The sequence below is a fragment of the Hemitrygon akajei genome, chromosome 5 (genome assembly GCF_048418815.1).
Source record: "Hemitrygon akajei chromosome 5, sHemAka1.3, whole genome shotgun sequence".
Taxonomy (NCBI): domain Eukaryota; kingdom Metazoa; phylum Chordata; class Chondrichthyes; order Myliobatiformes; family Dasyatidae; genus Hemitrygon; species Hemitrygon akajei.
The window spans coordinates 91,596,584-91,740,762 of record NC_133128.1 but is presented as its reverse complement, the minus strand read 5'-3'; the positions used below and the strand labels follow the sequence as shown (position 1 = coordinate 91,740,762).

At 45.7% G+C, this 144,179-nt stretch overlaps 1 protein-coding gene across 7 annotated transcripts; it reads right to left on the bottom strand.

Annotated features, from left to right (window-relative positions):
- Window positions 1-61,371: 61,371 nt before the first annotated feature.
- ptchd1 (patched domain containing 1) lies at window positions 61,372-131,559 on the bottom strand. Of its 7 annotated transcripts, none has more exons than XM_073046032.1 (4): window positions 107,711-108,162; window positions 97,868-97,975; window positions 94,372-95,032; window positions 61,372-64,299 (listed from the first exon to the last, which is right to left on the bottom strand). In XM_073046032.1, exons 3-4 carry the CDS (start codon window positions 94,967-94,969, stop codon window positions 62,648-62,650), a joined length of 2,250 nt encoding a protein of 749 aa, XP_072902133.1. In that variant the 5' UTR covers window positions 94,970-95,032; window positions 97,868-97,975; window positions 107,711-108,162; the 3' UTR covers window positions 61,372-62,647. The 7 variants fall into 7 exon arrangements, with proteins under 7 accessions (XP_072902133.1, XP_072902130.1, XP_072902131.1 ...); XM_073046033.1 differs by lacking the exons at window positions 97,868-97,975; window positions 107,711-108,162 and adding exons at window positions 70,604-70,637; window positions 130,858-131,559 and having other exon boundaries at window positions 64,126-64,299; XM_073046029.1 differs by lacking the exons at window positions 97,868-97,975; window positions 107,711-108,162 and adding an exon at window positions 130,858-131,547.
- Between the last annotated feature and the right edge of the window lie 12,620 nt (window positions 131,560-144,179).

The window sequence follows — 144,179 nt, the reverse complement described above, 5'->3', positions numbered from 1 at the left end:
AGAATGGACAGACACTATCTGTGGAGGGTGACGGAGAATGGACAGACAATATCTGTAGAGGAGAATGAACAGACACTATCCATGGAGGATAATGGACAGACACCATCCGTGGAGAGTGACGGACAGACGCTATCCGTGGAGGATAATGGACAGACGCTATCCGTGGAGGGTGACGGAGAATGGACAGACACTATCCGTGGAGGATAATGGACAGACACTATCCGTGGAGGGTGACGGACAGACACGATCCGTGGAGGATGATGGACAGACACTTTCCATGGTGGGTAATCAACAGTCACTATCCGTGGAAGAGAATGGACAGACAATATCTGTAGAGGAGAATGAACAGACACTATCCATGGAGGATAATGGACAGACACCATCCGTGGAGAGTGACGGACAGACGCTATCCGTGGAGGATAATGGACAGACACTATCCGTAGAGGAGAATGGACAGACACTATCCGTGGAGGGTAATCAACAGACACTATCCGTGGAGGATAATGGACAGACACTATCCATGGAGGGTAATCAACAGACACTATTCGTGGAGGATAATGGACAGACACCAACCGTGGATGATAATGGACAGACACTATCCGTGGAGGATAATGGACAGACACTATCCGTAGAGTAGAATGGACAGACACTATCCGTGGAGGGTAATCAACGGACACTATCCTTGGAGGATAATGGACAGACACCATCCATGGAGGGTAATCAACAGACAGTATTCGTGGAGGATAATGGACAGACACTAACCGTGGATGATAATGGACAGACACTATCCGTGGAGGATAATGGACAGACACTATCCGTAGAGGAGAATGGACAGACACTATCCGTGGAGGGTAATCAACAGACACTATCCGTGGAGGATAATGGACAGACACCATCCATGGAGGGTAATCAACAGACAGTATTCGTGGAGGATAATTGACAGACACTAACCGTGGATGATAATGGACAGACACTATCCGTGGAGGATAATGGACAGACACTATCCGTAGAGGAGAATGGACAGACACTATCCGTGGGTAATCAACAGACACTATCCGTGGAGGATAATGGACAGACACCATCCATGGAGGGTAATCAACAGACAGTATTCGTGGAGGATAATGGACAGACACTAACCGTGGATGATAATGGACAGACACTATCCGTGGAGGATAATGGACAGACACTATCCGTAGAGGAGAATGGACAGACACTATCCGTGGAGGGTAATCAACAGACACTATCCGTGGAGGATAATGCACAGACACCATCCATGGAGGGTAATCAACAGACACTATTCGTGGAGGATAATGGACAGACACTAACCGTGGATGATAATGGACAGACACTATCCGTGGAGGATAATGGACAGACACTATCTGCAGAGGAGAATGGACAGACTCTATCAGTGGAGGGTGACGGAGAATGGACAGACACTATCAATGGAGGAGAATGTACAGACACTATCCGTAGAGGATAATGGACAGACACTATCCGTGGAGGAGAATGAACAGACACTATCCGTAGAGGAGAATGGACAGACACTATCCGTGGAGGGTAATCGACAGACACTATCTGTAGAGGAGAAAGGACAGACTCTATCCGTGGAGGGTGACGGAGAATGGACAGACACTATCCGTGGAGGGTGACGGACAGACACTATCCGTGGAGGGTGACGGACAGACACTATATGGACAGACACTATCCGTGGAGGATAATGGACAGACACTTTCCATGGAGGAGAATGGACAGACACTATCCGTGGAGGGTGACGGAGAATGGACAGACAATATCTGTAGAGGAGAATGAACAGACACTATCCATGGAGGATAATGGACAGACACCATCCGTGGAGAGTGACGGACAGACGCTATCCGTGGAGGATAATGGACAGACACTATCCGTAGAGGAGAATGGACAGACACTATCCGTGGAGGGTAATCAACAGACACTATCCGTGGAGGATAATGGACAGACACTATCCGTGGAGGGTAATCAACAGACACTATCCGTGGAGGATAATGGACAGACACCATCCATGGAGGTTAATCAACAGACAGTATTCGTGGAGGATAATGGACAGACACTAACCGTGGATGATAATGGACAGACACTATCCGTGGAGGATAATGGACAGACACTATCCGTAGAGGAGAAAGCACAGACACTATCCGTGGAGGGTAATCAACAGACACTATCCGTGGAGGATAATGCACAGACACCATCCAAGGAGGGTAATCAACAGACACTATTCGTAGAGGATAATGGACAGACACTAACCGTGGATGATAATGGACAGACACTATCCGTGGAGGATAATGGACAGACACTATCTGCAGAGGAGAATGGACAGACTCTATCAGTGGAGGGTGACGGAGAATGGACAGACACTATCAATGGAGGAGAATGTACAGACACTATCCGTAGAGGATAATGGACAGACACTATCCGTGGAGGAGAATGAACAGACACTATCCGTAGAGGAGAATGGACAGACACTATCCGTGGAGGGTAATCGACAGACACTATCTGTAGAGGAGAATGGACAGACTCTATCCGTGGAGGGTGACGGAGAATGGACAGACACTATCCGTGGAGGGTGACCGACAGACACTATATGGACAGACACTATCCGTGGAGGATAATGGACAGACACTTTCCATGGAGGAGAATGGACAGACACTATCTGTGGAGGGTGACGGAGAATGGACAGACAATATCTGTAGAGGAGAATGAACAGACACTATCCATGGAGGATAATGGACAGACAGCATCCGTGGAGAGTGACGGACAGACGCTATCCGTGGAGGATAATGGACAGACGCTATCCGTGGTGGGTGACGGAGAATGGACAGACACTATCCGTGGAGGATAATGGACAGACACTATCCGTGGAGGGTGACGGACAGACACTATCCGTGGAGGGTGAAGGACAGACACTATCATGGAGTAGAATGGACAGACACTATCCGTGGAGGGTGACGGACAGACACTATCCGTGGAGGAGAATGGACAGACACTATCCATGGAGGATGATGGACAGACACTATCCATGGAGGGTGACGGAGAATGGACAAGACACTATCTGTAGAGGAGAATGAACCGACACTATCCGAGGAGGATAATGGACAGACACTATCCGTTGAGGAGAACGGACAGACACTATCCGTGGAGGGTGACAGACAGACACTATCCGTGGAGGGTGACGGACAGACACTATCCGTGGAGGAGAATGGACAGACACTATCCGTGGAGGGTGACGGACAGACAGTATCCATGGAGGAGAATGGACAGACACTATCCGTGGAGGGTGACGGACAGACACTATCCGTGGAGGGTAATCAACAGACACTATCCGTGGAGGATAATGGACAGACACTATCCGTGGAGGATAATGGACAGACACTATCCGTGGAGGGTAATCAACAGACACTATCCGTGGAGGATAATGGACAGACACTATCCATGGAGGGTAATCGACAGACACTATTCGTGGAGGATAATGGACAGACACCAACCGTGGATGACAATGGACAGACACTATCCGTGGAGGATAATGGACAGACACTATCCGTAGAGGAGAATGGACAGACACTATCCGTGGAGGGTAATCAACAGACACTATCCGTGGAGGATAATGGACAGACACTATCCGTGGAGGTTAATCAACAGACACTATCCGTGGAGGATAATGGACAGACACCATCCATGGAGGGTAATCAACAGACAGTATTCGTGGAGCATAATGGACAGACACTAACCGTGGATGATAATGGACAGACACTATCCGTGGAGGATAATGGACAGACACTATCCGTAGAGGAGAATGGACAGACACTATCCGTGGAGGGTAATCAACAGACACTATCCGTGGAGGATAATGCACAGACACCATCCATGGAGGGTAATCAACAGACACTATTCGTGGAGGATAATGCACAGACACGAACCGTGGATGATAATGGATAGACACTATCCGTGGAGGATAATGGACAGACACTATCTGCAGAGTAGAATGGACAGACTCTATCAGTGGAGGGTGACGGAGAATGGACAGACACTATCAATGGAGGAGAATGTACAGACACTATCCGTAGAGGATAATGGACAGACACTATCCGTGGAGGAGAATGAACAGACACTATCCGTAGAGGAGAATGGACAGACACTATCCGTGGAGGGTAATCGACAGACACTATCTGTAGAGGAGAATGGACAGACTCTATCCGTGGAGGGTGACGGACAGACACTATCCGTGGAGGGTGACGGACAGACACTATATGGACAGACACTATCCGTGGAGGATAATGGACAGACTCTATCCGTGGAGTAGAATGGACAGACACTATCCATGGAGGATGACGGAGAATGGTCAAGACACTATCTGTAGAGGAGAATGAACAGACACTATCCGAGGAGGATAATGGACAGACACTATCCGTGGAGGGTCATCAACAGACACTATCCGTGGAGGATAATGGACAGACACTATCCATGGAGGGTAATCAACAGACACTATTCGTGGAGGATAATGGACAGACACCAACCGTGGATGATATGGACAGACACTATCCGTGGAGGATAATGGACAGACACTATCCGTAGAGTAGAATGGACAGACACTATCCGTGGAGGGTAATCAACGGACACTATCCTTGGAGGATAATGGACAGACACCATCCATGGAGGGTAATCAACAGACAGTATTCGTGGAGGATAATGGACAGACACTAACCGTGGATGATAATGGACAGACACTATCCGTGGAGGATAATGGACAGACACTATCCGTAGAGGAGAATGGACAGACACTATCCGTGGAGGGTAATCAACAGACACTATCCGTGGAGGATAATGGACAGACACCATCCATGGAGGGTAATCAACAGACAGTATTCGTGGAGGATAATTGACAGACACTAACCGTGGATGATAATGGACAGACACTATCCGTGGAGGATAATGGACAGACACTATCCGTAGAGGAGAATGGACAGACACTATCCGTGGAGGGTAATCAACAGACACTATCCGTGGAGGATAATGGACAGACACCATCCATGGAGGGTAATCAACAGACAGTATTCGTGGAGGATAATGGACAGACACTAACCGTGGATGATAATGGACAGACACTATCCGTGGAGGATAATGGACAGACACTATCCGTAGAGGAGAATGGACAGACACTATCCGTGGAGGGTAATCAACAGACACTATCCGTGGAGGATAATGCACAGACACCATCCATGGAGGGTAATCAACAGACACTATTCGTGGAGGATAATGGACAGACACTAACCGTGGATGATAATGGACAGACACTATCCGTGGAGGATAATGGACAGACACTATCTGCAGAGGAGAATGGACAGACTCTATCAGTGGAGGGTGACGGAGAATGGACAGACACTATCAATGGAGGAGAATGTACAGACACTATCCGTAGAGGATAATGGACAGACACTATCCGTGGAGGAGAATGAACAGACACTATCCGTAGAGGAGAATGGACAGACACTATCCGTGGAGGGTAATCGACAGACACTATCTGTAGAGGAGAATGGACAGACTCTATCCGTGGAGGGTGACGGAGAATGGACAGACACTATCCGTGGAGGGTGACGGACAGACACTATCCGTGGAGGGTGACAGACAGATTCTATATGGACAGACACTATCCGTGGAGGATAATGGACAGACACTTTCCATGGAGGAGAATGGACAGACACTATCCGTGGAGGGTGACGGAGAATGGACAGACAATATCTGTAGAGGAGAATGAACAGACACTATCCATGGAGGATAATGGACAGACACCATCCGTGGAGAGTGACGGACAGACGCTATCCGTGGAGGATAATGGACAGACACTATCCGTAGAGGAGAATGGACAGACACTATCCGTGGAGGGTAATCAACAGACACTATCCGTGGAGGATAATGGACAGACACTATCCGTGGAGGGTAATCAACAGACACTATCCGTGGAGGATAATGGACAGACACCATCCATGGAGGTTAATCAACAGACAGTATTCGTGGAGGATAATGGACAGACACTAACCGTGGATGATAATGGACAGACACTATCCGTGGAGGATAATGGACAGACACTATCCGTAGAGGAGAAAGCACAGACACTATCCGTGGAGGGTAATCAACAGACACTATCCGTGGAGGATAATGCACAGACACCATCCAAGGAGGGTAATCAACAGACACTATTCGTAGAGGATAATGGACAGACACTAACCGTGGATGATAATGGACAGACACTATCCGTGGAGGATAATGGACAGACACTATCTGCAGAGGAGAATGGACAGACTCTATCAGTGGAGGGTGACGGAGAATGGACAGACACTATCAATGGAGGAGAATGTACAGACACTATCCGTAGAGGATAATGGACAGACACTATCCGTGGAGGAGAATGAACAGACACTATCCGTAGAGGAGAATGGACAGACACTATCCGTGGAGGGTAATCGACAGACACTATCTGTAGAGGAGAATGGACAGACTCTATCCGTGGAGGGTGACGGAGAATGGACAGACATTATCCGTGGAGGGTGACGGACAGACACTATATGGACAGACACTATCCGTGGAGGATAATGGACAGACACTTTCCATGGAAGAGAATGGACAGACACTATCTGTGGAGGGTGACGGAGAATGGACAGACAATATCTGTAGAGGAGAATGAACAGACACTATCCATGGAGGATAATGGACAGACACCATCCGTGGAGAGTGACGGACAGACACTATCCGTGGAGGATAATGGACAGACGCTATCCGTGGTGGGTGACGGAGAATGGACAGACACTATCCGTGGAGGATAATGGACAGACACTATCCGTGGAGGGTGACGGACAGACACTATCCGTGGAGGGTGAAGGACAGACACTATCATGGAGTAGAATGGACAGACACTATCCGTGGAGGGCGACGGACAGACACTATCCATGGAGGGTAATCAACAGAATCTATCCGTGGAGGAGAATGGACTGACACTATCCGTGGAGGGTGACGGACAGACACTATCCGTGGAGGAGAATGGACAGACACTATCCATGGAGGATGATGGACAGACACTATCCATGGAGGGTGACGGAGAATGGACAAGACACTATCTGTAGAGGAGAATGAACCGACACTATCCGAGGAGGATAATGGACAGACACTATCCGTTGAGGAGAACGGACAGACACTATCCGTGGAGGGTGACAGACAGACACTATCCGTGGAGGGTGACGGACAGACACTATCCATGGAGGAGAATGGACAGACACTATCCGTGGAGGGTGACGGACAGACAGTATCCATGGAGGAGAATGGACAGACACTATCCGTGGAGGGTGACGGACAGACACTATCCGTGGAGGAGAATGGACAGACACTATCCGTGGAGGGTGACGGACAGACACTATCCGTGGAGGGTGAAGGACAGACACTATCCGTGGAGGGTGATGGACAACGGACAGACAATATCCGTGGAGGGTGACAGAGAATGGACAGACACTATCTGTAGAGGAGAATGGAAACACACTATCAATGGAGGGTAATCAACAGACAATATCCGTGGAGGATGATGGACAGACACTATCCATGGAGGGTAATCAATAGACTCTATTCGTGGAGGAGAATAGACAGACACTATCCGAGGTGGGTGATGGACAGACACTATCCATGGAGGGTAATCAACGGACTCTATCCGTCGGGGAGAATGGACTGACACTATCCGTGGAGGGTGACGGACAGACACAATCCATGGAGGATGACGGAGAATGGACAGTCACTATCTGTAGAGGAGAATGAACAGACACTATAAGTGGAGGATAATGGACAGACACTAACCGTGGAGGTGAATGGACAGACACTATCCGTGGAGGGTGACGGACAGACACTACCCGTGGAGGGTGACGGACAGACACTATCCGTGGAGGAGAATGGACAGACACTATCCGTGGAGGATATTGGACAGACACTATCCGTGGAGGGTAATCGACAGACACTATCTGTAGAGGAGAATGGACAGACTCTATCCGTGGAGGGTGACGGAGAATGGACAGACACTATCCGTGGAGGGTGACGGACAGACACTATCCGTGGAGGGTGACAGACAGATTCTATATGGACAGACACTATCCGTGGAGGATAATGGACAGACACTTTCCATGGAGGAGAATGGACAGACACTATCCGTGGAGGGTGACGGAGAATGGACAGACAATATCTGTAGAGGAGAATGAACAGACACTATCCATGGAGGATAATGGACAGACACCATCCGTGGAGAGTGACGGACAGACGCTATCCGTGGAGGATAATGGACAGACACTATCCGTAGAGGAGAATGGACAGACACTATCCGTGGAGGGTAATCAACAGACACTATCCGTGGAGGATAATGGACAGACACTATCCGTGGAGGGTAATCAACAGACACTATCCGTGGAGGATAATGGACAGACACCATCCATGGAGGTTAATCAACAGACAGTATTCGTGGAGGATAATGGACAGACACTAACCGTGGATGATAATGGACAGACACTATCCGTGGAGGATAATGGACAGACACTATCCGTAGAGGAGAAAGCACAGACACTATCCGTGGAGGGTAATCAACAGACACTATCCGTGGAGGATAATGCACAGACACCATCCAAGGAGGGTAATCAACAGACACTATTCGTAGAGGATAATGGACAGACACTAACCGTGGATGATAATGGACAGACACTATCCGTGGAGGATAATGGACAGACACTATCTGCAGAGGAGAATGGACAGACTCTATCAGTGGAGGGTGACGGAGAATGGACAGACACTATCAATGGAGGAGAATGTACAGACACTATCCGTAGAGGATAATGGACAGACACTATCCGTGGAGGAGAATGAACAGACACTATCCGTAGAGGAGAATGGACAGACACTATCCGTGGAGGGTAATCGACAGACACTATCTGTAGAGGAGAATGGACAGACTCTATCCGTGGAGGGTGACGGAGAATGGACAGACATTATCCGTGGAGGGTGACGGACAGACACTATATGGACAGACACTATCCGTGGAGGATAATGGACAGACACTTTCCATGGAAGAGAATGGACAGACACTATCTGTGGAGGGTGACGGAGAATGGACAGACAATATCTGTAGAGGAGAATGAACAGACACTATCCATGGAGGATAATGGACAGACACCATCCGTGGAGAGTGACGGACAGACGCTATCCGTGGAGGATAATGGACAGACGCTATCCGTGGTGGGTGACGGAGAATGGACAGACACTATCCGTGGAGGATAATGGACAGACACTATCCGTGGAGGGTGACGGACAGACACTATCCGTGGAGGGTGAAGGACAGACACTATCATGGAGTAGAATGGACAGACACTATCCGTGGAGGGCGACGGACAGACACTATCCATGGAGGGTAATCAACAGAATCTATCCGTGGAGGAGAATGGACTGACACTATCCGTGGAGGGTGACGGACAGACACTATCCGTGGAGGAGAATGGACAGACACTATCCATGGAGGATGATGGACAGACACTATCCATGGAGGGTGACGGAGAATGGACAAGACACTATCTGTAGAGGAGAATGAACCGACACTATCCGAGGAGGATAATGGACAGACACTATCCGTTGAGGAGAACGGACAGACACTATCCGTGGAGGGTGACAGACAGACACTATCCGTGGAGGGTGACGGACAGACACTATCCGTGGAGGAGAATGGACAGACACTATCCGTGGAGGGTGACGGACAGACAGTATCCATGGAGGAGAATGGACAGACACTATCCGTGGAGGGTGACGGACAGACACTATCCGTGGAGGAGAATGGACAGACACTATCCGTGGAGGGTGACGGACAGACACTATCCGTGGAGGGTGAAGGACAGACACTATCCGTGGAGGGTGATGGACAACGGACAGACAATATCCGTGGAGGGTGACAGAGAATGGACAGACACTATCTGTAGAGGAGAATGGAAACACACTATCAATGGAGGGTAATCAACAGACAATATCCGTGGAGGATGATGGACAGACACTATCCATGGAGGGTAATCAATAGACTCTATTCGTGGAGGAGAATAGACAGACACTATCCGAGGTGGGTGATGGACAGACACTATCCATGGAGGGTAATCAACGGACTCTATCCGTCGGGGAGAATGGACTGACACTATCCGTGGAGGGTGACGGACAGACACAATCCATGGAGGATGACGGAGAATGGACAGTCACTATCTGTAGAGGAGAATGAACAGACACTATAAGTGGAGGATAATGGACAGACACTAACCGTGGAGGAGAATGGACAGACACTATCCGTGGAGGGTGACGGACAGACACTACCCGTGGAGGGTGACGGACAGACACTATCCGTGGAGGAGAATGGACAGACACTATCCGTGGAGGATATTGGACAGACACTATCCGTGGAGGGTAATCAACAGACACTATCCGTGGAGGATAATGGACAGACACTATCCGTGGAGGATAATGGACAGACACTATCCGTGGAGGGTAATCAACAGACACTATCCGTGGAGGATAATGGACAGACACTATCCATGGAGGGTAATCGACAGACACTATTCGTGGAGGATAATGGACAGACACCAACCGTGGATGATAATGGACAGACACTATCCGTTGAGGATAATGGACAGACACTATCCGTAGAGTAGAATGGATAGACACTATCCGTGGAGGGTAATCAACAGACACTATCCGTGGAGGATAATGGACAGACACCATCCATGGAGGGTAATCAACAGACAGTATTCGTGGAGGATAATGGACAGACACTAACCGTGGATGATAATGGACAGACACTATCCGTGGAGGATAATGGACAGACACTATCCGTAGAGGAGAATGGACAGACACTATCCGTGGAGGGTAATCCACAGACACTATCCGTGGAGGATAATGGACAGACACTATCCGTGGAGGGTAATCAACAGACACTATCCGTGGAGGATAATGGACAGACACCATCCATGGAGGGTAATCAACAGACAGTATTCGTGGAGCATAATGGACAGACACTAACCGTGGATGATAATGGACAGACACTATCCGTGGAGGATAATGGACAGACACTATCCGTAGAGGAGAATGGACAGACACTATCCGTGGAGGGTAATCAACAGACACTATCCGTGGAGGATAATGCACAGACACCATCCATGGAGGGTAATCAACAGACACTATTCGTGGAGGATAATGCACAGACACGAACCGTGGATGATAATGGATAGACACTATCCGTGGAGGATAATGGACAGACACTATCTGCAGAGTAGAATGGACAGACTCTATCAGTGGAGGGTGACGGAGAATGGACAGACACTATCAATGGAGGAGAATGTACAGACACTATCCGTAGAGGATAATGGACAGACACTATCCGTGGAGGAGAATGAACAGACACTATCCGTAGAGGAGAATGGACAGACACTATCCGTGGAGGGTAATCGACAGACACTATCTGTAGAGGAGAATGGACAGACTCTATCCGTGGAGGGTGACGGACAGACACTATCCGTGGAGGGTGACGGACAGACACTATATGGACAGACACTATCCGTGGAGGATAATGGACAGACTCTATCCGTGGAGTAGAATGGACAGACACTATCCATGGAGGATGACGGAGAATGGTCAAGACACTATCTGTAGAGGAGAATGAACAGACACTATCCGAGGAGGATAATGGACAGACACTATCCGTGGAGGGTCATCAACAGACACTATCCGTGGAGGATAATGGACAGACACTATCCATGGAGGGTAATCAACAGACACTATTCGTGGAGGATAATGGACAGACACCAACCGTGGATGATATGGACAGACACTATCCGTGGAGGATAATGGACAGACACTATCCGTAGAGTAGAATGGACAGACACTATCCGTGGAGGGTAATCAACGGACACTATCCTTGGAGGATAATGGACAGACACCATCCATGGAGGGTAATCAACAGACAGTATTCGTGGAGGATAATGGACAGACACTAACCGTGGATGATAATGGACAGACACTATCCGTGGAGGATAATGGACAGACACTATCCGTAGAGGAGAATGGACAGACACTATCCGTGGAGGGTAATCAACAGACACTATCCGTGGAGGATAATGGACAGACACCATCCATGGAGGGTAATCAACAGACAGTATTCGTGGAGGATAATTGACAGACACTAACCGTGGATGATAATGGACAGACACTATCCGTGGAGGATAATGGACAGACACTATCCGTAGAGGAGAATGGACAGACACTATCCGTGGAGGGTAATCAACAGACACTATCCGTGGAGGATAATGGACAGACACCATCCATGGAGGGTAATCAACAGACAGTATTCGTGGAGGATAATGGACAGACACTAACCGTGGATGTTAATGGACAGACACTATCCGTGGAGGATAATGGACAGACACTATCCGTAGAGGAGAATGGACAGACACTATCCGTGGAGGGTAATCAACAGACACTATCCGTGGAGGATAATGCACAGACACCATCCATGGAGGGTAATCAACAGACACTATTCGTGGAGGATAATGGACAGACACTAACCGTGGATGATAATGGACAGACACTATCCGTGGAGGATAATGGACAGACACTATCTGCAGAGGAGAATGGACAGACTCTATCAGTGGAGGGTGACGGAGAATGGACAGACACTATCAATGGAGGAGAATGTACAGACACTATCCGTAGAGGATAATGGACAGACACTATCCGTGGAGGAGAATGAACAGACACTATCCGTAGAGGAGAATGGACAGACACTATCCGTGGAGGGTAATCGACAGACACTATCTGTAGAGGAGAATGGACAGACTCTATCCGTGGAGGGTGACGGAGAATGGACAGACACTATCCGTGGAGGGTGACGGACAGACACTATCCGTGGAGGGTGACAGACAGATTCTATATGGACAGACACTATCCGTGGAGGATAATGGACAGACACTTTCCATGGAGGAGAATGGACAGACACTATCCGTGGAGGGTGACGGAGAATGGACAGACAATATCTGTAGAGGAGAATGAACAGACACTATCCATGGAGGATAATGGACAGACACCATCCGTGGAGAGTGACGGACAGACGCTATCCGTGGAGGATAATGGACAGACACTATCCGTAGAGGAGAATGGACAGACACTATCCGTGGAGGGTAATCAACAGACACTATCCGTGGAGGATAATGGACAGACACTATCCGTGGAGGGTAATCAACAGACACTATCCGTGGAGGATAATGGACAGACACCATCCATGGAGGTTAATCAACAGACAGTATTCGTGGAGGATAATGGACAGACACTAACCGTGGATGATAATGGACAGACACTATCCGTGGAGGATAATGGACAGACACTATCCGTAGAGGAGAAAGCACAGACACTATCCGTGGAGGGTAATCAACAGACACTATCCGTGGAGGATAATGCACAGACACCATCCAAGGAGGGTAATCAACAGACACTATTCGTAGAGGATAATGGACAGACACTAACCGTGGATGATAATGGACAGACACTATCCGTGGAGGATAATGGACAGACACTATCTGCAGAGGAGAATGGACAGACTCTATCAGTGGAGGGTGACGGAGAATGGACAGACACTATCAATGGAGGAGAATGTACAGACACTATCCGTAGAGGATAATGGACAGACACTATCCGTGGAGGAGAATGAACAGACACTATCCGTAGAGGAGAATGGACAGACACTATCCGTGGAGGGTAATCGACAGACACTATCTGTAGAGGAGAATGGACAGACTCTATCCGTGGAGGGTGACGGAGAATGGACAGACATTATCCGTGGAGGGTGACGGACAGACACTATATGGACAGACACTATCCGTGGAGGATAATGGACAGACACTTTCCATGGAAGAGAATGGACAGACACTATCTGTGGAGGGTGACGGAGAATGGACAGACAATATCTGTAGAGGAGAATGAACAGACACTATCCATGGAGGATAATGGACAGACACCATCCGTGGAGAGTGACGGACAGACGCTATCCGTGGAGGATAATGGACAGACGCTATCCGTGGTGGGTGACGGAGAATGGACAGACACTATCCGTGGAGGATAATGGACAGACACTATCCGTGGAGGGTGACGGACAGACACTATCCGTGGAGGGTGAAGGACAGACACTATCATGGAGTAGAATGGACAGACACTATCCGTGGAGGGCGACGGACAGACACTATCCATGGAGGGTAATCAACAGAATCTATCCGTGGAGGAGAATGGACTGACACTATCCGTGGAGGGTGACGGACAGACACTATCCGTGGAGGAGAATGGACAGACACTATCCATGGAGGATGATGGACAGACACTATCCATGGAGGGTGACGGAGAATGGACAAGACACTATCTGTAGAGGAGAATGAACCGACACTATCCGAGGAGGATAATGGACAGACACTATCCGTTGAGGAGAACGGACAGACACTATCCGTGGAGGGTGACAGACAGACACTATCCGTGGAGGGTGACGGACAGACACTATCCATGGAGGAGAATGGACAGACACTATCCGTGGAGGGTGACGGACAGACAGTATCCATGGAGGAGAATGGACAGACACTATCCGTGGAGGGTGACGGACAGACACTATCCGTGGAGGAGAATGGACAGACACTATCCGTGGAGGGTGACGGACAGACACTATCCGTGGAGGGTGAAGGACAGACACTATCCGTGGAGGGTGATGGACAACGGACAGACAATATCCGTGGAGGGTGACAGAGAATGGACAGACACTATCTGTAGAGGAGAATGGAAACACACTATCAATGGAGGGTAATCAACAGACAATATCCGTGGAGGATGATGGACAGACACTATCCATGGAGGGTAATCAATAGACTCTATTCGTGGAGGAGAATAGACAGACACTATCCGAGGTGGGTGATGGACAGACACTATCCATGGAGGGTAATCAACGGACTCTATCCGTCGGGGAGAATGGACTGACACTATCCGTGGAGGGTGACGGACAGACACAATCCATGGAGGATGACGGAGAATGGACAGTCACTATCTGTAGAGGAGAATGAACAGACACTATAAGTGGAGGATAATGGACAGACACTAACCGTGGAGGTGAATGGACAGACACTATCCGTGGAGGGTGACGGACAGACACTACCCGTGGAGGGTGACGGACAGACACTATCCGTGGAGGAGAATGGACAGACACTATCCGTGGAGGATATTGGACAGACACTATCCGTGGAGGGTAATCGACAGACACTATCTGTAGAGGAGAATGGACAGACTCTATCCGTGGAGGGTGACGGAGAATGGACAGACACTATCCGTGGAGGGTGACGGACAGACACTATCCGTGGAGGGTGACAGACAGATTCTATATGGACAGACACTATCCGTGGAGGATAATGGACAGACACTTTCCATGGAGGAGAATGGACAGACACTATCCGTGGAGGGTGACGGAGAATGGACAGACAATATCTGTAGAGGAGAATGAACAGACACTATCCATGGAGGATAATGGACAGACACCATCCGTGGAGAGTGACGGACAGACGCTATCCGTGGAGGATAATGGACAGACACTATCCGTAGAGGAGAATGGACAGACACTATCCGTGGAGGGTAATCAACAGACACTATCCGTGGAGGATAATGGACAGACACTATCCGTGGAGGGTAATCAACAGACACTATCCGTGGAGGATAATGGACAGACACCATCCATGGAGGTTAATCAACAGACAGTATTCGTGGAGGATAATGGACAGACACTAACCGTGGATGATAATGGACAGACACTATCCGTGGAGGATAATGGACAGACACTATCCGTAGAGGAGAAAGCACAGACACTATCCGTGGAGGGTAATCAACAGACACTATCCGTGGAGGATAATGCACAGACACCATCCAAGGAGGGTAATCAACAGACACTATTCGTAGAGGATAATGGACAGACACTAACCGTGGATGATAATGGACAGACACTATCCGTGGAGGATAATGGACAGACACTATCTGCAGAGGAGAATGGACAGACTCTATCAGTGGAGGGTGACGGAGAATGGACAGACACTATCAATGGAGGAGAATGTACAGACACTATCCGTAGAGGATAATGGACAGACACTATCCGTGGAGGAGAATGAACAGACACTATCCGTAGAGGAGAATGGACAGACACTATCCGTGGAGGGTAATCGACAGACACTATCTGTAGAGGAGAATGGACAGACTCTATCCGTGGAGGGTGACGGAGAATGGACAGACATTATCCGTGGAGGGTGACGGACAGACACTATATGGACAGACACTATCCGTGGAGGATAATGGACAGACACTTTCCATGGAAGAGAATGGACAGACACTATCTGTGGAGGGTGACGGAGAATGGACAGACAATATCTGTAGAGGAGAATGAACAGACACTATCCATGGAGGATAATGGACAGACACCATCCATGGAGAGTGACGGACAGACGCTATCCGTGGAGGATAATGGACAGACGCTATCCGTGGTGGGTGACGGAGAATGGACAGACACTATCCGTGGAGGATAATGGACAGACACTATCCGTGGAGGGTGACGGACAGACACTATCCGTGGAGGGTGAAGGACAGACACTATCATGGAGTAGAATGGACAGACACTATCCGTGGAGGGCGACGGACAGACACTATCCATGGAGGGTAATCAACAGAATCTATCCGTGGAGGAGAATGGACTGACACTATCCGTGGAGGGTGACGGACAGACACTATCCGTGGAGGAGAATGGACAGACACTATCCATGGAGGATGATGGACAGACACTATCCATGGAGGGTGACGGAGAATGGACAAGACACTATCTGTAGAGGAGAATGAACCGACACTATCCGAGGAGGATAATGGACAGACACTATCCGTTGAGGAGAACGGACAGACACTATCCGTGGAGGGTGACAGACAGACACTATCCGTGGAGGGTGACGGACAGACACTATCCGTGGAGGAGAATGGACAGACACTATCCGTGGAGGGTGACGGACAGACAGTATCCATGGAGGAGAATGGACAGACACTATCCGTGGAGGGTGACGGACAGACACTATCCGTGGAGGAGAATGGACAGACACTATCCGTGGAGGGTGACGGACAGACACTATCCGTGGAGGGTGAAGGACAGACACTATCCGTGGAGGGTGATGGACAACGGACAGACAATATCCGTGGAGGGTGACAGAGAATGGACAGACACTATCTGTAGAGGAGAATGGAAACACACTATCAATGGAGGGTAATCAACAGACAATATCCGTGGAGGATGATGGACAGACACTATCCATGGAGGGTAATCAATAGACTCTATTCGTGGAGGAGAATAGACAGACACTATCCGAGGTGGGTGATGGACAGACACTATCCATGGAGGGTAATCAACGGACTCTATCCGTCGGGGAGAATGGACTGACACTATCCATGGAGGGTGACGGACAGACACAATCCATGGAGGATGACGGAGAATGGACAGTCACTATCTGTAGAGGAGAATGAACAGATACTATAAGTGGAGGATAATGGACAGACACTAACCGTGGAGGAGAATGGACAGACACTATCCGTGGAGGGTGACGGACAGACACTACCCGTGGAGGGTGACGGACAGACACTATCCGTGGAGGAGAATGGACAGACACTATCCGTGGAGGATATTGGACAGACACTATCCGTGGAGGGTAATCAACAGACACTATCCGTGGAGGATAATGGACAGACACTATCCGTGGAGGATAATGGACAGACACTATCCGTGGAGGGTAATCAACAGACACTATCCGTGGAGGATAATGGACAGACACTATCCATGGAGGGTAATCGACAGACACTATTCGTGGAGGATAATGGACAGACACCAACCGTGGATGATAATGGACGGACACTATCCGTTGAGGATAATGGACAGACACTATCCGTAGAGTAGAATGGATAGACACTATCCGTGGAGGGTAATCAACAGACACTATCCGTGGAGGATAATGGACAGACACCATCCATGGAGGGTAATCAACAGACAGTATTCGTGGAGGATAATGGACAGACACTAACCGTGGATGATAATGGACAGACACTATCCGTGGAGGATAATGGACAGACACTATCCGTAGAGGAGAATGGACAGACACTATCCGTGGAGGGTAATCAACAGACACTATCCGTGGAGGATAATGGACAGACACTATCCGTGGAGGGTAATCAACAGACACTATCCGTGGAGGATAATGGACAGACACCATCCATGGAGGGTAATCAACAGACAGTATTCGTGGAGCATAATGGACAGACACTAACCGTGGATGATAATGGACAGACACTATCCGTGGAGGATAATGGACAGACACTATCCGTAGAGGAGAATGGACAGACACTATCCGTGGAGGGTAATCAACAGACACTATCCGTGGAGGATAATGCACAGACACCATCCATGGAGGGTAATCAACAGACACTATTCGTGGAGGATAATGGACAGACACGAACCGTGGATGATAATGGATAGATACTATCCGTGGAGGATAATGGACAGACACTATCTGCAGAGTAGAATGGACAGACTCTATCAGTGGAGGGTGACGGAGAATGGACAGACACTATCAATGGAGGAGAATGTACAGACACTATCCGTAGAGGATAATGGACAGACACTATCCGTAGAGGAGAATGGACAGACACTATCCGTGGAGGGTAATCGACAGACACTATCTGTAGAGGAGAATGGACAGACTCTATCCGTGGAGGATAATGGACAGACACTATCTGCAGAGTAGAATGGACAGACTCTATCAGTGGAGGGTGACGGAGAATGGACAGACACTATCAATGGAGGAGAATGTACAGACACTATCCGTAGAGGATAATGGACAGACACTATCCGTGGAGGAGAATGAACAGACACTATCCGTAGAGGAGAATGGACAGACACTATCCGTGGAGGGTAATCGACAGACACTATCTGTAGAGGAGAATGGACAGACTCTATCCGTGGAGGGTGACGGACAGACACTATATGGACAGACACTATCCGTGGAGGATAATGGACAGACACTTTCCATGGAGGAGAATGGACAGACACTATCTGTGGAGGGTGACGGAGAATGGACAGACAATATCTGTAGAGGATAATGGACAGACGCTATCCGTGGAGGGTGACGGAGAATGGACAGACACTATCCGTGGAGGATAATGGACAGACACTTTCCATGGAGGAGAATGGACAGACACTATCTGTGGAGGGTGACGGAGAATGGACAGACAATATCTGTAGAGGATAATGGACAGACACTATCCGTGGAGGGTGACGGACAGACACGATCCGTGGAGGATGATGGACAGACACTTTCCATGGTGGGTAATCAACAGTCACTATCCGTGGAAGAGAATGGACTGACACTATCCGTGGAGGGTGACGGACAGACTCTATCCGTGGAGTAGAATGGACAGACACTATCCATGGAGGATGACGGAGAATGGTCAAGACACTATCTGTAGAGGAGAATGAACAGACACTATCCGAGGAGGATAATGGACAGACACTATCCGTGGAGGGTCATCAACAGACACTATCCGTGGAGGATAATGGACAGACACTATCCATGGAGGGTAATCAACAGACACTATTCGTGGAGGATAATGGACAGACACCAACCGTGGATGATAATGGACAGACACTATCCGTGGAGGATAATGGACAGACACTATCCGTAGAGTAGAATGGACAGACACTATCCGTGGAGGGTAATCAACAGACACTATCCTTGGAGGATAATGGACAGACACCATCCATGGAGGGTAATCAACAGACAGTATTCGTGGAGGATAATGGACAGACACTAACCGTGGATGATAATGGACAGACACTATCCGTGGAGGATAATGGACAGACACTATCCGTAGAGGAGAATGGACACACACTATCCGTGGAGGGTAATCAACAGACACTATCCGTGGAGGATAATGGACAGACACCATCCATGGAGGGTAATCAACAGACAGTATTCGTGGAGGATAATTGACAGACACTAACCGTGGATGATAATGGACAGACACTATCCGTGGAGGATAATGGACAGACACTATCCGTAGAGGAGAATGGACAGACACTATCCGTGGAAGGTAATCAACAGACACTATCCTTGGAGGATAATGGACAGACACCATCCATGGAGGGTAATCAACAGACAGTATTCGTGGAGGATAATGGACAGACACTAACCGTGGATGATAATGGACAGACACTATCCGTGGAGGATAATGGACAGACACTATCTGTAGAGGAGAATGGACAGACACTATCCGTGGAGGGTAATCAACAGACACTATCCGTGGAGGATAATGCACATACACCATCCATGGAGGGTAATCAACAGACACTATTCGTGGAGGATAATGGACAGACACTAACCGTGGATGATAATGGACAGACACTATCCGTGGAGGATAATGGACAGACACTATCTGCAGAGGAGAATGGACAGACTCTATCAGTGGAGGGTGACGGAGAATGGACAGACACTATCAATGGAGGAGAATGTACAGACACTATCCGTAGAGGATAATGGACAGACACTATCCGTGGAGGAGAATGAACAGACACTATCCGTAGAGGATGATGGACAGACACTATCCATGGAGGGTAATAAATATACTCTATCCGTGGAGGTGAATGGACAGTCACTATCCGTGTAGGGTGACGGACAGACACTATCCATGGAGGGTAATCAACAGACTGTATCCGTGGAGGATAATGGACAGACACTATCCGTGGAGGGTGACGGAGAATGGACAGACACTACCCGTAGAGGAGAATGAACAGACACTATCCATGGAGGATAATGGACAGACACTATCTGTGGAGGGTGACGGACAGACACTATCCGTGGAGGGTAATCAACAGTCACTATCCATGGAGGGTGATGGACAGACACTATCCATGGAGGGTGACAGACAGACACTATCCGTGGAGGGTGACGGCAGACACTATCCGTGGAGGGTGATGGAGAATGGACAGACACTATCCGTGGAGGGTAATGGACAGACACTATCCATGGAGCGTGACGGTAGACACTATCCGTGGAGGGTGATGGAGAATGGACAGATATTATCCGTGCAGGGTGACGGACAGACACTATCCATGGAGGGTAATCAACAGACTCTATCCGTGGAGGAGAATGGACTGACACTATCCGTGGAGGGTGACGGACAGACACTATCCGTGGAGGATGATGGACAGACACTATCCATGGAGGGTAATCAACAGACTCTATCCGTGGAGGAGAATGGACTGACACTATCCATGGAGGGTGATGGAGAATGGACAGACACTATCCGTGGAGGGTGACAGACAGACACTACCCGTGGAGGGTGACGGACAAACACTATCCGTGGAGGAGAATTGACAGACACTATCCGTGGAGGATATTGGACAGACACTATCCGTGGAGGGTAATCAACAGACAGTATCCGTGGAGGATAATGGACACACACTATCCATGGAGGGTAATCAACAGACACTATCCGTGGAGGATAATGGACAGACACTATCCGTGGAGGATAATGGACAGACACTATCCGTGGAGGGTAATCAACAGACACTATCCGTGGAGGATAATGGACAGACACTATCCATGGAGGGTAATCAACAGACACTATTCGTGGAGGATAATGGACAGACACCAACCGTGGATGATAATGGACAGACACTATCCGTGGAGGATAATGGACAGACACTATCCGTAGAGTAGAATGGACAGACACTATCCGTGGAGGGTAATCAACAGACACTATCCGTGGAGGATAATGGACAGACACTATCCGTGGAGGATATTGGACAGACACTATCCGTGGAGGGTAATCAACAGACACTATCCGTGGAGGATAATGGACAGACACTATCCGTGGAGGATAATGGACAGACACTATCCGTGGAGGGTAATCAACAGACACTATCCGTGGAGGATAATGGACAGACACTATCCATGGAGGGTAATCGACAGACACTATTCGTGGAGGATAATGGACAGACACCAACCGTGGATGATAATGGACGGACACTATCCGTTGAGGATAATGGACAGACACTATCCGTAGAGTAGAATGGATAGACACTATCCGTGGAGGGTAATCAACAGACACTATCCGTGGAGGATAATGGACAGACACCATCCATGGAGGGTAATCAACAGACAGTATTCGTGGAGGATAATGGACAGACACTAACCGTGGATGATAATGGACAGACACTATCCGTGGAGGATAATGGACAGACACTATCCGTAGAGGAGAATGGACAGACACTATCCGTGGAGGGTAATCAACAGACACTATCCGTGGAGGATAATGGACAGACACTATCCGTGGAGGGTAATCAACAGACACTATCCGTGGAGGATAATGGACAGACACCATCCATGGAGGGTAATCAACAGACAGTATTCGTGGAGCATAATGGACAGACACTAACCGTGGATGATAATGGACAGACACTATCCGTGGAGGATAATGGACAGACACTATCCGTAGAGGAGAATGGACAGACACTATCCGTGGAGGGTAATCAACAGACACTATCCGTGGAGGATAATGCACAGACACCATCCATGGAGGGTAATCAACAGACACTATTCGTGGAGGATAATGGACAGACACGAACCGTGGATGATAATGGATAGATACTATCCGTGGAGGATAATGGACAGACACTATCTGCAGAGTAGAATGGACAGACTCTATCAGTGGAGGGTGACGGAGAATGGACAGACACTATCAATGGAGGAGAATGTACAGACACTATCCGTAGAGGATAATGGACAGACACTATCCGTAGAGGAGAATGGACAGACACTATCCGTGGAGGGTAATCGACAGACACTATCTGTAGAGGAGAATGGACAGACTCTATCCGTGGAGGATAATGGACAGACACTATCTGCAGAGTAGAATGGACAGACTCTATCAGTGGAGGGTGACGGAGAATGGACAGACACTATCAATGGAGGAGAATGTACAGACACTATCCGTAGAGGATAATGGACAGACACTATCCGTGGAGGAGAATGAACAGACACTATCCGTAGAGGAGAATGGACAGACACTATCCGTGGAGGGTAATCGACAGACACTATCTGTAGAGGAGAATGGACAGACTCTATCCGTGGAGGGTGACGGACAGACACTATATGGACAGACACTATCCGTGGAGGATAATGGACAGACACTTTCCATGGAGGAGAATGGACAGACACTATCTGTGGAGGGTGACGGAGAATGGACAGACAATATCTGTAGAGGATAATGGACAGACGCTATCCGTGGAGGGTGACGGAGAATGGACAGACACTATCCGTGGAGGATAATGGACAGACACTTTCCATGGAGGAGAATGGACAGACACTATCTGTGGAGGGTGACGGAGAATGGACAGACAATATCTGTAGAGGATAATGGACAGACACTATCCGTGGAGGGTGACGGACAGACACGATCCGTGGAGGATGATGGACAGACACTTTCCATGGTGGGTAATCAACAGTCACTATCCGTGGAAGAGAATGGACTGACACTATCCGTGGAGGGTGACGGACAGACTCTATCCGTGGAGTAGAATGGACAGACACTATCCATGGAGGATGACGGAGAATGGTCAAGACACTATCTGTAGAGGAGAATGAACAGACACTATCCGAGGAGGATAATGGACAGACACTATCCGTGGAGGGTCATCAACAGACACTATCCGTGGAGGATAATGGACAGACACTATCCATGGAGGGTAATCAACAGACACTATTCGTGGAGGATAATGGACAGACACCAACCGTGGATGATAATGGACAGACACTATCCGTGGAGGATAATGGACAGACACTATCCGTAGAGTAGAATGGACAGACACTATCCGTGGAGGGTAATCAACAGACACTATCCTTGGAGGATAATGGACAGACACCATCCATGGAGGGTAATCAACAGACAGTATTCGTGGAGGATAATGGACAGACACTAACCGTGGATGATAATGGACAGACACTATCCGTGGAGGATAATGGACAGACACTATCCGTAGAGGAGAATGGACACACACTATCCGTGGAGGGTAATCAACAGACACTATCCGTGGAGGATAATGGACAGACACCATCCATGGAGGGTAATCAACAGACAGTATTCGTGGAGGATAATTGACAGACACTAACCGTGGATGATAATGGACAGACACTATCCGTGGAGGATAATGGACAGACACTATCCGTAGAGGAGAATGGACAGACACTATCCGTGGAAGGTAATCAACAGACACTATCCTTGGAGGATAATGGACAGACACCATCCATGGAGGGTAATCAACAGACAGTATTCGTGGAGGATAATGGACAGACACTAACCGTGGATGATAATGGACAGACACTATCCGTGGAGGATAATGGACAGACACTATCTGTAGAGGAGAATGGACAGACACTATCCGTGGAGGGTAATCAACAGACACTATCCGTGGAGGATAATGCACATACACCATCCATGGAGGGTAATCAACAGACACTATTCGTGGAGGATAATGGACAGACACTAACCGTGGATGATAATGGACAGACACTATCCGTGGAGGATAATGGACAGACACTATCTGCAGAGGAGAATGGACAGACTCTATCAGTGGAGGGTGACGGAGAATGGACAGACACTATCAATGGAGGAGAATGTACAGACACTATCCGTAGAGGATAATGGACAGACACTATCCGTGGAGGAGAATGAACAGACACTATCCGTAGAGGATGATGGACAGACACTATCCATGGAGGGTAATAAATATACTCTATCCGTGGAGGTGAATGGACAGTCACTATCCGTGTAGGGTGACGGACAGACACTATCCATGGAGGGTAATCAACAGACTGTATCCGTGGAGGATAATGGACAGACACTATCCGTGGAGGGTGACGGAGAATGGACAGACACTACCCGTAGAGGAGAATGAACAGACACTATCCATGGAGGATAATGGACAGACACTATCTGTGGAGGGTGACGGACAGACACTATCCGTGGAGGGTAATCAACAGTCACTATCCATGGAGGGTGATGGACAGACACTATCCATGGAGGGTGACAGACAGACACTATCCGTGGAGGGTGACGGCAGACACTATCCGTGGAGGGTGATGGAGAATGGACAGACACTATCCGTGGAGGGTAATGGACAGACACTATCCATGGAGCGTGACGGTAGACACTATCCGTGGAGGGTGATGGAGAATGGACAGATATTATCCGTGCAGGGTGACGGACAGACACTATCCATGGAGGGTAATCAACAGACTCTATCCGTGGAGGAGAATGGACTGACACTATCCGTGGAGGGTGACGGACAGACACTATCCGTGGAGGATGATGGACAGACACTATCCATGGAGGGTAATCAACAGACTCTATCCGTGGAGGAGAATGGACTGACACTATCCATGGAGGGTGATGGAGAATGGACAGACACTATCCGTGGAGGGTGACAGACAGACACTACCCGTGGAGGGTGACGGACAAACACTATCCGTGGAGGAGAATTGACAGACACTATCCGTGGAGGATATTGGACAGACACTATCCGTGGAGGGTAATCAACAGACAGTATCCGTGGAGGATAATGGACACACACTATCCATGGAGGGTAATCAACAGACACTATCCGTGGAGGATAATGGACAGACACTATCCGTGGAGGATAATGGACAGACACTATCCGTGGAGGGTAATCAACAGACACTATCCGTGGAGGATAATGGACAGACACTATCCATGGAGGGTAATCAACAGACACTATTCGTGGAGGATAATGGACAGACACCAACCGTGGATGATAATGGACAGACACTATCCGTGGAGGATAATGGACAGACACTATCCGTAGAGTAGAATGGACAGACACTATCCGTGGAGGGTAATCAACAGACACTATCCGTGGAGGATAATGGACAGACACTATCCGTGGAGGGTAATCAACAGACACTATCCGTGGAGGATAATGGACAGACACCATCCATGGAGGGTAATCAACAGACAGTATTCGTGGAGGATAATGGACAGACACTAACCGTGGATGATAATGGACAGACACTATCCGTGGAAGATAATGGACAGACACTATCCGTAGAGGAGAATGGACAGACACTATCAATGGAGGGTAATCAACAGACACTATCTGTGGAGGATGATGGACAGACACTATCCATGGAGGGTAATCAATATAATTATTCGTGGAGGAGAATAGACAGACACTATCCGAGGAGGGTGATGGACAGACACTATCCATGGAGGGTAATCAATGGACTCTATCCGTGGGGGAGAATGGACTGACACAATCCGTGGAGGGTGACGGAGTGACACAATCCATGGAGGATGACGGAGAATGGACAGTCACTATCTATAGAGGAGAATGAACAGACACTATACGTGGAGGGTGACGGACAGACACTATCCGTGGAGGATGATAGACAGACACTTTCCATGGTGGGTAATCAACAGTCACTATCCGTGGAAGAGAATGGACTGACACTATCCGTGGAGGGTGACGGACAGACTCTATCCGTGGAGTAGAATGGACAGACACTATTCATGGAGGATGATGGACAGACACTATCCATGGAGGGTGACGGAGTATGGTCAAGACACTATCTGTAGAGGAGAATGAACAGACACTATCCGAGGAGGATAATGGACAGACACTATCCGTGGAGGGTGACGGACAGACACTATCCGTGGAGGAGAATGGACAGACACTATCTGCAGAGTAGAATGGACAGACTCTATCAGTGGAGGGTGACGGAGAATGGACAGACACTATCAATGGAGGAGAATGTACAGACACTATCCGTAGAGGATAATGGACAGACACTATCCGTGGAGGAGAATGAACAGACACTATCCGTAGAGGAGAATGGACAGACACTATCCGTGGAGGGTAATCGACAGACACTATCTGTAGAGGAGAATGGACAGACTCTATCCGTGGAGGGTGACGGAGAATGGACAGACACTATCCGTGGAGGGTGACGGACAGACACTATATGGACAGACACTATCCGTGAAGGATAATGGACAGACACTTTCCATGGAGGAGAATGGACAGACACTATCTGTGGAGGGTGACGGAGAATGGACAGACAATATCTGTAGAGGAGAATGAACAGACACTATCCATGGAGGATAATGGACAGACACTATCCGTGGAGGATAACGGACAGACACTATCCGTGGATGGTGACGGACAGACACTATCCGTGGAGAGTGACGGACAGACACTATCCGTGGAGGGTAATCAACAGTCACTATCCATGGAGGGTGATGTACAGACACTATCCATGGAGGGTGACAGACAGACACTATCCGTGGAGGGTGACGGCAGACACTATCCGTGGAGGGTGATGGAGAATGGACAGACACTATCCGTGGAGGGTAATGGACAGACACTATCCGTGGAGCGTGACGGAAAATGGACAGACATTATCCGTGCAGGGTGACGGAGAATGGACAGACACTATCTGTAGAGGAGAATGGACAGACACTATCCATGGAGGGTAATCAACAGACTCTATCCGTGGAGGAGAATGGACTGACACTATCCGTGGAGGGTGACGGACAGACACTATCCATGGAGGGTGACAGAGAATGGACAGACACTATCCATGGAGGGTGACAGAGTATGGACAGACACTATCCATGGAGGGTGACAGAGAATGGACAGACACTATACGTGGAAGGTGACGGACAGAGACTATCCTTGGAGGATAATGGACAGACACTGTCCATGGAGGGTAATTAACAGACACTATCCGTGGAGGTTGACGGACAGACACTATCCGTAGAGGAGAATGGACAGACTCTATCCATGGAGGGTGACAGAAAATGGACAGACACTATCCGTGGAGGGTGACGGACAGACACTATCCGTAGAGGAGATTGGACAGACACTGTCCATGGAGGGTGATGGAGAATGGACAGACTCTATCCGTGGAGGAGAATGGACACTATCCGTAGAGGATAATGGACAGACACTATCCGTGGAGGAGAACGGACAGACACTATCCGTGGAGGGTAAGGGGCAGACACTATCCGTGGAGGAGAATGGACAGACACTATCCGTGGAGCGTGACGGACAGACACTATCCGTGGAGGGTGACGGAGAATGGACAGACACTATCCGTGGAGGATAATGGACAGACTCTATCCGTGGAGGGTGACGGACAGACACTATCTGTGGAGGATAATGGACAGACACTATCTGTGGAGGATGATGGACAGACACTATCTGTAGAGGGTGACGGACAGACACTATCCGTGGAGGATAATGGACAGACACTATCCATGGAGGGTGACGGACAGACACTATCCGTGGAGGATAATGGACAGACACTATCCATGGAGGGTGACTGAGAATGGACAGACTCTATCCATGGAGGGTGACGGACAGACACTATCCGTGGAGGATAATGGACTGACACTATCCGTGGAGGATAATGGACTGACACTATCCGTGGAGGGTGATGGACAGACACTATCCATGGAGGGTGACGGACAGACACTATCCATGGAGGGTGACGGAGAATGGACAGACTCTATCTGTGGAGGGTGACGGACAGACACTATCCATGGAGGGTGACTGAGAATGGACAGACTCTATCCATGGAGGGTGACGGACAGACACTATCCGTGGAGGATAATGGACTGACACTATCCGTGGAGGGTGATGGACAGACACTATCCGTGGAGGGTGACGGACAGACACTATCCATGGAGGGTGACGGAGAATGGACAGACTCTATCTGTGGAGGGTGACGGACAGACACTATCCGTGGAGGATAATGGACAGACACTATCCGTGGAGGATGATGGACAGACACTATCTGTAGAGGGTGACGGACAGACTCTATCCATCGAGGGTGACTGAGAATGGACAGACTCTATCCATGGAGGGTGACAGAAAATGGACAGACACTATCCGTGGAGGGTGACGGACAGACACTATCCGTAGAGGAGAATGGACAGACACTGTCCATGGAGGGTGATGGAGAATGGACAGACTCTATCCGTGGAGGAGAATGGACAGACACTATCCGTAGAGGATAATGGACAGACACTATCCGTGGAGGAGAACGGACAGACACTATCCGTGGAGGGTAAGGGGCAGACACTATCCGTGGAGGAGAATGGACAGACACTATCCGTGGAGCGTGACGGACAGACACTATCCGTGGAGGGTGACGGAGAATGGACAGACTCTATCCGTGGAGGGTGATGGACAGACACTATCCGTGGAGGATAATGGACAGACACTATCCGTGGAGGATGATGGACAGACACTATCCGTGGAGGGTGACGGACAGACACTATCCATGGAGGGTGACGGAGAATGGACAGACTCTATCCGTGGAGGGTGACGGACAGACACTATCCGTAGAGGAGAATGGACAGACACTGTTTGTACAGGAGAATGGACAGACACTATCCATGGAGGATAAGGGACAGACACTATCCGTGGAGGGTGACGGACAGACACTATCCGTGGACGATAATGGACAGACACTATCCGTGGAGGAGAATGGAGAGACACTATCCGTGGAGGGTGACGGACAGACACTAACCGTGGAGGGTGACGGAGAATGGACAGACACTATCCGTGGAGGATAATGGACAGACACTTTCCATGGAGGAGAATGGACAGACACTATCTGTGGAGGGTGACGGAGAATGGACAGACAATATCTGTAGAGGATAATGGACAGACACTATCCGTGGAGGGTGACGGACAGACACGATCCGTGGAGGATGATGGACAGACACTTTCCATGGTGGGTAATCAACAGTCACTATCCGTGGAAGAGAATGGACTGACACTATCCGTGGAGGGTGACGGACAGACTCTATCCGTGGAGTAGAATGGACAGACACTATCCATGGAGGATGACGGAGAATGGTCAAGACACTATCTGTAGAGGAGAATGAACAGACACTATCCGAGGAGGATAATGGACAGACACTATCCGTGGAGGGTCATCAACAGACACTATCCGTGGAGGATAATGGACAGACACTATCCATGGAGGGTAATCAACAGACACTATTCGTGGAGGATAATGGACAGACACCAACCGTGGATGATAATGGACAGACACTATCCGTGGAGGATAATGGACAGACACTATCCGTAGAGTAGAATGGACAGACACTATCCGTGGAGGGTAATCAACAGACACTATCCTTGGAGGATAATGGACAGACACCATCCATGGAGGGTAATCAACAGACAGTATTCGTGGAGGATAATGGACAGACACTAACCGTGGATGATAATGGACAGACACTATCCGTGGAGGATAATGGACAGACACTATCCGTAGAGGAGAATGGACACACACTATCCGTGGAGGGTAATCAACAGACACTATCCGTGGAGGATAATGGACAGACACCATCCATGGAGGGTAATCAACAGACAGTATTCGTGGAGGATAATTGACAGACACTAACCGTGGATGATAATGGACAGACACTATCCGTGGAGGATAATGGACAGACACTATCCGTAGAGGAGAATGGACAGACACTATCCGTGGAAGGTAATCAACAGACACTATCCGTGGAGGATAATGGACAGACACCATCCATGGAAGGCAATCAACAGACAGTATTCGTGGAGGATAATGGACAGACACTAACCGTGGATGATAATGGACAGACACTATCCGTGGAGGATAATGGACAGACACTATCTGTAGAGGAGAATGGACAGACACTATCCGTGGAGGGTAATCAACAGACACTATCCGTGGAGGATAATGCACATACACCATCCATGGAGGGTAATCAACAGACACTATTCGTGGAGGATAATGGACAGACACTAACCGTGGATGATAATGGACAGACACTATCCGTGGAGGATAATGGACAGACACTATCTGCAGAGGAGAATGGACAGACTCTATCAGTGGAGGGTGACGGAGAATGGACAGACACTATCAATGGAGGAGAATGTACAGACACTATCCGTAGAGGATAATGGACAGACACTATCCGTGGAGGAGAATGAACAGACACTATCCGTAGAGGAGAATGGACAGACACTATCCGTGGAGTGTAATCGACAGACACTATCAGTGGAGGGTGATGGACAGACACTATCCGTGGAGGGTGACGGACAGACACTATCTCAGGAGGGTGAAGGACAGACACTATCCATGGAGGGTAATCAACAGACACTATCCGTCGAGGATGATGGACAGACACTATCCATGGAGGGTAATAAATATACTCTATCCGTGGAGGTGAATGGACAGTCACTATCCGTGTAGGGTGACGGACAGACACTATCCATGGAGGGTAATCAACAGACTGTATCCGTGGAGGATAATGGACAGACACTATCCGTGGAGGGTGACGGAGAATGGACAGACACTACCCGTAGAGGAGAATGAACAGACACTATCCATGGAGGATAATGGACAGACACTATCTGTGGAGGGTGACGGACAGACACTATCCGTGGAGGGTAATCAACAGTCACTATCCATGGAGGGTGATGGACAGACACTATCCATGGAGGGTGACAGACAGACACTATCCGTGGAGGGTGACGGCAGACACTATCCGTGGAGGGTGATGGAGAATGGACAGACATTATCCGTGCAGGGTGACGGACAGACACTATCCATGGAGGGTAATCAACAGACTCTATCCGTGGAGGAGAATGGACTGACACTATCCGTGGAGGGTGACGGACAGACACTATCCGTGGAGGATGATGGACAGACACTATCCATGGAGGGTAATCAACAGACTCTATCCGTGGAGGAGAATGGACTGACACTATCCATGGAGGGTGATGGAGAATGGACAGACACTATCCGTGGAGGGTGACAGACAGACACTACCCGTGGAGGGTGACGGACAAACACTATCCGTGGAGGAGAATTGACAGACACTATCCGTGGAGGATATTGGACAGACACTATCCGTGGAGGGTAATCAACAGACAGTATCCGTGGAGGATAATGGACACACACTATCCATGGAGGGTAATCAACAGACACTATCCGTGGAGGATAATGGACAGACACTATCCGTGGAGGATAATGGACAGACACTATCCGTGGAGGGTAATCAACAGACACTATCCGTGGAGGATAATGGACAGACACTATCCATGGAGGGTAATCAACAGACACTATTCGTGGAGGATAATGGACAGACACCAACCGTGGATGATAATGGACAGACACTATCCGTGGAGGATAATGGACAGACACTATCCGTAGAGTAGAATGGACAGACACTATCCGTGGAGGGTAATCAACAGACACTATCCGTGGAGGATAATGGACAGACACTATCCGTGGAGGGTAATCAACAGACACTATCCGTGGAGGATAATGGACAGACACCATCCATGGAGGGTAATCAACAGACAGTATTCGTGGAGGATAATGGACAGACACTAACCGTGGATGATAATGGACAGACACTATCCGTGGAAGATAATGGACAGACACTATCCGTAGAGGAGAATGGACAGACACTATCAATGGAGGGTAATCAACAGACACTATCTGTGGAGGATGATGGACAGACACTATCCATGGAGGGTAATCAATATAATTATTCGTGGAGGAGAATAGACAGACACTATCCGAGGAGGGTGATGGACAGACACTATCCATGGAGGGTAATCAATGGACTCTATCCGTGGGGGAGAATGGACTGACACAATCCGTGGAGGGTGACGGAGTGACACAATCCATGGAGGATGACGGAGAATGGACAGTCACTATCTGTAGAGGAGAATGAACAGACACTATCCGTGGAGGGTGACGGACAGACACTATCCGTGGAGGATGATAGACAGACACTTTCCATGGTGGGTAATCAACAGTCACTATCCGTGGAAGAGAATGGACTGACACTATCCGTGGAGGGTGACCGACAGACTCTATCCGTGGAGTAGAATGGACAGACACTATTCATGGAGGATGATGGACAGACACTATCCATGGAGGGTGACGGAGTATGGTCAAGACACTATCTGTAGAGGAGAATGAACAGACACTATCCGAGGAGGATAATGGACAGACACTATCCGTGGAGGGTGACGGACAGACACTATCCGTGGAGGAGAATGGACAGACACTATCTGCAGAGTAGAATGGACAGACTCTATCAGTGGAGGGTGACGGAGAATGGACAGACACTATCAATGGAGGAGAATGTACAGACACTATCCGTAGAGGATAATGGACAGACACTATCCGTGGAGGAGAATGAACAGACACTATCCGTAGAGGAGAATGGACAGACACTATCCGTGGAGGGTAATCGACAGACACTATCTGTAGAGGAGAATGGACAGACTCTATCCGTGGAGGGTGACGGAGAATGGACAGACACTATCCGTGGAGGGTGACGGACAGACACTATATGGACAGACACTATCCGTGAAGGATAATGGACAGACACTTTCCATGGAGGAGAATGGACAGACACTATCTGTGGAGGGTGACGGAGAATGGACAGACAATATCTGTAGAGGAGAATGAACAGACACTATCCATGGAGGATAATGGACAGACACTATCCGTGGAGGATAACGGACAGACACTATCCGTGGATGGTGACGGACAGACACTATCCGTGGAGAGTGACGGACAGACACTATCCGTGGAGGGTAATCAACAGTCACTATCCATGGAGGGTGATGTACAGACACTATCCATGGAGGGTGACAGACAGACACTATCCGTGGAGGGTGACGGCAGACACTATCCGTGGAGGGTGATGGAGAATGGACAGACACTATCCGTGGAGGGTAATGGACAGACACTATCCGTGGAGCGTGACGGAAAATGGACAGACATTATCCGTGCAGGGTGACGGAGAATGGACAGACACTATCTGTAGAGGAGAATGGACAGACACTATCCATGGAGGGTAATCAACAGACTCTATCCGTGGAGGAGAATGGACTGACACTATCCGTGGAGGGTGACGGACAGACACTATCCATGGAGGGTGACAGAGAATGGACAGACACTATCCATGGAGGGTGACAGAGTATGGACAGACACTATCCATGGAGGGTGACAGAGAATGGACAGACACTATACGTGGAAGGTGACGGACAGAGACTATCCTTGGAGGATAATGGACAGACACTGTCCATGGAGGGTAATTAACAGACACTATCCGTGGAGGTTGACGGACAGACACTATCCGTAGAGGAGAATGGACAGACTCTATCCATGGAGGGTGACAGAAAATGGACAGACACTATCCGTGGAGGTTGACGGACAGACACTATCCGTAGAGGAGATTGGACAGACACTGTCCATGGAGGGTGATGGAGAATGGACAGACTCTATCCGTGGAGGAGAATGGACACTATCCGTAGAGGATAATGGACAGACACTATCCGTGGAGGAGAACGGACAGACACTATCCGTGGAGGGTAAGGGGCAGACACTATCCGTGGAGGAGAATGGACAGACACTATCCGTGGAGCGTGACGGACAGACACTATCCGTGGAGGGTGACGGAGAATGGACAGACACTATCCGTGGAGGATAATGGACAGACTCTATCCGTGGAGGGTGACGGACAGACACTATCTGTGGAGGATAATGGACAGACACTATCTGTGGAGGATGATGGACAGACACTATCTGTAGAGGGTGACGGACAGACACTATCCATGGAGGGTGACTGAGAATGGACAGACTCTATCCATGGAGGGTGACGGACAGACACTATCCGTGGAGGGTGATGGACAGACACTATCCGTGGAGGGTGACGGACAGACACTATCCATGGAGGGTGACGGAGAATGGACAGACTCTATCTGTGGAGGGTGACGGACAGACACTATCCGTGGAGGATAATGGACAGACACTATCCGTGGAGGATGATGGACAGACACTATCTGTAGAGGGTGACGGACAGACTCTATCCATGGAGGGTGACTGAGAATGGACAGACTCTATCCATGGAGGGTGACAGAAAATGGACAGACACTATCCGTGGAGGGTGACGGACAGACACTATCCGTAGAGGAGAATGGACAGACACTGTCCATGGAGGGTGATGGAGAATGGACAGACTCTATCCGTGGAGGAGAATGGACAGACACTATCCGTAGAGGATAATGGACAGACACTATCCGTGGAGGAGAACGGACAGACACTATCCGTGGAGGGTAAGGGGCAGACACTATCCGTGGAGGAGAATGGACAGACACTATCCGTGGAGCGTGACGGACAGACACTATCCGTGGAGGGTGACGGAGAATGGACAGACTCTATCCGTGGAGGGTGATGGACAGACACTATCCGTGGAGGATAATGGACAGACACTATCCGTGGAGGATGATGGACAGACACTATCCGTGGAGGGTGACGGACAGACACTATCCATGGAGGGTGACGGAGAATGGACAGACTCTATCCGTGGAGGGTGACGGACAGACACTATCCGTAGAGGAGAATGGACAGACACTGTTTGTACAGGAGAATGGACAGACACTATCCATGGAGGATAAGGGACAGACACTATCCGTGGAGGGTGACGGACAGACACTATCCGTGGACGATAATGGACAGACACTATCCGTGGAGGAGAATGGAGAGACACTATCCGTGGAGGGTGACGGACAGACACTAACCGTGGAGGGTGACGGACAGACACTATCCGTGGAGGGTAATCAACGGACACTATCCGTGGAGGTTGACGGACAGACACTATCCGTGGAGGAGAATGGACAGATACTATCCATGGAGGGTGACGGACAGACACTATCCATGGAGGGTAATCAACGGACACTATCCGTGGAGGTTGACGGACAGACACTATCCGTGGGGGAGAATGGACTGACACTATCAGTGGAGGGTGATGGACAGACACTATCCGTGGAGGGTAATCAACGGACACTATCCGTGGAGGTTGACGGACAGACACTATCCGTGGAGGGTAATCAACGGACACTATCCGTGGAGGTTGACGGACAGACACTATCTGCAGAGGAGAATGGACAGACACTATCAGTGGAGGGTGATGGACAGACACTATCCGTGGAGGGTGACGGACAGACACTATCTGAGGAGGGTGAAGGACAGACTCTATCCATGGAGGGTAATCAACAGACACTATCCGTCGAGGATGATGGACAGACACTATCCATGGAGGGTAATAAATATACTCTATCCGTGGAGGTGAATGGACAGTCACTATCCGTGTAAGGTGACGGACAGACACTATCCATGGAGGGTAATCAACAGACTGTATCCGTGGAGGATAATGGACAGACACTATCCGTGGAGGGTGACGGAGAATGGACAGACACTACCCGTAGAGGAGAATGAACAGACACTATCCATGGAGGATAATGGACAGACACTATCTGTGGAGGGTGACGGACAGACACTATCCGTGGAGGGTGACAGACAGACACTATCCGTGGAGGGTGACGGCAGACACTATCCGTGGAGGGTGATGGAGAATGGACAGACACTATCCATGGAGGGTGATGGACAGACACTATCCATGGAGGGTGACAGACAGACACTATCCGTGGAGGGTGACGGCAGACACTATCCGTGGAGGGTGATGGAGAATGGACAGACACTATCCGTGGAGGGTAATGGACAGACACTATCCATGGAGCGTGACGGTAGACACTATCCGTGGAGGGTGATGGAGAATGGACAGACATTATCCGTGCAGGGTGACGGACAGACACTATCCATGGAGGGTAATCAACAGACTCTATCCGTGGAGGAGAATGGACTGACACTATCCGTGGAGGGTGACGGACAGACACTATCCGTGGAGGATGATGGACAGACACTATCCATGGAGGGTAATCAACAGACTCTATCCGTGGAGGAGAATGGACTGACACTATCCATGGAGGGTGATGGAGAATGGACAGACACTATCCGTGGAGGATGATGGACAGACACTATCCATGGAGGGTAATCAACAGACTCTATCCGTGGAGGAGAATGGACTGACACTATCCGTGGAGGGTGACGGACAGACACTATCCATGGAGGATAATGGACAGACACTATCCATGGAGGGTAATCAACAGACTCTATCCGTGGAGGAGAATGGACTGACACTATCCGTGGAGGATAATGGACAGACACTATCCATGGAGGGTGATGGAGAATGGACAGACACTATCCGTGGAGGGTCACAGACAGACACTATCTGCAGAGGAGAATGGACAGACACTATCTATGGAGGGTGATAGAGAATGGACAGACGCTATATGTGGAAGGTGATGGACAGAGACTATCCTTGGAGGATAATGGACAAACACTGTCCATGGAGGGTGATGGAAAATGGACAGACTCTATCCGTGGAGGAGAATGGACAGACACTATCCGTAGAAGATAATGGACAGACACTATCCGTGGAGGAGAACGGACAGACACTATCCGTGGAGGGTGATGGACAGACACTATCCGTGGAGGGTGACGGACAGACACTATCCGTGGAGGGTGACGGACAGACACTATCCATGGAGGGTGACGGAGAATGGACAGACTCTATCCATGGAGGTTGACGGACAGACACTATCCGTGGAGGAAAATGGACAGACACTATCTGTGGAGGAGAATGGACAGACACTATCCGTGGAGGGTGACGTACAGACACTATCTGTGGAGGGTGACGGAGAGACACTATCCGTGGAGGAGAATGGACAGACACTATCTGTGGAGGGTGATGGAGAATGGACAGACACTATCTGTGGAGGGTGATGGACAGACACTATCCGTGGAGGGTGTCGGACAGACACTATCCGAGGAGGGTGAAGGACAGGCACTATCCATGGAGGGTAATCAACAGACACTATCCGTGGAGGATGATGGACAGACACTATACATGGAGGATAATCAATAGACTCTATCCGTGGAGGGTGACGGACAGACACTATCCGTGGAGGATAATGGACAGACACTATCCGTGGAGGGTGACGGAGAATGGACAGACACTATCCGTGGAGGATAATGGACAGACACTATCCGTGGAGGGTGACGGACAGACGCAATCCGTGGAGGGTGACGGACAGACACTATCCGTGGAGGAGAATGGACAGACACTATCCGTGGAGGGTGACGGACAGACACTATCCGTGGAGGATAATGGACAGACACTATCCGTGGAGGGTGACGGAGAATGGACAGACACTATCCGTGGAGGATAATGGACAGACACTATCCGTGGAGGGTGACGGACAGACGCAATCCGTGGAGGGTGACGGACAGACACTATCCGTGGAGGATAAGGGATAGACACTATCCGTGGAGGGTGACGGACAGACACTATCCGTGCAGGGTGACGGACAGACACTATCCGTGGAGGAGAATGGACAGACACTATCCGTGGAGGGTGACGGACAGACACTATCCGTGGAGGATAATGGACAGACACTATCCGTGGAGGGTGACGGAGAATGGACAGACACTATCCGTGGAGGATAATGGACAGACACTATCCGTGGAGGGTGACGGACAGACGCAATCCGTGGAGGGTGACGGACAGACACTATCCGTGGAGGATAAGGGATAGACACTATCCGTGGAGGGTGACGGACAGACACTATCCGTGCAGGGTGACGGACAGACACTATCCGTGGAGGATAAGGGATAGACACTATCCGTGGAGGGTGACGGACAGACACTATCCGTGCAGGGTGACGGACAGACACTATCCGTGGAGGAGAATGGACAGACACTATCCGTGGAGGGTGACGGACAGACACTATCCGTGGAGGATAATGGACAGACACTATCCGTGGAGGGTGACGGAGAATGGACAGACACTATCCGTGGAGGATAATGGACAGACACTATCCGTGGAGGGTGACGGACAGACGCAATCCGTGGAGGGTGACGGACAGACACTATCCGTGGAGGATAAGGGATAGACACTATCCGTGGAGGGTGACGGACAGACACTATCCGTGCAGGGTGACGGACAGACACTATCCGTGGAGGGTGACAGACAGTCACTATCCGTGCAGGGTGACGGACAGACACTATCCGTGGAGGGTGACAGGGAATGGACAGACACTATCCGTGGAGGATAATGGACAGACACTATCGGTGGAGGGTGACGGACAGACACTATCCATGGAAGGTGACGGACAGACACTATCCGTGGAGGATAATGGACAGACGCTATCTGTGGAGGGTGACGGAGAATGGACAGACACTATCTGTGGAGGAGAATGGACAAACACTATCCGTGGAGGGTGACCGACAGACACTATCCGTGGAGGAGAATGGACAGACACTATCCGTGGAGGGTGATGGACAGACACTATCCGTGGAGGGTGACGGACAGACACTATCCGTGGAGGGTGACGGAGAGTGGACAGACACTATTTGTAGAGGAGAATGGACAGACACTATCCGTGCAGGGTGACGGAGAATGGACAGACACTATCTGTAGAGGAGAATGGACAGACACTGTTTGTACAGGAGAATGGACAGACACTATCCATGGAGGATAAGGGACAGACACTATCCGTGGAGGGTGACGGACAGACACTATCCGTGGAGGATAATGGACAGACACTATCCGTGGAGGAGAATGGAGAGACACTATCCGTGGAGGGTGACGGACAGACACTAACCGTGGAGGGTGACGGACAGACACTATCCGTGGAGGATAATGGACAGACACTGTTTGTACAGGAGAATGGACAGACACTATCCGTGGAGGGTGACGGACAGACACTATCCGTGGAGGTTGACGGACAGACACTATCCGTGGAGGAGAATGGACAGACACTATCCGTGGAGGGTGACGGACAGACACTATCCGTGGAGGTTGACGGACAGACACTATCCGTGGAGGAGAATGGACAGACACTATCCGTGGAGGGTGATGGACAGACACTATCCGTGGAGGGTGACGGACAGACACTATCCATGGAGGGTAATCAACGGACACTATCCGTGGAGGTTGACGGACAGACACTATCCGTGGAGGATAATGGACAGACACTATCCATGGAGGGTGACGGAGAATGGACAGACACTATTTGTACAGGAGAATGGACAGACACTACCCGTGGAGGGTGACGGACAGACACTATCTGCAGAGGAGAATGGACAGACACTATCAGTGGAGGGTGATGGACAGACACTATCCGTGGAGGGTGACGGACAGACACTATCTGAGGAGGGTGAAGGACAGACACTATCCATGGAGGGTAATCAACAGACACTATCCGTCGAGGATGATGGACAGACACTATCCATGGAGGGTAATAAATATACTCTATCCGTGGAGGTGAATGGACAGTCACTATCCGTGTAGGGTGACGGACAGACACTATCCATGGAGGGTAATCAACAGACTGTATCCGTGGAGGATAATGGACAGACACTATCCGTGGAGGGTGACGGAGAATGGACAGACACTACCCGTAGAGGAGAATGAACAGACACTATCCATGGAGGATAATGGACAGACACTATCTGTGGAGGGTGACGGACAGACACTATCCGTGGAGGGTAATCAACAGTCACTATCCATGGAGGGTGATGGACAGACACTATCCATGGAGGGTGACAGACAGACACTATCCGTGGAGGGTGACGGCAGACACTATCCGTGGAGGGTGATGGAGAATGGACAGACACTATCCGTGGAGGGTAATGGACAGACACTATCCATGGAGCGTGACGGTAGACACTATCCGTGGAGGGTGATGGAGAATGGACAGACATTATCCGTGCAGGGTGACGGACAGACACTATCCATGGAGGGTAATCAACAGACTCTATCCGTGGAGGAGAATGGACTGACACTATCCATGGAGGGTGATGGAGAATGGACAGACACTATCCGTGGAGGATGATGGACAGACACTATCCATGGAGGGTAATCAACAGACTCTATCCGTGGAGGAGAATGGACTGACACTATCCGTGGAGGGTGACGGACAGACACTATCCATGGAGGATAATGGACAGACACTATCCATGGAGGGTAATCAACAGACTATATCCGTGGAGGATAATGGACAGACACTATCCATGGAGGGTGATGGAGAATGGACAGACACTATCCGTGGAGGGTCACAGACAGACACTATCTGCAGAGGAGAATGGACAGACAGTATCTATGGAGGGTGACAGAGAATGGACAGACGCTATATGTGGAAGGTGATGGACAGAGACTATCCTTGGAGGATAATGGACAAACACTGTCCATGGAGGGTGATGGAAAATGGACAGACTCTATCCGTGGAGGAGAATGGACAGACACTATCCGTAGAAGATAATGGACAGACACTATCCGTGGAGGAGAACGGACAGACACTATCCGTGGAGGGTGATGGACAGACACTATCCGTGGAGGGTGACGGACAGACACTATCCGTGGAGGGTGACGGACAGACACTATCCATGGAGGGTGACGGAGAATGGACAGACTCTATCCATGGAGGTTGACGGACAGACACTATCCGTGGAGGAAAATGGACAGACACTATCTGTGGAGGAGAATGGACAGACACTATCCGTGGAGGGTGACGTACAGACACTATCTGTGGAGGGTGACGGAGAGACACTATCCGTGGAGGAGAATGGACAGACACTATCTGTGGAGGGTGATGGACAGACACTATCCGTGGAGGGTGTCGGACAGACACTATCCGAGGAGGGTGAAGGACAGGCACTATCCATGGAGGGTAATCAACAGACACTATCCGTGGAGGATGATGGACAGACACTATCCATGGAGGGTAATCAATAGACTCTATCCGTGGAGGGTGACGGACAGACACTATCCGTGGAGGATATTGGACAGACACTATCCGTGGAGGGTGACGGAGAATGGACAGACACTATCCGTGGAGGATAATGGACAGACACTATCCGTGGAGGGTGACGGACAGACGCAATCCGTGGAGGGTGACGGACAGACACTATCCGTGGAGGAGAATGGACAGACACTATCTGTAGAGGAGAATGGACAGACACTGTTTGTACAGGAGAATGGACAGACACTATCCATGGAGGATAAGGGACAGACACTATCCGTGGAGGGTGACGGACAGACACTATCCGTGGAGGATAATGGACAGACACTATCCGTGGAGGAGAATGGAGAGACACTATCCGTGGAGGGTGACGGACAGACACTAACCGTGGAGGGTGACGGACAGACACTATCCGTGGAGGGTAATCAACGGACACTATCCGTGGAGGTTGACGGACAGACACTATCCGTGGAGGAGAATGGACAGACACTATCCATGGAGGGTGACGGAGAATGGACAGACACTATTTGTACAGGAGAATGGACAGACACTACCCGTGGAGGGTGACGGACAGACACTATCTGCAGAGGAGAATGGACAGACACTATCAGTGGAGGGTGATGGACAGACACTATCCGTGGAGGGTGACGGACAGACACTATCTGAGGAGGGTGAAGGACAGACACTATCCATGGAGGGTAATCAACAGACACTATCCGTCGAGGATGATGGACAGACACTATCCATGGAGGGTAATAAATATACTCTATCCGTGGAGGTGAATGGACAGTCACTATCCGTGTAGGGTGACGGACAGACACTATCCATGGAGGGTAATCAACAGACTGTATCCGTGGAGGATAATGGACAGACACTATCCGTGGAGGGTGACGGAGAATGGACAGACACTACCCGTAGAGGAGAATGAACAGACACTATCCATGGAGGATAATGGACAGACACTATCTGTGGAGGGTGACGGACAGACACTATCCGTGGAGGGTAATCAACAGTCACTATCCATGGAGGGTGATGGACAGACACTATCCATGGAGGGTGACAGACAGACACTATCCGTGGAGGGTGACGGCAGACACTATCCGTGGAGGGTGATGGAGAATGGACAGACACTATCCGTGGAGGGTAATGGACAGACACTATCCATGGAGCGTGACGGTAGACACTATCCGTGGAGGGTGATGGAGAATGGACAGACATTATCCGTGCAGGGTGACGGACAGACACTATCCATGGAGGGTAATCAACAGACTCTATCCGTGGAGGAGAATGGACTGACACTATCCGTGGAGGGTGACGGACAGACACTATCCGTGGAGGATGATGGACAGACACTATCCATGGAGGGTAATCAACAGACTCTATCCGTGGAGGAGAATGGACTGACACTATCCATGGAGGGTGATGGAGAATGGACAGACACTATCCGTGGAGGGTGACAGACAGACACTACCCGTGGAGGGTGACGGACAAACACTATCCGTGGAGGAGAATTGACAGACACTATCCGTGGAGGATATTGGACAGACACTATCCGTGGAGGGTAATCAACAGACAGTATCCGTGGAGGATAATGGACACACACTATCCATGGAGGGTAATCAACAGACACTATCCGTGGAGGATAATGGACAGACACTATCCGTGGAGGATAATGGACAGACACTATCCGTGGAGGGTAATCAACAGACACTATCCGTGGAGGATAATGGACAGACACTATCCATGGAGGGTAATCAACAGACACTATTCGTGGAGGATAATGGACAGACACCAACCGTGGATGATAATGGACAGACACTATCCGTGGAGGATAATGGACAGACACTATCCGTAGAGTAGAATGGACAGACACTATCCGTGGAGGGTAATCAACAGACACTATCCGTGGAGGATAATGGACAGACACTATCCGTGGAGGGTAATCAACAGACACTATCCGTGGAGGATAATGGACAGACACCATCCATGGAGGGTAATCAACAGACAGTATTCGTGGAGGATAATGGACAGACACTAACCGTGGATGATAATGGACAGACACTATCCGTGGAAGATAATGGACAGACACTATCCGTAGAGGAGAATGGACAGACACTATCAATGGAGGGTAATCAACAGACACTATCTGTGGAGGATGATGGACAGACACTATCCATGGAGGGTAATCAATATAATTATTCGTGGAGGAGAATAGACAGACACTATCCGAGGAGGGTGATGGACAGACACTATCCATGGAGGGTAATCAATGGACTCTATCCGTGGGGGAGAATGGACTGACACAATCCGTGGAGGGTGACGGAGTGACACAATCCATGGAGGATGACGGAGAATGGACAGTCACTATCTGTAGAGGAGAATGAACAGACACTATCCGTGGAGGGTGACGGACAGACACTATCCGTGGAGGATGATAGACAGACACTTTCCATGGTGGGTAATCAACAGTCACTATCCGTGGAAGAGAATGGACTGACACTATCCGTGGAGGGTGACCGACAGACTCTATCCGTGGAGTAGAATGGACAGACACTATTCATGGAGGATGATGGACAGACACTATCCATGGAGGGTGACGGAGTATGGTCAAGACACTATCTGTAGAGGAGAATGAACAGACACTATCCGAGGAGGATAATGGACAGACACTATCCGTGGAGGGTGACGGACAGACACTATCCGTGGAGGAGAATGGACAGACACTATCTGCAGAGTAGAATGGACAGACTCTATCAGTGGAGGGTGACGGAGAATGGACAGACACTATCAATGGAGGAGAATGTACAGACACTATCCGTAGAGGATAATGGACAGACACTATCCGTGGAGGAGAATGAACAGACACTATCCGTAGAGGAGAATGGACAGACACTATCCGTGGAGGGTAATCGACAGACACTATCTGTAGAGGAGAATGGACAGACTCTATCCGTGGAGGGTGACGGAGAATGGACAGACACTATCCGTGGAGGGTGACGGACAGACACTATATGGACAGACACTATCCGTGAAGGATAATGGACAGACACTTTCCATGGAGGAGAATGGACAGACACTATCTGTGGAGGGTGACGGAGAATGGACAGACAATATCTGTAGAGGAGAATGAACAGACACTATCCATGGAGGATAATGGACAGACACTATCCGTGGAGGATAACGGACAGACACTATCCGTGGATGGTGACGGACAGACACTATCCGTGGAGAGTGACGGACAGACACTATCCGTGGAGGGTAATCAACAGTCACTATCCATGGAGGGTGATGGACAGACACTATCCATGGAGGGTGACAGACAGACACTATCCGTGGAGGGTGACGGCAGACACTATCCGTGGAGGGTGATGGAGAATGGACAGACACTATCCGTGGAGGGTAATGGACAGACACTATCCGTGGAGCGTGACGGAAAATGGACAGACATTATCCGTGCAGGGTGACGGAGAATGGACAGACACTATCTGTAGAGGAGAATGGACAGACACTATCCATGGAGGGTAATCAACAGACTCTATCCGTGGAGGAGAATGGACTGACACTATCCGTGGAGGGTGACGGACAGACACTATCCATGGAGGGTGACAGAGAATGGACAGACACTATCCATGGAGGGTGACAGAGTATGGACAGACACTATCCATGGAGGGTGACAGAGAATGGACAGACACTATACGTGGAAGGTGACGGACAGAGACTATCCTTGGAGGATAATGGACAGACACTGTCCATGGAGGGTAATTAACAGACACTATCCGTGGAGGTTGACGGACAGACACTATCCGTAGAGGAGAATGGACAGACTCTATCCATGGAGGGTGACAGAAAATGGACAGACACTATCCGTGGAGGGTGACGGACAGACACTATCCGTAGAGGAGATTGGACAGACACTGTCCATGGAGGGTGATGGAGAATGGACAGACTCTATCCGTGGAGGAGAATGGACAGACACTATCCGTAGAGGATAATGGACAGACACTATCCGTGGAGGAGAACGGACAGACACTATCCGTGGAGGGTAAGGGGCAGACACTATCCGTGGAGGAGAATGGACAGACACTATCCGTGGAGCGTGACGGACAGACACTATCCGTGGAGGGTGACGGAGAATGGACAGACACTATCCGTGGAGGATAATGGACAGACTCTATCCGTGGAGGGTGACGGACAGACACTATCTGTGGAGGATAATGGACAGACACTATCCGTGGAGGATGATGGACAGACACTATCTGTAGAGGGTGACGGACAGACACTATCCATGGAGGGTGACTGAGAATGGACAGACTCTATCCATGGAGGGTGACGGACAGACACTATCCGTGGAGGATAATGGACTGACACTATCCGTGGAGGGTGATGGACAGACACTATCCGTGGAGGGTGACGGACAGACACTATCCATGGAGGGTGACGGAGAATGGACAGACTCTATCTGTGGAGGGTGACGGACAGACACTATCCGTGGAGGATAATGGACAGACACTATCCGTGGAGGATGATGGACAGACACTATCTGTAGAGGGTGACGGACAGACTCTATCCATGGAGGGTGACTGAGAATGGACAGACTCTATCCATGGAGGGTGACAGAAAATGGACAGACACTATCCGTGGAGGGTGACGGACAGACACTATCCGTAGAGGAGAATGGACAGACACTGTCCATGGAGGGTGATGGAGAATGGACAGACTCTATCCGTGGAGGAGAATGGACAGACACTATCCGTAGAGGATAATGGACAGACACTATCCGTGGAGGAGAACGGACAGACACTATCCGTGGAGGGTAAGGGGCAGACACTATCCGTGGAGGAGAATGGACAGACACTATCCGTGGAGCGTGACGGACAGACACTATCCGTGGAGGGTGACGGAGAATGGACAGACTCTATCCGTGGAGGGTGATGGACAGACACTATCCGTGGAGGATAATGGACAGACACTATCCGTGGAGGATGATGGACAGACACTATCCGTGGAGGGTGACGGACAGACACTATCCATGGAGGGTGACGGAGAATGGACAGACTCTATCCGTGGAGGGTGACGGACAGACACTATCCGTAGAGGAGAATGGACAGACACTGTTTGTACAGGAGAATGGACAGACACTATCCATGGAGGATAAGGGACAGACACTATCCGTGGAGGGTGACGGACAGACACTATCCGTGGACGATAATGGACAGACACTATCCGTGGAGGAGAATGGAGAGACACTATCCGTGGAGGGTGACGGACAGACACTAACCGTGGAGGGTGACGGACAGACACTATCCGTGGAGGGTAATCAACGGACACTATCCGTGGAGGTTGACGGACAGACACTATCCGTGGAGGAGAATGGACAGACACTATCCGTGGAGGGTGACGGACAGACACTATCCGTGGAGGGTGACGGACAGACACTATCCATGGAGGGTAATCAACGGACACTATCCGTGGAGGTTGACGGACAGACACTATCCGTGGAGGATAATGGACAGACACTATCCATGGAGGGTGACGGAGAATGGACAGACACTATTTGTACAGGAGAATGGACAGACACTACCCGTGGAGGGTGACGGACAGACACTATCTGCAGAGGAGAATGGACAGACACTATCAGTGGAGGGTGATGGACAGACACTATCCGTGGAGGATGACGGACAGACACTATCTGAGGAGGGTGAAGGACAGACACTATCCATGGAGGGTAATCAACAGACACTATCCGTCGAGGATGATGGACAGACACTATCCATGGAGGGTAATAAATATACTCTATCCGTGGAGGTGAATGGACAGTCACTATCCGTGTAAGGTGACGGACAGACACTATCCATGGAGGGTAATCAACAGACTGTATCCGTGGAGGATAATGGACAGACACTATCCGTGGAGGGTGACGGAGAATGGACAGACACTACCCGTAGAGGAGAATGAACAGACACTATCCATGGAGGATAATGGACAGACACTATCTGTGGAGGGTGACGGACAGACACTATCCGTGGAGGGTAATCAACAGTCACTATCCATGGAGGGTGATGGACAGACACTATCCATGGAGGGTGACAGACAGACACTATCCGTGGAGGGTGACGGCAGACACTATCCGTGGAGGGTGATGGAGAATGGACAGACACTATCCGTGGAGGGTAATGGACAGACACTATCCATGGAGCGTGACGGTAGACACTATCCGTGGAGGGTGATGGAGAATGGACAGACATTATCCGTGCAGGGTGACGGACAGACACTATCCATGGAGGGTAATCAACAGACTCTATCCGTGGAGGAGAATGGACTGACACTATCCGTGGAGGGTGACGGACAGACACTATCCGTGGAGGATGATGGACAGACACTATCCATGGAGGGTAATCAACAGACTCTATCCGTGGAGGATGATGGACAGACACTATCCATGGAGGGTAATCAACAGACTCTATCCGTGGAGGAGAATGGACTGACACTATCCGTGGAGGGTGACGGACAGACACTATCCATGGAGGATAATGGACAGACACTATCCATGGAGGGTAATCAACAGACTATATCCGTGGAGGATAATGGACAGACACTATCCATGGAGGGTGATGGAGAATGGACAGACACTATCCGTGGAGGGTCACAGACAGACACTATCTGCAGAGGAGAATGGACAGACACTATCTATGGAGGGTGACAGAGAATGGACAGACGCTATATGTGGAAGGTGATGGACAGAGACTATCCTTGGAGGATAATGGACAAACACTGTCCATGGAGGGTGATGGAAAATGGACAGACTCTATCCGTGGAGGAGAACGGACAGACACTATCCGTGGAGGGTGATGGACAGACACTATCCGTGGAGGGTGACGGACAGACACTATCCGTGGAGGGTGACGGACAGACACTATCCATGGAGGGTGACGGAGAATGGACAGACTCTATCCATGGAGGTTGACGGACAGACACTATCCGTGGAGGAAAATGGACAGACACTATCTGTGGAGGAGAATGGACAGACACTATCCGTGGAGGGTGACGTACAGACACTATCTGTGGAGGGTGACGGAGAGACACTATCCGTGGAGGAGAATGGACAGACACTATCTGTGGAGGGTGATGGACAGACACTATCCGTGGAGGGTGTCGGACAGACACTATCCGAGGAGGGTGAAGGACAGGCACTATCCATGGAGGGTAATCAACAGACACTATCCGTGGAGGATGATGGACAGACACTATACATGGAGGATAATCAATAGACTCTATCCGTGGAGGGTGACGGACAGACACTATCCGTGGAGGATAATGGACAGACACTATCCGTGGAGGGTGACGGAGAATGGACAGACACTATCCGTGGAGGATAATGGACAGACACTATCCGTGGAGGGTGACGGACAGACGCAATCCGTGGAGGGTGACGAACAGACACTATCCGTGGAGGATAAGGGATAGACACTATCCGTGGAGGGTGACGGACAGACACTATCCGTGCAGGGTGACGGACAGACACTATCCGTGGAGGAGAATGGACAGACACTATCCGTGGAGGGTGACGGACAGACACTATCCGTGGAGGATAATGGACAGACACTATCCGTGGAGGGTGACGGAGAATGGACAGACACTATCCGTGGAGGATAATGGACAGACACTATCCGTGGAGGGTGACGGACAGACGCAATCCGTGGAGGGTGACGGACAGACACTATCCGTGGAGGATAAGGGATAGACACTATCCGTGGAGGGTGACGGACAGACACTATCCGTGCAGGGTGACGGACAGACACTATCCGTGGAGGGTGACGGACAGACACTATCCGTGCAGGGTGACAGACAGACACTATCCGTGGAGGGTGACAGGGAATGGACAGACACTATCCGTGGAGGATAATGGACAGACACTATCGGTGGAGGGTGACGGACAGACACTATCCATGGAAGGTGGCGGACAGACACTATCCGTGGAGGATAATGGACAGACGCTATCTGTGGAGGGTGACGGAGAATGGACAGACACTATCTGTGGAGGAGAATGGACAAACACTATCCGTGGAGGGTGACCGACAGACACTATCCGTGGAGGAGAATGGACAGACACTATCCGTGGAGGGTGATGGACAGACACTATCCGTGGAGGGTGACGGACAGACACTATCCGTGGAGGGTGACGGAGAGTGGACAGACACTATTTGTAGAGGAGAATGGACAGACACTATCCGTGCAGGGTGACGGAGAATGGACAGACACTATCTGTAGAGGAGAATGGACAGACACTGTTTGTACAGGAGAATGGACAGACACTATCCATGGAGGATAAGGGACAGACACTATCCGTGGAGGGTGACGGACAGACACTATCCGTGGAGGATAATGGACAGACACTATCCGTGGAGGAGAATGGAGAGACACTATCCGTGGAGGGTGACGGACAGACACTAACCGTGGAGGGTGACGGACAGACACTATCCGTGGAGGATAATGGACAGACACTGTTTGTACAGGAGAATGGACAGACACTATCCGTGGAGGGTGACGGACAGACACTATCCGTGGAGGTTGACGGACAGACACTATCCGTGGAGGAGAATGGACAGACACTATCCGTGGAGGGTGATGGACAGACACTATCCGTGGAGGGTCACAGACAGACACTATCTGCAGAGGAGAATGGACAGACACTATCTATGGAGGGTGACAGAGAATGGACAGACGCTATATGTGGAAGGTGATGGACAGAGACTATCCTTGGAGGATAATGGACAAACACTGTCCATGGAGGGTGATGGAAAATGGACAGACTCTATCCGTGGAGGAGAATGGACAGACACTATCCGTAGAAGATAATGGACAGACACTATCCGTGGAGGAGAACGGACAGACACTATCCGTGGAGGGTGATGGACAGACACTATCCGTGGAGGGTGACGGACAGACACTATCCGTGGAGGGTGACGGACAGACACTATCCATGGAGGGTGACGGAGAATGGACAGACTCTATCCATGGAGGTTGACGGACAGACACTATCCGTGGAGGAAAATGGACAGACACTATCTGTGGAGGAGAATGGACAGACACTATCCGTGGAGGGTGACGTACAGACACTATCTGTGGAGGGTGACGGAGAGACACTATCCGTGGAGGAGAATGGACAGACACTATCCGTGGAGGAGAATGGACAGACACTATCTGTGGAGGGTGATGGACAGACACTATCCGTGGAGGGTGTCGGACAGACACTATCCGAGGAGGGTGAAGGACAGGCACTATCCATGGAGGGTAATCAACAGACACTATCCGTGGAGGATGATGGACAGACACTATCCATGGAGGGTAATCAATAGACTCTATCCGTGGAGGGTGACGGACAGACACTATCCGTGGAGGATATTGGACAGACACTATCCGTGGAGGGTGACGGAGAATGGACAGACACTATCCATGGAGGATAATGGACAGACACTATCCGTGGAGGGTGACGGACAGACGCAATCCGTGGAGGGTGACGGACAGACACTATCCGTGGAGGATAAGGGATAGACACTATCCGTGCAGGGTGACGGAGAATGGACAGACACTATCTGTAGAGGAGAATGGACAGACACTGTTTGTACAGGAGAATGGACAGACACTATCCATGGAGGATAAGGGACAGACACTATCCGTGGAGGGTGACGGACAGACACTATCCGTGGAGGATAATGGACAGACACTATCCGTGGAGGAGAATGGAGAGACACTATCCGTGGAGGGTGACGGACAGACACTAACCGTGGAGGGTGACGGACAGACACTATCCGTGGAGGGTAATCAACGGACACTATCCGTGGAGGTTGACGGACAGACACTATCCGTGGAGGAGAATGGACAGACACTATCCATGGAGGGTGACGGAGAATGGACAGACACTATTTGTACAGGAGAATGGACAGACACTACCCGTGGAGGGTGACGGACAGACACTATCTGCAGAGGAGAATGGACAGACACTATCAGTGGAGGGTGATGGACAGACACTATCCGTGGAGGGTGACGGACAGACACTATCTGAGGAGGGTGAAGGACAGACACTATCCATGGAGGGTAATCAACAGACACTATCCGTCGAGGATGATGGACAGACACTATCCATGGAGGGTAATAAATATACTCTATCCGTGGAGGTGAATGGACAGTCACTATCCGTGTAGGGTGACGGACAGACACTATCCATGGAGGGTAATCAACAGACTGTATCCGTGGAGGATAATGGACAGACACTATCCGTGGAGGGTGACGGAGAATGGACAGACACTACCCGTAGAGGAGAATGAACAGACACTATCCATGGAGGATAATGGACAGACACTATCTGTGGAGGGTGACGGACAGACACTATCCGTGGAGGGTAATCAACAGTCACTATCCATGGAGGGTGATGGACAGACACTATCCATGGAGGGTGACAGACAGACACTATCCGTGGAGGGTGACGGCAGACACTATCCGTGGAGGGTGATGGAGAATGGACAGACACTATCCGTGGAGGGTAATGGACAGACACTATCCATGGAGCGTGACGGTAGACACTATCCGTGGAGGGTGATGGAGAATGGACAGACATTATCCGTGCAGGGTGACGGACAGACACTATCCATGGAGGGTAATCAACAGACTCTATCCGTGGAGGAGAATGGACTGACACTATCCGTGGAGGGTGACGGACAGACACTATCCGTGGAGGATGATGGACAGACACTATCCATGGAGGGTAATCAACAGACTCTATCCGTGGAGGAGAATGGACTGACACTATCCATGGAGGGTGATGGAGAATGGACAGACACTATCCGTGGAGGATGATGGACAGACACTATCCATGGAGGGTAATCAACAGACTCTATCCGTGGAGGAGAATGGACTGACACTATCCGTGGAGGGTGACGGACAGACACTATCCATGGAGGATAATGGACAGACACTATCCATGGAGGGTAATCAACAGACTATATCCGTGGAGGATAATGGACAGACACTATCCATGGAGGGTGATGGAGAATGGACAGACACTATCCGTGGAGGGTCACAGACAGACACTATCTGCAGAGGAGAATGGACAGACACTATCTATGGAGGGTGACAGAGAATGGACAGACGCTATATGTGGAAGGTGATGGACAGAGACTATCCTTGGAGGATAATGGACAAACACTGTCCATGGAGGGTGATGGAGAATGGACAGACTCTATCCGTGGAGGAGAATGGACAGACACTATCCGTAGAGGATAATGGACAGACACTATCCGTGGAGGATATTGGACAGACACTATCCGTGGAGGGTGACGGAGAATGGACAGACACTATCCGTGGAGGATAATGGACAGACACTATCCGTGGAGGGTGACGGACAGACGCAATCCGTGGAGGGTGACGGACAGACACTATCCGTGGAGGATAAGGGATAGACACTATCCGTGGAGGGTGACGGACAGACACTATCCGTGCAGGGTGACGGACAGACACTATCGGTGGAGGGTGACGGACAGACACTATCCATGGAAGGTGACGGACAGACACTATCCGTGGAGGATAATGGACAGACGCTATCTGTGGAGGGTGACGGAGAATGGACAGACACTATCTGTGGAGGAGAATGGACAAACACTATCCGTGGAGGGTGACCGACAGACACTATCCGTGGAGGAGAATGGACAGACACTATCCGTGGAGGGTGATGGACAGACACTATCCGTGGAGGGTGACGGACAGACACTATCCGTGGAGGGTGACGGAGAGTGGACAGACACTATTTGTAGAGGAGAATGGACAGACACTATCCGTGCAGGGTGACGGAGATTGGACAGACACTATCTGTAGAGGAGAATGGACAGACTCTATCCGTGGAGGGTAATCAATGGACACTATCCGTGGAGGATATTGGACAGACACTATCCGTGGAGGGTGACGGACAGACACTATCCGTGGAGGGTGACGGACAGACACTATCCTTGGAGGGTAATCAACAGTCACTATCCATGGAGGGTGACGGAGAATGGACAGACACTATCTGTAGAGGAGAATGGACAGGCACTATCTGTGGAGGATAATGGACAGACACTATCCATGGAGGGTGACGGAGAATGGACAGTCACTATCCATGGAGGATAAGGGACAGACACTATCCGTGGAGGGTGACGGACAGACACTATCCTTGGAGGATAATGGACAGACATTATCTGTGGAGGAGAATGGACAGACACTATCCGTGGAGGGTGACGCACAGACACTATCTGTGGAGGGTGACGGAGAGACACTATCCGTGGAGGGTGACGGAGAATGGACAGACACTATTTGTACAGGAGAATGGACAGACAATATCCATGGAGGGTGATAGACAGACACTACCCGTGGAGGGTGATGGACAGACACTATCCGTGGAGGGTGACAGACAGACACTATCCATGGAGGGTAATCAACGGACACTATCCGTGGAGGTTGACGGACAGACACTATCCATGGAGGGTGACGGAGAATGGACAGACACTATTTGTACAGGAGAATGGACAGACACTACCCCTGGTGGGTGACGGACAGACACTATCTGCAGAGGAGAATGGACAGACACAATCCGTGGAGGATAATGGACAGACACTATCCGTGGAGGGTGACGGACAGACACTATCTGTAGAGGAGAATGGACAGACACTATCCGTGGAGGATAATGGACAGACACTATCCGTGGAGGGTGATGGACAGACACTATCCGTGGAGGGTGACGGACAGACACTATCCGTGGAGGGTGACGGACAGACACTATCCGTGGAGGGTAATCAACAGTCACTATCCATGGAGGGTGACGGAGAATGGACAGACACTATCTGTAGAGGAGAATGGACAGGCACTATCTGTGGAGGATAATGGACAGACACTATCCGTGGAGGGTGACGGAGAATGGACAGACACTATCCATGGAGGATAAGGGACAGACACTATCCGTGGAGGATAACGGACAGACACTATCCGTGGATGGTGACGGACAGACACTATCCGTGGAGGGTGACGGACAGACACTATCCGTGGAGGGTAATCAACAGTCACTATCCATGGAGGGTGACGGAGAATGGACTGACACTATCCGTGGAGGGTGACGGACAGACACTATCCGTGGAGGATAATGGACAGCCACTATCCGTGGAGGGTGACGGAGAATGGACAGACACTATCTGTAGAGGAGAATGGACAGACACTATCCGTGGAGGGTAATCAATGGACACTATCCGTGGAGGATAATGGACAGACACTATCCGTGGAGGGTAATCAACAGTCACTATCCATGGAGGGTGACGGAGAATGGACAGACACTATCTGTGGAGGATAATGGACAGACACTATCCATGGAGGGTGATTGAGAATGGACAGACACTATCCATGGAGGATAAGGGACAGACACTATCCGTGGAGGATAACGGACAGACACTATCCGTGGATGGTGACGGACAGACACTATCCGTGGAGGGTGACGGACAGACACTATCCGTGGAGGGTAATCAACAGTCACTATCCATGGAGGGTGATGGACAGACACTATCCATGGAGGGTGACAGACAGACACTATCCGTGGAGGGTGACGGCAGACACTATCCGTGGAGGGTGATGGAGAATGGACAGACACTATCCGTGGAGGTTAATGGACAGACACTATCCGTGGAGCGTGACGGAAAATGGACAGACATTATCCGTGCAGGGTGACGGAGAATGGACAGACACTATCTGTAGAGGAGAATGGACAGACACTATCCATGGAGGGTAATCAACAGACTCTATCCGTGGAGGAGAATGGACTGACACTATCCGTGGAGGGTGACGGACAGACACTATCCATGGAGGGTGACAGAGAATGGACAGACACTATCCATGGAGGGTGACAGAGTATGGACAGACACTATCCATGGAGGGTGACAGAGAATGGACAGACACTATACGTGGAAGGTGACGGACAGAGACTATCCTTGGAGGATAATGGACAGACACTGTCCATGGAGGGTAATTAACAGACACTATCCGTGGAGGTTGACGGACAGACACTATCCATGGAGCGTAATCAACAGTTACTATCCGTGGAGGATAATGGACAGACACTATCCGTAGAGGAGAATGGACAGACTCTATCCATGGAGGGTGACAGAAAATGGACAGACACTATCCGTGGAGGGTGACGGACAGACACTATCCGTAGAGGAGATTGGACAGACACTGTCCATGGAGGGTGATGGAGAATGGACAGACTCTATCCGTGGAGGAGAATGGACAGACACTATCCGTAGAGGATAATGGACAGACACTATCCGTGGAGGAGAACGGACAGACACTATCCGTGGAGGGTAAGGGGCAGACACTATCCGTGGAGGAGAATGGACAGACACTATCCGTGGAGCGTGACGGACAGACACTATCCGTGGAGGGTGACGGAGAATGGACAGACACTATCCGTGGAGGATAATGGACAGACTCTATCCGTGGAGGGTGACGGACAGACACTATCCGTGGAGGATAATGGACAGACACTATCCGTGGAGGATGATGGACAGACACTATCTGTAGAGGGTGACGGACAGACACTATCCATGGAGGGTGACTGAGAATGGACAGACTCTATCCATGGAGGGTGACGGACAGACACTATCCGTGGAGGATAATGGACTGACACTATCCGTGGAGGGTGATGGACAGACACTATCCGTGGAGGGTGACGGACAGACACTATCCATGGAGGGTGACGGAGAATGGACAGACTCTATCTGTGGAGGGTGACGGACAGACACTATCCGTGGAGGATGATGGACAGACACTATCTGTAGAGGGTGACGGACAGACACTATCCATGGAGGGTGACTGAGAATGGACAGACTCTATCCATGGAGGGTGACAGAAAATGGACAGACACTATCCGTGGAGGGTGACGGACAGACACTATCCGTAGAGGAGAATGGACAGACACTGTCCATGGAGGGTGATGGAGAATGGACAGACTCTATCCGTGGAGGAGAATGGACAGACACTATCCGTAGAGGATAATGGACAGACACTATCCGTGGAGGAGAACGGACAGACACTATCCGTGGAGGGTAAGGGGCAGACACTATCCGTGGAGGATAATGGACAGACACTATCCGTGGAGGATGATGGACAGACACTATCCGTGGAGGGTGACGGACAGACACTATCCATGGAGGGTGACGGAGAATGGACAGACTCTATCCGTGGAGGGTGACGGACAGACACTATCCGTAGAGGAGAATGGACAGACACTGTCCATGGAGGGTGATGGAGAATGGACAGACTCTATCCGTGGAGGAGAATGGACAGACACTATCCGTAGAGGATAATGGACAGACACTATCCGTGGAGGAGAACGGACAGACACTATCCGTGGAGGATGATGGACAGACACTATCTGTAGAGGGTGACGGACAGACACTATCCATGGAGGGTGACTGAGAATGGACAGACTCTATCCATGGAGGGTGACGGACAGACACTATCCGTGGAGGATAATGGACTGACACTATCCGTGGAGGGTGACGGACAGACACTATCCATGGAGCGTGACGGAGAATGGACAGACTCTATTCGTGGAGGGTGACGGACAGACACTATCCTTGGAGGATAATGGACAGACACTGTCTGTGGAGGAGAATGGACAAACACTGCTTTGGGTCATTTTGACTACTGTTAATGTCTGACACTCTGAGCTCCTCCAACAGTTTTTTTTTTGCTCCAGTTTCCAGTATCTATGATCTTTTGTGCCTCCGTGTAACATGAACATTGTGGGCCAAATCATAATTTTCAAGGGTGAGTTTGACATATTTTAACCCAGAAGGAAAGTTAAGGGTTTGGTTGAAAGCAGATAAAAGAAGCTGAAGACACTGGAATCTAAAGCAACACACAAAGCACTGCAGGAACTCAGCTGGTTGGACACATCTATGAAGGGAAATGCTTCAGGCTCAGACCCTTAATCTGGACTGCTAAATGGAAGCTGTACATCACAGCGGTTTAATGGAGCTTGGTGCTCTATCGTTATTGATTCTCTAGAAGGAGCTTTGAAATCTTTATCAGTCATTCTTTAAGTTGTGTCAGCTTTGAACAAGTGAACACTTACATTTGGGATTTATAGCTGGATTTCCCCGTTCTGCTGCCACCCTACACATTGACCACAAAGAGTCAAGATGAAGGACCTTTATGGCTTCCTTGCTGATGGTCTTGTGCTTTATTTGTCTACCTGCCAATACCACACTGTCATTTATAGCTGTAACACTATATTCTGCATTCTGTTGTTGCATCCTTTTCTGCCAACTCTCTGTACTTCTGCATGGAAAGATCTGTATGGATGGCAGGCAAACATTATATCTCACTACAAATGTCTGTCACCGCATACATTTCATTAAAAAATCTCTAAACATTTTTTCATTCAGAATAAAAAGAGAATGCATCTTAAATAGGTACCAAAATGAAGTGATACCCCACCCAATATGAGCAACATTTGGTTTGAGCCCAGTATTTGTCTCCCACAAGTTCTTTCAATCTGACAGTATACCACTGAACTTTGGGCAGCCCCATTTCATAGAAGGTGCCCCCTCAGTTCCCACACATCTCAATGATCTGTAGGAAGCTCAAGCCACGGCTTCATTTTGTCCCTCCATTCTCAATGCTGCCTTCAGCACATAGTCACTGAACAACTGGAGTAACTGGCGCATTAATCGTCTCTGCCTGGAAAACATCTGCAGTCACATTTCCAACCAACTCTGGCCTCGGTCAGTGATCTTACGTCGTGTGTGTGTGTGTGTGTGTGTGTGTGTGTGTGTGTGTGTGTGTGTGTGTGTGTGTGTGTGTGTGTGTGTGTGTGTGTGTGTGTGTGTGTGTGTGTGTGTGTGTGTGTGTGTGTGTGTGAGAGAGAGAGAGAGAGAGAGAGAGAGAGACAGTGTATGTCTGTCTGTCTGAATAACTTCTCCAATCTGGATGTCATCTTTAAGTGTATTAGATCTTTGGAAAAGGTTACTTGTTTACTTGTTACTGATGATCCACATTGACTGCTCTGTTTTCTCCACAATGCTGATCACTGTGAGATTTATTTTCTGCCTCCGTTCCATTTTGTTCTCATCTGGCTGGCTGCTATCAAACTGAAAATGTATAAAATCGGATTGGGATTAGGATTTATTTTAGGAATGACAGCCAGGAGGTTGGATGAAAGAGTTTGTTCATCTACTGGACAGTCTTTGTGACATGTGTTGGAAAACATCAGAGTGTTACACTTCACTTCTACACCTCTCATAATTTGTATCCTTTAAGTAGATCACCTCTGAACCTTTAATGCTCCCGAGAAAACAATCCAAGTTTGTCCAACATCTTGCTGTAGCTGATACCCTCTAATTCAAGCAGCATCCTCTTCTGCACCCTCGTCCAAGTGCCCATATCTTCCTGTACTTCGCTGACCAGAACTGCACGCGAGTCCTGCTGAAGGGTCTCGGCCCGAAACATTGACTATACTTGTTTCCATAGATTCTGCCTGGCTCCTCCAGCATTTTGAGTTTGTTGCTGATATTTTAAAATGTGGCATAACCTAATCTTTATGCAGCCTCAACATGACTTCCCAACTTGTGTACTCATCACCCCAACCGACAAAGGCAATCATGGCATGTACGTTCCTTATCACCCTCGCTACTTGTATTGCCACTTCAAGGGAGCTAAGGACTTGCACCCCAAGATTCCCCTCTACATCAATGCTCCTGATGGCCCTGCTATTTACTGTATATTTTCCTCTTACATCTGACCTCCCAAAGTACAGCAGCTCACATTTCTGTCCAAATTTCTAATTGGTCTATATCCTGCTGAATTCTCTGACAACCTTCCTTACAATATGCCGACTTTTTTGTAATTTGCAATCTTTCTAATCTGCCCACCTGCACTTTCATCCAAACTAAAGAGGTCCCAGCAATGATCCTTGCAGAACACCACAGATCTCTAGTCTGAATAACACTCCCCCACCACTATCCTTTGTCTTCTGTGGCCAGGCCACTTTTGAATCCAATCCTATCCAACATTGATTTTGCATTACTTAATCTTCTGGATCAAGCTAGCATGAGGGATCCTGTCGAAAGCTTTACTGAAGTTCATGTGTACAATATTCACTACCCAATCCTCATCAATCATCTTCATCACCTTCTCAAAAAACCCAAGCATGTTTGTAAGGTATGAGTTCCCAGCTCAAGGGCATGTCTGAGAAGGCAACAACCTTTTACCGGGGGCTTCATTCATGGGTGCTTGTTGGTCAGAGTGGACTTGGTGGACTGCACGGCACGATTCTGCATTGTAGAGTCATAGAGCACAGAAGCAGGCCCATCATTTCCATGCCGACCATCAAGTACTAATCTACACTAACCCAATTTGCCAGCAGTTGGTTTGCAGCCTTCTAAGCCTTGGTGATTTATGTATCTGTCCTGACACATTTTAGATGTTGTGAGAGTACCCGCCTCCAAAATATCTTCAGGCAGCATGCTTCAGATTTGATCTTCTCAGATTTGAACTCACCCTCAAATCTCCTCTAAATTTCATACTCCCTATCCTAAACCTATGACCTCTGATTTTAGACAAATCTGTTCAGGGGTAAAGCTGCTTATCATCGATCTTATCAGTGCCCTTTATAATTTTGTATCAGGTCCTTTCTCAGCTTCCTCTTGTTTGAGGAAAACAATCCCAGACCTTCTAATCTCTCCTCACAACTGAAATCTCCATCCCAATAAAAATCCTGATAGATCTCCTCTGCGCTCTCTCCAGTGCAATCACACCCTTCCTATAGCAGGGTGACCAGAACTCCAGCTGTGATATTTATAAGGTTACCTTAACCTCCATGTACTTACATTCCATGTCCCAGCTAATGAAGGCAAGATTTAATATCATGAAAAAAGTGGTAGCGATATTTTTTCGTGCAATTTTAATACCAAAATATAAAGATGATTTACAAAACTGTGTCTAGAGATCCTTGTTTAAAGACTTGGGAATGATCTATGAAGGATCAGTTATGAGGCACCTGCTCCCCCTGTGCTAATCCAATATTATTCCTAAGGCTTAGAAAAGCTCCTATTTGTCCCAAAATAAAGAGGATATTGCTAAAATAGAAATAAATGTTTGAGAGGAAGAGACTACATGATTTAGAAGTCCTGACTGCATCTCTAATACGAAATGACACCCAACATTTCACTTTGAGGAAAATTCCTTGTGTAGGATATGTTCAGTAACTAATGCGTTAGTTACTGTTAGTTAATGACTATTTTTAAGAAAAGTGTCCAAATTTCTGAATGGGCTGATTGTTGCAGATCATCATCACAATGTGCTCAGTGCATAAATAATGTGGCAGCAGCTTCATAAAAAGTTATATATTTACAGTCGGACAGTGTGAACACTATTTGCGTGCAGAAGCCCAACCTGAATATTTCTGAACAATTCTTTAGTGTGTAATAGTCATCCTACCAGCAGTTTGTAACATATCATTCACCCTTCCACTAATAAAACATTTCAGCAATTAGGAGGTAAACGTGCAACACTTATCAGGAAATAAAAGCAGCATTTTATCTATTATTGATCAGAACAAATGCAATTTGTAATAACTAACAGATTAATTCCTTGAAAAAGTATCTATATGAAATTTGTGCCAAATCAGAGGATCTGTACATTGGGATTGAGTAATCTTCTGCTACTTCTCCTCAAACCTGTTTGTTTACTCAAATTCAAGACAATATCACTTGCTCCTCAGTATGTGCTTGTTGTCGTATACAGGACAATTGGGTAAATTAAGTTCTATGAATAATCTAATTTATTTGTTAAGGTGTTTTAAATCTAGCTACTGTTAGAACTCAATATCTGAGAATTATGGACTTAATCTATAATTCTCCCTCTGACAATATCCAGCTTTATTAATTGTACTTGAAACCTAGAAAAGACTAACAGATTCTAGAATCATTTAACTAATTAAACAGACACACTAGGAAAGGTCACAAAATCAGACTCTTCCCAGCGTCTCATAGTTCCCAAGTTCAAAAGTGACATCTTTCAACAGGGATTTAATGGTACAATTAACAACCATTATCTAGGCAGTACCTTCACCAGATCACCTAGGGTTTTACCTGCAGAGCAGCTGTTCCATTCTGCAAGGGCATGAGTGAGCAGATGACTGGTCTAATTCTTGCAATCCAGCCCTGAGCTAGTCACAGTATCCTGGGTGATCAGTGTAGACAATTGCAAAGAGGTTTAAAACACAAATGTGGGAGAGACCAAAACCAGTGGTCATTAATGCAAGGAAAGAATAAATCCAGCAGGGAACATTTATACCCAGGGACTGGCAATGCCTCACAGAGTAGTTTGGTTGATACATTGAATGGGGGAGAAAGGAATAAGAGGAGATTAAGTGGATCTGAGGAGATGTGTCGGGCATAAATCAGCGACATAGGCCAGTTTGGCCAAATCATCTGTTTCTGTGCTGTAGGATCTCTGTAAAACTATCAGCCAGAGCTAAGTTTGTTTCCTTGCTGACAGTTTCAGGCCTTTATTTTCCCCTCCATCTCCCCTATGCTAGATTTTCTCCACTCCACCTACACTTCCACTCCATCCCCATTGGCATTGCCTAGCTGCACATGTCCGTCAGACTGAGGTGATGTGGTCAATCACTCGGGTCCCGTCCAGGTCCACCATTTCCATGCACTCAACCTCTTCAAGGTTGTTGGGGCTCTTCCTTTCTGCTCGCTTCTTAGAAGGTGGCACGAAGGTCAGTATCACAGGTAGAATGGCAAAGCAGTGGAGAAAGGTGAAAAGCGCTATTAGAAACAGACACCTGAATAGTGTGCAGATCAAATTAGAAGGCACGGAAGTAAGTGGGATAATACCGACCATGTAGCAAAAGTTGCTCTGCAAAATGGCCACTCCATGCAGTTCCAAAGCATTTTTAACCCACTTCGTCCTGGTTAGATCTTTACCCAAGACAAATGTAGATATGAATGGTGCACAGTTGTCGATGGTGTAGTTTATCCCATAAATTAAGCAAAGGACAGAAATACAGTCCAATTCCACTTCCCACAGAGTCATGAAGCCAATCACCCCAAACTCCACTGACGCTACAGTCAGGATGAGCCAGACGTTCACCAAAGAGTTCGCCACCAGGAACGCAGTGAAGAAGAGAACGAACAGTGCACTGATGCACGAGTTCTGCAAGGGTGCTCCCACTGACGAAGCATATCGATCCATGTAGATAAAGGATGGGTTGAAAATCATGAACTTCACCTTGTATGTCAGAGAGAGCTTTCTCAGAGTCTCAAGTAGATCATAAATCTCTTCTCTGGTGTTTTCTGCAGTTTTGGCCACCAAATACATGCGGGACGCAACCACCTCCAGTTCACTGTTGGGTTTCCTCACCAATATGATATCATCCAGGAACTGACTGTACTGAGGAGTCTTTAGGAAGGAATTCCTCAGGGTTTCCAAGAAGTAGTTTCTGGACACTGCAGTGGTAACATTCAGTTTTTTAAGGTAAGTTAAATACGACTCAAACCATGATATTCGAACAAACCCTTCAGTTATTTCCAGCAAATCCTCCTGAACACTGGCATTCCAGTACTCTATTGGTTCGTAGATATAAAATCCAATGACTGGACTGTAGCTGCTAAAATATCTCTGTTGGACAGTGCGATATGAGACAGTGCGAGACTCTGTAGCCACCACATTATTGAGGTCCAATCCTTCACTGACCTGCAGGTAGCCCATTAAGGCAAAGGAGATATAAATGAGATAAAACAGAATCACAAAAGGTTTGACATAAGTGTTTGTAATCCAGTCACAATAATACTGTTTCAAAAACCAAAGCAGGAAATGGTTCTCATAGGTGCTCGTGTCACCCGGAGCTGTTGCCTCCTCGTTGAACTTGGTCATCATGATAAACCTGTACCAGGCAGGTTTACCTTGAAGATCATCTGGTTTTGGCACTTTCCTGCAAAAAATGCTGTGCTGGTAATTATTTTCCAGGTAACCAGTGAAAACCAAATTAGAGCCGTAGAATGCCATCAGGTAGAGGTAGTTAAAAAGTACAGATATGCACGTGTTAACACAGAACTCCTTCACGGCCTCTATATTGGTGAAGGGGCTGGCACCAATGCCAAAGGTTACCATGTACATAGCAGTGGTGAAGGTAATGGGCAGCATGGTATCGGCATACACAGTGGCGATCCTCTCCTTCACGTGTTGGTCCTCCATGGTCTCCCTCCATGACGAGAGCATTTCAAACATGCTGTACAGTCCATGTCCTGAGGAAAGGCAGACAGAAAGGCTTCAATTAAAATCACAGACTCAAAGAGCTGAGGCAGTCTAGCAGACCGCTTCTTGCAGTTCAACACCCAGTCTCCAGATCCCTTCATAAGGTTGGGTTTATTGTTATCTGCACAAGTGTATGTGTGCACAGCTGCAATGAAAAACTTACTTGCAGCAGTTTTACAGGCACCTGGCATCAGGTACACAATATTCATAAAAAATACATAAATTATACAATTGTTTACAAGAAAGAACAGAAACAAAAAAATCCATTGTAGTGCAAAGTGGTCATGGTATTGCTATACTGAAGTAGTGGCTAGGGCAGTGCAGGTTGGTTCAAAACCTGAGTGGCTGAAATGAGGTAGTCACGCTTGAACCTGGTGATGAGAGATCTCAGGCTTCTGTATCTCCTGCCTGATGGTAGATCTGAGAAGATGGCATGACTCAGATGGCGATGACAGTGCCTCATGTAGATACCAACAAGGGTTGGGAGGGATATGTCTGTCATTTATCAGACCGAGCACACTATTCTCTACAGCTTCTTACGTGACTGCGCGTTCATATCGCTGTACCAGACCATCATGCAATCAGTCTGGATACTTTCAAAGGAGCAGAACTAGGTCATTGAGTCTGCTCCACCATTTTACCATGGCTGATCCATTTTCCTTCTCAATCCCATTCTCCTGCCTTCTCCCCTTAACCTTTCATGCCCTGACTTATCAAGAATCTATCAACCTCTGCCTTAAATACACCCAATGACTTGGTTTCCACAGCTGCCAGTGCCAGGAAACTCCACCACAACACATACAAAACTTATCAGGCCAGGCAGCATCTATGGAAAAGAGTAAACAGTCAATGTTTTGGGCTGAGACCTTTCATCAGGACCGCCCTCTGTCTAAAGAAATTCCTCCTCATCTCCATTCTAATTGGACATCCTTCTAATATGAGGCAGTGCCCTCCAGCCCGAGCTCCCCCACTATAGAAAACATCCTCTCCACATCCACTCTATCTAGGCCTTTCAGCATTCAATAGGTTTCAATGAGAACCTCCTCATTCTTCTAAATTCCAACAAGGAAAGGCTCAGGGCCATCAAATGCTTCTCATATGATAAACCTTTCATCCCCAGAATCACTCTCATGAACTTATAAAGCCTCTGCATTACATCTTAGCTTTTATATTCAGGTCCTCTTGAAATGAATGCATTTGACTTCCTCACACCAACTCAACATGCAAGTTAACCTTTAAGGAGCCCTGCATAAGGGCTCCCATTGGATTTTTGAATTTTCTTCCCATTTAGAAAATAGTCCACGTTTTTATTCCTTTACCAAAATGCATGGCCATACCCTTCCCAACACTGCATACCATCTGTAACTTCTTTGCCTATTCTCCTAATCTGTCTAAGCCCTTCTGCAGCTTCCCTGCTTTCTCAACACTACCTGCCCCTCCACCAACCTTTGTATCATCTGCAAACTTGTCCACAAAGCCAATTCCATCATCGAAGTCATTGACATATAACATAAAAAGAAGAAGTCCCAACACAAACCCCTGTGGAATAACACTAGTCACTGGTAGCCAAATAGAAAAGGCTCCCTTTATTCCCACTTTTTGCTTCATGCCAATCAGCCAATCCGCTACTCCTGCTAGTGTCTTTCCTATAATACCATGGACTCTTATCTTGTTAAGCAGCCCTACGTGCTGTATATTGTCAAAGTCCTTCTGAAAATCCAACTATACAACATCCACCATTCTCCTTTGTCTATCCTGATTGTTATTTCCTCAACAAATCCTAACAGATTTGTCAGACATGATTTTCCCTTCCAGAAACCATGCTGACTTTGGCTTATTTTATCATGTGCCACCAAGTACACAGAAACCTCATTCTTAACAATTGACTACCACATCTTCCCAACCACTGAGGTCAGGCTAACTGGTCTATAATTTCCTTGCTGCCACCTTCCTCCTTTCTTAAAGAGTGGAGTGACATTTGCAGTTTTCCAGTCCTCCAGAAGCATGCCTCAAGAATCTAGTGATTCTTGAAAGGTCATTACTAACAACTCCAAAATTCTTTTTAGCCACATCTTTCAGAACCCTGAGATGTATTCCATCTGGTCCAGGTGACTTATCTACCTTCAGACCTTTCAGCTTCCCAAGTAATAGCAACGGCACGCTGATACTCTCAAGCTTCTGACATAATGCTACTTTCTTCTACAGTGAAGACTGATGCAAAATACTTTTTTCCGTTCATCCACTATTTCCTTGTCCCCCATCACTACCTCTCCAGTGTCATTTTCCACCAGTCCATTATCTACTTTCACCTCTCTTTTACACTTTATAGATCTGAAAAAAAACTTTAAGTATCCTCTTTGATATTAATGGCTACTTTACCTTTTTATTCTATCTTTTCCCTCCTTATGGCTTTTTACTTACCTTCTGTTGGTTTTTAAAAGCTTCCCAATCCTCTAACTTCAAAGATTTAGATCATTTATTATCAAAGTATATATGCAGCATACGTCCCTGAGATTCATCTTCCCGCAGACACCAACGAAACAATGAAACACCATGTAAACTGTTCAAAGAAAACATATAACACCCAATGCACCAAAAAAAAGAACAGATCACACAAATGGCAAAAAATGAGGAAATAATGCATAAAATATTAAACATCAAACCACAAATTCCTTGAAGCAGTCTATGAATGTTCAGTTTAGTTCAATTCAGTTCAACACTTTGTCCTTCATTGAATGCATGCTGTAGAGCCAGTCTTCCTTACTCAAAATCGTGCAAAATAGCAATTAAAAAAGGAGTCAGTTGAAACCAAAAAAATATATGAGCTGCAGAGTCCTCTAAAAACAAGTCCACTCCACAAACCATGCCAATCAAACCTTGCCCAAGACCCAGGACTTCAGCACCTTCCTCTAGTAGCAGCAAGCGAGAAGGAGAGGGAAACCGATCAAATGCAGGCAGACAGAGAATCAAAGATTCAGACAGTGCTGAACACTCGCCTTCTGCTCTCATCCCCGTTGAGCTCAATCTTGCTCGATGCTTTAATCAGTGAGTTGGCCGAGAATTGGAGCCATTCATGGGTTCTTGCTCCACCATTAGGCCGCACTCTCCATTCTCGACCTCACTCTCAATCTCCCTAAGTTCCCTTGGAGACAGCAAACTCGTCAGATCACTCAATCAGCCCGAATGCACATTATCAAAATGTAAATTACAGGCTCCAGTGACACACAGATTAGTAATAGAAGTATATTTAAAAGAAGAAGGAGAAGAAGTAGTTTTGTGAACTTTCTGCAGGATGTCACCCTTAGTCGCATTGGTCGCTGGTGTCATCTTACCACAATATTTTTTGCTATGTTACATGCCCTCTCTTTTGCTTTTAGGCTGTCTTTGATATCCCTTGTCAGCCACAGTTGCATCATCCTGCCTTTAGAATACTTTCTGTTCTTTGGGATATATCTTTCCTGCGCCTTCCGAATTGCCCCCAGAAACTTTGGCCATTGCTGTTCTACCATCATCCGTGCTTGTGTCCCCTTCCAATCAACTTTGGCCAGCAGCTCTTTCATGCCTACATATTTCCCCTTACTTCACTGTAATACAGACATACTTTATACTCATCATCTGACTTTAGCTTCTCCATCTCAAATTGCAGGGTGAATTCTATCATTGTCTCCTAAGGGTTCTGTTACCTTAAGCTCCCTAATCAAATCCGGTTCATTACACAACACTCATTCCAGAATAGCTGATCCCCTAGTGGACTCAACCACAAGTTGCGCTAAAGAGCAATCTTGTAGGATTCAGCATCAACTTGATGTTCACAATCTACCTGCATATTGAAATCCCCCATGACTATCATTGCCCTTTTGACATGCATTTCTATCTCCGGTGTATTTTGTATCCCACATCCTGACTACTGTTTGGGGGTCTGTATATGACTCCCATCAGGGTCTTTTTACCCTTGCAGTTTCTTAATTCTATCCACAAGGATCCTACATTTTCCGATCCTATATCACCTCTTTTGAATGATTTGACTTCATTTTTTACCAACAGAGCCCTGCCACCCCTTCTGCCTACCTACCTGTCCTTGTGAAACAAAGTTATTCTTGAATGTTAAGTTTTCAACTAATATCTTCTTTCAGCCATGACTCAGCCCACATCATACCTGCCAATATCTAACTGAGCTACAAGATCATCTATCTTATTCTGTATATTGTATGCATTCAAATATAAAACCTTCAGTCCTCTATTAGTCACCCTTTTCAATTTTGTCCCCATGTTACACTGCAACTCATCCCACTGACTGCAATTTTGCCCTTTTTGTCCTTCCTGACAATCTCAGTACACACTATATCTGCTTGTGTACCAGCTGTCCCATCCTCAGCCCTATCACTTTGGTTCCCATTCCCCTGCCAAGTTAGTGTAAACCCTCCCCAGCAGCTCTAGCAAACCTGCACACAACCTTCCCCAGAAGAGATCCCAGAGATCCAGAGATCTGAAATCCTGCCCCCTGCACCACTTCCTCAACCGCACATTCATGAGCCAAATCATCCTATTCTTACACTCACTGGCACATGGTACAGGCAGCAATCTAGAGATGACTACCCTGGAGGTCCTGCTTTTCAGCTTTTTACCTAGCTCCCTATATTCTCTCTTCAGGACCTCCTTCCATTTCCTAACTTATGTCATTGGTGCCGTGGAGCCTTACCATTAACCAAGGGGTCAGTGGATCCCAGGTTGGGAACCCCAGTCTAGAGCTCTGTCTGATCCTTGCTTCTGAAGTATGCTTCTTTCTTCCTCTTGACTAGACGTTCCACAACTGATGTCAACCACCCAACCATCCTTTCTCTGTTTCAAATGGACAAACCTATCCAGAACCCCATGCAAGTGCTCCTTCAACAAGGTCCACATTTCCTTTGTGCATTTCCCTGAGTACATCTGTTCCCAGTTTACACTCCCACCTTCCTGCTTAATAGCATCATAATTTGCTATCTCTCTACTCAGCAATAACCTGCTTACAGATGCTCAGTTTGGGTTCCATCAAGGCCACTCAACTCTTACCTCATCATCTCCTTGGTTTAAACATGGACCAAAGAGCTAATTACCAGAACTGAGGTAAGAGTGATAGCCATCGACATCAAGGCAGCATTTGACTATGACATCAAGGTGTCCTAGCTAAAATGGAGTCAATGGGAAGTAGGGGGCAAACCATCTGCTGGTTGGAATCATACCTGATACAAAGGAAGATGGCCGTGGTGGTTGGAAGTCAATCATCTCATCCTCAGGACATCACTGCAGGAGTTCTTCAGAGAAGTGTCCTAGGACCAACCATCTTCAGCTGCTTCATCAATGACCTTCCTTCCATCATAAGGTCAGAAGTGGGGATGTTTACAGATGACTGCACAATGTTCTGCATGATTCGTGACTCCTCAGAGATTGTGAAGCTGTTCATAACCAGATACAGCAGAACCTGGACAATATCCAGGCTTGGGCTGACAAGTGGCAAGTAATATTCAAGCCACACAAGTACCAGGCAATGACCATCACTAACATGAGAGGCTCTAACTGTCATCCCTTGACTTTCAGTGGCATCACCATCACTGAATCCCCTACTTTCAACACCCTGGGGGCTTACCATTGACAGGAAACTGACTGATCTAGCTATATAAACACTGTGGCTACAGAGCAGGTCAACGGCTAGTAATTCAGTGGTGTGTAACTCACCTCTTGACTCCCCAAAGCCTGTCCACTGTCTACAAGGCTCAGGTCAGGAGTGTAATGGAATACACATCACTCGCCTGGATGAGTGCAGCCCCATCAACACTCAAGAAGCTTGACACCATCCAGAACAAGGTAGCCCACTTGATTGAAACCCCTTCCACAAGCATCCAATTCCTCCATCATCGACAAACAGTTGCAGCAGTGTGTACTATCTACAAGATGCACTGCAACAGCACACCAAAGTTCCTAAGGCAGCACCTTCCAGACCCACCACCACTACCATCTATAAGGATGAGAACAGCAGATACCTGGGAACACCACCACTTTGAAATTCCCCTCCAAGTCACTCACCATCCTGACTTGGAAACATATTGCCATTCCTTCATTGTCACTGGGTTCAAAATCATGGAATTCCCTCCCTAACAGCACTGCAGGTGTACCTACACCTCAGGGTCTGCAGTGATTCAAGAAGGCAGCTCATTACCACCTTCTCAAGGGCAACTAGGGATGGGCAATAAAGACTGGCTTAGCTGGCGATGCCCACACCCCATAAATGAATAGATTTAAAAATTGAATACTTACCCATAATGTTTGCTCCTATCCCTGTCCAAAGCTACTGTAAAGATGAGAAGTTCTTGTCAGTGTCTCCAAAATGCTCACCTACTGAGAGATCTGTTACCTGACCACGTTCATCGCCTAATACCAGACAAATTCCACTTCATCTAAACTTTTTGCACCAAGGAGGTACCAATCAATATGAGGGAAGTTAAGGTCACCTATGATAACAACCCTGTTATTTTTGCATTTTTCCAAAATCTGCCTCTTGATCTGTTCCTCAGTGTTGCTGTTGCTATTGGGGATGAGGGTGTCTATAGAATACTCCCAATAGACTGATCACTTCCTTCCTGTTTCTGACTTCCACCCACACCACCTCAGTAGACAATTCCTCCATAACGTCCTCCCTTTTTGCAGTTTTGATACTATCATTGATTAGCAACACCACTCTCCCACCTCTTTTATCCTCCTCTCTGTCCCTTTTGAAACAGCTAAACCCCAGAACATCCAGCAGCCATTCCTGCCCTTGTGACAGCCAACGATCTGTAATGGCCACATCGTAGTTCCACCTATTAACCCATGCTCAACACCTTGTTTCTGATACTTCTAGCATTGAAACAGACACACTTCAACCCATTCAACTGACTGTAATTTTGCCATGTCCACTGCTTATCCATCCTCACAGTGTCTCTACATGCTGCATCTACCTTTTCAGAATCAGAATCAGGTTTAATATCACCGGTGTATGTCATGAAATTTGTTAACTTTATGGCAGCAGTACAATGTAATACATGATCAATAAACATAGAGAAAAAAACTGAGATATAATAAGTACATGTGTGTATATGTCTATTAAATAGATAAATTAAAATAAGTCGTGCAAAAAAACAGAAATAAAAAAGTAGTGAGATACTATTTATAGGTTCAATGTCTATTTGGAAATCAGATGGCAGAGGGGAATAAGCTGCTCCTGAATTGTTGAGTGTGTGCCTTCAGGCTTCTGTACCTCCTTCCTGATGGTAACACTGAGAAGAGAGCATGTCTTGGGTGGCGGAGGTTCTTAATGATAGACACCACCTTCCTGAGGCACTGCTCCTTGAAGATGTCTTGGGTTCTATGGAGGACAGTACTCATGATGAAGCTGCAACTTACCTTGATCTTGTGCAGTAGCCTCACCCCATATAAAACAGTAATGCAGCCAGTCAGAACGCTCCCCACAATACATTTGTAGAAGTTTTCAAGTATTTTAGTTGACAAACCAAATCTCCTCAAACTCCTAATGAAATATAGCCACTGTCTTGCCTTCTTTGTAGCTGCATCAATATGTTGCATCCAGGTTAGGTCCTCAGAGATATTGACACTCGGGAACTTGAAATTGCTCACTCTCTCATCTTCTGATCACTCTATGAGGATTGGGTTGTGTTTCCTCGTCCTACCCTTTCTGAAGTCCACAATCAGCTCTTCCATCATGCTGATGCTGAATGCCAGGTTGTTGATGCAACACCACTCAACCAGTGGTATATCTCACTCTTATACACACTTTCATCACCATCTAAAATTCTGCCAATGATAGTTGTGTAACGCCCTGGTTAAGATTTCACTGCTAATGTTGCAGGGCATTTCATTTAATAGTTTTCTGTAGAAGCAGTGTGTTCTGTTGGTAGTGTTTCGGTTACCGTCAAAGATAAGGGGTTGTGATGTTCATGCTTAGGAATGCCGTGTCATCCAATCAGTATGGTGGAATTGAGAGAAGGCTCTAAAGAACGCTGGGTGGAGAGGTTTTCATGACAGACACTGAGGTGGGTTGAGGTCTTTTTGGGCAGGGGATGGAAAGAGAAGAAGTTTGAGAGAACCAGCTATAGGATTCGATCCAATGGGAATGCACAATTCGATTGGAGTCGAAGTCCCAGTGTGATTGGTGTACAAGAGTTGACACAGTGAGTACACTGGACACATCAGCTTGTGTAAGTTTTGAGCTCCAACTTGTGCACAGCACATTTGACTGTTTTAGTTATGATAGGCCTTTTGGGTTTTTTCTTCTTTAATAATGGTTTGCGTAAGTTAACATTCATAAATACACTTTCTTTTAATTGTATACAGTCTGTTAGTTCTTGCCAATGAGCAATTGCATGAGAGCAGTAGTTACACAGTATTCACACAGATTGGGGTTTGGGTGGGTGAAACATCCCAACTTCCTTGTTTTGGTGAGACCCAAGTCATATCAACCCTGAACATATGGAGTCTGAGAAAAGGTGGTTTTCTCACCACTGAGTCCAGTGGCTTTCAGTGAGGGGCTAATGAACTACATCTCTAGAGATTACCCCAGTAAAAAGGGGTTTCATTGTGGGGGCTCATCTGGGATTGGATTCGCTGAATATTGTGTAGTTGCTCTAAGAATTTATTAAGTGGTTTGTGTGTTTAAGCCTGTGTTAAACTATTGACCAGGAAAGTGATTAAGATACTTGAGTATGGATGTTGCAGGGATTAAGCATTTGTGCTATTCAAAGAGATTATTCGTAACTAAGGCTTGTGTTCTGAACAGTGTGGATATCTGTAGCCCAGATGAATTGCTGAAAATAGTTTTAAGTTTGGTTCCAGTATTAGGGAAAGTTACAATCATGGTCTGGTAGTTTATCAAAACAGGAGGCAAAGATTTTGTTTTAGCTCAGACTAGCAAGGACATGATGGGAGTGGATCTGCCTGTTATGCTTGGGGTACCTGGAGAGACGGGGCCATGGGCTGTCCATACTTTCAGAGAAAAGTGGAGTGTCAGCAAGGGTGCCAGATTGGAAGTCAAGTCTCCTGCAGCTGAGGAGGAGACTTTAAAAGACAGGTTTCTCTCATTTCTGCGGAGTGAGTGGTCTGATGTGGAAGGTCTAATGAGTCCTTCAGCGAGGGGTGAAAGTTCTGAGTTGGTGGCCCTTACATCCCTGTAGGATCAACGGCAAAGTGCATTGGCAGAGAGTCGCAGGCTGAGAATGTCATCGGGAGTGAAGCCCACCCCTGATGGGGAGGAGGAATATGAGACGGGTGGAGCAGACCTCTCAGATGCTGGATGAATGGCAGTGCTCTGATAATGTGAAAAGACAGTGACTGGTAGCGAGTCTAACAGGTCTGGCTGCTGAGGTGGTGAGGTCCTTGAAGGCAAAGAACCCATTTACCACTTCCGTGGGCTACGTGCAAGCATTAGAAAGTATTTTTGGCATGACAGGAGGCCCAATGGAGCTTATGACGGGGTTTAGGAGTATGTCCCAGGAGAAAAGGGAGAAACTTTCTGCCTACATTTTTCAGCTAGAGAGGCAGCTGCTCTGCTTATGGTGCAAAGGGGCCATTCATCTGTCTGATGTGAATCAATTAAGGATTGGCCAAGTGGCAAAGGGCGCACAGTCACATGATGTAATTGCTTTAAGCCTCCAAATGCCCCGTAAAACACCCCCCCATTTGTTGAGCTGATCAGAGAAGTATGAGAGGAGGAAAACATGATGGAGGATCAGGAGGCCTCCGTCAGCAGGGCACAGTCCTCGCTAGTAGCCTCTGATGCTGAAGCTACACCTGATGTTACACAAGCGGGGTTTTACAGGATTTTGTGAGAGATTTTAGAGCTGAGATATCGGCTGGTGCTGAAGGAGCTGCTGACTAAAGCATCTGTGTTGGCCTTTGCAAACTCCCATACAGATGCCGGCCAAGAGGGCTTAGGGGGTGTTCTATATCAGGATCAGGGTACAGGGTTGAGACTTGTCACTTCAGTCAGCTGGAGTCTGTCACCCTCTGAGTGAAACTACTCCATGCACAAATTGGAGTTCCTGGCATTGAAATGGGCTGTGGTGGATAGGCTAAGTGACTATCTATATGGTGACAAATTTCAGGTGAGGACGGACAACAACCCATTAACTTATATCCTGACCTTGATGAAATTGCAGGCCACAGGCCATCGGTGGTTGGCGATGTTGTCTGCCTGTGATTTCAGCTTGAGGTACCGGCCGGGGAGCCAGAACATTGAGGCTAATGCATTGTCCCAACATATGCACGAAGGGCTAGAAATGGACAGAGAGTGGGAGAGCGTACCTGCACCTGGAGTTAAAGCAACGTGCCATTGTTCCGTCACAGGGAAATTGGAGGCAAGGCCTGGGCAGGATAGAGGTGTGGATCATTTGGGAGCTTCTAGTTGTGCCATTCCACAACCTCAGTGCAACCTGACTGCTCTGAATACGAATCAGTTTCCTGCATCGAATCCTGGGGAGGTGGCCGCCGCTCAGCAAGGTGACACCTGTATAGGTACTGTTTGGTCAGCTGTTGCTAAAGGGGACAGGGCCCAAGCTGAAAAGATGAAACACCCTGTCGTATCTCTGCTGCTGACAGAATGGAACAAACTGGAGCTGAGGAACCCAGTTCTATACCAGGTCACGTCTCCTCCAGACAGGCCTCATCACTACCAGTTGGTTTTACCCGAGTAGTATCGGAGGATTGTGTTGAAGTCACTTCATGATGATTCAGTTCACTTGGGGTTTGACAAGACCCCAAGATTGGTTCTACTGACCCTGAATGAAGCCTGAGGTTGAAGAGTCATGCATTCGATGTAATTGGATGAAGACACTGCCTACAAGGGTTGCTCCCGTATCCCACTTACAGAGTGTGGGGCCACTTGATTTGCAATGTATGGATTTCCTCTCCATACAGCCTGATTCCAGCAACACTGCAAATGTCTTGGTTATTACTGACCGCTACACCAGATATGCTCAAGCCTTCCCTACAAAGGATCAGAGGGTGTTCACCATGGCCAAAGTGTTATGGGAAAAGTATTTTGTTCATTATGACCTTCCAAAATGGACACACAGCTATCAGGGAAGGGATTTTGAGAGTAGGGTCATACATGAGCTACTGGGCATGCTTGGACTCAAGATGTCGAGGGCTACGCCTTATCACACTCAGGGTGATCCTCAGTCTGAGAGGTTCAACTGGACATTGCTCGGAATACTGGAGATCAGCAAGAAGAACAGATGGAGTCAGCATATTGGGCATCTGATCCACTGCTACAACTCTACACAGAATGAAGCCACTGGATACTCGCCATACTAAGCGAGATTGCCTGTAGACCTCTGTTTTGAGACTGGTGGGGAAGACTTGCCTCAGAAGACCAATTTTAAGTATGTGTCGGATATGAGAAAGGAATTGCAAAGGGCTTATGGACTAGCAGAAGTCTCTGCTACCAAGCAGAATCAAGGAAATGAGGCGATACGATCAAAAGATTAGGTTCTCCCAACTGATGCCTGCAGACAGAGTTCTAATAAGGAAACATAAACTGGCTGACGGCTGGGTGGTTAGCGTTACATAGTGGAGAGTCAGATGCCAGATGTACCAATTTTCCAGGTGAAGCCAGAAGACGGGAACGGGCCTGTCAAAATTCTCCATCGGCACCACCTTTTACCTCTAGGACAGGAGGTACATGTTGATCCAGAGCCTGATGTGGACCCTACACCTAGCAAGAGGACTCGGCACTAAACTGGGAAAATAGAAAGACAATTAGTGGAGTGACCTGAAGACAATTAAAGTGGACCTAACCACTGAGTTCTGTATGGACTCAGAGGATGAGGAAATGGGGGTGTGGTATATGTTGCCCTATGCAAACTCCCCAATAATTGATAAAGAGATTCCTGAACCTCCCCACACAGACTTGGATGTAGCAGGGAGGAATAAGAGTGGACAGGCAGACTTGTGGCTGGACAATGAACGGAAACTGGGCTCCAAAGTAACTGGGGATGAAGATGAGCTCAGTCAAGTAGCAGTGGCACCTGAGTTGCCGGAAAGTAATGGACCGGGGGAGCATGCCCAAGTAGAAGGAAAGATCCCAAGGAGTGTCTGAAACTGAAGAAGCACAGGATGGGATAAAGAGGTCTCAAAGAGTCAGGAAACCCCCCAGATAGGTTGGCCTAATACACACCAAGAGAACAGAGTGTTGTGTCTATCCCCCTAGTGAGATATGTCACCACCATTTACAAATGGATTGGAGATCATGACAATGCAAAATTCCTTTGAAAACTGTGTTATTAATGATGGGTTGGTAAATTTCAAAGTCATGAGGACATGACTATTTTTACTGGGGGGAGAAGTAATGCCCTGGTTACAATTTTACTGCTAATGTTGTAGGGTATTTCATGTAATGGCTTTCTCTAGAAGCAGTGTGTTCTGCTGGTAGTGTTTGGGTTACCATTAAAGATAATGGGCTGTGATGTTCATGCTTAAGAATGTTGTGTCATCCAATCAGGATGGTGGAATTTGGAGAAGGTTCTAGAGAATGCTGGGCAGTGAGGTTTTGTGATGGATACTGAGATGGGTTGAAGTCTTTTTCAGTGGGTGATGGAGAGTGAAGAAGCTCAAGAAAACCAGCTATAGGATTTGATCCAAAGGTGGTTTTCTCTGTGCTGGGTCCGGTGGCTGTTAGTGAGGTGCTAACAAGTCGCATCTCTAGAGATGTCCAGTAAACAGGGATTTCAGTGGTATCATCAGCAACTGTTTGAGCTAAGCCTGGCCACTCAGTACTGGGTGTACACAGAGTAGAGCAGTGGGCTAAGCACACATCCCTGTGGAGCACCAGTGTCAATTGTCACTGCAGTGTTATTTCCAATCTGCACTGATTATGGTCTACTGGTTAGGAAGTCAAGGATCTAGATGCAGAGGAAGGTACAGAGGCCCAGGTTCTGTAGCTTTGTGATCAGGACTGTAGGAATATTGGTGCTATAGTCAATAAACAGCATCCTGACATAGGTATTTGTATTGTCCAGGTGATCCAAGGCTGAGTAGAGAGCCATTGAGATCATGTCTGCTATAGACTTATTGTGGCAAAAGGCAAATTGCAGTGAGTCCAGGTCCTTCCTGAGACAGGTTTTTATTCTAGCCATGACCAGCCCCTCAAAGCATTTCATCACTGAAGATGTGAGTGCCATTGGGCTGCTCTTCTTGGGCACTGGTATTGTTGCCCTTTGGAAGCAGATGGGAACTTCTGACTGTAGCAGTGAGAGATTGAAAATGTTTTTGAATACTCCAGCCAGTTGGCTGGCACAAGTTCTCAGAGCCTTACCAGGTACTCTATCTAGCTCTACTGCCTTGCGAGGGTTCACCCTCTTGAAAAATACCCTGACATCGGCCTCCAAGACAGAGATCACAGGGTTATTGGATGCTGAAGGATCCTCATAGCTGTGGTTTTACTCTCCTTTTCCATGCAAGCAGAAGGGCATTGATGTCATCTGGTAGAGAAGCATCAGTGCCATTTGTGATGTTGGTTTTTGCGCTGTACGAAGTAATGGCCTGCAAAATCTGCCAGAGTTAACATGCATCTGATGTCGCCTCCAATCTCTCTCGGAATTATTTAGTTGTTTCATGGCTCTTGAAATAGTCTTTTGCAAGGCATACCTGGTTTTCTTATACAGATTTAGATCACTAGACTTAAATGCCACAGATCTAACCCTCAGCAGACTACAAACCTCCTGGTTCATCCACGGCTTTTGGTTTGAGAATGTACAGTAAGTTTTTGCAGACACACACTCATTCACACAGTTTTAATGAAGTTAGTAACAAATGTGGCATTCTCATCCAGGCTCAAAAATGAATCCCTGAACACAGTCCAGTCCACTGATTCAAAACAATCCTGTAAGTGCTCCTGTGCCTCACTGGTCCACACCTTCTTGGTCCTCACTACTGATGCTGCAGTCCTCAATCTCTGCCTATACTCAGGGAGTAGAAGTACAGCCAGGTGATCAAACTTTCTGAAGTGTGGGTGTGGAACAGCACGGTGGGCACTCTTGATGGTGGTGTAACAGTGGTCCAGTGTGATGTTTCCTCTGGTATTACAGGTGATTCGTTGATGATAATTATTTGGTGACTTTTTCAAGCTTGGCCTGGTTAAAATCCCCCAAAATGATGAAGGCATCAGGATGTGCTGTTTCATGCCTACTGAATACATCGCTCAGATCATCTAGAGCCTGTTTGACATTGGCCTGAGGTGGAATGTACACCGCAACCAAAATGATCACTGAAATCTCCTGTGGCAGGTAAAATGGCCAGCATTTAATAGCAAGGTATTCCAGGCCTGGTGAGCAATATTGAGACATCACTGACACATTAATACACCATGTGGAGTTGATCATGAGGCATACACTACCGCCTCTGCTTTTGAGAGACTCAATTGACCTATCTATTGTGAACCCATCTATTCGAATCACTGCATCCAGCACAAAATGGGTTAACCAAGATTCCGTAAAATGAAGGTCGCACACGTTTTTTTACACAAACTGCCCCATCCTCTGACATATATCACTCTAGTTCTCACCCCCACCAAACTAGCTTAAACCTTCCCCAACAGTCTTAGCAAGCCTGCCCACAAGGATATTGGTCCCCCTCGGGTTCAGGTGTAACTTTTCCCTTTTGTACAGGTCATACCTTCCCCAACAGAGATCTCAATGTTCCACAAATCTGAAATCTGCCCCATTCCCGCACTAATTCTTCAACCAAATCATCTTATTCTTATCCTCACTGGCATGTGGCACAGGCAACAATTCAGAAATGACTACCCTGGAGGTCCTGCTTCTCAGCTTCCTACCTAGCTCCCTGTATTCTCTCTTCAGGACCTCATCCTTTTTCCTGCCCATGTTGCTGGTACCCATATGTAGCATAACTTCTGGCTGTTCACCCTTCTCCTTTACAATGCTGTGAACATGATCTGAGATATAACCCTGGCATTTGGGAGGCAACATACTACCTGGGTGTTTCCGTCACATCCACAGAATCTTCCGTCTGTTCCCCTAGCTACTGAATCCCTTACCCCTCTCCTGACCCCTTTAACTTAGGGGTGACTACTCCCTGTAGCTTTTTATCTATCACCTCTTCATTCTCCTGAAAGAGCTGAAGGCCATGTAGTTCTATCTCCAGTTCTCTACAACATTTCTAAGGAGATGCAACCAGATGCACTCTCGCTGACGTAGCAATCAGGAGACCTAGACCCATGGACACAACTCTAGCTAGGCACCAAAAGACAAAGAGAGAAACATAACAGAACCTCATCGTTGCCTCTGCCTCCCCTTGCTGAAACCTCTTGAGCCAAAGCCTCAAGCTTCCTACTCTAACACTGATCACTCACACAATGGCTGCTCGATTAAACCGCATTTCTTGTCATTGGCCCTTGCCAACCCAAAAGATCTCAATCTCCATGGTAAGTCACAACAGGCCCCACTCGTTTTCTTAGATCTGGCACTAAACTCCACAAGCAATGGCTTCCCTATTTCAAGCTCCACAGAAAGACATATAAGAATGACAAGTCACCCAAGGCACAGTTAGGCTGAGAGTTGATGATAAAGAGCAGAGTGACGATGATGCAGTCATAGTTATAACTTAGGAAACATCACCCCTGACCTGCTCTCAAATGGTTCAAATCTGTTTTAAAGTGGTCTGAATGCTCAGCATATTAGAGGAAGGTTAAAATATCAAACTTCACAATTGCATCCTGGTTTAATCATAGTTAACCAAGACAGGTTCTTCTTTCCTAAAGCATTGACCACCTATCAGAAGTCGATGAAATTTGAGCCAGGTTCATGCGGGAAAGCATTGTTTTCTTGATTGTTAGCCAATTGTACTGAGGATAAGATTAGTTCTTGTCAGGTATCTAAACATGTAAGCTGTAGGACTGAAAAAAAGATCAGGAATATGAAACCCTCAAATACCTGTCATTAATAGGTATACAACTCCACATATTATAACATCAGGGCATGAAGTAAAAAGAGCAGACACCCAGACAGAGATAATGCAGGTGAAAATCACAAAAGTCTAATTTTTAAACAATGCTCCCTTGACGTTGATTTCCTGCAAGTTGAAACTATTTCTCTCAATTAACCCCTTATTATTTCAATACTTTGCCAAGACCCGCATTAGCCTTTTAAATTTGAGGGAATACATACACAATTCATATTTTAACCCTAGGAGTTTAGGAATAATTTTAGTATATCTACACAGGATTCTAAGGTATGATGGTTAAGGTTACTTGCAGCATTCTACTTGCAGCTAACCAAGGCTTAACACAATGATAGCCTATCCTCACTCTATTGTTTCGTGGTTTTGTGATCCTTGATATAACATACACCAAATCATTGGGCCTTTGTATTATATTCATGATCCAGGCATGTGGCCTCCTAAAGCTCCCTGGACCTCCTGAGCTTCTAGTTTTGCACCATTTGGAAAATACTTCTATTTTGGACCAGCTTAGACGGTCCATCATTAGCCAACACTGAAATCTATCTGCCGCATTCTCTCCCATTTATTTAATCTAAATAAATCATTGCTTCCATCAACACTGCTAACAATGTTGATAATCCTTGTGATAAAGGAACATTTATCTAATCCATGGAATTGTTAATAAAGACAGTGAATAGTTAAGCCCTAGTACAAATAGGTCCACTTTGAGTACATTTTCACTCTGCTGTATAACCTGCCTCTGAGACAATTTTACAGGCAGGTGAATTGTTTATCTTTCAACCCCATAGGGCTTACTTTTAGCTCGTTTACTTACTACAGCATGGAAGGGAGAGATTCGGCTCACTGAGTCCATTTGCCTCAGCGTGGTAGCAAAGAATGAGCACAATGCTTTACAGTACCAGCAACACGGGTCCAATTCCCACAACTCTGTAAGGAGTTTGTATGTTCTCCCTGTGACTGTGTGTGTTTCCTCTCAGTGCTCCAGTTTCCTCCCAGAGTCCAAAGATGTACCGGTTGGTAGGGTAAAATAAGACTTCTGAACCTACCTCTTATACAATAAAGGTGAGCTCTTGACCTCTCAGTCTAACTCATCATGGCCCTTGCACCTTATTTGTCTGCCTCCTTTGTAACAAAACACTGCATTATTTTTCCTTTTGAATGAAAATATTTTCACTATATCTTGGTACATGCAACAATTTTAATTGATTAACAATTACTGTCTGTGAAGAGAATGCTAGTGTTTTTGTTCAAATCTAATTATAGGAGCACACTTGCATAGCTCTCAAAACAAGCCAATAAAAGATAGTTATCTTTGTTAGTGCAGCCACAAGTCTCACTGAGAGTGAAGTGTGTTTACTTACCTTGCCTTGATCTTTTATGAAAGTTTATAATTCCATGTTCACATTTCTTATGTTATGTGAGGTACAATAACAACACTATTTAGAAATGTAGTTATTTTTCAATTGTCTTTTTAAAGACTAATATTAATAATTTTGAACAGGTTTTCTAAAGTGCTTCATCTATTTCAGTCTGTCTCGGTTATACATTTGTCAGAATCAGAATCAGGTTTATTAACACCAGCATGTGACGTGAAATTTGTTAACTTAGCAGCAGCAGTTCAATGCCATACATAATCTAGCGGAGAGAGAAAAAATAATAATAGTAATAAAAAATAAAACATAATAATAAATAAACAAGTAAATCAATTACATATTTTGAATAGATTATTAAAAATGTGTCAAAAACAGAAATACTATATATTAAAAAAAGTGAGTTAGTGTCCAAAGCTTCAATGTCCATTCAGGAATCGGATGGCAGAGGGGAAGAAGCTGTCCCTGAATCGCTGAGTGTGTGCCTTCAGGCTTCTGTACCCCCTACCTGATGGTAACAGTGAGAAAAGGGCATGTGCTAGGTGCTGGGTGCATAGTTAAACAATGAATACATGTAAATAAACAACAGGGCATTATTTTTCCTTAAAATTCCATAATTACTGTTATTAATTCATAAATCAATGATAGGCTGTGCTCAAAATTACCACGGCATGTGAGAGAATTTTCTTTTACAATTATTGCCAATGCTCTCTGAAAGGTTCACCACCCCTGTACAGTGTATCTTTAAAAAGATGTATAATGATCACAGAGGAAAATTGTACTTTGTGAACTTTGGTTATTTTTTATCTTCCATCTCTTGAACTGTATGAAAAACTGCATAAAGTCAATGAGATGGGCCTTTCAGCTCATTGAATCCACACCAAACATCAACCACACATTTACTCAAGTCTTATATTAATCTTATTTTTATTTTATTCTGCACCCCCCCCCCCCCCACCGATTCATTAGGGACACTTACAGCAGCCAATTAACCTAGCAACTCCAATACTTTGGGATGTGGTTGGAAACTAGAGCACTCATGTGGTCACAGTGAGAATGGATGCAAACTTCACAGACGATGCCAGAAGCCAGTATAGACTGTGGGACCCTGGCACTGTGAGACAGCAGTACTACCGACTGCACCCAGCATTACTGTGTCATTAATGTGCAGAGCTCATGGCTAATTCTTATCCTGCAGTGGCCTGTCCCTCTCTCTCTTCTCCCCACTTCCAAGATAAAAGCCAGCAGGCTCAAGGACAGCTTCTGACCCATTGTTATAAGACTGTTGTATGGTCCTCTAGAACTGATTAGATGCACTTTTGACCCCACAATTTAATGGCGTTACATCTTACTGTCTGCCTGTACTGCTCTTTCTCTGTACCTGTAACACTTTATTCTGCATTCTGTCCTACCTCAATGCACTGATGTGATGAAATGATCGCTACAGATGGCATGCAAAATATAGTTTTTCACTGTTTCTCAGTGAATGTGACCATAGTAAACCGATCACCTGTATTTAAAACACTACAAATAGTATCTCACCATTTATAAATGGAATATACCATTTACCAGTTGGATTGAAGTAAGCTACAGAGAGTTGTAAACTTAGTCATCTCCATCATGGGCACTAAATTCCATAGTATCCAGGACATCTTCAAGGAGCGATACCTCAAAAAGGCGGCATCCATCATTAAGGATCCCCACCACCCTCCCATCACCCAAGTCACACTTTGTTCTCATTGCTAACATCAGGAAGGAAATACAGGAGCCTGACAGCACATGCTCAATCATTCAGAAACAGCTCCTTCCCCTCAGCCGTCCGATTTCTGAATGGTCATTGAACCTATGAACACTATCTCATTAATTTTTTATTTCTATTTTTGCACTACAGTACTTAATTTAGATTCTGATTCTGTTCTTAACAGGGACATTACAGTGTTGTAACTGATAGAGCTGCAACGGGGCATTACAGTGTTGTAACTGACAGAGCTGCAATGGGGGCATTACAGTGTTGTAACTGATAGAGCTGCAATGGGGGCATTACAGTGTTGTAACTGATAGAGTTGCAACGGGGGCATTACAGTGTTATAACTGATAGAGCTGCAACAGGGCATTACAGTGTTGTAACTGATAGAGCTGCAACAGGGGCATTACAGTGTTGTAACTGATAGAGCTGCAACAGGGGCATTACAGTGTTGTAACTGATAGAGCTGCAATGGGGGCATTACAGTGTTGTAACTGATAGAGCTGCAACGGGGACATTACAGTGTTAAAATTGATAGAGCTGCAACAAGGACATTACAGTGTTGTAACTGACAGAGCTGCAATGGGGGCATCATAGAGCTGCAACGGGGGCATTACAGTGTTGTAACTGATAGAGCTGCAACGGGGGCATTACAGTGTTGTAACCGACAGAGCTGCAACGGGGGCATTACAGTGTTGTAACTGACAGAGCTGCAACGGGGGCATTACAGTGTTGTAACTGATAGAGCTGCAATGGGGGCATTACAGTGTTGTAACTGATAGAGCTGCAACGGGGACATTACAGTGTTAAAATTGATAGAGCTGCAACAAGGACATTACAGTGTTGTAACTAACAGAGCTGCAATGGGGGCATTATAGAGCTGCAACGGGGGCATTACAGTGTTGTAACTGATAGATCTGCAACGGGGGCATTACAGTGTTGTAACTGATAGAGCTGCAATGGGGGCATTACAGTGTTGTAACTGATAGAGCTGCAATGGGGGCATTACAGTGTTGTAACCGACAGAGCTGCAATGGGGGCATTACAGTGTTGTAACTGACAGAGCTGCAATGGGGGCATTACAGTGTTGTAACTGATAGAGCTGCACAAAGGGCTTCTCAAATTCAAAATGCATGGTTACAAAAGGTATACACATCCTTTCTACACTTTTCAACTTCAAAAAATTCCAACAGATTTGTCAACTTGATTTTCCATGCTGACTCAAACCAATCCTATCATTATTTTCTGCACCTTGCAAACATTGCATTCAAAATTGATTCCAACATTTTCCCTACGACTCATATCAGGCTAACCGAGCAATAGTTCTGTATTTTTGCGTTAAGTATCCTTGCTTAAGAATGGTTACATTTGACACTTTACAGTTTGGGAGCCCGTTATTGAAATGATGTTTTAAAGGAAATACTGGAGGACAAGACATGCCCTGATGAAGGGTCTCAGCCTGAAACGTCGACTGTTTATTCTTTGTCACAGATGCTGCCCAACCTGCTGAGTTCCTTAGCGTTTTGTGTGTGTTACTCTGGATTTCCAGCATCTGTAGACTCTCTGGTTATTCTCATTGGATGGAGATTCTTGTTGCATGTAGGGATTGGTCAGTAAACCAGAACTATCCACTGGGAGTCATGGTGTCAAAAGGACGGAAACAGTCCTCTTGGCTCAACTTGTCCACACTGAGCAAGATGTCTATCTGAATTAGCTCCATATGCATGTGCTTGGCCCATATGTCTCTGAACCTTCCTATATTTATGTACCTGTACACATGCCTTTTAAACATTTCAATAATTTTGTTATGATACCCGTCCCTGCCACTCACTCTAACAACTCATTCCCACCTCACTGTGTAAAAACATTGCTCCACAGGTTCCTATTAAATTACCTTAAACTTCTAGCCTCTAGTTTTAAACTCCCACAACCTGGGTAAAGTACTGTGAGCATTACCATTTCTGGGCCCCACATGATTTTATAAACTTCTGTAGAGCTACCCCTCAACCTGCTTTGCTCCAAGGAACACACACAAAATGCTGATGAAACGCAGCAGGCCAGGCAGCATCTTTAGGGATAAGCGCTGTCGACGTTTTGGGCCGAGACCCTTCGTCATTGAATCTAAGACTTGGCACGTCATGTTACAATTGTACAAGGTGCTGGTGAGACCACACCTGGACTATTGTCCTGACGAAGGGTCTCAGCCCGAAACATCGACAGCGCTTCTCCCTATAGATGCTGTCTGGCCTGCTGTGTTCTACCAGCATTTTGTGTGTGTTGTTGTTTGAATTTCCAGCATCTGCAGATTTCCTCATGTTTGCTCTTTGGAGGTGCTTTAACTGGTCACATTTTTGGACCAGCAGATACTGTGAAAGTACGGTAAGGAATTCCAGTGTTTAGACTTTATAATGATGAAGGAACAGAACATAATCTGGGTGGCATGTAATTTGGAAAGGCCTTTCCTGGGGGTTAAATTCCTACCATCTGCTGCCCTTCTCCTTTTAAATAACAGAACATGCTGCTTTAGGAGAAATTGATGCAGTTTTAACAAGAAACTGAAAAGCATTTTATAGGTCAAACATGAGGAATTCTGCAGATGCTGGAAATTCAAGCAACACACACAAAATGCTGGTGGAATGCAGCAGGCCAGGCAGCATCTATAGGAAGAAGCACTGTCAAAGTTTCGGGCCGAGACCCTTTGTCAGGACTAACTGAAAGGAAAGATAGTAAGAGATTTGAAAGTAGGAGGGGGAGGGAAAATGTGAAATGATAGGAGAAGACCAGAGGGGTTGGGGTGAAGCTGAGAGCCAGAAAGGTGATTGGCAAAAGGGATACAGAGCTGGAGAAGGGTAAGGATCATGGGATGGGCCTAGGGAGAAAGAAAGAGGGAGGGAAGCACCAGAGAGAGATGGAGAACAGGCAGAGTGATAGGCAGAAAGAGAGGAAAAAAAGGAGGGGGAGAAAAACTAAATATATCAGGAATGGGGTAAGGAGGGGGAGGGGACTGTACTGTCAAGATGAAGCCACACTCAGGTTGGAGGAACAACACCTTATATACCGGCTGGGTAGCCTCCAACCTGATGGCATGAACATTGACTTCTCTAACTTCCGTTAATGCCCCTCCTTCCCTCCTTACCCCATCCCTGATATATTTAGTTTTTCTCCCCCCTCCTTTTTTTTCTCTCTTTCTGCCCATCACTCTACCTGTTCTCCATCTCCCTCTGGTGCTCCCCTCCCCCTTTCTTGCTCCCTAGACCTCCCGTCCCATGATCCTTTCCCTTCTCCAGCTCTGTATCACTTTCGCCAATCACCTTTCTGGCTCTCAGCTTCAACCCACCCCTTCCGGTCTTCTCCTATCATTTCGCATTTCCCCCTCCCCCCACTACTTTCAAATCTCTTAGTATCTTTCCCTTCAGTTAGTCCTGACGAAGGGTCTCAGCCCGAAACGTCGACAGTTCTTCTTCTTATAGATGCTGCCTGGCCTGCTGTGTTCCACCAGCATTTTGTGTGTGTTGTTTGAATTTCCAGCATCTGCAGATTTCTTCGTGTTTGCTACAGAAATGCTAACATTCCAAGAGGACCAGAATATAAAAGCAAGGATATAATTCTTTAGCTTTGTAAGGCATTGGTCAGACCACATTTTGGGCCCCGTATCTGAGGAAGGATGTGCTGACATTGGCGAGAGTCCAGAGGTGTTTCATGAGAATGGTCCCGGGAATAAAAGGATTAACATATGAAGAGAGTTTGATGGCTCTGGGAATGTCTTTGCTGGAGTTTAGAAGAATGATGGAGTATCTCACTGAAACCTACCAAATTTTGAAAAGCCTACATAGAGTGGATGTGAAGAGGATATTTCCAACAGTAGGAGAGTCTAGACCAGAGGGCATAACCTCAAAATACAAGGATGGCCCTTTAGAACAGAGCTGAAGAGGAATTTCTTTATCCAGAGGGTGGTGAATCTGTGGAATTCATTGCCACAGGCAGTTGTGACGGCCAAGTCATTAGCTATATTTACAGTGGAAGTCGATAGGTTCTTGTACTAATCCAAACTACTCTTAAATGTTGAAATTGAACCCACATCCACCACTCCTGCTGGCAGCTCATCCCACACTCTCACCAGGTTCTCTTTAAATATTTCACCTTTCACCTTTAAGTCATGACCTCTACTTATGGGCTTGCCCAAACTTCAGTGGGAAAAGCCTGCTTGTATTTACCCTACAATGCTTCCATGTACTGTACATGTGACAATAAAGCTCATCTTAAAATCTTTAATCCATATCCCTCATAATTTTGTATACATCTATCAGATCTCCCTCATTCTTCTTCACTCCAGGGAAAAAAAGTCCTAACCTATTCCATATTTCCCTATAACTCAGGTCCTCGAGTCTTGGTAACATTCTTGTAATTTCTCTCTGTACTCTTACAATCTTATTGACATCTTTCCTATAGGTAGGTGAATAGCGTGCACACATTACTCCAAATTAGGGCTCATTAATATCAACATAACATCCCCCTCCTGTACTCAGTACTCTGATTTATCAAGGTCAATATGCCAAAAGCTGTTTTTATGACCCTGTCTATCTGTATCATCACTTTCAATGGATTATGGACCTGAACTCTCCGATCCCGTTGATCTACTGCACTTCTCAGTGCCCTACCGCTCACTGCGTAACTCCTGTCCTGGTTGGTCCTCCCAAAATGCAAAACCTCACACTTGTCTCCATTAATTCAATCTGACATTTTTCAGCCCATTTTTCTAGCTGGTCCATATCCCACTGCAAGATTTGATAGCATTCCTCACAGTCCACTACAACCCCAATCTTGGTGTCATCTCAAAATTTGCTGATCGAGTTTATCACATTATCACCCAGATCGTTAATATAGATGAGAAGCAACAACACACCCAGCACGGATCCCTACGGCACACCACCAGCCACAGACCTCCAGTCAGACAAGCAACCATCTGCCTCTCCCACAAAGACAACATTGAAACCAAGTTACTACCTCATCCTGATTGTCACGTGGCTGAACCTTCTCGACTAGCATCCCATGTGAGACTTTGTCAAAGGCCTTGCTAAAGTACATTTAGACAAAGTCCATTACCTGTCCTTCATCAATTTTCCTGGTAAGCTCCTCAAAAAACTCTATAAAACTTTTAGACATGAGGTTTCATGCACAAAGCTATGTAAAGTCTCCCTAGATGAGCTGTCTGTTCAAATACGTATATATCCTTTCCCACTAGAAAACCTTCCAATATCCACTGCAGTTCTCAGGAGTGAAAACATCTATACATCAAATAAAGAAGGTAATGTAGGAAGGAGCAGTGGGACAGGCAGCATCTAGGGAGAGAGAAATTGTTAACGCTTCATTCTAGGACCCTGTGTTAGAATCCCTCACTCAGACAGATGTATATGCACATAATCTAACTACATTCATATGCCGCCTTCAGCCCCCCACCCCTACACAGAGTCACAAATATTACATTCTTACCCGCTCAACCGTACTCCCCATCTCCTTCTTCTTTCCTTCCTCTCAGCCCTCACTTCCCTCATGCCCCACCCAACCTCCTTCCTCAATTTCCTTGCTTGTCGCCCCTTCCCTCATGCTTTCAGGCTCCCTCTTCAGCCCCTTTGCTCTCTACTCACTCGTCCCCCCCCACAGTTCCATCTCTCTCTCTCTCACCTTCTTTTGTCCCGCCAGCCCCCAGCCCACCCTCTCTCTGCCTTAGCACTGTCTGGCATGGGGATGGAAATTCATGCCTCATTTTGAGCTGGCGTATTTCACTTAGTCTGAGGGCAGACACCGAGGCTTGTTTCAGAGATTGGATTCAGCTTCACTAACTGATGGTATACCTCAGTAACCACCAGGGATGAATACAGGTAGCCACTGTCTCATTCATCATCTCCATCAACGCTGCTCCCCCATCTCCGGGATTTGGTTCCTACATTACCTTCTCAACTCCTTTAAAAACAGTAATCAAAGAGTTTCCTTACTTTTCTTCCACCCTCCCACCTGTACTTTGTGCAGCTAAGTGTTGTCCATTTATCAATGAATTAATTGGCAATACTCAAAATACACGGTTAAAGAATCTGTAGTGGTGGCCTGAGGAAGCTACAAATGTTTAGGGTCATTGTGCAAAACCCTTTATAGCGAAGTCACTCTTACTACATCCAAACGCTCCTTGGAAAGTTACCCAGTACCCGTGGTTCTCAAAATGGAGTCTAAAGATTCGTTGTAAAAGGCCACAGGCCATCCATGTCACACTGCTGAATATACTTGCCAACCTTCTGAACGGTTTAGCTCCAGTTTTTAAGATTGTGGACTCCCACATCACTTGAATATCTCTTACATCAGCTAACATTTAGAAATCTAAAAATGACTAACTACAATTATCATTGATTAAAGAACATAGACTTTCAAAATAAATGTGTTTGGGCAAGTCTCGAATTGAGAGTTCATTCAAAGGCATTTTGCAACTTAAAACTCATACTACGTCATTGCTTTGTCTTTCTTTGGGGCGGGTACAAAAAAGGTTTATGAGAAGCTTGGATAGGTACATGGATCGCGGGGTTATGGTGGGCTACGGCCTAGGTGCAGTCAATGGGACTAGGCAATTTAAATGTTTCAGCACAAAGCAGATGGGCTGAAGAGCCTGTTTCTGTGCTGTACGTTTCTATAATTCTATGACTGTACAACTGAGGGGTTATTCTGTGCCACACACAGTTGTGCCAATAACAGAAACTAGTTATTTGCTTTTAATGATGCTGTGATTTGACAGATAAAATCTCCTACCATCAGGGAAAGTCACCTGCTATTCTATCAAGAGTGCCATGTATATTTTTTACTTTACATGATATAAATATCCCATCTGAAAGACATGACCTGCAATTGTGCCGTGCTGCCTCAGCGGTGGCTGGAATGATGCCAACCATTGGAAACGTGTTTGAGTGTGTGGCTTAAATGTGCTCTTCTAACTCAGAGCACAGTGCAGCAAATTCAGTAACTTATACAGTATAGATAAAAGTGCACAGGAATCATTCATACCCCAGGTTCAACTAAACAGAAAGTACAAATTACATGCATAGAAATACAGCAAACACATATACACCAAGCAAACAAGCAGCTACACTAGATACACTCTAGGTGACCCTGGCTGACCTGATCTTAGAACCACAGCCTGGAAATAGGCCCTTCTGCTCTTGTCCATAGCAACCATAGTGCCCACCAAGCCTGTCTCACTTCCCTGCGTTTGGCTCTTATCTCTCCGAAACATTCCTCTCCAGATGGTTTTTAAATGTTATCAGAATCAGAATCAGGTTTATTATCACTGGCAGATGGCATGAAATTTGTTAACTGAGCAGCAGCAGTTCAATGCAATTCATAATCTAGCAGAGAGAGAGAGAAAAAAATAAAACAATAATAAGTAAACAAGTAAATCAATTATGTATATTGAATAGATTATAAAAAATGTGCAAAAACAGAAATACTGTATATTTAAAAAAGTGAGGTAGTATCCAAAGCTTCATTGTCCATTTAGGAATCGGATGGCAGAGGGGAAGAAGCTGTTCCTGAATCGCTGAGTGTGTGCCTTCAGGCTTCTGTACCTCCTACCTGATGGTAACAGTGAGAAAAGGGCATGTGGTGGGTGGTGGAGGTCTTTAATAATGGATGCTGCCTTTCTGAGACACCACTCCCTAAAGATGTCCTGGGTACTTTGTAGGTTAGTGCCCAAGATGGAGCTGACTAGACTTACAACTTTCTGCAGCATTTTTCGGTCCTGTGCAGTAGCCCCTCCATACCAGACAGTGATGCAGTCTGTCAGAATGCTCTCCACGGTACAACTATATAAGTTTTAGAGTGTATTTGTTGACATGCCAAATTGCTTCAAACTCAACTGCTTCCACTGGCAATTCATTCTACATACTCAATACACTCTGCATGCAGAAGTTGCCCCTCAGGTCCCTGTTAAATCTTTCACCTCTCACTTTAACCCTATGGCCTCTCGATTTAGTTCCCCTACTCCAGGCAAGAGATTATATGCGTTCACCCAAGCTATAGCTCTCATGATTTTATATACCTCTACAAGGTCACGCTCAAACTCTTATGTTCCAAGAAATAACGTCTCAGCCTGCTCAACCTCTCCCTATAACACAGGCTCTCAAGTCCTGGCAGCATCCTCATAAACCTACATGAATCTTGACCTCAGCTCCATTTTCCTGTTTGTGGAACTTTCCAGCAGTAAACTCTAATCCCATCAGCACATTCTCCCGTTATCCATCTAATAATAAATAATGATTGTCATGGTTGGAAGTTCCCACCTGTTCAAAATAGCAAGACTTATACCAGTGCCCAAGAAGAGTACTGTGAGCTGCCTTCATGACTGTCGTCCATTAGCACTCACATCTACGGTGATGAAATGCTTTGAGCTGTTGGTCATGGCTAGTCAACTCCTGTCTCAGCAAAGACCTGGACCCACTGCAATTTGCCTATCACCACAATAGGTCTACAGCAGATGCAATCTCATTGGCTTGTCACACGGCCTAGATCACCTGAACAATACAAGCACTTATGTCAGGATGCAATTCGTTGACTATAGTTCAACACTTAACACCATCATTCCTACAGTACTAGTTGATAAGCTACAGAATCTGGGCCTCTGTACCTCCCTCTACAATTGGATCCTCAGCTTCCTAACCAGAAGACCACAATCTGTGCAAATTGGTATTAATAACTCCTCCTCACTGATGATCAACACTGGTGCACCAGTGTCTGCTTAGCCCACTGCTCTACTCTGTCTACACCCATGACTATGTGGCTAGACATAGCTCAAGTGCCATCAATAAATTTGCTGATGATACAACCATTGTTGGCAGAATCTCAGATGAAGATGAGCGGGCGTACAAGAGTGGGATATACCAGCTAGTTGTGTGGTGTCACAGCAGCAGCCTTGCGCTCAACATCAGTAAGATCAAAGAGCTGATTGTGAAATTCAGAAAGGGTAGGAAGAGGGAACATGAATCAGTGGGTTCGGACCAATCCTCACAGAGGGATCAGAAGTGGAGAGAGTGAGCAGTATCAAGTTCCTATGTATCAGTATCTCTGAGGATCTAACCTGGTCCCAACATATTGACGCAGATATAGAGACGGCAAGACAACAGATATATTTCATTAGGAGTTGAGGAGATTTGGTTTGCCACCTAAGACACTCAAGAACTTCTACAGATGTACCACGGAGATGATTCTGACAAGCTGCATCACTGTCTGGTAAGGGGGGAGGGCTACTACACAGGATCAAAATAAGTTACAGAAAGTTGTAAAATTAGTCAGTTCCATCTTGGGTGCTAGCCTCCATAGTGTCCAAGCCATCTTCAAGGAACAGTGTCTCAGAAAGGTGGTGTCAACAATTAAGGACCCCCATCACCCAAAACATGCCCACTTCTCATTCATCAGGAAGGAGGTACAGAAGCCTGAAGACACACACTCAGCAATTCAGGAACAGCTTCTTCCTCTCCGCCATACAATTCCTAAATGGACATTAAACCCGTGAACACTACCTCACTTTTATTTTTTCTGTTTTTGTACTATTTTTATTTAACTACATAATACACATATATATATATGTTTGTGTGTGTGTGTGTGTGTATTATGTATTATGTAGTAAGTATATTTATATTTACTGTAATTGATTTACTTATTTATTTTATTTTCTATATTATCATGTATTGCATTGTACTGGTGTCACAAAGATAACAAATTTCACAGCATATGTCGGTGATATTAAACCTGATTATGATTCTGATGATGTTGAATGTTGACAGAGTTCCTGCTTCGACCGTTAAATGTAGAAACAAATTCTACTGTATCAAAATTCTCCTGTCCACTGCTTCTGTGGTTTGCATCCGCAATCCAGGTTTCTCTGCCACTGGAAACTTCCTGCCTTTTCATCTCCAATTATGTTTTAATGCCTTGTCAGCCTTTAATCTGCCTTGATCCAACAAGGAGATAATGGCTATTCATCGCTTTCTTTAGATTTGTGTCCCCAAATCTTAGCCAGTCTCTCAAGAACTGTAGGTTGTACTCCCTCTAAAGTCTCAACTTTTTCCCAAAGACCCTGAATTAAGAGTTGAAATCATTTCACTCGGCCTGTCGGCCCAGCAAATCCATAGCAATTATGTGCCTGCACTCTACTTTCACTGTACCACGATATTTTTTGCATTCAGTCTTCGTTCGTGTTTCTTTGATGTACTTAGTATGGAATCAGTTTGCAGCAGCCAATCAATCCACAACCTGCATGTCTTTGGGATGTGGGAGGAAACCAGAGCAGGCAGTGGAAACCCACGCATGCAGTGACAGAGAGAACGCGCAAATTCCACAGGAATGAACCCACACCTCTGGTGCTATGAGATCACCCATAACAACTGTGTAAAATGATCACATCCACAGAATCTTACAGATAGGGTTCCTGTGTAAGAAGATGCAACAAGTAGTGGATTCATCCCAGTACATCCCGAGTACACCCCTCCCCACTAACACTACTATCTACACGAGGTTCTGCCTCAAGAAGGAAACAGCTATCATCAAAAATCAGCAGCACCTGGGCCATACCATAGCTACCATCAGTCAGGAAGTAGCCAGAAGTCCCACAACCCTAAGTACCTCTTCAGTATAGTTATACCACGACCACACTGTACTGCAATCAACCTTTTTTTGTGTTCTTCTGTAATTTTGTTTAACTTATGAATGTTGCCCCCACCCCCCATTAATCCTATGAGCCTGTGATGCTGCTGCAATTAAGTTTTTCAGTGCACCTAACTTGCATGTACAGGTGCATACGATAATAAACACACCTTCGACAGCTGTTGTGAATATACAATTTGCAGTAAGCCTTTCTGGATGATAATGGCTCAACGTACACTATCGATGGTAATTAGTTTCATACTTACCTAAAATGATGAAGGGTATCCCCAGGAAGGTGGAGTTGTACTTTCCTCCCATCAAGTTGATGATCCCTGCCGAGGTGAGGGTGGCCAGAGCCATAGTCACTAGACCCAGGAGCCCGAGCCAAGGTTTGCTGCGAACACAGTCTTGCATGGAACAGCACAGCATGGCCAGAATCCAAACCACCAGCAGGCTGGTCACCAGGTACCACTCCGAAACATGGCTGCTCTTCTGAAAATCCTCCTTCAGCGATGAAGATGTAAATGGATAGAGCTTCAGCTCCTTATTGGATTTCTGGAAGCTTTCAATGGTCTCGCAAAAAGTCGACTCCCACTTCTCCGCCACCAAGTCATTCAGAGAATTGCGGGTTTGCAGGTAGTAAGTGATTTGCATCGCCCGGGCAGACTTCACCCGGTCTTTGTTTTGCAGAGTAACTCCTCCAAGCTGATGCCCGATGAAGACCTCTCGGCCATCTTTAAGGTAGGTATTTGGGTAATTGATGATGATTCCTGTGTGGTTCTGCACCCACGCAGCCCTGAGCTCCTCCAGCACATGCACAATATCATCCAGAACGCACATCTTATTGTCCTTTAGAATACACATGTGGGCGAATGAGTAGTTGAAGCCCAACACTGGCACCTGAATCCGCGTCACAGATGAATGCAACTGGAAGGAAGTAAGAAGAGGTTGTGGAATAAATTAATAGGAAAGCAAACACTCCACATACAGTAATTCCCCATTCATTACATGAGCCTCTTCCATTTACATTGTGACAAACTAGATCAAACGAAGAGGCCAAAAAACCAAAAGAAAACTGGGGCTGCATCTCTTGTTCAACACTGTGAATCTCACTGGGGTTTGGCAATCTACGCAGAGAGATTCACATCAGGTGGCAATGTGCCGTCATTATGGCCAGAATTCAGCCGTGGCCTCACAAAGAGCAGCAGAGTCCGGAACTCATCACACACCATTGACATTGTCAGCAACAGCTCACCAAATGCAGAGCAGAGAAACAGGTCAGGCATTCACCTTCACTTTCAATCTTGAATCCTGCCCTAGCTTAAAGAAATTTGCACCATAGGTAACACATTCAGCACCTTATATTCTGCCTGGTTGGTTTATAATCTGACAGCATGAATGTTGAATTCACAAACTTCCTGTAAATTGTTTTCCCTCTGTCTCTTCCTACATTCACCCCACATCACCGTGTTTCTTTATCCCCTTCCACACAGTCTATCTGCCCCTCCCTACTGTTCCCATCTGCTCTCCCCATCTCCTTCATGGTTCTAAGTTGCACCTTTATCCCATCAGTTTCCATCATCTTCAGCCCTTTGACAACCCCACCCATCATCTCCCAGCTGAATTCCATCCTCCTCACCTGCTAGTTCTTGCTCCACCCCTTCCTTCCAGTTTTTAATTTTGATCATCTCCCCTCTATCTTAGTCTAGAACCCAAAATGTCAGCTGTCTATTTCCCTCCATAGATGCTGCCTGACCTGCTGAGCTCCTCCAGCATCTTGTGTGTTGTTCCGTTTTCCAGCACCATTGATCTTTTGTACTGTATCTACACAGAAGAAGCCAATATGCTTTTAAGTTTACAGTTATTGAACAAATAAATGTTTGCAAATGTATTTTCCAGATCTTCATTAGTGCCCTGGCAGCAGTGTTGAGAATATGATTAATAGCATTTATAATTATCTGGATAGACAGGATCTGATTAGGAGTAGCCAGCATGGATTTGTGCGTGGAAGGTCATGTTTGACAAACCTTATTGAATTTTTTGAAGTAGTTACGAGGAATGTTGACGAGGGTAAGACAGTGGATGTAGTCTATATGGACTTCAGCAAGGCCTTTGACAAAGTTCCACATGGAAGGTTAGTTAAGAAGGTTCAGTCGTTAGGTATTAATGCTGGAGTAATAAAATGGATTCAACAGTGGCTAGATGGGAGATGCCAGAGAGTAGTGGTGGATAATTGTTTATCGGGATGGAGGCCGGTGACTAGCGGGGTGCCTCAGGGATCTGTTTTGGGCCCAATGTTGTTTGTAATATACATAAATGATCTGGATGATGGGGTGGTAAATTGGATTAGTAAGTATGCTGATGATACTAAGGTAGGAGGTGTTGTGGATAATGAGGTGGGTTTTCAAAGCTTGCAGGGAGATTTATGCCGGTTAGAAGAATGGGCTGAACGTTGGCAGATGGAGTTTAATGCTGAGAAGTGTGAGGTTCTACATTTTGGCAGGAATAATCCAAATAGAACATACAGGGTAAATGGTAGGGCATTGAGGAATGCAGTGGAACAGAGAGATCTAGGAATAACAGTGCATAGTTCCCTGAAGGTGGAGTCTCATGTAGATAGGGTGGTGAAGAAGGCTTTTGGAACGCTGGCCTTTATAAATCAGAGCATTGAGTACAGAAGTTGGGATGTAATGTTAAAATTGTACAAGGCATTGGTAAGGCCAAATTTGGAATATTGTGTACAGTTCTGGTCACCGAATTATAGGAAAGATATCAATAAATTAGAGAGAGTGCAGAGACGATTTACTAGGATGTTACCTGGGTTTCAACACTTAAGTTACAGAGAAAGGTTGAACAAGTTAGGTCTCTATTCATTGGAGCGTAGAAGGTTGAGGGGGGATTTGATCGAGGTATTTAAAATGTTGAGAGGGATAGATAGAGTTGACGTGAATAGGCTGTTTCCATTGAGAGTAGGGGAGATTCAAACGAGAGGACATGATTTGAGAGTTAGGGGGCAAAAGTTTAAGGGAAACACGAGGGGGTATTTCTTTACTCAGAGAGTGATAGCTGTGTGGAATGAGCTTCCTGTAGAAGTAGTAGAGGCCAGTTCAGTTGTGTCATTTAAGGTAAAATTGGATAGGTATATGGACAGGAAAGGAGTGGAGGGTTATGGGCTGAGTGCGGGTAGGTGGGACTAGGTGAGATTAAGAGTTCGGCACGGACTAGGAGGGCCGGAATGGCCTGTTTCCGTGCTGTAATTGTTATATGGTTATATGTTATATGGTTAATAAGCTTCCAAACCATCCCACAATCCGTGCAAGGCCGAGGAGTTCTAATGCATCACAACTGGATTGCTGGACGTCACAGCAGTGTCTACCAAAAACTGCTATAGTCATGGGCCTACCCTCTGACAGGGGCTGGAGGGGGGAGGAGAGATCAGAAGATTGCTGGTCCAAATCCAAAAGGAGCTACATGTCTATGACAAGGACAGAGACTGTGATTCTCTCTAGACTCATGTGAGGGGGATGTTATGGAGACCCTGAAGGAGGAAAGATAAAAATAGAACTTGCTCTAGTGAAGTTCCAGTTGTATAATGATGCTTTAGTCATTGTGAGTGCAGGGCATGTTGATGGGCTACTTAGTCTTTGCTATCAGGCAATTTGCATGCCAAATAAACTTCGCTGTCTTAACCCGAGTAGGTGCCAATCTGCATGCAACTCTGGAGGTGCTATCTTGATAAAATGAACACTCAACACATCAAACCTTGAGGTGGAAGGGCTACAGGAGCAGAAGTCCACGCCGGGTCCAATTCTGTACCCAATAAAGAGGCTACTTTATTATAGGGCTTGTATGGAAGCAGCACCAGTAAGTCTGTTTATAAGAGAAAGCATGAGGTAGTCTGTGTATAAAAGAGTTAGCATGAAATTTGCACTGCCAACCTCTCTGTAATGGAGATAGCACTAGGTAGTCCACCTACAGGCAGTTAACATGGGGCAGCCTGAACATAACGGGATTAGTACCAGGTTGTCTATATGTAGCATTCTTATAGTGACATAGAAGGTGGTCATTCATCCACTTAGTCCATAACAGATTCTGGCATAGCAGAGCAACTTCACCGTCCCTGTTCTCCCTTTCCCCATTCCTCTGGAGTCCTGTGAACTATTCTCTTCTACATATCCACTAATGCATTTTGATAATTTTAGATCTTATTTTAGATCTTTATCTTTAGATCTTATAGATCTTATCTATACCAGGAACAATTACAGTAGCCAATTAAACTGTGTCTTTAGGGTGAGGGAGGGAACACACTCTATAATAGAGGGGTCATACAAACTCCACATGGTCAGAATTGGACCTGGGGCACTAAAGCAGAGAGGCAGTAGCACTAATTGAAAAGTAGCACAAAACACCTGTACGTTCTAGGGACAGTACCAACTGGCCATATGTACTGCAGTTTACATATAGAGTTAGTAGTAGAAGTCTTCATATACTAGAGTTACCCACTATACAGCCTGTAAAGACACATATGTATTAGAATTAGCACCAAACTATGTTCATGCATATGCAATTTTGCATTGAGATTTGTACCAAGCACTAAATACCCTCCTTCCACCAGATTAGCAGAGTTGTCTGTGTAAAATTAGTTAATACTAAACAATCTACATTTAGCTAAAGTTTGCAGTTTAAAAAAAACTTGCTTATAAAGTTAGCTCTCAGTGTCTTACACGTAATTAGAGTTAGGACTCAATTTAATGCATATATTTAGAAATTGCAGTAAGCAATCTGATTTAGATTTAGCATCACATGACATTTGTATAATTAAATTGTCACCACATGATCTACATAAAAAGAAACAACATTACCTACAGGGACCACTTGGCCCCTCACCCCATTCTATCTTGCCTGATCTGCTCCCACTCAGATATCAATTTTTGCTCTATCTCCCTTGGTACATTTACGAAAATCTATCATTGTCATTTTTAAAAATTCTAATTTATCCAACACCCACAACCGCTAAGGCAAAACAGTTGTTGATTTTCTCTGTAAAGGCAGCTGGGAAGTGTTTCTGATTTCATAGGTGACACAGAGTTGTACATAGAAACTAGCTTTTCAGCCCACTATTTCTAAGCTGACTATTGCCTATGGTGCTCGGTGGTGGGTGCCAATGCTTTTATTTGCTGATGGGGGAAAAGGAGGATTGTTGCTTGCTGCCACTTATGTGCGGGAGGGGGGAGCTGGGGTTCTAACATCTGACTGTCATTCACTCTTTGGGGCACTCCTCTGTTTACTCCTCTGTTTATGTGGATGTTTGTGAAGAAAAAGCATTTCAGGATGTATATTGCATACGTTTCTCTGACATTAAATTGTACCTTTGAAACCTTTGGTACAACTAAGATTTGACCAAACCAAGTATAAAATTGTGTGTCCATTTTTAATGGCCAACTCTATCATAATTGACCATCGGCATGGGTTCTGAAGATTAGACCTGGGTCTCTGAAGGTCTTTCCCTCTGCTTGTTGACATCAGGGTGCCTGCCCTGTTGCTCATGTTTGCGCTACTGTGATTTTTCAGGAAATCACTGCAAGGGAGGGATTGTCTGCTCAATCCTATCCCCACGGCACTTATTAGCTTCCATGTCTCTGAAAACCCTGACATCCTTATGGATCTGATAGTGAGCAAGAGACCACCCAAACCTAACATTAAAATATGTCTTACAATGTGTCCTTTGGCACCAATTCACCCCACAGCTAACAAAGCAAAATTAGGTGAGTGTCAAACACTCAGAATGAACTTAGCTAACATGCTTTCAGACACAACCAAGAGCAACACTCACACACCACCCAGATGTCACACAGTGCAACCATCTCTTCAGCTGCCTCATTTATGTCTTTCTCCTTAGCATATCCTGAGCACACTCACACACAAAAGCAATCAGCTGCACCTGCAAAGGAGACAACAGCACCTCTCTTATGTCCAGAATGACCCAAAATGCCGTCTGTCCATTTCCCTCCATAGATGCTATCTGACCTGTCAGGTTTGTCCAGCATCTCATCAAGACAAGAGATTCTTCAGATGCTGGGAATCTAGAGCAACACACACAAAATGCTGGAAGAACTCAGCAAGTCAGGCAGCATCGATGGTGAGGAATAGACAGTCGACATTTCGGGTCACGACCTTTCATTAGGACTGGAAAAGAAGCCAGAATAGGAAGGTGGGGGAGGGGAAGGAGTACAAGCTGGCAGGTGATATGTGAGACTAAGTGTGTGGGAAGGTGGATGGGTGGGATGAAAAAAGAAGCCAGGAGGTGATAGGTGGAAAAGATGAAGGGATAAAGAAGTACAAATCTGACAAGAAAGCACAGAGGACCATGACAGAAAGGGAAGGAGGAAGGGCACCAAAGGGAGGTGAAGGGCAGGTGAGGAGAAGAGGAGTGAAAAGGAAGCCAGAATGGGGAATGGGAAAAGAGAAAAGAGAGAGAGGGAGAAATGATCAGAAGTTAGAGAAACCAATGTTCACGCCATCAAGTTGGAGGCTACACAGTTGGAATATGAGGTGTTGCTCCTCCAACCTCAATGGCTTCATCATGGCCAAAGAGAAGACAATGGACTGAAATGTTGGAATGTCAATGGAAAGTAGAATTAAAATGTGTGACTACAGGGAAATAATGCCTTTTGTCTACTTCGTCTGAATGTATTTGGCCAGTCTGTCCAAGAACACATTGCCCTCTGCCTGTCTATGTCCTTCACCTTGCTTTATCATTCCATTTCTCAGGAGACAGTCTCGGTCCAGAAGCCACTTACGTTGCAAGAGTATCACTCTACTCAGGAAAGGCAGAGTTGGGAAGTACACAGCATTAACTTAAGTACTGAAACCAAGAAGGTAGATGAGCTAGATTAAGGACAGGAGTTTCTTAGTGGGGGGATACCTGCCACTAGTAGAGAAATACAGCACAGAAACAGGTTTTTCAGCAACGACCATCAAATATCTATTAATCCTATACATCTCATTTGTTCTCTCCACATTCCCATCGACTCCTCCCAGATTTATTTATGATACTACTGACAATTTGCTGGGGTTAATTTTTATTAATTAACATTTAGAGATACAGCACAGTAACAGGCCTTTCTGGCCCAATGAAACACACCACCCTGTTACACCCGTGTGACCAACTAATGTTCTTTGGAATGTGGGAGGAAAGCAGAGCACCCAGAGGCCCCATGGGGAGAATATACAAACTCCTTACAGACAGTGGCGGGAATTAAACCCATGTCGCTAGCACAGTAATAGTGTAATAACTCTATTGCCCTCGCAGTGCTGATATACAGTGAGTTAAACACCTTCACAAAAATCATCTGAGATGGAGGCTTCCTTCAGGATTAAAAAGTGAGATCTTAGTTGTGAAACTGCAGAAAGTTAAGTAAAATACATATTAAATTCAATACAGAATCGTCATATGCCTAACGACACTAATACTAAAGATTATTCTCACAATCGGTGTTAACCAAGGTAATGCATACATGCAACACTCCATGATTATGCCATGTAAACTCGTGGCATAATGATATCTTAATTACGATAAGTGATAAACATAATACCTTCTTCAAAATATATTTACTAAATGTTTACCAATATCAACAAAACTTAACCCACAGATATTGCTGTTTCAAGGTCAAATAAAGAGTGGCTGGAGATGGATGTGCTTCAAGTCGAATTCCAGATTAACCCATGTAAGAAATGATATAAAAATTAGCTTACATACAAAGTGAACAATGCCTTGAGAGGCCACAATGTTGAACTATCAACCCACATTTCTCTGGAAGGAAACCAGAGCACCCAGCGAAGAGATGAGAAAGAATTTCTATAGCTATTCTCACAAACCGAGTCAGCGATTGTCTTGATCACGAGACCTTGTTGGACATTTGTATGTAGAATATTGCAAGTCCAGTTTGCTGGTTCATTAACAAGATCGACCACGAGGGAGCTGTGTTGTCTTGGATGTGGTAAGGTCTAGGCCCTCGCCACAGGGTCACCTGTTGTCATCCCCCAGGGATGGAGATGCCAGAGGTGATGAGGGAGAGAGTAGTACCCTCAGTGGGTGCACTGGGATCCATACAGGTTGGGGGCCGGCTCCTCCATAGATGCTGCTCTCCAGTATTTGCTCGATGCTGCCCTCCATTGTTCACTCAGTGGAAGAACAAGATGGAGCAGAATGACTAACCATCAATCTACAGTCCTGCCTCTCAGGGATTTGGGCTTTAATTTTTTTCCATTATGACTACATGTTTTTCTGAAATCATAACCATATGTGCTATTTGTGCCATGTGCAGTGTGTTGTTGGTAATGTGTTTTGCACTTTGACCTCAGAAGAAATCTCTTTCATTCGGCTATATTCATGTATGGTTGAATGATAATTATACCTGAACTTGAACTTGATTGAACCCTGATCTCTGAGACAATATTGCCTGGGCTCGAGCAGCTGCATCAATGCAGTTAGGCCAGAAGCACAGGGAATTTAATGCCCCAGGTCCGCAGGTGGCGCAACTGTGCACTAGAACCAGGGCCAATTATGGTACTGCAGTAGGAGGGTCCACATGGCAGGGCTGATGAAGGTGCATGTCGAAATGTTTGGCATATTGTTCAAGTGTCTGAATGGAATAAATGCCAAGAAGAATGGGGGAGTTTATCTCATGCATCTCACAGTTCATTGCCACCATCCCCATTTAGAGGCAGATGGGTTTGATTAACCCATGGGATGATCCTGACAGAACAGTTCCAGTTTCCATACAGACTCTGCGGAGACCACTTGCGGGCAGCCACAAGGAGTGCAGGTTGCTATTCTTCATGAACAGGGAGTGAACAACCAAGAGCATACTGCAGCCAATTCATCTGTGCCAGTTCTGATTGCAGTTGTACAATCTGCTTCGCACTAGCCTCACAAAACACTGAAGTATCATCTTGACTGAGGATGTTAACATTCCGCCTCTCTCCAAGTCTTCCAACCACTTCCTCACCATTGCCCCCCATGCTGAGTAATAACAAGCACCAGCTCCAGAACTGCTCACAGACGTATGTCAACACTCAGTCAAACAGATAAGGAGCAGCCTGGCTGCAGGTACAGTCAGGGCACTGTATTGAAAAAAAGCTTAATTGGAAGACACTTAAATAGTGCAAATCATTGCATAATTAGTTGATATTAATACATCGATAGTAGGTTTCTTTTGTCATTATTATTTCAACATTGCTAATTTTTAAATGGAATTTAAATCATTTTGGCAATAGGATTTTAGTGCACAGGGTTTGTAGAGGCTTCTGAAAGAATGGATCAAAGCCTGCTTATATAAGAAATAGGCAAAAACCGTATAGCCATCATCCAGTCCTCCATTCAATGAAACTGTTGCTAATCTTGTCTTGACCTCAGCCCCCTTTGCTTATCCCTCATTCTCATTTCCCCATTGTCCCCCTTTCCACTTAACAAAATTTTGTCTATCACCATCACAAATAATCCAGCCTCCATTGATACTTTTAATGACTTCCACTTGAAGACAGATACAAAATATCTGTCCAAAGTCTCCAACGTTTTCTTAATTCCCATGATTAATTCCCCAATCTCAACCTTAGCTACTCTGGTCCTTTTCATATATTCATAGAAACTATTAACTGATTATGGAATTCTTTCATGATATGAACTCCCATCTCAGAGGGTCCTTTACTATGTATTATTATTTAATACCATCTCATTACACTTAATCAGATCTCAAATAGCCTGTCCTCTAATTGGTTCCACAATATATAGTTCTAAGAAGCTACTCTGAATACACACTATTTGCATATCTTTTAAGCTACTCTTACAAATCTCATTGTCCAAATTATGCGATGATTCAAGTAATTTCCCAATTCTTTCTTAATTAATTGCCTGCCATACACTGTAACCATCATCTGGAGCTTAGAGACTACTATCAGTGGTAACTAGTTGTAGCATTATAGAGCAATATAACATGATGCAGGTCCTTCCACTCAAGCAGTTCATACTGACCTTGTTGCCCATCCAGTCAATCCCAATTTCCTGCATTCTTTACTGTCATGTTTTGTAACTTCAAAACAAAACTAATTTCAAGGAAAAGATGGACAGTCCAAAATTTGAGTCTAACTTTGTGTTTACTTTAAGTGAGGCAAGCACGTATCACGAGGTAGCTTCATGACATACGTAAATCACTTATTTTTACATATAACAAAAAAGAATGCTTAATGAGACAATATATTTACAATATTCCTCAAATATTACTGAACTACAACTACTCTATAGACATCCACACCATTGTAAATTTTAAGTTGTCTCATTCAGGTCTAAAGATTTAATCACTGTAGAGGATTTCTAACTCTTGTGGGATAATGTCTTTCCTGACAAGGGAAGTTACTCTGCTTGGCAGGTGAGACCTGTGTATGTGAAATAATCTCAAAGTTCTGAGGCCTCCTCTGTGGTGGTTGTTGGAGTTGACTCTGGTGCTGCAGGAAGTGGTTCTGACAGCTCTGGGATCAGGTTTGATCATTGCTTCTCTCACAGTCCCGGCTTCTTTCTCTCTCTTTATCCCATGTTCCTTCTCTTTCACACTTTCCTTTCCTTTTTCTTCTTTCTAGGATGTGCATCTTGACCTTGAGAAGGTGGATTTAGTTCATTTGATTATCCTCTTATTAATCCTATTGCTCCCTTTATGATCTGCTCTCTCCTCTAGGTTTCCTCATCCACTATATCATCTGCCAAATCCTCTGATTTGTATCTCCATTGACTCCTTTCTTTTTGGCCGTCTATTCATCCAGCTGGGCTTTGGTCTTTGCATCTACTTTTACAAGCAGCTTTTTGTCTCCCACTTGGAGTTCTTGCAATAACCTTAATGTACACAGAGTATATTCTGGTTCTTTATACTCACAAATGTCGAATGCTTGCAACTTTCCTAAAGCTCCTTGATCTCTCTTCCAGCTTAAAACCAATCCACATTTCACAAGTAACTGTTGGATTAATGTATCAGAAACTTTCTGAGATATGTTGCCTACAAAAACTGTTGTAGTCAGACCACTGCTTCTGTCACTTTCACAATTCCTCTGAGCAGCAGGGTCTTTCCTTGGTTCAATATGCTTTCCAAGCAGAGGCACCATCATCTGCTTGCCCTCTGTTGGGCAACAGTTCATGGTATAAAACATGGAGACAGTTGAGGCATCATACAGTACCTTTCTTAATTTACTTTCAGTTGACTCTATTGTAGGGGATGTGGCATGCAATAGAGGATGGATCTCCAATCAAGTTGTAGTTATCTCAGCCAGTCACATCCCCAGAATACTGGCCTTCCTGTTTTTACCACATACAGGCCAAATATGGCTTGTTGATTGTTGTATTTCACTATTATTGAATGCCATTTCCATTGGAATTATCTTTTCTCCAGTATAAGTTCTTAGTTGGATATTTGTACTTTAGTATCTTGGAAATGCAGTTCAACTTCCTTTGTGGAATGACTGAAACAGCTGAGCCAGTGTCCAATTTCATTTAAATTAATTTGCCATTCTCATCTCGTAATCTATATTGCTCGTCTATGGTTAGTTTTCATATCATAAATCTCAAGGTTACCCAGTCCTGCATCGCTCTTATCATGATCAGATTTTCCATCAACAATATGAAGATTAGTGCTCTTTTTGAAACTGCAACCTGGCTTTTTATTGTTTTCTCTTCCTTGTACAATCTATTTACTTTTGTCTGCCAGACACGCTGTTTGTATGTGTCTTATTTCGTCACAGTTTCTACAAGTTTCACCTTTGTACCTGCATTGGTCCTGCCACAATGGTAACACAATTTGTTCAGCCAGGCCAGTTTCAGTTTGGACATTGTAATTTTGTTTATGCTCACTTTCATTCCTAACTGCAACTTAATTGCATCTCTGTCTGCTGTTTCCATTGATATAGCTATTTCAACTGCCTCTTTAAATGTAAGTTGTGCTTCAGTTAGGAGCCATTTTTGAATGCTTTCTTATAATCCACAATCCAAATGATTTCTCAATGCACCAATAATCTATCACTGAACTGACAATGTTCAATCTTTTCAATTCAGCCACGTACATTGAAATAGACTTCCCTTCCTTTTGATTCCACTTATGAAACCTAAAGCATTCTGCAATCAACAATGGCTTCAGTTCTAAATGTTCCTGCATTCATTTCCTATCAGCAAAGTTCATTTCAGCTAGATTAGTTGAAGCCATTAAGCTTCAAAGCAAACTGTATATCTTTAAATACAATGCACTCAGCAAAACTGGCACTTGTTTCTCATTGGCTATTCCATTTGCTTTAAAATACTGCTCAATCTGTTCAGTATACATATTCCAGTTTCCTTTAGTGTAATCAAATGTGTCAATCTTTCTGATGTAACCAGCTATTCCTACTCTTTTTTAATGATTATTATCAATGATAGTCACTGTTTATGAACTCGTGAATTCTTCTGTATTCTGCCCTTTTTTTAAACTCAACTGTCTTTCTTTTTTCAAAGAAGACATGCTGTTTCAAAGAATTTTTAAATTTGACCATTTCTCGCTGCACTTTAAAAAAATTGGAACATCTAACTGGGCTTCAACAAGTAGGTAGCCACCTCGGGTTTGTTTTAAAAACACCTCTTCGCCGCTGTTTTGCTTTGTAATTCCAAAACATAAAACTAATTTAAAGGAACAGACAGATAGCCCAAAATGTGAGTCTAACTTTGAACTTTAACTTTGTACTTACTTTAAGTGAGGTGCACACGTCCCACATGGTAGCGTAATGACATATGCAATTCACTTATTTTTGCATATAACCTGCAATGCATTATGTAAACAAAAATGCTCATATATATTTATATTACTAAAATATTAAATGCACATTTAAATATTTCCAGTTTCTACCAAAACTAATTCTATATTGTGATTTTTATAAATGAATGTCTTTTCTGACTTCCTTTCTGATTTCATCCTTTATTATCAGAGATACCCACTTTCTACCTTTTCTTCTAAATTTTCAAGTACAACAGTCCCTGTCAATGTAAGCATTGTCATCCATTGAATTACTTGAGCATGCACGCTTGCTTAAGTATGGCATTGATTCCAAGAGTAACAATACACCGATCATATGCTGGAAATTCAGAGCAACACACTCAAAATGCTGGAGGATCTCAACAAGTCAGGCAGCATCTGTGGAAATGAATAAACAGTCGACATTTTGGGATGAAACTCTTCATCAGTTAGAAAATCATATTTATAAATTACTGAGGCAATGCATTATCATGTGACTATTCCATCCAAAGAACATACTCTTAGAATCAAGATTGTTTAATCATATTTCCAGTTCACAAGTGTAAAGGAGAATGAAATAATTGTTACTCCAGATCTGATATGGCACCAAAAAAAAACACAGTAAGATAAAGAACACAATAAATATGAAAACATAAGACAGCTTATATACATAGATTGATTGCATGGCCATAAAATGATACATACACAGTAGTATCCATATATAAGCTGACTCTGACATGAAATGATAAATTAGTGGGAGCTGTGGAGAGCTGGGCTAATGGGTGGAGGTATTGATCAGCCTTACCGATCAGGGAAAGAAACTGTTTTTGAGTCTGAGTCTAGTGGTCCTGGCATAGATGCTATATAATCTCCTCTCTGATAGGTCCACGAGCAGGTTGGGAGGGATCCTTTATGATGTTACTGGTATACATGTCCTTGATCGTGGTAGTTTTGTGCTGATGATGTGTGGAACAGTTTTGACTACCTGTTGCAGAACCTTGCTGTCTGCTGCAGTGATGTTTCCGTACTATGCTGCGATGCATAGAATGCATCTGTAGAATGATGTGCATAGTTCAGCTCTCTTCAGAAAGTATGGTATTGGTGAGCTCTCCTGATGGTGTATAATGTATTCGAGGACCATGAGAGGTTGTGCGAGATGTGTACACTGGAATTGAAACAGCTTCCGATGTTAAGAGGGTTGTGAGTAGTACAAGTTCTCCTTAGATTGATAACCATCTCCTCTATCTTGTTGACATTGAGGAAGAGCTAATTTGCCTGGCACTCTTCCATCTCCTCTCTGTAGTCCATCTCATCGTTGTTGGTGATGAGCCCCACCACTGTCATGTCATCAGCGAACTTAATGATGTGATTACTTGGGTGCTTGGCCGTGTTGTCATGTGTGATGAGAATGTACAGCAATGGGCTCAGCACACGGTCCTCGGGGCACCTCTGTTGAAGATGAATGGGAGGGAGATACAGTTGTGCATCTTGACTATCAGGTCTCTTAGTTAGGAAGTCCAACACCCAGGTGCACAGCAGTGTGTTTAGACCAAGGAGTAGGAGTTTGTTCACCAGTGTCTGAAGATAATGGTGTTGAATGCCAAACTGAAATCCAGAACCAGCAACAGAGTCCTTGTTTTCTAGGTGTGTCAGGGCCAGATGCATGACAGATGCTATGGAGTCTGTCATAGAGCAGTTCTGTCAGTAAGCATATTGGTGAGTGTCCAGTGTGGCAGGAATGGAGATTTTGATAAGTACCATCATCAATCATTCAAAGCACTTCATGATGATGGGCAGTAGTCATTTAGTTCTGAGGTGCAGTGATGGTGGCTGATTTGAAGCATATGGGGACAGCAGCCTGGATGAGTGAATTGTTGAAGATGCCTGTGACAACACCAATGAACTGGTGTGCACACCGCACATTCCTGAGTATTCAGCCTTTGTGATGTAGAGGAAATTCACCAGAGTTTTTACCTGACTGAGGTACACAAAATTATGAGGGGCAGAGAGGGATAAACAGACCATTAGCAGAGGCATCTAGAGGTAACAGAGTAAGGTAAATGGTAGGAGATTCAAGGGTATTATTTTGTTCCCAGACAGTGATTGAAATCTGAAAACCACCACCTGATGGGCTGGTGGAGACAACCAGCACTTAAAAAGAATTTAGATGAGTATAGCATACAAGACCAAGTACTGGGAAATGGAATTAGTATAGAAAATGATTTGATGACCAGAATGATAGATTGAAGGGTCTGCTGTAAGTCTTAATGGTATTTCATGGCCCTCGCCTTGATGCATGCTTTTACTGACAGTCAGATATGCACAAGTATACATTAATATCAGGAGACGAACGAGAGACGGATTTATTCTGAAGGCTAAACCTCAGTCTTCCACTAAAGACTTTTTTTGTATGGCTGACCTTGTTTGTTCACAGTGAATGAGAGAAAGGCATTGTTGCAAGGCAGGAATCATTTGAAAAGAATAAGTCTCGTTGGGAATGAGTTTTACTTCAGCCAATAAAAGAAAGGTGTAACCAGAGCAGCCGCTGTTGGAGTGAACCAATGTTAGAGTGGGAGACTTCAGCTCAAAAGCTAGAGCAAGCACAGGCAGAGCTTCTAAATATTTTTTTCCCTCTTTCTATGTCTATTAGTGCGTAGCTAGTGAGCTGAGAATGGGCCCAGAGTCTATGTTCTTTGTATGAGATATGGGAACTCAGAGACCCTGATAACTATATCTGCATGAAGTGCACCAAGCTTCAGCTCCTTAGACAGTCACAGTGTTAAGGAAATAGAGCTGCAGCTCGATGACTTTAGGTCATACGGAAAAATAAAGAGGTGATAGATAGGACTACAAGGAGGTAGTCACCCCTTAGTTGCAAGAGGTAGGTACCTGGGTAACTGTCAGGAGAGGGAAAGGGAATACACATTCAGTGCAGAGTACCCCTGTGGCCATTCTCAGTAATTCCATTTTCAGTATTTTCATTCTCAGTGATACCATTCTCAGTATTTCATTTTGGATACTGTTGGGGGGGCAGCTTATGGGGGGGGGGGGTAGCCACAGCAACCAGGTCTCTGGCACTGAATCTAGCTCTGTAGATCAGAAGGGAAGGGAAGAAGAGGAGTGCAGTATTGATAGGGAATTCCACAATTAGAGCAGCAGACAGAAGATTCTGTGGACGTGAAAGAGAAATCCTGGTGGTATGTTGCCTCCCAGGTGCCAGGGTTAGGGATGTCTCAGAATGGGTCCACAGCATTCTAAAGGGGGAGAGTGAACAGCCAGAAGTCATGGTACATATTGGTATCAGCAACAAAGTTAGGAAATGGAAGGAGGTCCTGAAGAGATAATATAGGGAGTTAGGTAGAAAGCTGAAAAGCACAAACTCCTGGGTAGTAATCTCTGGATTGCTGCTGAGCCACATGCCAATGAGGGTAAAAATAGAATGATATGTCAGATGAATGCATGACTGAGGAGTTGGTGCAGGGGGCAGGGCTTTAGATTTCTGGATCATCAAGATCTCCTTTGGGGAAGCTATGACCTGCACAAAAGGGACAGGGTACACCTGAACTCAAGGGGACCAATATCCTTGTAGGCAGGTTTGCTAGAGCCATTGTGGAGGATTTAAACTAATTTGGCAAGGGGACAGAACCAGAATGATAGGGCTGAAGATGGTATACAAGTAGATGCAGTATGTAGTGACACTGAGGAAGAACAGACAGATGATAGGGCAAAATTGCAGTCCGTGGAATAAGTTAAAGTGTAACAGGGGCCAAAATCAAAAAAGATGATGAATACAGAACTAAAGGTGTTATATTTGAAAGCACACAGTATACACAATAAGGTAGATGATCTTATAGTGCAGTTAGAGTTTGGCATGTATGATGTTGAGGACATCACAGAGTCATGGCTGAAAGAAGATCACAGTTGGGAGATAAACATTCAAGGACACTCATTGTTTCAGAAGGACAGGCAGGTAAGCAGAGTGACAGGGTGGCTCTGTTGGTAAAAAAAAATTAAATCAAATCCTTAGAAAGAAGTGACATGGGACCAGAAGATGTAGAGTCCTTGTGGGCAGAGTGAAGAAACTGCAAGGGTAAAAATACCCCTGATGGGAGTTGTATACAAGCTCCCAAACAGTAGTCAGGATGTGGGCTACAGGTTACAATGAGAGATAGAAAAGGCATGTAAAAATCTCCAATAGTCATGGGGGATTTCAATATGCAGGTAGATTAGGAAAATCAGGTTAATGCTAGAATGCCTACAAGATGACTTTGTAGAGCACCTTGTGGTTGAGTCCACTAGGGAAAAGGCAATACTGGATTGAGTGTTGTGTAATGAATCAGATTTTATTAGGAAGTTCAAGGTAAAGGCATCCTTAGAAGGCAGTGATCATAATATGATCATAATGTAGTCTGAGAGGGAGAAGATAAAGTCAGATATATCAGTATTACAGTGGAGTAAAGGGAATTACAGAGGCATGAGAAAGGAGCTGGCCAAAGCTGATTGGAAGGGTGCACAATAGCAATGGCTGAAATAGGCTGCCCTCCTTGTTTTCCTGCCTTGAAACATTTACAATGTACTGGTGCACTTCATGAAAATGTTATCAAAATTCAGTACAAGCAAAAATCCACTGCAAAATTAAGTGTGTCCAGAGTCCTGCTGTCCACAATACCACATTGCTGATGGTCACCTGATTTTGCACGGTGGACTTGAACACTGTTTGAATGGTGAGTTCAATTTTCATGAAGAGCACAACTGAAATTGCACTAGTCCCCGAGGTAAAATTCCTGTGGACTCAATACCTCCTCAATTAGCACATCTGTATTGTCACCATTGCCTTTCTCAGATTGTTGAACTTTAATTATAACACTTCTGTTTAATTACAACATCTACACTTTCACTGGATTGCAGTGAATGATAATGTCTTTGTGTGCTAAAAACCCTGATGAACAGTTACAGATGGAGCAATGTTTGTGATGCCTGGGCACGAGGACGACTTTTATAAAGCAAGAGAGTTGTTGTGAATCTTCATTACCTGTTTTTCATAGCCAAGGAAAGCTTATTCTGTCTTTGAATGGTTAGCCTTATGAAAGCTTGTCTAAGGTTTCTATGTATTCAGGGTGAGGTTTTCAGAAGTATTTTTTGATTATGCCTACAAGAGGTGAAGTGCAGACTGGGAGTCAGGCAGAAATCAAGGTATTTTGGCATTTCAGAGCAGGCATCTCTTCACTGCTGTCTGCTACAAGTCTCCTCCTTCAGCACCTCAGACTTTCACTCTTAATCCTGCTGGATTACAGTCTCCACTGGGCTTTCACGACAATTGTCGAAACCCCACTTCACTCCCTTACTGGGTCTCAGACTGAAACCAAAGGAGGGCAAGGACCCCAATTATCCATCAAGATCTAGACTTCAGTGTGATGGCTGAAACACAAACTATCCCTTAGTTTTGACTATGAAATATTTATTTCTTTCATGACAAGTTATACATCAAGGAGTGAAGACCCTTAGAATTCATGAAGAGCTCTGGTTCAGAAAGAGAGTCTAAAATGCAACGGTAGTGCAATCTACTGTTCCCTGAACCTTAGGTAAGTATGCAGGCTTTGCTCAACATGACTGGATCTACCTAAGGAAAAGTTATTAAATAGATATCATTAGAGACCTATCTCATGCTGAACTGTCAACTACCTGCTGTAATAAGGCACAGAATAGCTGGAATGATTTGGAAACTAGGAAAGTTAAGGTAACAGTGGACTTAATATCTACAAAAGCATGGATATAGGCAAAGCCCTGCCCACAGAAGATCACAAATTTCTGTCACTGTGACTTAAGAGAATCTTGGTTCTTTGTAAAGCTAGAATTGGGAGTGTAGCTTCTTAAATATTCCTGCTTTAGGGTATGTACTCCTTAACACTTCTTCTGCTTCTCTGTCAGAGGCCCTGAGCCTGTCTACCCTGACTTCCCCCTCCTGTTGTTTATTTCAGCTCACATGCATGCCCATATAAACAACCATAGCAAAAAGACAATGTACAGGAACATATGGTGGTGGTGTGTCCGTCTCCGGATTCACCTGCATCATTCCTTAGTGATTTAACTAAAGCACAAAATATGACCCATTTTTCTGCCATTGCTTAAAGGAGCATGGAGCAATTCATCTTTCCATCTGAATTCCATCCACCAAACATTCTCCTTACTCCTACTGGGCAGAAGATACAAAAGCCCGAAAGCACAAACCACCAGGCTCAAAGACACCTTCAATTCACTTGACTATTGAACAGTCCCCTAGTATGATTAAATCAACTCTTGATCTCATAATCTACCACATTATGGCCTTCTCTGTAACTTCCACCATCTCCAACAGGATCCCACCACCAACCACATCTTTCCCTCCCCCCCCCCCCCCCCCACCCATATTATACTTTCTGCAGAGATTGCTCCCTATGCGACTCCCTTTCCATTAATCTCTCCCCACTGATCTCCCTCCTGGCACTTAGCCTTGCAAACAGAATAGTGCTACACCCGGCCTACACCTCCTCCCTCACTATCATTCAGGGCCCAATCAGTCCTTCCAGGTGAGGTGACATTTCTGTGAGTCTGTTGAGGTCATCTACTGTATCCAGTGCTCCCACTGTGGCTTCATGTATATTATTGAGAGTTGGCATAGATTGGAAAACCATTTCACTGAGCACCTATGCTCTGCTCGCCAGAAAATGCAGGATCTCTCAGTAGCCACCCATTTTAATTCCACTTGCCATTCACATTCCGACATATCCATCCATTGCCTCCGTCGCAATGAGGCCAACTTACGTTGGAGGAGCAACACTTTATAGTCCATCTGGGTAGCCTCCAACCTGATGGTGTGAACATCGATTTCTCAAACTTCTGGTAATGGCACCCCCTCTACCACCTCCACCCACCTTCACCATTCCCCATTCCCATTTCCCTCTCTCACTTATCTCCTTGCCTGTCCATCACCTTCCTTTGGTGCGCCTCCCCCTTTTCTTCCTTCCATGGCCTTCTGTCCTCTCCTATTAGATTGCCCCTTCTCCAGCCTCTATCTTTTTCACCAATCAACTTCACCACTCTGTCCCCCACCTCCTGCCCATGTTTCACCTATCATCTTGTATTTCTCACTCCACTCCCCTCCCCCCACCTTCTAACACTAACTTCCATTCTGTTTTCCTCAAGTCCTGCCAAAGGGTCTCGGCCTGAAACAATGACTATACTCTTCTCCACAGACGCTGTCTGGCCTGCTGAGTTCCTCCAGCATTTTGTGTCTGTTGCTTGGATTTCAAACATCTGCAGATTTCTCTTGTTTGTTATGGCCTTGCACCTTTTTGTCTGAGTGTACAGCTCTTCCGCTGTAACACATTATTCTGCACTCTGTTATTGTTTACCCCTGTACTATCTCAATAGACTGCTGGGATAAATGATCTGTATAGATGACATATGCAAAATAAAGCTTCTCCACTGTACCTCAGTACATGTGACGATAATAAACCAATTTACCAACTTAAACTTGAAATACCTGCTGTTCACTGGTCTGTATTGTGACAGGAAGTGCACTTCATCAAACTGCACAATTCACACAAAACGGCAATGCACTGAAGACTTACAAGGAAAACCACTGCGTTTTTAATGGTACAGTATTTACGTCATTTCTCTTGCTTTCTCTCACCATTTAGGAAGTACTCTACTTTACCTTTCTTGGGCCCAAAATAAACTTGCACTTGGTCATGCCAAACTTCATCCATCTACCCTTAATTCATTATTGTATCTTTACAAGTATCTTCTTAATCTATATTACTTACTGCCCTTCTTAAATTTCTGTCACCTGAAAAATTGGGTACATAACTATTTAACCCTATATCCAAGTCATTAACAGGATGTTAAAAGTTAAGACACAAGAAACTGCAGTGTTGGAACCTGGCGCAACAAACAATCTGTTGGAGGAACTTAGCAGGTTGAGCAGCATCTGCTAGGGGAGCAGAAATGTAGACATTCCAGGTCAGTACAGAGAATAGACCTGAAGGCAAATTAAATTGTTAAGTTATGATAATAAAAACTATTTTACCATCAAACCATCACAGATGCTACTCAATCCCCAGTAATCTAATATTATCCTCCCTTTCTATTCTCAGTCCTGATGCAGGGTCACAACCCAAAACAGTGACCATCAGAATCACAGATTTATAATCAACGACGTACAGTTGCAAGAAAAAGTTTGTGCACCCTTTGCAATTACCTGGTTTTCTGCATTAATTAAATTAAAATGTGGTCACTCAAAGCTGCTACGCAGGTTGATTCTGTGGTTAAGAAGGCATAGGTGCATTGGCCTTCATCAACCATGGGATTGAGTTTAGGAGCCGAGAGGTAATGTTGCAGCTAGAAAACAACACTGGTCAGACCCCACTTGGAGTACTGTGCTCAGTTCTGGTCATCTCACTACAGGAAGAATGTGGAAACCATAGAAAGGGTGCAGAGGAGATCGTCAAGGATGTTGCCTGGATTGGGGAGCATGCCTTATGAGAATAGGTTGAGTGAACTCAGCCTTTTCTCCTTGGAGTGATGGAGGATGAGAGGTGACCTGATAGAGGTGTACAAGATGATGAGAGGCATTGATTGTGTGGAGAGTCAGAGGCTTTTCCTAGGTCTGAAATGGCTAACATGAGGACACAGTTTTAAGGTGCTTGGAAGTAGGTACAGAGGAAATGTCAGAGGTAAGTTTTACGCAGAGAGTGGTGAGTGCGTGGAATGGGCTCCGGCGGCAGTGGTGGAGGCAGAAATGTTAGGGTATTTTAAGAGACTCCTGGATAGGTACATGGAGCTTAGAAAAAGAGGGCTGTGCATAAGCTTAGGTAGTTCTAAGATAAGGACATGTTTGGCACAGCTTAGTGGACCAAAGGGCCTGTATTGTGCAGTAGGTTTTCTATGTTTCTACGTTTTTCTATGTTACTAATCTTCATCTAAGTCATAATAATAGACAAATACAATCTGCCTAAAACACAAACAATTGTACTTCTTCTAATTGTACACTATTTAAACAATCACAATCTAAGTTCAAAAAAAGTATGTGAAACTCTGGGATAATGCCTTCTACAAAAGTTATTTGAACTCAGTTGTTCCAATCAATGAGATGAGAGTTGTAGAGGTACCCTGCCCTATAAAAAAGACACACAAAGTCAGGTTACTGACAGAGCCTGCTCTTCTGTTTATGTGCACCGTGCCTCAATTAAAACACCTTTCAGAGGGCCTTAGAAGAAGAATTGTAGAGATGCATGAAGCTGGAAAATACTATAAAAGCATTTCTAAGACTACAGTGTTTATCAGTCTACAGTAAAAGAAATTGTCTACAAATGGAGGAAATTCAGTACTGTTACTACTCTCCCTGGAAGTGGACATCTGCAAAGATCACACCAAGAGCACAACGTGCAGTGTTGAAGGAGATAAGAAAGAACCCAAAGTTAACAGCAAAAGACCTGCAAAAATCTCTAGGACATGCTAAAGTCTCCGTTCATGTGTCCACTATAAGAAAAACACTGAACAAGAATGATGTTAATGGAAAGACACCATGGAGGAAACCACTGCTCTCCAAAAATGTCAGGGTAGTGCTCTGTCACCTGAAGCCTTATAGAGCTGGGTGATGCAACAAGACAAAAATCCAAAACGCAAGAGTAAATCAACAATAGAATGGTTTAAAAAAGAACATTCATGTTTTGGAATGACCAAGTCAGAGTCCTGACCTTAACCTAATTGAGATGTTGTGGCATAACCTAAAGAAGGCTGTTCATGTAAGGTATCCCAGAAATATTGATGAACTGGAACAATTTTGTATGGACAAATGGTCTAAAAGTCCTCCTCACCATTGTGCAATTCTGATCAGCAGCTTCAGGAAACATTTTGTGGAGGCTTTTGCTCCTAAAGGAGGTTCTACCAGTTACTAAATACAAGGGTTCACATACTTTTTCTAGCCTGAACTGCAAATAATTAAACAATGTGTTCTAGAGACATGAAAAATACAATTGTTTGTGTTTTATTAGTTTAGGCAGATTGTGTTGGTCTATTATTGTTGGTCTAGATGAAGCTCAAACCATATTTTATGGGTAATTAATGCAGAAAACCAGGTTCACAAACTTTTTCTTGGAACTCTCGGTCATGAAATTTGTTGTTCTGTGACACTAGTACAGTGCAAGATTGAAAAATTACTGAAAAAATAAATAGGTATGCAAGAGGAATAACGAGGTAGTGCTCATGAACTTAGACCAATTGGAAATCTAATGACAGAGGAGAAATATCTGTTCCTAAAACACTGAGCGTAGGTCTTCAGGCTCCTATGCCTCCTCGCCAATGGTAGTAATAAGAAAACGCATATCTGGGATCCTGAGGGTCCTTAATGATGGATCAGTCTTCTTGAGGAGTGCCTTTTGAAGATGTCCTCGATGGTGGGGCAAGTCGTGCCTGTAATGAAGCTGGCTGAGTTTACAGCGCTCAGCAGCTCATTCGGTTCTGCACATTGGAGCCTCTACACCAGATGATGGTGCAATCCGTCAGAATGCTCTCCATTGTACATTTGTAGAGACGTGTAAGTATCTTTGGTGACGTACACCACAATCTAGTTTAGTGGTCAGTGCAGTTCGGGACATTGGAGTTCAGAGCTCATTTCTGGCGTCCTCTATAAGCAAGTTTCTGCATTCCTTCCCATGAGTGTGTGGGCTTTTATGGGTGTACCGATTAGTAGGAAAGACGTACCAATTAGTAGGTCACATGTTCTGTGATTAGACTAAGAGTTAAATCAGTGAGTTGCAGGGTGGTGCAGCTCAAAGGGCCTATTCTGTGCTGTATCTCTAAATAAAATAAAATAAATACCAAATTTAAAACTCCTAATGAATTACAGTAATGCATAATTACATCAATGCGTTGGACCCAACATAGGTTCTCTGAAATTTTGATGCACAGGAACTTGAAACTGCTCACCCATCCCGCCACTCATTGAAGTCTGTATGTGTTCTCTCAATCTCTCCTTCCTGAAGTCCACAATCAATTCTTTTTTCTTGCAAATTTGTTTTGCAACACCTCTTAACTATCCGATCTATCTCAATCCTCTACGCTGTCTGAGATTCTGCCAACAGAGGTATCAAGGCAAATTTAAAGATGACATAAAACCTGTGTCACCATCCAGATGATATTCCACTCACTCAATTATTCCAGAAGTTTAAATTTAGCTCCAGATTCCAGAGTCTGCAATTGCTCATGTCTCCAGATTCATAGAAAATAGAACAGTACAGACCCTTCAGCCCACTATGTTGTGCAACCAATATAAACCTACTTCACAATAAATCTAACCCTTCCCTCCTACACAACCCATACCCTCCATTTTTCTTACATCCATGTGCCTATCTAAGAGTCTCTTAAACGTCCCTATTCTATTGTCCCCTACCACGACCATAGAATTGTATTCCAGGCAACTACTACTATCTGTGTAATAAAAATAGTTCTCCTAATTTCTTTGTCATTCCTCCCAATCAATTCCTACCCCCAATCAAAAAGTAACTACTTTTTTTAAAAGTTGGAAATCAGCTAGAACTTGGGAAGTTCATTGTACCCAATACTTTTTCTTCGTTTCCAATGCTGAATTAGGCTTTCTGTCAGACTTCTTTCTAAAAGACTTTTCTGATCCCTAACCCCACTCCAAAAAAACAAAACACTTCAAAGTTGACAATTATCATCTTATCCATCATTATATCATCTCCATCTGTTCTCAGTGGACCAGTAAGTGGCTGAGTCACTGCCAGAGGAAGTTTCACTTCTGGTCGCGAGCACACATACACATAGAGGATTACGGAATACAGTACCAGAGGAATTAGTGCAATTGCTGATACTCAGGGATGTGCTAGGCCTGGGAACCTACAAGTTTCCTTTTCTTTCTGATTGATTTTTTCAAATATTACATATGTATTATTTTACATATTCAATTTTTTCAGTGCTTAATATTATTTGATTTTAGCATTTATTTTGAGGTCCTCGTTCCTGTATCTCTTCTGTATCCAGTTCATTGGATGACTTCTTTTCTTAGGAGCTTACATTGATCACTTCTTTTATAACACAATCTACTTGTGTCCCATCATTTCTTTAATATAGTAAATATGTTGAAATGGAGCATCACCAAATGTAGTCAATCATGGCCCAGTTAGCGGAACATTTGCCTCTGAATCGCGTTCCAGGAATTTGAACTCAAAACATAAGTTGACATTCTGATGCTTTACAGGCGATGTGCCAAGTTTTCAAGGGAGACTTCTTTCATTTGGTTAAACTTGTCTGACTGATCCTCTTTACCAAAAAGGTTGTGGCCCAGAAATTGCGGTGAGGTTGTTGTGCTGAATACAATGACTTAGTTGTGAACCCATCACTGCCATCTTCAGTAGCCGCGTTGGGAGTATCATTTTTGGGATCAACATTAAGTCAGGGGCTCAGGGATGAGAGAGGGGCACATTTTGGAGGACCATTGGTTAGTGATGTTTCGCCAGAGGCTTATACCTTATGTACAAGAATGACAAATCAATGAATCGAGAAGTCAAGGTTTTGAGGGCCATCAATGATGAGATGTGGGGTCAGCTCAGCAAGGTGGATTGAGGCCAATTATGGAGGGTTAGGCCATGGATTAAACAGTAAGAAGATCGAAATGGGTGGAATTGGAACCTGGGCTAATAAGAGCAGGAGTTTTACAGCCTGGGCTGATCATAAGCATAGCGTGGATCATCTGAGCACATCAAAGGGGTGGAGTCTGATCCTGGGTTCATCATGGGCTTGGGTGTTATGGGACTCACTGAAGTTGAATGGGAGGGTAAGGGGAGGAACTGAAGTGTAGATAATTATTGGAACATTCTGTACTGTAGGATTTTGAACACTGTCAATTAAAGGCTGCCCATACCAGGGCACTTCTGTGACGATAATATAAATATTCTTGGAAATGATATAAGTTCATGTTAACTTATGTTTTCTCCTCATCTTGTAATGCACTGTGCTACTGCTGCAAAATGCTAATTTTCATTGTATTTATTAGCTCTGTATGTATGCTTCTGACAACAATAAACATGAAGTGGAAGTGAATCAAGGGTAAGGATGTCACTTCATGCACTTCAGTCAGAATCTCAGCTGAATGCGACTGGTCAAATTTCTGGGGTGATATAATAATCAACCCCTCATGTTCTATTCTGAAACAATGACACCGAGTACTGGAAAAACATTCACATTTCTAGACCCATAAGCTAGTATAAGGGTAAACATGAGGAAATCTGCAGATGCTGGAAATTCAAACAACAACACACACAAAATGCTGGTGGAACACAGCAGGCCAGGCAGCATCTATAGGAGAAGTACTGTCGACGTTTCGGGCCGAGACCCTTCGTCAGGACTAACCGAAAGGAAAGATTTGAAAGTAGTGGGGGAAGGGGAAATGCAAAATGATAGGAGAAGACCGGAGGGGGTGGGATGAAGCTAAGAGCTGGAAAAGTGATAGGCGAAAGTGATACAGAGCTGGAGAAGGGAAAGGATCATGGGATGGGAGGCCTCGGGAGAAAGAAAGGGGGAGGGGAGAACCAGAGGGAGATGGAGAACAGGCAAACAACTAAATATGTCAGGGATGGGCTAAGAAGGGGAGGAGGGGCATTAACAGAAGTTAGAGAAGTCAATGTTCATGCCGTCAGGTTGGAGGCTACCCAGCCGGTATATAAGGTGTTGTTCCTCCAACCTGAGTTTGGATTCATTTTGACAGTAGAGGAGGCCATGGATAGACATATCAGAATGGGAATGGGACGTGGAATTAAAATGTGTGGCCACTGGGAGATCCTGCTTTTTCTGGCGGACCGAGCGTAGGTGTTCAGCGAAACGGTCTCCCAGTCTGCGTCGGGTCTCACCAATATATAAAAGGCCACACCGGGAGCACCGGATGCAGTATACCACACCAGCCGACTCACAGGTGAAGTGTCGCCTCACCTGGAAGGACTGTCTGGGGCCCTGAATGGTGGTGAGGGAGGAAGTGTAAGGGCAGGTGTAGCACTTGTTCCGTTTACAAGGATAAGTGCCAGGAGGGAGATCGGTGGGAAGGGAAGGGGGAGACAAGTGGACAAAGGAGTCGTGTAGGGAGTGACCCTGCGAAAAGCAGAAAGGGGGGGGGAGGGAAAGATGTGCTTGGTAGTATAAGTATAAGGGTTTTTTTTGTCCTGTGTGAAATCCTGAAAAATATTCATCCCTCAATTAGCATCACAATAAACACAATTATATGGTTATTATCACATGCTGATATCAGGTGCAAATTAACACCACAGTTCCTACATTATAAGTAGCAACACTTCAAAAGACAACATAGCAAAAGCATCTCAAGACATCTCACAGTAATGCAACTGAACCACTTTTAGCATTCAGCTGTATGGAAAGGTATTAAAACAGAAGTCCAAAAGCTGCATCAAAGAGGCAAATTTCGCAAAGCAACAAAACTGTAAAGGCTTAAAGAGGAATTCCAGAGCTTGGGACCAAAGCAGCTAAAGACACATCCAACTGCACAGGAGTTTTTTTTTAATGGAGCTGTGCAAATAGACCAGAACTGGAGCACAGATCAAGTCAAAGTTGAGTGTATAGTCATATGCACAAGTACATATATGCAAAGGTGCAATGAAACTTGTAGCAACATCTTAGGCACGTAACATCAGATGCACACATTTTCAAGAAAAATATGAACTGTACACATTTTACAAGAAACAACACAATTAGAACAAAAAAAATTACATTGTGTACAAAGTGGTCATAGTGTTGCTATACTAAGGTTGTGATTAGGGTTGTGGAGGTTAGCTCAAGAACTGAAAAATTGAAGGGTAATAGTTATTCTTGAAAATTCCAAACTTCAAAGCTCAAAATAAATGTATTATCAAAGTACAGTGGTGCTAGAAAGTTTGTGAACCCTGTAAAATTTTCTCTATTTCTGCATAAATATGACTTAAAATATGATCAGATCTTCAAGTAAGTACTAAAACTAGATAAAGAGAACCCAATTAAATAAATACCACAGAAGGTCTCAGTCAGAAACGTTGACTGTACTTTTTTCTATAGATGATGCCTGGCCTACTGAGTTCCTCCAGCATTTTGTGTGTGTTACAAAACGTTATACTTGTTCATTTATTTATTGAGAAAAATGATCCAATATAACATGAATTTGTTGGAAAAATTATGTGAATGTTTGTTTTCAGTAACTGGTGTGATCCCCTTGTACAGCAATAACTTCAGCCAAGTGTTGATCAGTCCTGCATATCAGCTTGGAGGAATTTTAGGCCATTTCTCCTTACAAAACTGCTTCAACTCCGGGATGTTGGTGGGCTTCCTTGCATAAACTGCTTGCTTCAGGTCCTTCCACAACATTTCTATAGGATTGAGGTCAGGGATTTGACTCGGCTATTCCAAATCACTAATTTTCTTCTTTTAAGCCATTCTGTTGTTGATTTAATCTTGTCTTTTGGATCATTGTCATGTGGCATTATCCAACTTCTATTAGGCTTCAGGTACAGACTGCTACCCTGACATTCTCCTGTAAAATATCCACAGAACATTGTCCGAGAAGCAATGTAGAACATCCAGGTGGTCTTTTGCAAACTTGAGACGTTTCTTCTGTAGTGTCCTTCCATGAACACCATTACTGTTCAGTGTTTTTCTTATAGTGGACACATGAACAGAGTTTTCAGCAAGTTCATGAGATTTCTGTAGGTCTCTCACTGTTAATGTCGGGTTCCTTTTCACCTCCTTCAATTGCTGACCCTTTCCACCTCCGACCCTCCGATGAAAACTGGTTTCCTTCTCCTGAAGTCAGTAATCAGCTCCTTGGTCTTGCTGACACTGAACAAGAAATTACTGTTAAAGGCACCACTCAGCCACCAGATTTTCAATTTCCCTCCTATATGCTGATTTATCACCACTTTTCACTCAGCCTATGATAGTGGTGAAACAAGTTGAGCAGGCGCAAAGCACACAGCCTGGTGGTTCACCTGTGCTGATGGAGATTGTGGAAAATGTTGTTGCCAATCCGATCTGACTGGGGTCTGCAATTGAGGAAATTCGAAGATCCAACTGCATAAGGAGTTATTGAGGCCAAGGTTATGAAGCTTATTGATTAGTTTTGAGGGTATGATGGTATTGAATGCTGATCTGTAGTCAATAAAGAGCATCCAGGTGCATGCATCTTTGCCTTCCAGATGTTCCAGGGTTGAGTGAAGAGCCAATGAGATGGGATCTATTATGGAACTGTTGCTCCTGTAGGCAAACTGGAGCAGATCCAAGTCACTTCTCAGGCAGGAGTTGATATGTTTCATCAGCAACCTATCAAAACACTCCATCACTGTGGATGTAGATGCTACTGGATAATAGTCACTGTGGCAGGTTACCACATTCTTCTTAGAGCCAGTATAATTGAAGTCTGCTTAAAGCAGGTGGGTACCTCAGACTGCTGGAGCAAGAGGTTAAAGATCTCAGTGAACACTCCAGCCAATTGATCAGCACAGGTTTTTAGTACTTGGCCGGTTACCCCATCCGGGCCAGATGCTTTTTGTTGTTTCACCTTCCTGAAGGCTGCTCACACTTATGTCTCAGACTGAAATCACACGATCATCGGGGCTGAGGAATTTGTGATGGTTCCTCCATTTTCTGACGAGCATAGAAGGTATTGAGCTCATCTGGAAGTAAAGCCCAGCTGTCACCATGTCGCTTGATTTTATCATGAAGTACGAAGCTCCACCTTTTGCCTCATTTGAATCAGCAGTTCGGTCCACTCTGTAAATCAAGAAGCCTTCAGGTCTGATCTCTGTATCTGGTGCGCTCGGAGAAATCCACATCTCAGTTAGGCATAGAACATAGCCTTCTCTCATTTCCCTCTGAAACAGCAATCTTGTCCTCGGGTTCTCAGTTTTGTTTTCCAGCGACAGTACATTTGCTAACAAGATGCTGGGTAGAAGGGGCCTCATCCCTCTGTGTTTCAGGCTAGCTTGGAGTGCCCGTCCCACCTCACTACTGGCCATGGCAGTGAACCTTCATCTGCCTAAAGGCACCATACCGGCCCAGTCTGCCGAGTCCTTCAGAAGATCATGAGATTTGTAGATCATTAAGTGATCCATGGATTTGTATAGGAAAGGGGGTAGACCACAGAGGTCTGTGGTTCTGATAGCAGAGGTAATGCTGGAGCTAAATAAGGATACTGCATCACAGAATAGAGGCACTGCAAGAGGATAGAACAGTCAAGCATGATTAAGTTGACAGGCAGGTCAAGAAAGTTGATAAGAGTTAATATGTTATGGTCACAGTCATAGAAGATATTGCTTACAATTCTGAAAGGAAATTTTAGTGATAACCCAGTGAAACTATAATACCCTGTTTCACCTACTAACTGTGGTTGGTTGATTGTACAAGTGGGTCATTTTGCACTTCCGTATGCTTTGTTCTCTGTAGCAAATTGTTTCTCAATAATTATTGTAAGTTTACCTGCCAACAGCAAAATGTTTAGATCTTTTAACGAAGACAAACTTACCTAAGCTTACAACTCTGATTATGTTCAACTTAAACAGCAAATAGCCAGGGAAAAATTTAGCATTTAGTGTCTTGCATTAATTTTTTATTAAATGCACATTGGTTGTTTGTCAGTCTTTATCTGCTTATGTATAATTTTTTGTAAATTATATTGTATTTCTTTTCCCTCCCTGTAAATGTCTGCAATCTCAATGTAGTATATCGTAACATATACATATGTACTTTGATAATATATTTTGAACTTGGAACCTGATGCAAATCTTAGTTATTTACTAATTAATTAGTTACTTACTAAGGGTTTTCTCACCTTATTTTAAATCAAGATTCTTATTTGAATGAAACATTCATTGAGACTGAATTTTAATTTCCCAATCACTGATCTGGAAAGGTCCTTAAGCATCTCCTTTTTGAAAGTAATAGGGCACATCTTTCTTTAGGGTGTCTCAAGGTGCAAGGAGCTGGATCCCATGACAGAGGGGAGCTTAAGGCCTGTCTGGGTGTGGGCAATAGTCCACACACACAGAATTGCTTTGACATCTGGTGAACCCATGCCTCCAAGTTCATCAGTATCCAAGTTGAGAACTAAACAAATGTGAAAACAGCAAACATTCAATCAAAATGTTTAAATAAATATTCAAGACAAAATTAAAACGTTAAAACATACAAAAAAATAACTGAAACATTTAAACAATTAACTGAAATAAAAAGCTCTGATGCAAGGTTTCGACAGATGCTGTTCTACCTGCTGAACTCCTCCGCCATTTTTATTTTGCCCCTGATTCCAGCATTTGCAGTCCTGTATGTCTCTACATAAAAAGCTCTGCTTGGCTTACTCCTGGCAACCAACTTCTCCCGTTCATTAGAATGGTTCTGCTGTACTTATGCCAAGCTCCACCGTGCACAGGCTCAGCAAAGAGTCATCTCAGTCTGAAAGCTAAGAAGTCTGTGTAAACATGCAGTGCCTTCTTGGATACTATCTTGGGTTTATCTGAGCAGCTAATCACATAGGTTGAAGAAAAAGAAATGCCACTGGCTTAGGGCCAGTGACATGAGTACAACCTTTTCCACATACACTCTACAATTCACTGTCTGAAAGGGTGGTGGAACCAGATTAAATTGCAATTTTCGAAAAGGAAATCGATAGATAGTAGTGGAAGAAAAACATTGCAGTACTGGGAGAAAGAGCTGGGAAATGCACTGAATGACTGAACCAGCAACGCACTGATGAAAGTCAGCAATCTGAAATGGGATAGTATGTCTAACATTCATGTCAAGAAAGAAGGGGAAGAGAGAGGGAGGAGGGGAAGGGAAAGGAAGAACAAATAAACAAGCTTGCTTTTATTTAGCACCTTCAGGTGCTCAGAATGTGCCAAACGTAGAGCCAATAAAACAAAAGTTAGCAGTCTAACATGCCAGCAAATTTGCACACTTTCCCACAAACAGTAATGTGATAAGCAGTTTTGCTAAGGTTAGTTGAGGGATGAATGCTTGTAGGTCACCTAGACAAAATCCAATGCACTCCTTCAAAGCATTGCCTCTGTTGCATCCAGCTCGGAGAGTAATTTTAATGATGAATTGGCATCTTATTCTGATATTATCTGGCATTCACAACTTTTAGGCTCAGAAGACAGAATGTTATTTGTGACACAAAGCTAAGGTTAGCATTTCACATACAGACCATAAAGACTGTAAGACATTGCAGTGGAATTAGGCCATTCAGCCCATCGAGTCTGCTCTGCCATTCCATCATGTTTGATTTCTTATCCCTCTCAACCCCACTCTCCTGCCTTCTACCTGTAACCTTTCATGCCCTGACTAATCAACAACCTATCACCTCCAACTTAAATATACCCAATGACTTGACCTCCACAGCCAATTGTGGCCATGAATTCCACACAGTCACCACTTTTTGGCTTTAGAAATGCCTCATCGCTGTTTTAAATGGATGTACTATTCTGAGCTGTGCCCTCTGGTCCTAGACTCACCCATTATAGGAAACATCCTCCCCACATCCACTTCAATATTCAGTAGGTTTCAGTGAGATCCACTCCCCCCACCCACCCCCATTCTTCTAAACTCAAGTGAGTACAGGCTCCTTATATATTAACCCTTTCATTTCAACAAATTATTCTCGTGAACCTCCTCTGGAGTCTCTCCAATGGCAGCACATCCTTTCTTACATATAGGGGCCTGAAATAGCTCACTATACTCCGTGCGGTCTGACAAATGCCTTATAAAGCCTCAGCATTACATCCATGCTTTTATATTCTAGTCCTCTCAAAATGAAAGAAAACAATGCATTTTCCCTCCTTTACAGATTCAACTTGCAAGTTAACCCTTGCACAAGGACTCCCATCCCTTTGCACCTGATTTTTGAATTTTCTCCTTGTTGAGAAAATAATCTACAACTTTATTCCTTCTACCAAAGTTCTCAACCATACACTTCATTCACTATATTCCATCTGCCACTTCTTCGTCCATTTTCCTAATCTGGTCAAACCCTTCTGCAGACTCCCTGCTTCCTCAACAATATCCGCCCCTCCACCTTCATATCATCAGCAAACTTGGCCACAAAGTCATCAATTCCAACAGCCAAATTACTGACATATAACATGAAAAGTGCTCCCAACACTGACCCCTACAGCTTCATTCAGTTCAGGCCCAGACTTAGAAAAATAATTTATGAAAATTCTTAGCTAGCCTGTCTAATTTTCTACTAGGACAGTGTTGAAAGGGGTTCGAAAATGTGTTTAGGTCATGTTATCCCTGCCTCAGAAGTGTGTGATGGGATGGTGTGGAGGGAGCTTCAGTCTGTGTCTGACCCCAGGAGAGTGTGATGAAACAGTGTAAAGGGAGTTTCACTCTGTGTCTGACCCCAGGAGTGTGTGATGGGACAGTATGGAGTGAGTTACACTCTATGTCTGACCTTGGGAGTGCGTGATGGGAAGGTGCGGAAGGAACATCACTGTGTCTGACCCCACGGGTCTGTGATGGGACGTGGTGGAGGGAGCTTCACTCTCTGTCTGAGCCTGGGAGTGTGTGATGAAACAGGGTGGAGGTTGCTTCACTGTGTCAGTTAAAAGGGCATCTTAAACATTTCAAGTGATATTGATGATGCTGGTGTCTTTAGACATTCAGAATGGTATGATATGGAAGCAGTCAATATAACTAAAGGGTATCCAATGGAACGTAACAATACCTGGATGGATAAGAGTAAGATAATCTTGATGGTATCAGGATATATATTTAGCAGTATGTGAATTATATGAGTGTATATCTAGATGTGTGGGATTGTTCTGGCTACCTGATGATACTTAGATGGTATAAAGATCATAGACTTGGAGTGAAGAGCTGCTGGTAACAGAGATACAGGAATGTATAACAATGCTTATCTGCAAGGCATACGTGTTTCAGGATCTAATGGCAAAAGTGTTGGCGAGATTGAATGAAGACATTAACCTGATACCATGAAGATGCATATTTAATGTATACACAGATGAATGTCTGTTGCATGATTGTTACTGTTTGATACTATGGGGTACATATCCACTGGAGGAACTCAGCAGGTCTATGAGAGGAAAGGAATTGTCAATGGTCCAGGTCAAAACCCTGCTATCAGGACTCATCAAATATGAAAGTAAGCAGGAAGTTTGATGGATGATGACGAGAGAGTAAATTTATTTGATGAGGGACAGTAGCTGAGTGTATAATGGGAATGTGGGTACCTGGTGTTTCTTGTATTTGAGAATGTGGATGAGTACTTATACAAGTGTGGGTACCTGGATCTGCACAAGATATAGGGTATCTGATAGAATGACAGGAGAAATCTGCTGGTATGACTAAATGAGTTAGAACAGTACAGCACCGGACCTGTCCTTTTGGCTTATGACGTGACAAGTCAATATTTAATTGATTGACTGTATGCCAAGGTACCAGCACTTCACCCAAGAGTTACCCTACTGGTCACTATCCCTTCATCCTCTGCGTATTCATGCGTAAGAGGCTCTTAAAAACATCAAAGAAGGCATGCTTGCCTTTATTAGTCAAGGCATCAAGTTCAAGAGTCAGAAAGTTAGCTGCAGCTTTATAAAACTCTGGTTAGGGGGCATCTGGAATACTGCATGCAATGCTGGAGGCTTTCGAAAGGGTGCAGAGGAGTTTCACAGGATGCTGCCTGGATTAGAAGGTGTAAGCAAAAAAGAGAGACTGGACAAACCACAGTTGTTTTTTCTGGAGTGGTGGAAGCTGAGGTAAGACCTTACAGAAGTTATAAAATTCTGAGAGGCACATTGAGAGCAAACTCCAGTTTTTTTTCCCCAGGGTCAAATGTCTAATTATAGAGGGTATGCATTTAAGGAAAAAAGGGGAAGGGTTCAAAGGAGATGTTTGAACAGGCTCTTTCTTTACACAGAGGGTGGTGGTGGAGACAGATAATCTAGAGGTGTGATAAAGGCAGGCACCTGATGGTAAACAGCGGGAAACACAAAATTTAATTGTATCCGAGGTTATGAGGTCAAGTATTCCGGAATCTTCATCAGAGAGGAAGACCAGGCCTTAGCTCTACTCTGGTGCAAGTCACTATGTAACTGCAGTGTGACATCTTTACTCCTGTACTCAGATCTTCCTGAATTTGAGATGACCCTCCCTGCTTGTTGAATTGTAGTGGTTTGAACACAAGACACGAAGTTACCTGTATACAGAAACACTTTTCAATCTTACTCTACTTAAAAACACTCTGCCATTTAAAAATTTTTCTAACAATGTGAAAGATTTCACAACTTTCAATTATATTATTTGCTAGGTCTTCACCTATCTATAACTCTGCAAGCATTCTCACAGTCCGTACAGCTTGGTACCATCAGCGAATCTGAATTATTCTTGATGCTCTCATTGATATGGATTGTGAGAAGCTGGGAACCTATTGCTGATCCTTGTAGTATCCCACCGGACAGAGCCTCTAAACACAAAAATGGCCCATTTCTTCCTGTTTTCAGTTTTCTCTACATTAACCAATCCTCGATCCATGCAAGTTTATTATTCCTAATAATATGTCACCTAATATTGTTTCAATGTCTCTTGTGTGATACATTAATGAAGGCCCTGTGAAAGACCAAACATATGATATCAACCAAGCCACCCAAATTTATTCTACAGTTTACTGGTTTTCAAAAACCTCAAATTGATTTATCAAATATAATTTGATAGGTGAGTGTTTGATGCCATGAGATGGAGAAATAATGAGATGAAACTCGGTTTCCTGATGTTACTTAGTGATTAAGTATGACAATCTGCAAATCTAATGATATGAGGAAGACATCCAGTCACTATCTGATGTTATGTGAGGATGTGAGGCAGCTGAGGATGAGGCTACTTATCCCTAGGTGGTTGTTATGAGGCCAGACTGCTGTTGGGTTACATTGGTTCAGTGCTAAAATGGATTGGTCCTGCAAAGAGATGGTTTTGGATGAGGAGGAACAGTACTGGAACAGAGTGGTAAGACTTGGTGACAGACTGGTGCTGGGACAGAATGGATGCAGTGTATTGGTAATGGCATTGAGATGGGCTGCTGATGGGATGGAATGAGGTGGACTGGTGACCGGATGCATTGAACAATGCAGGATGGGGATGGTATAGCGAGAGTCAGAGCCAGGATGAGATGGCGATTAAATGGTCAAGAAATGGGGATGGGACAGGGAGGGAACGAGATGGCACAAGAATTTAACGAGCTGCTCTGGTTATGCGATGAAAAAGTGGTCTAGGATGGGAAATGAAGTGAAATGAGATGTGGTAGGATAAGAGTGCCAGGAATGGGATGTGGTGGGATGGGAGGTAGGGTGGGGGGGTGGAGGTGGGACACAATGGAGCGGGGGGGGGGGGTGGACGTGGGACGGGATGAGGGGCTGGAGACAGGACGTGATGATGGGGGGCTGGAGACGGGACGTGATGGGGGGGGGGGTGCCGGAGACGGGACGTGATGGGGGGGGTGCCGGAGACGGGACGTGATGAAGGGGTGGGGCTGGAGATGGGACGTGATGAAGGGGTGGGGCTGGAGATGGGGGGGATGAAGTCAGGACAGGATGGGGGGGCTGTGGATGGGTTGAGTTGAGGGGGGTCTGGAGATGGGACATGATGGGGGAGTGGGGACGGGTCAGGTTGAGAGGGGTCTGGAGATGGAACCAGATGAGGGGGTGGGGCTGGGACGGGATGGAGACGGGGCGCGATGGGGGTGGGGGGAAGGAGATGGGGACAGGATGGGGGGGCTGGGTCGGGACGGGTTGAGGAGGTACTCGAGGTGGGACAGGACGGGTCGGGTTAAAGGGGGTCTGGAGATGGGAGGGGGCTGGAAACTGGGTTCGATGGGATGAGGTGAGTTAGGCCGGGGGTGGGCGGTCCGCTGACCTGGAGGATGAGCCGTGTGTGCTGCGGGTCGAGCAAGTTGCCGCCGCCTCTCCCTCTACTGCTGCCCGGGGTGGTGATGACGACCCGACCGTAGGGCCCCGGGCTCTGTAGGTCCGAATAGAGCAAGTGCTTGGACTGGTTGACGGGAAAGAGGCTGTTGACCAGAGTGCGCTCGATCTTGGCCAGGCTGTGGCGCGGCGCGAACAGATACTCCATGTTGTCCTCCACCCGGTAGCGGCTGAAACTAGCGCCGAACAGGATGGCAAGCAGCACGGGCGCCGAGGCGAAGAATACCGGGTGGTTGCCGATGAAGAAGCCCAGGCGGTAGAAGCAGGTCTTCAGGCCCCGGTGCAGCAGCTGCCGCAGCATGGTGAGCGGGGCTCGGCCGGCGGCCTCACACGGCGGCAGGGCCCGCCCAGCCCTCGGCCTCGGAGCCGGCCGCCATCCGCAACGGGCGGGCCAGGCGCCACCCCTTCAGCCGTGTGATTGCCGGGGCCTGCCGTGTGTGCCGTGCCGTCCTGTGCTTTGAGGCCCGGCCAGGCCTCCTGCTCCACCCCAAGGCTGCAGCGAAGGGTTCGGCCGCTCTCTGACAACTGAGCAACTGGCTGCGGGCGGGGCTTGGGCTGAGAAGGGAGGAGGGAGGGGAGGGCGAGACAGCGAAGGAGTGAGGGGAGAAGAGGTGTGGGGGAATGAGGGAGGGGTGAGTGAGGGTGGGGAAGGAGTGAGGTTAAGGGGGAGGAGAGAGTGGAGGGTGGGTAGGGTTGGGTGAAGGTGGGAGGGGATGAAGGAGAGAGAGTGGGAAAGGGGAGGAAGAGGTGAGGATGGAAGGGAGGGTGAGGGTGGAAAGGGAGGGTATGAGGCATGGAGGGTGAGGGTGGGTGGGTGGGAGGGAGGGGGAAAGGGATGGGATAGAGGGATGAGGGAGAGATGGTTGGGAGGGACAGCAGGGAGAAATTAGGGCTGGGGAGGAGTGAGTGGGGATGAGGAGAGTGCTAGGGAGAAGAGGGGAGGGGGAGGGCGGGGAGAGGGGACGGTGAAGGGAGGATGGAAAGTGGTGGCAGATGATGGGAGAAGAAAGCAGGATGTGGAGGGGGTAGGGAGAGGGGTAAGAACCGAAGGAAGAGGAAAGGGAGAGTAATAAGGAGAAATGAGTGGAGGGTAAGGATAGGCTGAGGGGAAAGGAGAGGCAGCATTAATGTGAAGTGGGGAGGATGGGAGAGGGAATGGAAAGGGTCTAGAGGGAATGGGGATGTGTGGTGGGGGAGAGAATAGAATGGGGGAGGACAGTGGTGGGGTAAGGTGGGAAAGAGATGGGGCGGAGGGGAGGATAGAGGAGGGAAAGGAAAGGCAAAGTGTGAGGGGGGGAGAGAAAGTGGGGGGCCAGGAAGAAAGGTGAGGTGAGGAGGTGTTAAGTGAGAAAAGGAGAAAAAGGGGAGGGGGAGATGGAAGGAGAGAGCAACAGAGGGAGGCAGAGGGGAGTGGTTGAAGCTAGGTGGAGGGGAGGGAGGGGAGAGAAGGGTGGAGGGGGTAGAGATTGGGGAAGGGAGAGGGGTGTGGAGGGAGGGGAGAGATTGGGGGACGTGAGGAGGAGGGTGGAAAGTGGAGGGGAGATTAACGTTATTTTACTTCAATCCCATTTTATTACCTCCATATTTTCATCAAACTCACCCTCCCCAAGATTCTACCCACCCTCACTAGGGGTAATTAGACCACCAACCTGCATTTCTTTGGGATGTGGGAGGAAAAACCCAAGTGATCACAAGGAGAACATGCCAGCTACACACAGAGAGCACCCAAGGGCAGGATTGTTGGAACTGCGAGGCAGTGGCTTTATCTGTTTGCTTTCACTCCTAGAAACATACTGATTCTTGAGTTAATTGGCTACTGTAAACTACTAGTGTAGGTGGCTGGTAGAAAATCAAAGGAATATTAACAGGCAAGTATGTGAGAATGGATGATAGGAAAATAAGTGAGAGAACAGGAAAATAGCACGAGAATAAATTTGCTCTGAAGAGTCAGCAGAGAATAGATTATTTCCTCCATGTTGTATGGAAATATACTCTCCTCTTGTCCTAAACCACCCTCTTCACCTTCCACGATCTCAGCTTGTCATCTAATCCACCTGCCACGATTTCTGATTCTCATCTAATTTCACCTCCCCACCGTTCTATCGCATAATTTCCCTTGTACCCTGTTCCTCCATATACAGATGCTAACTGACCTGCTGAGTATCTCCAGCATTCTCTGTTTTAATTTCAGACATCAGCAGTATTTTGCTTTGATAGCCCTTACGGTATTTTGGAGTGATTGCCTGTGTTCACTGTGTGTGTCCCATAGTCAATTTGGCCTCTGGTGCCTCTTTTTTCATATTCGTTAGTATTTTAAATTCATATTTCTTCTAAGTTTTTGTAATTGCACATTTTTTTACTTTCTTCTATCTATTTGTCACCCTCTCCAATGTATCTGGTTAATGTCTTAATTTTTAGCCTTAATTTTCCTCTTTATACTTGACATTTATTGTTTTTGTTATGAGAGAATATATTTCTCCTGAACCTTACTGAACATAATTTTAAATATTTCCTGCTGCTGTTTGATCTTTTGGTTGGTTTGCATTTCTGTTTACAAATTCTGCCGTTTCCATCCTCTCTCTCATCATCATCTCTTCTAATCTATTATACTGGTTACTATTTTAGTTATACTTCTAAACCACTTCACCTTCTGACTGCTCAGCACTAAATCCTCTTGTAGTTGCTACCTGTTCTGTTTCCTCTGACTGGATCCTCCCAATATTTCCTCACATGTTGGGCTTTTCATATATCGCTACAAAAAGGAGTTCTTAACACAAGGCTGAAACACTTCCACTACCTTTTCTAATTCTATTGATGATAAATGAACAATGCTGCCTTTTTTGCATCTGGCTGACATTCATTAATCCGTCCTTTACACCCTGACTTTCAGTGGCATTACCATTACTAAATCCCCCACTATTAATATCCTGGGGATTACCGTTGACCATAATCTGAACTGGAATAACTATGTGGCTACAAGAGTGGGTCAGAGGCTAGAAATCATGCAGTGAGCATCTCCTCTCCCAACTCCCCAAAGCATCAACAAGGCTGTAGTCAGGAGTACAATGGGATAATCTTCACCAGCTGGGGTGAGTGCCACTTTAGCAACACTCAGAAAACTCAACGCCGTAGGGGCATAGCATCCCACTTGATAGACACCCCATCCTCAACCATTCACTCACTCCACTACCAAAGGATAGTGGCAGCAATTTGTACCACCTACATGATGTATTGCAACAACTCTCCAAGACTCTTTAGACCTTACAAACCCATGACGTCCACCATCTCGAATGGCAAGGGCAGCAAAAGCATAGGGCACCATCACGCGGAAGTTGTCCTCTAAGGCACACACCATCCTTACCATCAGCGTCACTGTTGCTGGATCAAAATCCGGGAACTTTCTCCTAGACGACATTGGACCACAGCAATTCAAGAAGGCAGTTCACCACCACCACCACAATGACAATTAGGGATGGGCGATTAAATACTGGCTCACCCTACAAAGCCCACACCCTTTGAATAAATATTAATACAAATAAAGTCTCTATCTTAATGGCCCCAGAGAATGGGCATATAAATACGACATCCTGGATCACCTAGAAGGTAGAAATTCACTCACAAACATTCTTAATCGAAGTTGGGACGTCTCTATCCCCCCCCCCCCCCATTACCTTATCATTTCCTGTCAGTCACCTCATGTAAAGATACTCCTGTATCTAGTGTCACTTTACATTAATTAGATGCATATAATCTCATGTATTTATTTTGATGTTTGTTTTTTATCCTGCATCAGATCCAGACTAGCAATCGATTTATTCTCCTTTACATGTGTGTACTGAAGAATGACAAGAAACAATTGTGAATCATGAAATAAATTTGTTCTATATACCCAACCCACTGTGGAGATTGTCACTTTCAACCATGGAAAGGATTTTCATGAGCTCCCACATGGCAAAATGGTCAAAAAAGTAATTTTCTTACATAATAACTATAGCTTTTTAGGCTGGTCAGGCACATAATGGAACCTGAACTAAATCAGAAAATCTGTAGTTCAGAATTCACCTTCAAGTTCAGATTAGTTTATTGTTATATATATCTCAAGGTGCAGTGAAGGACCCCCACCATCCAGGCCATGCTTTCTTCTCACTGTTGTCATCAGAAAGGAGGTACAGGAGCCTTAGGACCCACACCACTAGGTTCAGGAACAATTATTACCCCTCAGCCATCAGGCTTTCGAATCAGAGGGGATAACTTAACTCATCTGAACTCACCCCGACACTGAGCTGTTCCCACAACCTACAGACTCACTTTCAAGGACTCTTTATCTCATGTTCTTGATATTTATTACCTATTGTGGAAGAAAAATGACTTTAGAGACTAGACTTAAACAGCAGTGATACCTTTATTCAGCATGATATCATGGAGAGCTTGCAGAAATGTGCAAATCTGTAAGTTAAAGAACAATTTTGGCGTCTATTTATACTGCTGAACAGGCAAATATACGTGACATCTGGCATGCAAGTTAATCTATTATATAAGCAGATATACATAACTAGTAGCAAATAAGCACATCTGTAGCACAGGATTTTTTAGTCAGAGAGCAAATAAGTGACTAAATCATTAGTGCGTGTTCCTCTTTTCTACACTTAGTGTTGCAACCTGATTATGAAAGACTGCTGTCTGCAAGTATAAGCATGGGACATTGGGTTACAAAGTTCAAATAGAAAAATGCAAGTTAGCTACTTATTTTTTAACCTTTTTGCTAACCCTTCTTCCACACTTGTTTTTTATTATTATTATCTTGGTTTGGTTTTGTATTTGCACAACTTGTTATCTTTTGCATATTGGCTATTTGTCTTGTTACTGTATGTGGGATCTTTCATCATTTCTATTTTGTTTCTTTGTACTTACTGTGAATTGCTGAATGTAGATGAATCTCAGGATTAAAAAAATGGTGACCTATACCTATGTACTTTGATAATAAATGTACTTTGAACTTTATTCACATGATGCTCAAAGAATAAACAGTCAAACTATTCATATTTTGTATATATATAGAATAAACAATTCATTTTATTCCACATTGTCAACTTTCCATGGTATTAAATACTATTAGCAATACCATTGAAAAGAATCTGATAAGCATGGTAAATGTTTTTATTTATCTAATACACAAGGTCATAGCACACATGGAAAATAAACATCAGCTAATGATGCCAAAGTAGTTTGCAATGCATTCTGTAGTGACAAGTCACATTGTTAGCTGTGAAGAGCTCTGGGTTGCTTGAGGTCAGGAATGGCTCTCTTTATATTCATTCAATTTATGATTCATTTCAAGATTTTAAAGTTTTTAGATTACAGATGGGGAAAAAATTCTGGAATGTACCAGCAGAGAAAAGATTATTTCATTTACAGGTGAGTTACTATTTCCTGGGGAGAGTAGAATCTGGGGACAGTTGATGGAAATAAGAAAGAAGTCTCAGCGTAGATAGGAGCTTCTTGGTCGATGCAGACTCGATGGGTCGATGTGCCTGTTTCTCTGCTGTATAACTGTTTTACTGAAGAAAATGATTATTTAAAAAAATTTGCATCCTATTTGCTGTATGGATTCGGGGGTTCAAAATTCATAGCTCCTTGAAAATGGCTACACAAGTAGATAAGGTGGTAAAGAAGGCATATGGTATACTTGGCTTTACTTAGTGAGTTCAAGAGTCAGAAAGTTATGTTACAATTTTTATGTTAGGCCACATCTGGGGTATTGCATTTCCTTTCTGGTCACCCCATTATAAAAAATGTGTGAAGGTTTTAGAAAGGGTACAAAAGACACATCATATGGAGACTTTGGACAGACATCTGTTGTTTTACTTGAGTGGGAGAGGCTGTATCACTGCCTGGTATGTGAACTGCCCTCAATCGCAGGACTCTTCAGAGAGTGGTGCAGACAGCCCAGTGCACCTGCGGATGTGAACTTCCCACTATTCAGGACATTTACAGTGACAGGTGTGTAAAAAGGGTCCAAAGGATCATTGGGGACCCGAGTCACCCCAACCACAAACTGTTCCAGCTACTACCATCCGGAAAACGGTACCGCAGCATTAAAGCCAGGAGATAACTTCTTCCACCAGACTATCAGACTTGATTAATTCATGCTGACACAGTGGTATTTCTAAGCTATACTGACTGTTGTACATCTTAATGTACATACTATTTATTACAAATTACTATAAATTGCACATTTAGACAGAGACGTAACAAAGATTTTTACTCGTCATGTATGTGAAGGACATAAGAAATACAGTCAATTCAATTCAATTCGCAATAAAGTCAATTCAAGTGGACTGGTCTTTTATTTCTGTTCTAGTTTTCTATCACTTTATAGATGCAATGTTAACAATGGTGGTGTAATATTTCCTCTACTATATCTTTATGAGGTATGGTATGAGGATACAACCACCCCAATTCAGGGAGTTGGTTTAATTTAATATTTAGCCTTTTCTTTAAGTGCATTTAGATCATTTCCATTCTGATGACTTCTGCCTAATCAGTTGCTCTGGCAAATAAGGTAAAATAAATTCTTATACTTTTGACTTCCTGCTTTCAATTACTGGGCTATGCTTTTCTTTTTTAATTGATGATCTGGTAATTTTTTTTTGCTACTTCGTTTTGCTCCACTAATCATTTTTCAGAATTTATTTTTGCTTTCTAATTGATTTTTTTATCCTTCCTTCATTGTATTCTTACGTTACTCTTCATGTAAGTCAAACGCTCCCAACCTGGGGTCCATGGACCCCTTGCGTAATGGCATTGATCCACGGCATAAGGAAGGTTGGGAACTCCTAATGTAATTTCTCATTACCTTCAGATGTTTCCTTGTGTTCTTATTCATTCATTAATATTTAGTCTTGTTTATTGGTTAAATATGTTTTCCTATTTGTCATTTGAACATACTTTCAAATATTTCAAATTTGCTGTTGCAATTCACTGACATCATTATGTGTATTCCCTGAATGCGTGAGGAGCTGTTACTATCAACAGACATCTGGATGGTTCTCATTGTCATCATTTGATAAAGATTCTTACAACAAATCTCAGCAATTTTCCATCATGTGACTGCATATGATTCTATCCTCCATGTTTGGATCATTATTGATGAAATTGGCTATCATTGTCTTAATATAGGACAATACCTCTTGTGATGAGCTGTTTGCTGATGATGGTCTATCTGACCTGTAACTGCTGCTGCTCAAGTCTAAAAGATCTACATTTGTAAGCTCAGTAGCTCTTCTATGTCATTCTAGTCTACTTCATTAACCCAGCCTCATCATAGTACAAACACTGATTTACTAACATCACAATATTTTCTTAGAAATTTCAGGTTTGCAAACGAGTGGGACCATAAGACATAGGAGCAGAATTAGGTGATTTGGCCCACCAAATCTGCACTGTCATTCCATTATGGCTGATCTATTATGCCTCTCAGCCCCATCCTCCTGCTTTCTCCCTTCTCCCTGTAATATTTGACACCCTTATTAATCAAGAACCTATCACCCTCCACTTTAAATATATCCAGTGATTTCCACAGATTCACCATCTTCCAGCTTAAGAAATTCCTCCCCAACTCTGTTCTAAAGGGATGTCCTTCTCTTCTGAGACTGTCTTGTGGTCCTGGAATTATCCACTACTGGAAAAATCCATTCCATCTAGGCTTTTCAATATTCAAGAGGTTTCAATGAAATCCCCCCTCATTTTAACTCCAGCTGGTATAGGCCTAGAGCCATCAAACTCTCCTCATATGTTAACCCTTTCTTTCCCAGGATCTTTCTCGTGAACCTCCTCTGGACATTCTCCAATGCCAGCATATACTTTCTGAGATCAGTGGGAGAGTTTAAAAAGCGAGCCGATTAACGGAGCAGGCGACGGAGTAGTGGGAGACAGAGTAGGAAGGCTTTGGCTTGAGAGGCTTCGACAGGACGAGCTTGCTCCCAGTCAGGTAAGGCTGGGTAAGCTCCTTTAATAACTCTAATTAGCTTAGGAGTTGGTAATAGAGGCAGCAGTTAGGGCAGTCGAGTGCTCCGTTTGCAGTATGTGGGAAATCAGGGCGAGCACAATTGTCCCTGATGACTACACCTGTAAAAGGTGCATCCAGCTGCAGCTCCTGACAAACCGAGTTAGGGAACTGGAGCTGGATGAACTTTGGATCATTTGGGAGGAAGAGGCAGAAATAAACAGGAGTACAGGAAGATAGTCACCCCTAAGGGTCAGGAGACAGGTAGTTGAGTGACTGTCAGGAGAGGGAAGGGGAATAGACAGAATGAGCAGAGCACCCTTGTGGCCATTCCCATCAATAACAAGTATATCGTTTTGGATACCGTTGGTGGGGACGACCTACCAGGGACAAGTTGCAGTGGTTGTGTCTCTGGCACCGAGACTGGACCCTCAGCTCAGAAGGGAAGGAGGGAAAAGAGGAGAGCAGTAGTGATAGGGGATTCGATAGTTAGGGGGCCAAATAGGAGGTTCTGTGGAAGAGATCGAGAATCCCGGATGGTCTGTTGCCTCCCTGGTGCCAGGGCCCACGATATCTTGGATCAAGTTCTCAGTATTCTCAAAAGGGAGAGTGAGCAGCCAGATGTCATGGTTCATATAGGGACCAATGACGTGGATAGGAAGGAGGAGGAGGTCCTGCAAAGAAAATTTAGGGAGTTAGGTGCAAAGTTGAAGGACAGGACCTCCAGGGTTGCAATCTCAGGATTGCTACCCATGCCACGTGCTAGTAAGGCCAGAAATAGGAAGATAATGCAGCTAAATACGAGGCTAAGGAGTTGGTGCAGGAGGGAGGGCTTCGTGTTTTTGGACAATTGGGCCTTGTTCCAGGGAAGGTGGTACCTGTTCCGATGGGACGAGTTGCACCTGAACTGGAGGAGGACTAACATCCTTGCGGGGAGGTTTGCTAGTGCTGCTCCAGGGGGTTTAAACTAGATTTGCAGGGGGAGGGGAACCAGAGTGTTAGAGCAGATAGTGAGGTGGAGGAGGATAAAGGTAATGCGAGAGCTCATGGAGTAAAGCCAGATCGAGCACATATAAAGAGGCTTTGAGGAAAGAGAAACAGAATAAAGGGTGTAAAGGTAGTAAGGTAGAAGGGCTAAAATGTGTGTACTTCAACGCAAGAAGCATCAGGAGCAAAGGTGATGAACTGAGAGCTTGGATACATACTTGGAATTATGATGTAGTGGCCATTACAGAGACTTGGGTGGCACCAGGGCAGGAATGGATTCTCAATATTCCTGGATTTCAGTGCTTTAAAAGGGATGGGGGGGGGGGGGGAAGGGGAGGAGGGGATGCATTACTGGTCTTTTGAGTCAGTATGGGTAGAAGTCAGGAACAGGAAGGGAGCAGTTACCCTATTGGGGTATTCTATAGGCCCCCTGGTAGCAGCAGAGATACCGAGGAGCAGATTGGGATGCAGATTTTGGAAATGTGAGAAAATAACAGGGTTGTTATCATGGGTGACTTTAACTTCCCTAATATTGATTGGCACCTGATTAGTTCCAATGGTTTAAATGGGGCAGAGTTTGTCAAGTGCGTCCAGGATGGACTCCTGTCACAGTATGTTGACAGGCCGACTAGGGGGAATGCCATACTAGATCTAGTATTAGGTAATGAACCGGGTCAGGTCACAGATCTCTCAGTGGGTGAGCATCTGGGGGACACTGACCACCACTCCCTGGCCTTTAACATTATCATGGAAAAGGATAGAATCAGAGAGGACAGGAAAATTTTTAACTGTGGAAAGGGCAAATTATGAGGCTATAAGGCTAGAACTTGTGGGTGTGAATTGGGATGATGTTTTTGCAGGGAAATGTACTATGGACATGTGGTTGATGTTTAGGGATCTCTTGCAGGATGTTAGGGATACATTTATCCCGGTGAGGAAGATAAAGAATGGTATGGTGAAGGAACCATGGGTGACAAGTGAGGTGGAGAATCTAGTCAGATGGAAGAAGGCAGCATACGTAAGGTTTAGGAAGCAAGGATCAGATGAGTCTATTGTGGAATATAGGGTAGCAAGAACGGAGCTTAAGAAGAGGCTGAGGAGAGCAAGAAGGGGGCATGAGAAGGCCTTAGTGAGTAGGGTAAAGGAAAACCCCAAGGCATTCTTCAATTATGTGAAGAACAAAAGGTTGACAGGAGTGAAGATAGGACCGATTAGAGATAAAGGTGGGAAAATGTGCCTGAAGGCGGTGGAAGTGAGCGAGGTCCTCAATGAATACTTTTCTTCGGTATTCACCAATGAGAGGGAACTTGATGGCTGTGAGGACAATATGAGTGAGGTTGATGTTCTGGAGCATGTTGATATTAAGGGAGAAGAAGTGCTGGAGTTATTAAAATACATTAGGACGGATAATTCCCCGAGGTCTGACGAATATTCCCCAGGCTGCTCCACGAGGTGAGGGAAGAGATTGCTGAGCCTCTGGCTAGGATCTTTATGTCCTCGTTGTCCACGGTAATAGTACCGGAGGATTGGAGGGAGGCAAATATTGTCCCCTTGTTCAAAAAAAGGTAGTAGGGATAGTTCGGGTAATTATAGACCAGTAAGCCTTACATCTGTGGTGGGAAAGCTGTTGGAAAAGATTCTTAGAGATAGAATCTATGGGCATTTAGAGAATCATGGTCTGATCAGGGACAGTCAGCATGGCTTTGTGAAGGGCAGATCGTGTCTAACAAGCCTGAGTGAGTTCTTTGAGAAGGTGACTAGGCATATAGATGAGAGTTGTGCACTGGATGTGATCTACATGGATTTTAGTAAGGCATTTGACAAGGTACCACACGGTAGGCTTATTCAGAAAATCAGAAGGCATGGGATCCAGGGAAGTTTGGCCAGGTGGATTCAGAAATGGTTTGCCTGCAGAAAGCAGAGGGTCATGGTGGAGGGAGGACATTCGGATTGGAGAGTTGTGACTAGTGGTGTCTCACAAGGATCAGTTCTGGGACCTCTACTTTTCATAATTTTTATTAACGACCTGGATGTGGGAGTAGAAAGGAGGGTTGGCAAGTTTGCAGACAACACAAAGGTTGATGGTGTTGTGAATAGTGTTGAGGATTGTCGAAGATTGCAGAGAGACATTGATAGGATGCAGAAGTGGGCTGAGAAGTGACAGATGGAGTTCAACCTAGAGAAGTGTGAGGTGGTACACTTTGGAAGAACAAACTCCAAGGCAGAGTACAAAGTAAATGGCAGGATACTTGGGAGTGCGGAGGAGCAGAGGGATCTGGGGGTACATGTCCACAGATCCCTGAAAGTTGTCTCATAGGTAGATAGGGTAGTTAAGAAAGCTTATGGAGTTTTAGCTTTCATAAGTCGAGGGATAGAGTTTAAGAGTCATGGGGTAATGATGCAGCTCTATAAAACTCTGGTTAGGCCACACTTGGAGTACTGTGTCCAGTTCTGGTCGCCTCACTATAGGAAGGATGTGGAAGCATTGGAAAGGGTACAGAGGAGATTTACCAGGATGCTGCCTGGTTTAGAGAGTATGGATTATGATCAGAGATTAAGGGAGTTAGGATTTTACTCTCTGGAGAGGAGGAGGATGAGAGGAGACATGACAGAGGTGTACAAGATATTAAGAGGAATAGATAGAGTGGACAGCCAGCACCTCTTCCCCAGGACACCACTGCTCAGTACAAGAGGACATGGCTTTAAGGTAAGGGGAGGAAAGTTCAAGAGGGATATTAGAGGAAGATTTTTTACTCAGAGTGGTTGGTGTGTGGAATGCACTGCCTGAGTCAGTGGTGGAGGCAGATACACTAGTGAAATTTAAGTGACTACTAGACAGGGATATGGAGGAATTTAAGGTGGGGGGGTTATATGGGAGGAAGGGTTTAAGGGTCAGCACAACATTGTGGGCCGAATGGCCTGTCCTGAGCTATATTGTTCTTTGTTTTCTTATCTAAGGGGCTCAAAACTGCCCAGAATATTCCATGTGTAGTCTGACCAATGCCTTATAAAGTCTCAGCTTTACATTCTTGATTGTTCTCTCAAAACAAATGCTAATATTGCATTTGCCTTCCTTAGCACTGACTCAACCTACAAGTTAACCTTTAGGGAATCTAGCAGAAAGACTCCCAAGTTTCTTTGCACCTCTGATTTTCAATCTTTAAGATATTTAATAAAAAAAAATTTTGAGGCATTGTAAGTGTTGTTACTTCGATGTACCTGTGTATTTTTGAATAGTAATAAAAAGATTTGAAAAGAAAGATTTCTAAATTTTCTCCGTTTAGAAAAGTTTGATTTAATATCAGAGAATGTATACAGTATACATATTGAAATTCTTACTCTTTGCAGACATCCACAAAACAGAAAAAAAATCCCAAAGAATGAATGACAGAAGCATCAGTACCCTAAAGCACCCCCCCCCCCACTCCTACGCACAAGCAGCAGCAAAAACATCAGCCCTCCCCCTCTCCTACCACCAAGGAATAGCAAAGCCCCCAAAGAGACCTTGATGTATAGTCCATCAAAAAAGTTCATCCTGGCACTTCAGTATCTCAGACAGACTCTCTTTCACTAGTGAGGGAGTGAGAAATCGCTCCTGCAACAACAATGAGAGTGGGAGACCAGCAGCTCGTCATTTCGACATATCTTACATATCGCTTCTCCGAGTCCCCCGACTCGAGGACCAGGTCCATCGAGAGAGAGAGAAGTATCATGCATGTACAGCAAAGTGCAAGATCATAAATTTCCCTATACTGTATTCCATCTGCCACTTCTTTGCCTATTCTCCCAATCTAAGTTCTTCTGTAGAATCCCCGCTTCCTTAACACCACCAATCTTTGTATCATCCACAAACTTGGCCACAAAGCCATCAATTCCATCATCCAAATTATTACATATAACATGAAAAGTGCTCCCAACATCAACCCTTGTAAAACACCGCTGATTACTGGCAGCTAAATAGAAAAGGCCCCGCATTATTCCCACACTTTGCCTCCTGCCAGTCAGCCAATCTTCTATCCTTGCTGGTATATTTCCTGTAATACCTTGGGCTCTTATATTGTTTAGCAGTCTCATGTGTAGCACTTGCCAAAGGCCTCTGAAATTCCAAGTAAACAACATCCACTGAGTCTCCTTTGTCTACCCTGCCTGTTGTTTCCTGAAAGAATTCTAACAGATTTGAAATGCAAGTTTTCCCCTTGAAATCATGACAACTTCAGTCTACTTAGGTGCCTCCAAGCACCCCAAATCCTCATCCTTAATAA

Bases quoted from the DNA above. Each gene is read 5' to 3' on its own strand.
- ptchd1 (XM_073046029.1), bottom strand. From the start codon at position 131,226: ATGCTGCGGCAGCTGCTGCACCGGGGCCTGAAGACCTGCTTCTACCGC. The intron at 95,033-130,857 runs GTCAGCGGACCG...ACTTCCTTCCAG, and splicing joins ACACACGGCTCATCCTCCAG to TTGCATTCATCTGTGACGCG. The intron at 64,300-94,371 runs GTAAGTATGAAA...GCCTTTCCTCAG, and splicing joins GATACCCTTCATCATTTTAG to GACATGGACTGTACAGCATG.